The sequence below is a fragment of the Liolophura sinensis genome, chromosome 1 (genome assembly GCF_032854445.1).
Source record: "Liolophura sinensis isolate JHLJ2023 chromosome 1, CUHK_Ljap_v2, whole genome shotgun sequence".
In the NCBI taxonomy this organism is placed as follows: Eukaryota; Metazoa; Mollusca; class Polyplacophora; order Chitonida; family Chitonidae; genus Liolophura; species Liolophura sinensis.
The window spans coordinates 853,258-997,436 of record NC_088295.1 but is presented as its reverse complement, the minus strand read 5'-3'; the positions used below and the strand labels follow the sequence as shown (position 1 = coordinate 997,436).

The 144,179-nt window shown below is 42.5% G+C and overlaps 5 protein-coding genes across 8 annotated transcripts in view; 2 read left to right on the top strand and 3 right to left on the bottom strand.

The window, feature by feature from the left end:
* Positions 1-42,670, top strand: part of LOC135461452 (uncharacterized) — a 276,606-nt gene extending 233,936 nt beyond the window's left edge. Inside the window, exons 114-127 of the mRNA XM_064738560.1 lie at positions 1,144-1,321; positions 1,509-1,624; positions 3,187-3,334; positions 3,595-3,848; positions 5,749-5,863; positions 21,944-22,012; positions 22,282-22,388; positions 23,797-23,938; positions 24,237-24,371; positions 25,977-26,080; positions 28,170-28,262; positions 29,758-29,863; positions 37,237-37,374; positions 40,596-42,670. Coding sequence (XP_064594630.1) covers positions 1,144-1,321; positions 1,509-1,624; positions 3,187-3,334; positions 3,595-3,848; positions 5,749-5,863; positions 21,944-22,012; positions 22,282-22,388; positions 23,797-23,938; positions 24,237-24,371; positions 25,977-26,080; positions 28,170-28,262; positions 29,758-29,863; positions 37,237-37,374; positions 40,596-40,913 — 2,023 coding nt within the window. The 3' untranslated portion in view covers positions 40,914-42,670. The remainder of the gene's footprint in view (positions 1-1,143; positions 1,322-1,508; positions 1,625-3,186; positions 3,335-3,594; positions 3,849-5,748; positions 5,864-21,943; positions 22,013-22,281; positions 22,389-23,796; positions 23,939-24,236; positions 24,372-25,976; positions 26,081-28,169; positions 28,263-29,757; positions 29,864-37,236; positions 37,375-40,595) is intronic.
* An 11,807-nt stretch (positions 42,671-54,477) lies between these two features.
* On the bottom strand, positions 54,478-65,207 carry LOC135477443 (N-alpha-acetyltransferase 60-like). Of its 2 annotated transcripts, none has more exons than XM_064757551.1 (6): positions 65,091-65,207; positions 63,052-63,236; positions 61,265-61,394; positions 60,762-60,858; positions 60,204-60,438; positions 54,478-56,797 (listed from the first exon to the last, which is right to left on the bottom strand). In XM_064757551.1, exons 2-6 carry the CDS (start codon positions 63,159-63,161, stop codon positions 56,656-56,658), a joined length of 714 nt encoding a protein of 237 aa, XP_064613621.1. In that variant the 5' UTR covers positions 63,162-63,236; positions 65,091-65,207; the 3' UTR covers positions 54,478-56,655. The 2 variants fall into 2 exon arrangements, with proteins under 2 accessions (XP_064613621.1, XP_064613629.1); XM_064757559.1 differs by having other exon boundaries at positions 63,052-63,232; positions 65,091-65,198.
* Positions 65,208-65,337: 130 nt separating this feature from the next.
* Positions 65,338-78,580, top strand: LOC135461609 (ribosomal RNA-processing protein 7 homolog A-like). The gene is made up of 8 exons (XM_064738785.1): positions 65,338-65,401; positions 67,617-67,756; positions 70,202-70,327; positions 72,714-72,837; positions 74,082-74,185; positions 74,652-74,801; positions 75,237-75,285; positions 78,384-78,580. Exons 1-8 carry the CDS (start codon positions 65,353-65,355, stop codon positions 78,467-78,469), a joined length of 828 nt encoding a protein of 275 aa, XP_064594855.1. The 5' UTR covers positions 65,338-65,352; the 3' UTR covers positions 78,470-78,580.
* A 1,555-nt stretch (positions 78,581-80,135) lies between these two features.
* On the bottom strand, positions 80,136-93,734 carry LOC135482163 (calpain-9-like). Of its 3 annotated transcripts, XM_064762019.1 has the most exons (21): positions 93,422-93,734; positions 91,128-91,197; positions 90,734-90,841; positions 89,977-90,130; positions 89,483-89,666; positions 89,026-89,115; positions 88,767-88,852; positions 88,175-88,249; positions 87,306-87,399; positions 86,939-87,026; positions 85,979-86,112; positions 85,350-85,567; positions 84,715-84,742; positions 84,399-84,516; positions 84,043-84,104; positions 83,398-83,469; positions 82,847-82,925; positions 81,866-81,943; positions 81,531-81,647; positions 80,912-80,976; positions 80,136-80,647 (listed from the first exon to the last, which is right to left on the bottom strand). In XM_064762019.1, exons 1-21 carry the CDS (start codon positions 93,590-93,592, stop codon positions 80,621-80,623), a joined length of 2,118 nt encoding a protein of 705 aa, XP_064618089.1. In that variant the 5' UTR covers positions 93,593-93,734; the 3' UTR covers positions 80,136-80,620. The 3 variants fall into 3 exon arrangements, with proteins under 3 accessions (XP_064618089.1, XP_064618091.1, XP_064618090.1); XM_064762021.1 differs by lacking the exon at positions 81,866-81,943; XM_064762020.1 differs by lacking the exon at positions 88,175-88,249.
* Positions 93,735-116,531: 22,797 nt separating this feature from the next.
* On the bottom strand, positions 116,532-119,569 carry LOC135461438 (uncharacterized). The gene is made up of 3 exons (XM_064738540.1): positions 119,467-119,569; positions 117,359-119,007; positions 116,532-116,606 (listed from the first exon to the last, which is right to left on the bottom strand). The coding sequence occupies exons 1-3, from the start codon at positions 119,567-119,569 to the stop codon at positions 116,532-116,534; spliced, it is 1,827 nt and encodes a 608-aa protein (XP_064594610.1).
* Between the last annotated feature and the right edge of the window lie 24,610 nt (positions 119,570-144,179).

The window sequence follows — 144,179 nt, the reverse complement described above, 5'->3', positions numbered from 1 at the left end:
ATAGGCCGACAATGTCTGTGGCAGTACACATGTACAGTGGGACCTCTGTAAACCTCTGTAGGCCAACAAAGTCTGTGGCAGTACACATGTACAGTGGAACCTCTGTAAACCGACAATGTCTGTGGCAGTACACATGCACAGTGGGACCTCTGTAAACCTCTGTAGGCCGACAGTGTCTGTGGCAGTACTCGCGTACAGTGGGACCTCTGTAAACCTCTGTAGGCCGACAATGTCTGGGACAGTACACATGTACAGTGGGACCTGTGTAAACCTCTATAGGCCAACAATGTCTGTGGCAGTACACATGCACAGTGGGACCTCTGTAAACCCCTATAGGCCGACAATGTCTGTGGCAGTACACATGTACAGTGGGACCTCTGTAAATCTCTGTAGGCTGACAGTGTCTTTGGAAGTACACACGTACAGTGGGACCTCTGTAAACCTCTATAGGCCGACAGTGTCTGGGGCAGTACATGCATACAGTGGGACCTCCATAAACCTCTGTAGGCCGACAATGTCTGTGGCAGTACACGCGTACAGTGGGACCTTCATAAACCTCTGTAGGCTGACAGTGTCTGTGGCAGTACACCTGTACAGTGGGAACTCCATAAACCTCTGTAGGCCGACAGTGTCTGCGGCAGTACATGCATACAGTGGGACCTCCATAAGCCTCTGTAGGCCGGCAGTGTCTGTGGCAGTACATGGATAGAGTGTGACCGCCCTAAACCTCTGTGGAACCTCTGTAAACCACTGTAAGCCGACTGTCGCCCTAGACAAGATGTTGGTTTTTTGATCGTAGCCATGATCAACAACAGCAACATCACTAAGAAGACATCATCACTAACAACACAGTATCACTATCAAGAAAACAGTACATTGTACACATATATGATTTGTTATTAGCATGATAGTCCATAATGAAAAGAAACAAACACCATGTGTGGAATTGTCCCAAAGTCTAAATAAGTTTATTTCAAGAACTTCTGCAGTGTTTAGGCACTGGACTATTGAGCTCATAGGTTAGACAAGATGCAGTAATACTCACCAGGCATGTTTGTAGAGACAAACGAGCCAAATTTTGCCAGCAGTTTGAGACTTTATTTTCTGAGGAGAGTGATGTAATTGGAGTGTTTTTTCCTACAGGATGCAGAAGGCTGGGGAGACTGGCATAGCCATGGTGATACTGCTTGCCTTCAGCTTCATTGTGGCCAGTTTTGTCATCTATGTTGTGGATGAGAGAATCCGCAAAGAGAAGCGTCTGCAGCACATTAGCGGAGTTACTGCCCTTACCTATTGGAGTGTGGCCTTTGTCTGGGATATGGTAAGTCTTCCTACATCAAGCACGCTAAGAGAGGAATTGTCAAATGCAGATCTGGTTAAGATACATGTAGCTGTGCAAAGCTTCTTGAGAGAAGACATGTCAGACTTTACACAATGAATTTGCAGTGGACTGGATTTTTTCAGTGAAAGTTACATGATCACTTTCCTTGATACTTCTGTGTTTACAGATGATATTTGCTCTAACCGTCGGGCTAGCTGTTGGTATCATGGCCATATTCCGCATCCCCAGCTACTGGGACAGAGACAACTTGCCGGCTGTTGTGATTCTGTTGCTACTTTTTGGGTAAGTACCCTTATTAGGGTTCTGTTAACAGAACTAGTATCTGAGGTGGTCTAGAGGATTTGATGAGGTATACATGTGTGATCTACATGTGGTATACATGTGGTTAATGTGTTGTTTTGTTTGATCACGCACTACAGTGTCATACCTGTGTGTAATTAGTGTGTTGTTTTGTTTGATCACTCACTACAGTGTCATACCTGTGTGTAATTAGTGTGTTGTGTTGTCTGATCACGCACTACAGTGTCATACCTGTGTGTAATTAGTGTGTTGTTTTGTTTGATCACGCACTACAGTGTTATACCTGTGTGTAATTAGTGTGTTGTTTTGTTTGATCACGCACTACAGTGTCATACCTGTGTGTAATTAGTGTGTTGTTTTGTTTGATCACGCACTACAGTGTCATACCTGTGTGTAATTAGTGTGTTGTTTTGTTTGATCACGCACTACAGTGTCATACCTGTGTGTAATTAGTGTGTTGTTTTGTTTGATCACGCACTACAGTGTCATACCTGTGTGTAATTAGTGTGTTGTTTTGTTTGATCACGCACTACAGTGTCATACCTGTGTGTAATTAGTGTGTTGTTTTGTTTGATCACGCACTACAGTGTCATACCTGTGTGTAATTAGTGTGTTGTGTTGTCTGATCACTCACTACAGTGTCATGCCTGTGTGTAATTAGTGTGTTGTGTTGTCTGATCACTCACTACAATGTCATGCCTGCGTGTAATTAGTGTGTTGTGTTGTCTGATCACTCACTACAATGTCATGCCTGCGTGTAATTAGTGTGTTGTGTTGTCTGATCACTCACTACAATGTCATGCCTGCATGTAATTAGTGTGTTGTGTTGTCTGATCACTCACTACAATGTCATGCCTGCGTGTAATTAGTGTGTTATGTTGTCTGATCACTCACTACAATGTCATGCCTGCGTGTAATTAGTGTGTTGTGTTGTCTGATCACTCACTACAATGTCATACCTGTGTGTAATTAGTGTGTTGTGTTGTCTGATCACTCACTACAATGTCATGCCTGCATGTAATTAATTTGTTGTGTTGTCTGATCACTCACTGCAATGTCATGCCTGCGTGTAATTAGTGTGTTGTGTTGTCTGATCACTCACTACAGTGTCATGCCTGCATGTAATTAATTTGTTGTGTTGTCTGATCACTCACTACAGTGTCATACCTGCATGTAATTAGTGTTGTCTGACCACGCACTACAATGTCACACCTATGTGTAATTAGTGTGTTGTGTTGTCTGACCACGCACTACAATGTCATACCTGCATGTAATTAGTGTTGTCTGACCACGCAGTACAATGTCACACCTATGTGCAATTAGTGTGTTGTGTTGTCTGACCACGCACTACAATGTCACACCTATGTGTAATTAGTGTGTTGTGTTGTCTGACCACGCACTACAATGTCATACCTGCATGTAATTAGTGTTGTCTGACCACGCACTACAATGTCACACCTATGTGTAATTAGTGTGTTGTGTTGTCTGATCACACACTGCAGTGTCAGATCAGTGTATAATTAGTGGATTGTGTTTAATTGCAGTGCGTCCACCACAAACATGATGTACATGACTACCAAACTGTTCCACACGGCAGCCACGGCCTACATGACCCTCTTCTGTGTCAACATGCTGATTGGCCTGATCACCAGCCTGACAGTCTTTCTCCTCAGCTTCTTCACCCAATACCAGGTCAGTGTCACTGGCAGCGGTGTCAGCGTCATGCCACACTCTCACCATGAACATTTTGCGTGTCACTAGCTTGCCAAAGGTTGGTGGTTTACCTCGAGCATGTCAGGCACTGTAATTATATACATACAATAGTACATATGAAAAGTACTTTATTACGATGATAAACAGGTAGAAGATGAATAAATATGAATTGTGTGAACAATCCCACTATGGGTATGTTGTCCCATTTGGTTTTATGGTATTTTCCCCTAATGTTCCAGGTAATTTCCCAGGTGTATGACATTGTGAAGTATGTCTTCATGATTTTCCCCCAATACTGCCTGGGTGAAGGCTTAGTGCGTATCACCAAGAACCAGCTGATCACAAGTCTGTTCGCTCGATTCGGGGAAGATGTCTACAAGAATCCGTACTCCATGGAATTCCTGGGATGGTTTTATGTTGCCATGGCAATCCAAGCAGTAGTGTTCTTCATTATCACGCTGATGACAGAAATCCGCACCCGGCCTCTGTTCAGGTGAGCATCAACTATAAAATTCCTACCCACTGAGTACTGGCAAACATGTGGCTGAATGAGCACAACCCTCACACACTGAATTCTGGCAAACATGTGGCTGAATGAGCACAACCCTCACACACTGAGCTCTGGCAAACATGCAGTTGAATGAGCACAACCCGCACACACTGAGCTCTGGCAAACATGCAGTTGAATGAGCACAACCCTCACACACTGAGCTCTGGCAAACATGCAGCTGAATGAGCACAACCCTCACACACTGAGCTCTGGCAAACATGTAGCTGAATGAGCACAACCCTCACACACTGAGCTCTGGCAAACATGTAGCTGAATGAGCACAACCCTCACACACTGAGCTCTGGCAAACATGCAGCTGAATGAGCACAACCCTCACACACTGAGCTCTGGCAAACATGCAGCCCTCACACACTGAGCTCTGGCAAACATACAGCTGAATGAGCACAACCCTCACACACTGAGCTCTGGCAAACATGTAGCTGAATGAGCACAACCCTCTCACACTGAGCTCTGGCAAACATGTAGCTGAATGAGCACAACCCTCACACACTGAGCTCTGGCAAACATGCAGCTGAATGAGCACAACCCTCACACACTGAGCTCTGGCAAACATGCAGCTGAATGAGCACAACCCTCACACACTGAGCTATGGCAAACATGTAGCTGAATGAGCACAACCCTCACACACTGAGCTCTGGCGAACATGTAGCTGAATGAGCACAACCCTCACACACTGAGCTATGGCAAACATGTAGCTGAATGAGCACAACCCTCACACACTGAGCTCTGGCAAACATGTAGCTGAATGAGCACAACCCTCACACACTGAGCTCTGGCAAACATGCAGCTGAATGAGCACAACCCTCACACACTGAGCTCTGGCAAACATGTAGCTGAATAAGCACAACCTCACACACTGAGCTCTGGCAAACATGTAGCTGAATGAGCACAACCCTCACACACTGAGCTCTGGCAAACATGCAGCTGAATGAGCACAACCCTCACACACTGAGTTCTGGCAAACATGTAGCTGAATGAGCACAACCCTCACACACTGAGCTCTGGCAAACATGTAGCTGAATGAGCACAACCCTCACACACTGAGCTCTGGCAAACATGCAGCTGAATGAGCACAACCCTCACACACTGAGTTCTGGCAAACATGTAGCTGAATGAGCACAACCCTCACACACTGAGCTCTGGCAAACATGTAGCTGAATGAGCACAACCCTCACACACTGAGCTCTGGCAAACATGCAGCTGAATGAGCACAACCCTCACACACTGAGCTCTGGCAAACATGCAGCTGAATGAGCACAACCCTCACACACTGAGCTCTGGCAAACATGCAGTTGAATGAGCACAACCCTCACACACTGAATTCTGGCAAACATGCAGTTGAATGAGCACAACCCTCACACACTGAGCTCTGGCAAACATGCAGCTGAATGAGCACAACCCTCACACACTGAGCTCTGGCAAACATGCAGCTGAATGAGCACAACCCTCACACACTGAGCTCTGGCAAACATGCAGCTGAATGAGCACAACCCTCACACACTGAGCTCTGGCAAACATGCAGCTGAATGAGCACAACCCTCACACACTGAGCTCTGGCAAACATGCAGTTGAATGAGCACAACCCTCACACACTGAGCTCTGGCAAACATGTAGCTGAATGAGCTGATCTGATGATTACTCCAAGCCTGGCATGACATCAACATTACTGACGGGAAATTTACTATGCTGCGCAGGTTTTACCACAGTTTTGCAAACATTACTTGTGTACAGTATTTTCAGTACAGTATCTATAGGGTTACATTGTACAAGTGCCATGACTCATGATCAGATATCTTTGGAGGAAGATGGTATATGATTGTAGGAACAAGAGACAGAAAGTGAACATGCTGGAAGAATATGATGTGAAGGCAGAGCGAGAGAGAGTGGGCAAAAGTCGACCCTCAGACCACGCGGTTATGGCCAGCAACCTGTCCAAGGTCAGTTTATTTGTGAAAAACAACAAGTTGTATTTGACATAGAAGCATACCCCGTCATGAACTCTTTTCTGTTACACGATTTACTCCCAACTTTTATATGCTACAGCCAACTAAATGAAAGAATCTTGTTGTGATTTGATGCTAATTTCAATGTTACAAGTTGCACTTACAAGTTGAACTAGAATGGATCTGCGAATAGCAGATCCTAGGCCGGGATCCCGGATCGGATCGATGACGTTTTCATCTCCATGTTCTGTGTTCAAAGGACACATGTTCCACATACACGGCTTTCAAAGTTACCTTGCGACCTTACACCGTTTGTCACTGAGGCAGTCGGCCGGTCATTTGCATTCCCTCGAATAGATCGGCGACCTTGATGATGCTACGCTATGCCCAGTGAAAAACGGTCGTTCTTTGGCAGACTTAGCCCGCTTTTTCTAAGAAATAAGACAAAAACACGACCAGTGTAACAGCAAATTTGCACATTCACATCTCAATTCACGACCTGCCATGCACAGACTCACTGCTCCACTGATAGCTCGGCCATCGTTAGAAAGTCAGCACTTATACCAGGGCACATGTCCAAATCTGTCAATCACCCTGGCCTGTTTAACGTATAGTAAAGAGGGCGAGGTCTGCGCAAAACAAAGCTAACTTTTACAGGTCCACGTCGTTTGCTGTTGTAGTTAGATCTCTTCGCCATCTAATAGAGTACTGGAGTTAGATGGGAACTGGAATCAATGTCATCCTACAACCGTTTCGGGAGATCACGGACAGTGCAGCCGAAATTATCAGGTCAAATACTACAAACCCAGTCCAGTCCCCATCTAACTCCATGTTAAAACAATAGGATTCCCATCTTTTTCTGAACAAATAACGGCGTTATCATTTAAACGCATCTAGCGAAAAAACTATTGATCGTAGCTCAAATCCATTGACAGCTGCTCGAAAGAGCATGTCTAGGGCTACAATTTCGTGCAGGTTGCACATTTCTAGCTGCCATAGTTCTCGAGTTACAGGTCATTGAAGTAACGTCACTTTTTTTAGTTTTTTGCTAATATCTCAAAAAGTTACAGATATGCAAAAAATTCAACTAGATTCGGAATCAGCAGCTCAAGATACATCAGAATACGTTCAGAACAATTGAACTTTGAGAACTTTTTGTGACGTCACAAATTCGACCAATGGCGAACTTCCAGAATTTTGACCGGAAGTAAACCATTTTCGCAAACTTTAAAGAACTCGTAACTTACTAGCTGCATGTCAAATTTGAAAACGATCGGTTCAGTGGTTCTGGAGAAGAAGATTTTTAAAAGTTTTACACAAAATCCAATATGGCGTCCGAACCACGTGACATAGCAAAAAAGTGGAGAATTTGTCCCGAGATATTCACCGCCAGAATATGTGTGCAAAATTTGAAACCTCTATGTTGAACAGTGTAAAAGTTTCCTTGCTAACAAAGTTGGTGGAAAAAAAATAATAATAATAATAACTAGAATGGATCTGCGATTAGCAGATCCTAGGCCGGGATCCCGGATCGGATCGATGACGTTTTCATCTTCACGTTCTGTGTTCGAAGGACACATGTTCCACATGCACGGCTTTCAAAGATTCCATGCAACCTTACACCGTTTGTCATTGAGGCAGTCGGCCGGTCATTTGCATTCCCTCGAATGGATCGGTGACCTTGATGATGCTACGCTATGCCCAGTGAAAAACAGTCGTCCCTTGGCAGGCTTAACCCGCTATTAGTAAGAAATAATGCAAAAACACGACTAGTGTAACAGCAAGTTTGTACATTCACATCTCAATCCACGACCTGCCATGCACAGACTCACTGCTCCACTGATAGCTCGGCCATCGTTAGAAAGTCAGCACTTATACCAGGGCACATGTCCATATCTGTCAATCACCCTGGCCTGTTTAACGTATAGTAAAGAGGACGAGGTCTGCTCAAAACAAAGCTAACTTTTACAGGTCCACGTCGTTTGCTGTTGTAGTTAGATGTCTACGCCATCTAATAGAGTACTGGAGTTAGATGGGAACTGGAATCAATGTCATCCTACAATCGTTTCGGGAGATCACGGACAGTGTAGCCGAAAGCATCAGGTCAAATACTACAAACCCAGTTCAGTCCCCATCTAACTCCATGTTAAAGCAATAGGATTAGCACCTTTTTCTAAACAAAAAACGGTGTTGTGATTTAAACGCTTGTAGCGAAAAAACTATTGATTGGAGCTCAAATCCGTTGACGAATGCTCAAAAGAGCATGTCTTGGGCTACAATTTCGTGCAGGTTGCACATTTCTAGCTCCCACAGATCTCGTGTTACAGGTCATTGAAGTTACGTCACTTTTTTTAGTTTTTTGCTAATATCTCAAAAAGTTACACAGATATGCAAAAAATTCAACTAGATTCGGAATCAGCAGCTCAAGATACATCAGAATACGTTCAGAACAATTGAACTTTGAGAACTTTTTGTGACGTCACAAATTCGACCAATGGCGAACTTCCAGAATTTTGACCGGAAGTAAACCATTTTCGCAAACTTTAAAGAACTCGTAACTTACTAGCTGCATGTCAAATTTGAAAACGATCGGTTCAGTGGTTCTGGAGAAGAAGATTTTTAAAAGTTTTACACAAAATCCAATATGGCGTCCGAACCACGTGACATAGCAAAAAAGTGGAGAATTTGTCCCGAGATATTCACCGCCAGAATATGTGTGCAAAATTTGAGACCTGTATGTTGAATGGTAAAAAAGTTTCCATGCGAACAAAGTCGGTGAAAAAAAAAAAATAATAATAATAATAACTAGAATGGATCTGCGAATAGCAGATCCTAGGCCGGGATCCCGGATCGGATCGATGAAGCTTTCCCCTTCATGTTCTGTGTTCGAAGGACACATGTTCCACATACAAGGCTTTCAATGTTTCCATGTGACCTTACACCGTTTGTCACTGAGGCAGTCGGCCAGTCATTTGAATTCCCTCGAATAGATCGGCGACTTTAATGATGCTACGCTATGCCCAGTGAAAAACGGTCATTCCATGGCAGATTTAGCCCGCTATTTGTCAGAAATAAGGCAAAAACACGACCAGTGTAACAGCAAATTTGTACATTCACATCTTAATCCACGACATGGCATGCACAGACTCACTGCTCCACTGATAGCTCGGCCATCGTTAGAAAGTCAGCACTTGGACCGTGGCACATGTCCATATCTGTCAATCACCCTGGCCTGTTTAACATATAGTAAAGAGGACGAGGTTTGCGCATAACAAAGCTAACTTTTACAGGTCCACGTCGTTTGCTGTTGTAGTTAGATCTCTACGCCATCTAATAGAGTACTGGAGTTAGATGGGAACTGTATTCAATGTCATCCTACAACCGTTTCGGGAGATCACGGACAGTGTAGCCGAAAGCATCAGGTCAAATACTACAAACCCAGTTAAGTCCCCATCTAACTCCATGTTAAAGCAATGGGATTCCCACCTTTTTTTATTCAAAAAATGGTGTTGTCATTTAAACGCTTGTAGGGAAAAAACTTTTGATCGGAGCTCAAATCTGTTGACGAATGCTCGAAAGAGCATGTCTTGGGCTACAATTTCGTGCAGGTTGCACATTTCTAGCTGTCATAGTTCTCGAGTTACAGGTCATTGAATTTACGTCACTTTTTTGAGTTTTTTGCTCATATCTCAAAAAGTTACACAGATATGCCAAAAATACAACCAGATTCAGAATCAGCAGCTGAAGATACATCAGAATACGTTCAGAACAATTGAACTTTGAGAACTTTTTGTGACGTCACAAATTCGACCAATGGCGAGCTTCCAGAATTTTGACCGGAAGTGAACCATTTTCGCAAACTTTAAAGAACTCGTGACTTACTAGCTGCATGTCAAGTTTGAAACCGATCGGTTCAGTGGTTCTTGAGAAGAAGATTTTTTAAGATTTTACACAAAATCCAATATGGCGGCCGAACCACGTGACATAGCAAAAAAGTTGAGAATTTGTCCCGAGGTATTCACCGCCAGATTATGTGTGCAAAATTTCAGACCTGTATGTTGAACGGTAAAAAAGTTTCCATGCGAACAAAGTCGGTGAAAAAAAAATAATAATAATAATAACTAGAATGGATCTGCGAATAGCAGATCCTAGGCCGGGATCCCGGATCGGATCGATGACGTTTTCCCCTTCATGTTCTGTGTTCGAAGGACACATGTTCCATATACACGGCTTTCAAAGTTTCCATGCGACCTTACACCGTTTGTCACTGAGGCAGTCGGCCGGTCATATGCATTCCCTCGAATAGATCAGCGACCTTGATGATTCTACACTATGCCCAGTGAAAAACGGTCGTCCCTTGGCAGACTTAGCCCGCTATTTGTAAGAAATAAGGCAAAAACACGACCAGTGTAACAGCAAGTTTGTACATTCACATCTCAATCTACGACCTGCCATGCACAGACTCACAGCTCCACTGATAGCTCGGCCACCGTTTGAAAGTCAGCAGTTATACCAGGGCACATGTCCATATCTGTCAATCACCCTGGTCTGTTTAACGTATAGTAAAGAGGACGAGGTCTGCGCAAAACAAAGCTAACTTTTACAGGTCCACGTCGTTTGCTGTTGAAGTTAGATCTCTACGCCATCTAATAGAGTACTGGAGATAGATGGGAACTGGAATCAATGTCATCCCACAACCGTTTCGGGAGATCACGGACAGTGTGGCCGAAACATCAGGTCAAATACTACAAACCCAGTCCAGTCCCCATCTAACTCCATGTTAAAGCAATGGGATTCCCGTCTTTTTCTAAACAAAAAACGGTGTTGTGATTTAAACGCTTGTAGCGAAAAAACTTTTGATCGGAGCTCAAATCTGTTGACGAGTGCTCGAAAGGGCATGTCTTGGACTACAATTTGGTGCAGGTTGCACATTTCTAGCGGCCATAGATCTCGAGTTACAGATCATTGAAATTACGTCACTTTTTTGAGTTTTTTGCTCATATCTCAAAAAGTTACACAGATATGCAAAAAATACAACCAGATTCAGAATCAGCAGCTCAAGATACATCAGAATACGTTCAGAACAAATGAACTTTAAGAACTTTTTGTGACGTCACAAATTCGACCAATGGCGATCTTCCAGAATTTTGACCGGAAGTGAACCATTTTTGCAAACTTTGAAGAACTCCTGACTTACTAGCTGCATGTCAAATTTGAAACCAATCGGTTCAGTGGTTCTTGAGAAGAAGATTTTTAAATATTTTAAACAAAATCCAATATGGCGGCCGAACCACGTGACATAGCAAAAAAGTGGAGAATTTGTCCCGAGATATTCACCGCCAGATTATGTGTGCAAAATTTCAGACCTGTATGTTGAACGGTAAAAAAGTTTCCATGCGAACAAAGTCGGTGAAAAAAAAATAATAATAATAATAATAAGAAAAAACAGAACGATTACAATAGGGATCCCGTTCGGGAGAACGGGATCCCTAAAAAACAGAACGATTACAATAGGGATCCCGTTCCGGAAGAACGGGATCCCTAATAAGAAAAAACAGAACAATAACAATAGGTATCCCGTTCGGAGAACGGGATCCCTAATAATAATAAGAAAAAACAGAACGAATACAATAGGGATCCCGTTCGGGAGAACGGGATCCCTAACTAGAATGGATCTGCGATTAGCAGATCCTAGGCCGGGATCCCGGATCGGATCGATGACGTTTTCCCTTATTTGTCCTTTGAATGTTGACATAGATCGAAGATTTTCAGCACACATAGAGTACATGTGTAGCGCTTTCCACTCAGTGATGTTTAGGTTTACAGCTGTAACGGTTTTGTCTTACCAGACCTCCACATATGTTGAAAAATTGCGCTTTTTCGCGTTTTGATTGCAATTTGCGGCAAAACTATACGTCGCCATCAAGAAATAAGTCCAGATTCATGATCAGGACGTCAAAGTACGTCGGTTACCATGCTTACAATGCCCGTGCCTTCATCGTGGTCACAAATGCATTGAAAATGCATCATATAAAATGGGGACGTCGAAGAGCCAAATACAGCAAATCGGCCTTTGGACAATATTTGAAGCACTGCAACTCCCACATTTATTGACACACTTTTATGATTTTCCGCACGCTTAGAGTACCCAAAAAGCCCTTTGTACTCAGTCATTTTCAGCTCCACATCTGCAGCAGTTTTGTGTCACGTGACCTCCAAACATGGGCAAAAATTGCACTTTTTCGCACTTTCATGGCAACTGGCGACAAAACTGTGCGTCGGAGAAAGGAAAAAGCACCAAATTCGTCCTCAGAACATCCAACACGCCTAGCAGCCTACTTAAAATCTTGAAAGTGACAACATTTTCATCGCCTGACAAATTGCCTAACCTGGGATCGAACTCTGACATGACTAACACGCGACAGCGGGAAGAGAAAAGAAAGAAAGAAAGAAGAAAATTCATAGTGTGTACTTTTATGTCTCAATCCACCACCTGCCATGTACAGACTCACTGCTCTACTGATATCTAGGCCGTTGTCCGAAAGTCCACACCGGTACCAGGGCACATGTCCATATCTGTCAATCACCCTGACATGGTTAGCGTATAGTAAAGAAGACACGGTCTGCGCAAAACAAAGCCAACTTTTACAGGCCCACGTCGTTTGCTGTTGTAGTTAGATCTCTACGCGATGTAATAGAGTACTGGAGTTAGATGGGAACTGGAATCAATGTCATCCTACAACCGTTTCGGGAGATCACGGACAGTGTAGGCGAAAGCATCAGGTCAAATACTACAAACCCAGTCCAATCCCCATCTAACTCCATGTTAAAGCAATAGGATTCCCACCTTTTTCTAAACAAAAAACGGTGTTGTGATTTAAACGCTTGTAGCGAAAAAACTATTGATCGGAGCTCAAATCTGTTGACAAATGCTCGAAAGAGCATGTCTTGGGCTACAATTTCGTGCAGGTTGCACATTTCTAGCTGTCATAGTTCTTGAGTTACAGGTCATTGAAGTTACGTCACTTTATTGATTTTTTTGCTGATATCTCAAAAAGTTACACAGATATGCAAAAAATACAAGCAGATTCGGAATCAGCAGCTCAAGATACATCAGAATACGTTCAGAACATTTGAACTTTGAGAACTTTTTGTGACGTCACAAATTCGACCAATGGCGAGCTTCCAGAGTTTTGACCGGAAGTGAACCATTTTCGCAAACTTTAAAGAACTTGTGACTTACTAGCTGCATGTCAAGTTTAAAACCGATCGGTTCAGTGGTTCTTGAGAAGAAGATTTTTAAAGATTTTACACAAAATCCAATATGGCGTCCGAACCACGTGACATAGCAAAAAAGTGGAGAATTTGTCCCGAGATATTCACCGCCAGAATATGTGTGCAAAATTTGAGACCTGTATGTTGAACGGTAAAAAAGTTTCCATGCGAACAAAGTCGGTGAAAAAAAAAAAATAATAATAATAACTAGAATGGATCTGCGAATAGCAGATCCTAGGCCGGGATCCCGGATCTGATCGATGACGTTTTCCCCTTCATGTTCTGTGTTCGAAGGACACATGTTCCACATACACGGCTTTCAAAGTTTCCATGCGACCTTACACCGTTTGTCACTGAGGCAGTCGGCCGGTCATTTGCATTCCCTCGAATAAATAGGCGACCTTGATGATGCTACGCTATGCCCAGTGAAAAACGGTCGTTCCTCGACAGATTTAGCCCGCTAATTGTAAGAAATAAGGCAAAAACACGACCAGTGTAACAGCAAGTTTGTACATTCACATCTCAATCCACGACCTGCCATGCCACAGACTCACTGCTCCACTGATAGCTCGGCCATCGTTAGAAAGTCAGCACTTGGGCCAGGGCACATGTCCATATCTGTCAATCACCCTGGCCTGTTTAACGTATAGTAAAGAGGACGAGGTCTGCGCAAAACAAAGCTAACTTTTACAGCTCCACGTTGTTTGCTGTTGTAGTTAGATCTCTACGCCATCTAATAGAGTACTGGAGTTAGATGGGAACTGGAATCAATGTCATCCTACAACTGTTTCGGGAGATCACGGACAGTGTGTCCGAAAGCATCAGCTCAAATACTATAAACCCAGTCCAGTCCCCATCTAACTCCATGTTAAAGCAATAGGATTCCCACCTTTTTCTAAACAAAAAACGGTGTTGTGATTTAAACGCTTGTAGCGAAAAAACTATTGATCGGAGCTGAAATCCGTTGACGAATGCTCGAAAGAGCATGTCTTGGGCTACAATTTCGTGCAGGTTGCACATTTCTAGCTGTCCTAGTTCTCGAGTTACAGGTCATTGAAGTTACGTAACTTTATTGATTTTTTGGCTGATATCTCAAAAAGTTACACAGATATTGAAAAAATACAAGCAGATTCGGAATCAGCAGCTCAGGATACATCAGAATACGTTCAGAACATATGAACTTTGAGAACTTTTTGTGACGTCACAAATTCGACCAATGGCGAGCTTCCAGAGTTTTGACCGGAAGTGAACCATTTTCGCAAACTTTGAAGAACTCCTGACCTACTAGTTGCATGTCAAATTTGAGAACGATCGGTTCAGTGGTTCTGGAGAAGAAGATTTTTAAAGATTTTACACAAAATCCAATATGGCGGCCGAACCACGTGACATAGCAAAAAATAAAAAAATATACCCCTAGAAAATTTCCTCTAGATTGTGTGTGCAAAATTTTAAACTTCTATGTTGAACGGTGTTTGAGTTCTGCTGCTAACAAAATCGAAAAAAAAAAATAATAATAATAATAATAATAATAATAATAATAACTAGAATGGATCTGCGAATAGCAGATCCTAGGCCGGGATCCCGGATCGGATCGATGACATTTTCCCCTGCATGTCCTGTGGTTGTTGACACAGATCAAAGATTTTCGGCACACATAGTGTACGTATTTAGCGCTTTGCACTCGGTGATTTTCAGCTTTACGGCTGTTACGGTTTCCTCGCAATAGATCTCCAAATATGGTGAAAAATTGCGCTTTTTCGCGTTTTCACCGCCATTTGCGGCAAAACTATGCGTCTCCGGAAAGAAATAATTCCAGATTCATGATCAGGACGTTAAACTACGTCGGGTAGCATGCTTACATTGTTCGTGCCTTTATCCCAGTCGCAAATGCATTTAAAATGCATCATATAACATTGGGACGTCAAAGTGCCAAATACAGCCAATCGGCCTTTGGACAATATTTGAAGCATTGCAACTCCCACATTTATTGACACACTTCCATGATTTTACGCACGCCTACAGTGCGCATATTGCCCTTTGCACTCAGTGATTTTCAGCTCCACAGCTGCAGCAGTTTTGTGTCACGTGACGGCCAAACATGGGCGAAAATTGCAGTTTTTCGCACTTTGATGGCAATTGGCGACAAAACCATGCGTCGGACAAAGGAAAAACAACCAAATTCGTCATCAGAACATCGAACTACGCCTAGCAGCCTACTTGAAACCTTAAAATTCACAACATTTTTATCCCCTGACAAATTGGCTAAGCTGGGATCGAACTCTGACATGACTGACAGGCGTCACACCACGCAGACGGAAGACGGTTAGCGTTTAAATCCTTGTGTAATTAGGTCAAGTCTTAGAAAATTTCGCCAGCATCTCCCCTACCACCCACACTATTGTATATCTCACGTAGTCCCCAAGGAAGTCGCAAACCTCACTTCAAGTCTACATACTAATTTTCTTTATGCTTTCATCTTTCATATGAGAACATAAGTTATTGGTCGAAAATCAACACATAACTAGCTACAAGGCTTTTAAAGTCTCCATGCGACCTTACACCGTTTGTCACTGAGGCAGTCGGCCGGTCATTCCCTATGCGACACTATGCCCAGTGAAAAACGGTTATTCCTTGGCAGACTTGGCTGGCTTTATGTAAGGAAGAATGCAAAAACACAGCCCGTGTAACAGCAAATTTGAACTTCCACGTCTCAATCCACGACCTGCCATGCACAGACTCACAGCTCTACTCATAGCTCGGCTGTTGTCAAAAAGTCAACACCTGGACCACGGCACATGTCCATATCTGTCAATCACCCTGGCCTGGTTAGCGTATAGTAAAGAAAACAAGGTCTGCGCAAAACAAAGCTAACTTTTACAGGTCCACGTCGTTTGCTGTTGTAGTTAGATCTCTTCGCCATCTAATAGAATACTGGAGTTAGATGGGAACTGGACTGAATGTCATAGCACAACCGTTTCTGGAGATCACGGACAGTGTAGCCGAAAGCATCAGGTCAAATACTACAAACCCAGTGCAGTCCCTATCTAACTCCATGTTAAAGCAACAGGATTCCCATCTTTTTCTAAACAAAAAACGGTGTTGTCATTTAAACGCTCCTAGCGAGAAAACTTTTGATCGGAGCTCAAATCTGTTGACGAATGCTCTAAAGAGCATGTCTTGGGCTACACTTTGGTGCAGGTTGCACATTTCTAGCTGCCTTAGTTCTTGAGTTACAGGTCCTTGAAGTTACGTAACTTTTTTTAGTTTTTTGCTTATATCTCAAAAAGTTACACAGATATGCAAAAAATACAACCAGATTCGGAATCAGCAGCTCAAGATACACCAGAATACGTTGAGAACAATTGAACTTTGAGAACTTTTTGTGACGTCACAAATTCGACCAATAGCGAGCTTCCAGAGTTTTGACCGGAAGTGAACCGTTTTCTCAAACTTTAAAGAACTCGTGACTTACTAGCTGCATGTCAAATTTGACAACGATCGGTTCAGTGGTTCTGGAGAAGAAGATTTTTAAAGATTTTACACAAAATCCAATATGGCGGCCGAACCACGGGACATAGCAAAAAAGTGGAGAATTTGTCCCGAGATATTCACCGCTAAAATATGTGTGCAAAATTTCAGACCTGTATGTTGAACAGTAAAAAAGTTTCCATGCGAACAAAGTCGGTGAAAAAAAAAATAATAATAATAATAATAATAATAAGAAAAAACAGAACGAATACAATAGGGATCCCGTTCCGGAAGAACGGGATCCCTAATAAGAAAAAACAGAACAATAACAATAGGGATCCCGTTCGGGAAGAACGGGATCCCTAATAAGAACTAGAATGGATCTGCGAATAGCAGATCCTAGGCCGGGATCCCGGATCGGATCGATGACGTTTTCCCCTTCATGATTTGTGTTCGAAGGACCCATGTTCCACATACACGGCTTTCAAAGTTTCTATGCGACCTTACACCGTTTGTCACTGAGGCAGTCGGCCGGTCATTTGCAATCCCTCGAATAGATCGGCGACCTTGATGATGCTACGCTATGCCCAGTGAAAAACGGTCGTTCCTTGGCAGACTTAGCCCATTAATTGTAAGAAATAATGCAAAAACACGACTAGTGCAACACAAAGTTTGTACAGACTCACAGCTCCACTGATAGCTTGGCCAGCGTTAGAAAGTCAGCACTTGGACCACGGCACATGTCCATATCTGTCAATCACCCTGAACTGTTTAACGTATAGTAAAGAGCACGAGGTCTGCGCAAAACAAAGCTAACTTTTACAGGTCCATGTCATTTGCTGTTGTAGTTAGATCTCTACGCCTTCTAATAGAGTACTGGAGATAGATGGGAACTGGAATCAATGTCATCCTACAACCGTTTCGGGAAATCACGGACAGTGTAGCCGAAAGCATCAGGTCAAATACTACAAACCCAGTTTTGTCCCCATCTAACTCCATGTTAAAGCAATGGGATTCCCACCTTTTTCTAAACAAAAAACGGTGTTGTCATTTAAACGCTTGTAGCGAAAAATCTATCAATCGCAGCTCAAATCCATTGACGAATGCTCGAAAGAGCATGTCTTGGGCTACAATTTCATGCAGGTTGCACATTTCTAGCTGTCATAGTTCTCGAGTTACAGGTCATTCAAATTACGTAACTTTTTTAGGTTTTTTGCTAATATCTCAAAAAGTTACACAGATATGCCAAAAACACAAGCAGATTCAGAATCAGCAGCTGAAGATACACCAGAATACGTTCAGAACAATTGAACTTTGAGAACTTTTTGTGACGTCACAAATTCGACCAATGGCGAGCTTCCAGAATTTTGACCCGAAGTGAACCATTTTCGCAAACTTTAAAGAACTCGTAACTTACTAGCTGTATGTCAAGTTTGAAAACGATCGGTTCAGTGGTTCTTGAGAAGAAGATTTTTAAAGATTTTACACAAAATCCAATATGGCGGCCGAACCACGTGACATAGCAAAAAAGTGGAGAATTTGTCCCGAGATATTCACCGCCAGAATATGTGTGCAAAATTTCAGACCTGTATGTTGAACGGTAAAAAAGTTTCCATGCGAACAAAGTCGGTGAAAAAAAAATAATAATAATAATAATAATAACTAGAATGGATCTGCGAATAGCAGATCCTAGGCCGGGATCCCGGATCGGATCGATGACGTTTTCCCTTATTTGTCCTTTGAATGGTGACACAGATCGAAGATTTTTAGCACACATAGAGTACGTGTGTAGCGCTTTCCACTCAGTGATGTTTAGTTTTACAGCTGTAACGGTTTTCTCTTACTAGACCTCCACATATGTTGAAAAATTGCTCTTTTTCGCGTTTTGATTCCAATTGGCGGCAAAACTATACGTCGCCATCAAGAAATAAATCCAGATTCATGATCAGGACGTCAAAGTACGTCGGGTACCATGCTTACAATACCAGTGCCTTCATCGTGGTCACAAATGCATTAAAAAAGCATTATATAACATGGGGACGTCGAAGAGCCAAATACAGCAAATCGGCCTTTGGACAATATTTGAAGCACTGCAACTCCCACATTTATTGACACACTTTAATGATTTTCCGCACGCCTAGAGTACCCCAAAAGCCCTTTGTACTCAGGCATTTTCAGCTCCACCTCTGCAGCAGTTTTGTGTCACGTGACCTCCAAACATGGGCGAAAATTGCACTTTTTCGCAATTTCATGGCAACTGGCGACAAAACTGTTAGTCGGAGAAAGGAAAACGCACCAAATTCGTCCTCAGAACATCCAACACGCCTAGCAGCCTACTTAAAATCTTGAAGGTGACAACATTTTCATCGCCTGACAAACTGCCAACCCTGGGATCGAACTCTGACATGACTAACACGCGACAGCGGTAAAAGAAAAGAAAGAAAGAAGAAAATTCATAGTGTGTACTTTTATGTCTCAATCCACGACCTGCCATGCACAGACTCACTGCTCTACTGATATCTAGGCTGTTGTCCGAAAGTCCACACCAGGACCAGTTCACATGTCCATATCTGTCAATCACCCTGACCTGGTTAGCGTATAGTAAAGAAAACACGGTCTGCACAAAACAAAGCCAACTTTTACAGGCCCACATCGTTTGCTGTTGTAGTTAGATCTCTACGCGATGTAATAGAGTACTGGAGTTAGATGGGAACTGGAATCAATGTCATCCTACAACCGTTTCGGGAGATCACGGACAGTGTAGGCGAAAGCATCAAGTCAAATACTACAAATCCAGTCCATTCCCCATCTAACTCCATGTTGAAGCAATAGGATTCCCATCTTTTTCTAAACAAAAACGGTATTGTTATTCAAACGATTCTAGCGAGAAAACTGTTCATCGGAGCTCAAATCCGTTGACGAATGCTCGAAAGAGCGTGTCTTGAACTACATTTTCGTGCAGGTTGCAGATTTCTAGCTGCCATAGTTCTCGATTAAAAGGCCATTGAAATTACGTAACTTTTTCAGTTTTTTGCTAATATCTCAAAAAGTTACACAGATATGCAAAAAATACATGCAGATTCGGAATCAGCAGCTCAAGATACATCAGAATACGTTCAGAATAAGTGAACTTTGAGAACTTTTTGTGACGTCACAAATTCGACCAATGGCGAGCTTCCAGAGTTTTAATCGGAAGTGAACCATTTTCGCAAACTTTAAAGAACTCGTGACTTACTAGCTGTATGACAAATTTGAAAACGATCGGTTCAGTGGTTCTGGAGAAGAAGATTTTTAAAGATTTTACACAAAATCCAATATGGCGGCCGAACCACGTGACATAGCAAAAAAATGGAGAATTTGTCCCGAGATATACACCGCCAGAATATGTGTGCAAAATTTGGGATATGTATGTTGAACGGTGTAAAAGTTTCCTTGCTAACAAACTCTGTGAAAAAAAAATAATAATAAGAAAAAACAGAACGATTACAATAGGGATCCCGTTCGGGAAGAACGGGATCCCTAATAAGAAGAAAAAACAGAACGATTACAATAGGGATCCCGTTCTCCCGAACGGGATCCCTAAAAAACAGAACGATTACAATAGGATCCCGTTCAGGAGAACGGGATCCCTAAAAACAGAACGATTACAATAGGGATCCCGTTTGATACAATTAAACAGGAAGACCAAGATTTTATCTCTTCTGTTAGTCTGTGTAACATTGTCTTCTCTCTGTGCAGTATCTGTGTAAGGTTGTCTTCTCACTGTGCTGTGTCTGTGTAACATTGTTTTTTCACTGTGCAGTATCTGTGTAACATTGCCTTCTTACCATACTGTGTCCATGTAATGCTGTCTTCTCACCATGCTGTGTCTGTGTAACATTGTTTTCTCACTGTGCAGTATCTGTGTAAGGTTGTCTTCTCACTGTACAGTATCTGTGTGTAATGTTGTCTTCTCAATGTACAGTATCTGTATAACATTGTCTTCTCACTGTGCAGTATCTGTGTGACAGTGTCTTCTCGTCTTCTCCCTGTGCAGTATCTGTGTAACATTACCTTCTCACTGTGCAGTATCTGTAACGTCTTCTCGTCTTCTCACTGTGCAGCATCCGCGTAACATTTTCTTCTCACTGTGCAGTAGTCGTGTAACATTGTCTTCTCACTTGTGCAGTATCCGTGTAACATTGTCTTCTCACTGTGCAGTATCCATGTAACATTATCTTCTCAGTGTGCAGTATCTGTGTAACATTGCCTTCTCACTGTGCAGTATCTGTGTAAGTTTGTCTTCTCATCGTGAAGTATCTGTGTCAGGTTGTCTTCTCAATGTACAGTATCTTTATAACATTGTCTTCTTACCATTCAGCATCCGTGTAACATTGTCTTCTCACCATTCAGCATCCGTGTAACATTGTCCTCTCACCGTGCAGTATCTGTATGATATTGTCTTCTCAGTGTGCAGTATCTGTATAACATTGTCTCACTGTGCTGGGGGCCTCCGTGGCTCCGTCGGTTAGCGCGTTAGCACAGCGCAATGACCCAGGAGCCTCTCACCAATGCGGTCGCTGTGAGTTCAAGTCCAGCTCATGCTGGCTTCCTCTCCGGCCGTAAGTGGGAAGGCCTGCCAGCACCCTGCGGATGGCCATCGGTTTCCTCCGGGCTCTGCCTGGTTTCCTCCCACCATAATGCTGGCCGTCGTCGTATAAGTGAAATATTCTTGAGTACGGCGAGTAAAACACCAATCAAATAAATAAATAAATCTCACTCTGCTGTGTCTGTGTAACATTGTCTTCTTACTGTACAGTACCTGTTTAGCATTGCCTTCTCAACATGCGGTATCTGTTTAACATTGTTTTCTCACCATACAGTATCTGTGTAACATTGTCTTCTCACTGTGCAGTATCCATGTAACATTGTCTTCTCACCATGCAGTATCTGTGTAACATTGTCTTCTCACCATGCAATATCTGTGTGACAGTGTCTTCTCACTGTGCAGTATCTGTGTAACATTGTCTTCTTACTGTGCTGTATCTGTGTAACATTGTCTTCTCACTGTGCAGTATCCATGTAACATTGTCTTCTCACCATGCAGTATCTGTGTGACAGTGTCTTCTCACTGTGCAGTATCTGTGTAACATTGTCTTCTTACTGTGCTGTATCTGTGTAACATTGTCTTCTCACTGTACAGTATCTGTTTAACATTGCCTTCTCACCATGCAGTATCTGTGTAACATTGTCTTCTCACCGTGCAGTATCTGTGTAACATTGTCTTCTTACTGTGCAGTACATGTATCTGTGTAACACTGTCTTCTACGTAACTTTGTTTTCTCACTGCAGCTCTATTTACGTGGCTTGAAGAAGATCATTGCTGTGGATAATGTGTCATTTGCAGTACAGTCAGGGGAGGTAAGTCTGTCAGCTAGAATGCCTTCTTCACAAAATTTAAAAATTGGTATGGTATACCATGGAAAGCCATTTTAGGAATGATACTATTATGTGATATGGTATGCCTTGGAAAGCCAGACTACGAGTTACATTGTTGCGTGTTAGGGTATACTATGGAATTCCAACTTTGGAGTTAGGTTGTTTATGACTGTGTGTTACTGTATGGTTGTTAAGGGGTGTGGTATGCCATGAAAACCACTTTAGTAACACCTGTCTGTTTTTGTCCACAGTGTTTTGGCTTATTAGGCGTTAATGGAGCGGGTAAAACAACTGTGTTCAAAATGCTGATCGGGGACACAGACCTATCTGGTGGGGATGCTTATCTCAATGGAAAGAGGTACTGACACTGAAACATTTGCTACAAGTGCATTTGAGTGAGAGTAAAGCGTTTTACACATACATGAAAGTATCATTGATGTCGTCATATCACTGGCTTATTTTTGAGCTATGTTTTCCAGGTTTTAATTAGTTTTGGTGTAAAAAATTTTGCAGAGCGTACATTAACTGTGTATGATTCTGTATGGTCATAGCTTAGTCGTGTTAGTGTACATGTGAATACAGACTGTGGATGGTCGTTGGTTTCCCAAGGGCTCTGCTCTGTTTTCTTCCACCATACTGCTGGCCACTGTTGTGTTAGTGTACATGTGAATACAGACTGTGGATGGTCGTTGGTTTCCCAAGGGCTCTGCCCTGTTTTCTTCCACCATACTGCTGGCCACTGTTGTGTTAGTGTACATGTGAATACAAACTGTGGATGGTCGTTGGTTTCCCAAGGGCTCTGCTCTGTTTTCTTCCACCATACTGCTGGCCACTGTTGTGTTAGTGTACATGTAAATACAGACTGTGGATGGTCGTTGGTTTCCCAAGGGCTCTGCCCTGTTTTCTTCCACCATACTGCTGGCCACTGTTGTGTTAGTGTACATGTGAATACAGACTGTGGATGGTCGTTGGTTTCCCAAGGGCTCTGTCCTGTTTTCTTCCACCATACTGCTGGCCACTGTCGTGTTAGTGTACATGTGAATACAGACTGTGGATGGTCGTTGGTTTCCCAAGGGCTCTGTCCTGTTTTCTTCCACCATACTACTGGCCGCTGTCGTGTTAGTGTACATGTGAATACAGACTGTGGATGGTCGTTGGTTTCCCAAGGGCTCTGCTCTGTTTTCTTCCACCATACTACTGGCCGCTGTCGTGTTAGTGTACATGTGAATACAGACTGTGGATGGTCGTTGGTTTCCCAAGGGCTCTGTCCTGTTTTCTTCCACCATACTACTGGCCGCTGTCGTGTTAGTGTACATGTGAATACAGACTGTGGATGGTCGTTGGTTTCCCAAGGGCTCTGTCCTGTTTTCTTCCACCATACTACTGGCCGCTGTCGTGTTAGTGTACATGTGAATACAGACTGTGGATGGTCGTTGGTTTCCCAAGGGCTCTGTCCTGTTTTCTTCCACCATACTACTGGCCGCTGTCGTGTTAGTGTACATGTGAATACAGACTGTGGATGGTTGTTGGTTTCCCAAGGGCTCTGTCCTGTTTTCTTCCACCATACTACTGGCCGCTGTCGTGTTAGTGTACATGTGAATACAGACTGTGGATGGTTGTTGGTTTCCCAAGGGCTCTGTCCTGTTTTCTTCCACCATACTACTGGCTGCTGTCGTGTTAGTGTACATATAAATGAATAAGTATTAGAATATTCTTTTACACGGCCAGATGTGATCATGTGACATGTTTTATGTTTTCTTGTGCAGTGTGCAAAGTTTATCAGGACAACAGAGACAGGCTATGGGCTACTGTCCCCAGAGTGATGCCCTGGATGACTTTGTCTCCGGGAGAGAGTTACTCTACTGTCATGCCCGACTGAAGGGTACCACTAGCTATGATGCTAAACAGGTATGTTTAAATACCTAGCTGTCTAGACAGGTTCTTAGCGAGTAGAAGATAACTAGATGTACTACACTGCAGTAAGAAAGCCAGAAATAGACTTCCCCACACACCCCATGAATCTATAAGTGTAAGTGAAATATTCTTGTGTATGCAGTGAAATACCAATGACATTAATATATGTTACAAATGACTGCTGGTTGTTATTACTATCGGCAATCAAACACAGCCGATGGACTGCTGCTTATTGTTACAAATAAAATGTTGGAGTTTAGTCTTTCATTCTTCTGTGTGTTTTTGTGTGTAGATGATCAGCGCTCTTTCGAACAGTCTGTATATGGCCAGCTTCCTGGATCAGGCCACGAAGACATACAGTGGGGGTATGAAGAGGAAACTGTCCCTGGCCATTGCTGTCATTGGCCGGCCAGATGTCATCTATCTGGTGAGTGGGGGGCAAATTGTGGAGTGTAATACATGATGGTGTCCTGGTGTGTTAATAAATACTGCCAGACATTACGACTGCAGTTTAGTCGCTAGACAACATCTAGCTGGCCCACAAGGAGCATGAAGAGACTGTACAGTCATGCTGTCATGGGTGTCATATGGCATACTACGTTTAGCTGACCCACATGGAGCATGAAGAGGTTGTATGGCCGTCCTGTCATGGGTGTCATATGGCATACTATGTTTAGCTGGCCCACATGGAGCATGAAGAGGTTGTATGGCCGTCCTGTCATGGGTGTCATATGGCATACTACATTTAGCTGGCCCACATGGAGCATGAAGAGGTTGTATGGCCGTGCTGTCATGGGTGTCATATGGCATACTACGTTTAGCTGGCCCACATGGAGCATGAAGAGGTTGTATGGCCGTGCTGTCATGGATGTCATATGGCATACTACGTTTAGCTGGCCCACACGGAGCATGAAGAGGTTGTATGGCCGTGCTGTCATGGGTGTCATATGGCATACTACGTTTAGCTGGCCCACATGGAGCATGAAGAGGTTGTATGGCCGTGCTGTCATGGGTGTCATATGGCATACTACGTTTAGCTGGCCCACACGGAGCATGAAGAGGTTGTATGGCCGTCCTGTCATGGGTGTCATATGGCATACTACGTTTAGCTGGCCCACATGGAGCATGAAGAGGTTGTATGGCCGTCCTGTCATGGGTGTCATATGGCATACTATGTTTAGCTGGCCCACACGGAGCATGAAGAGGTTGTATGGCCGTGCTGTCATGGGTGTCATATGGCATACTACGTTTAGCTGGCCCACACGGAGCATGAAGAGACTGTACAGTCATGCTGTCATGGGTGTCATATGGCATACTGTGTTTAGCTGGCCCACATAGAGCATGAAGAGGTTGTATGGCCGTCCTGTCATGGGTGTCATATGGCATACTACGTTTAGCTGGCCCACATGGAGCATGAAGAGGTTGTATGGCCGTCCTGTCATGGGTGTCATATGGCATGCTATATTTAGCTGGCCCTCATGGAGCATGAAGAGGTTGTGTGGCCGTCCTGTCATGGGTGTCATATGGCATGCTATGTTTAGCTGGCCCACATGGAGCATGAAGAGGTTGTATGGCCGTCCTGTCATGGGTGTCATATGGCATACTATGTTTAGCTGGCCCACATGGAGCATGAAGAGACCGTACAGCCGTCCTGTCATGGGTGTCATGTGGTAAATGTACCTCAACGATGCATATGTTAATTAGAGGCATCATTTGGAAGGATTCCTATCAGATTAAACTGTTTTTTTTTTCAGTTATGTGTGGTCATTTTAAACTATCAGCATTATTTTATCGTCTATTCAAGTTTTAAGTATCGAGGGAAGGAAGTATAACTATAGTATATGGTTGGTGAGCCATGATAATTCATGAGTTGTTATACCATGTATTCTGCACCTGTTTTATGTTTGTATTGTGGGAATAATTTTATTTGCTAAATATACACTGTAGCAAGTAAAGAGAGTGATATGTCTGGTATTCCTTTTTGATGAGTTTACTGTTTCGATATCCTAACTCTTCTAAGTATATCCTACAGGATGAGCCTACAGCTGGTATGGATCCTGTCAACAAGAGACTGGTGTGGAACCTTATCCTAGACCTGGTGAAAGGCGGCACCTCCATCATTCTCACCTCACACAGGTAAACCTCAGTGATTCTCACCTCACACAGGTAAACCTTAGCCACTCTCGCTTCACACAGGTAAACCTCAGCCACTCTCACTTCACACAAGTAAACCTCCATCATTCTCACCTCACACAGGTAAACCTCAGTGATTCTCACCTCACACAGGTAAACCTTAGCCACTCTCACTTCACACAAGTAAACCTCCATCATTCTCACCTCACACAGGTAAACCTCAGCCACTCTCACTTCACACAGGTAAACCTCCATCATCCTCACTTCACACAGGTAAACCTCAGCCACTCTCACTTCACACAAGTAAACCTCCATCATCCTCACCTCACACAGGTAAACCTCAGCCACTCTCACTTCACACAAGTAAACCTCCATCATTCTCACCTCACACAGGTAAACCTCAGCCACTCTCACTTCACACAGGTAAACCTCCATCATCCTCACTTCACACAGGTAAACCTCAGCCACTCTCACTTCACACAAGTAAACCTCCATCATCCTCACCTCACACAGGTAAACCTCAGCCACTCTCACTTCACACAGGTAAACTTCCATCATCCCCACCTCACACTGGTAAACCTCAGCCACTCTCACTTCACACAGGTAAACCTCCATCATCCTCACCTCACACAGGTAAACCTCAGCCACTCTCACTTCACACAGGTTAACCTCCATCATTCTCACCTCACACAGGTAAATGTCAGTCACTCTAGCTTCACACTAGTAAACCTCCATCATCCTCACCTCACACAGGTAAACCTCAGCCACCCTCACTTCACACAGGTAAACTTCCATCATCCCCACCTCACACTGGTAAACCTCAGCCACTCTCACTTCACACAGGTAAACCTCCATCATCGTCACCTCACACAGGTAAACCTCAGCCACTCTCACTTCACACAGGTTAACCTCCATCATTCTCACCTCACACAGGTAAACGTCAGTCATTCTAGCTTCACACAGGTAAACCTCCATCATCCTCACCTCACACAGGTAAACCTCAGCCACCCTCACTTCACACAGGTAAACTTCCATCATCCCCACCTCACACTGGTAAACCTCAGCCACTCTCACTTCACACAGGTAAACCTCCATCATCGTCACCTCACACAGGTAAACGTCAGTCATTCTCACCTCACATAGGTAAACGTCCAACATCATTCTCATGTCACACAGATAAACTTCCATCATCGTTCTAACTTCACACAGGTAAACCTCCGTCGTCGTTCTCACCTCACACAGGTAAACCTCTGTCATTCTCACCTCACACAGGTAAACCTCAGCCACTCTCACTGCACACAGGTAAACCTCCATCATCCTCACCTCACACAGGTAAACGTCAGTCATTCTCACCTCACACAGGTAAACCTCCATCATCCTCACCTCACACAGGTAAACGTCAGTCATTCTCACCTCACATAGGTAAACGTCCAACATCATTCTCATGTCACATAGGTAAACGTCCAACATCATTCTCATGTCACATAGGTAAACTTCCATCATCGTTCTCACTTCACACAGGTAAACCTCTGTCATTCTCACCTCACATAGGCAAACTTCCAACATCATTCTCATGTCACACAGGTAAACCTCTGTCATTCTCACCTCACATAGGTAAACTTCCAACATCATTCTCATGTCACACAGATAAACCTTCATTATCGTTCTAACTTCACACAGATAAACCTCCGTCGTCGTTCTCACCTCACACAGGTAAACCTCCATCATCCTCACCTCACACAGGTAAATGTCAGTCATTCTCACCTCACATAGGTAAACCTCCAACATCATTCTCATGTCACACAGATAAACCTTCATCATCGTTCTAACTTCACACAGGTAAACCTCTGTCATTCTCACCTCACACAGGTAAACCTCTGTCATTCTCACCTCACACAGGTAAACCTGTCATTCTCACCTCACATGGGTAAACCTCCAACATCATTCTCATGTCACACAGATAAACCTTCATCATCGTTCTCACCTCACACAGTTGAATCTCTGTCACCCTCACCTCACAGGTAACCCTCCATCTCTTATTAAACATCTGTGTCTATACTTGTACATAAGCTGTTTATCCCTTATCTTCCAGCATGGCAGAGTGTGATATTCTCTGTAACAGACTGGCTATCATGGTCAATGGAAGGTTTGTCTGTATGGGAAGCCCACAGCATCTTAAACACAAGTGAGTGCAAAAATGTCTTTAAACTTTTGCCTGTGTTTGATTCAAAAGTAGCAATCTGCATTAGCTGTGGATGTACTTATGTGTAATGTTATCAGGTTCCAGTCTGCATTAGCTGTGGATGTGCTTATGTGTAATGTTATCAGGTTCCAGTCTGCATTAGCTGTGGATGTACTTATGTGTAAAGTTATCAGGTTCCAGTCTGCATTAGCTGTGGATGTGCTTATGTGTAATGTTATCAGGTTCCAGTCTACATTAGCTGTGGATGTGCTTATGTGTAATGTTATCAGGTTCCAGTCTGCATTAGCTGTGGATGTGCTTATGTGTAATGTTATCAGGTTCCAGTCTGCATTAGCTGTGGATGTACTTATGTGTAATGTTATCAGGTTCCAGTCTGCATTAGCTGTGGATGTGCTTATGTGTAATGTTATCAGGTTCCAGTCTGCATTAGCTGTGAATGTGCTTATGTGTAATGTTATCAGGTCCAGTCTGCATTAGCTGTGGATGTGCTTATGTGTAATGTTATCAGGTTCCAGTCTGCATTAGCTGTGGATGTGCTTATGTGTAATGTTATCAGGTCCAGTCTGCATTAGCTGTGGATGTGCTTATGTGTAATGTTATCAGGTTCCAGTCTGCATTAGCTGTGGATGTGCTTATGTGTAATGTTATCAGGTCCAGTCTGCATTAGCTGTGGATGTGCTTATGTGTAATGTTATCAGGTTCCAGTCTGCATTAGCTGTGGATGTGCTTATGTGTAATGTTATCAGGTTCCAGTCTGCATTAGCTGTGGATGTGCTTATGTGTAATGTTATCAGGTTCCAGTCTGCATTAGCTGTGGATGTACTTATGTGTTATGTTATCAGGTTCCAGTCCGCATTAGCTGTGGATGTGCTTATGTGTAATGTTATCAGGTTCCAGTCTGCATTAGCTGTGGATGTGCTTATGTGTTATGTTATCAGGTCCAGTCTGCATTAGCTGTGTATGTGCTTATGTGTAATGTTATCAGGTTCCAGTCTGCATTAACTGTGGATGTGCTTATGTGTAATGTTATCAGGTTCCAGTCTGCATTAGCTGTGGATGTGCTTATGTGTAATGTTATCAGGTTCCAGTCTGCATTAGCTGTGGATGTGCTTATGTGTAATGTTATCAGGTTCCAGTCTGCATTAGCTGTGGATGCGCTTATGTGTTATGTTATCACGTTCCAGTCTGCATTAGCTGTGAGTGTGCTTATGTGTAATGTTATCAGGTTCCAGTCTGCATTAGCTGTGGATGTACTTATGTGTAATGTTATCAGGTTCCAGTCTGCATTAGCTGTGGATGTGCTTATGTGTAATGTTATCAGGTTCCAGTCTGCATTAGCTGTGGATGTGCTTATGTGTAATGTTATCAGGTTCCAGTCTGCATTGGCTGTGGATGTACTTATGTGTGATGTTGATCAAGTTCTAGCCTGTATTAGCTGCACATTGACATATACTACATTATTGCATAATGTTCACAGGTTCAGTGAAGGCTACAGTGTCATCACCAAAGTAAAAGGCCCTCCGTCAAATGCCCATGTCGTGGTACAGTTCATGGTAAACACATTCCCTGGAACCCATCTCAAGGTAAAGTAGGACATACACTGCACATGCACATGTATGCCTTTTGTACAGTAGTCTCTCAGCATAGTACATTTGTTTGTGAAACTCTCAATACGCTAGATTTTTTATCTCTTGAACTGATTACATTCAAACTTGTTTGGAGGTTGGTTTGATGACTCACTTGGCCAGGTGTGATGGCACATAGTGATGGGACTGTGACTCACGGATCAGATGTGATGACAAGTACTCATCAGACTGTGACTCACTGGTCAGATATGATGACACATAATTATCAGACTATTGCTCACTGGTCACATGTGATGACATGTAGTGATTAGATTGTGACTCACTGGTCAGATGTGATGACACATAGTGATGAGACTGTGACTCACTGGTCACATGCGATGACATGTAATAATCAGACTGTGATCCACTGTCAGATGTGATGACATGTAATGATCAGACTGTGACTCACTGGTCAGATGTGATGACACGTAATTATCAGACTATTGCTCACTGGTCAGATGTGATGACACGTAGTGATTAGATTGTGACTCAGTGGTCAGATGTGATGACACGTAGTGATTAGATTGTGACTCACTGGTCAGATGCGATGACACGTAATAATCAGACTTTGATCCACTGTGAGATGTGATGACATGTAATAATCAGACTGTGATCCACTGTCAGATGTGATGACATGTAATGATCAGACTGTGACTCACTGGTCAGATGTGATGACACGTAATTATCAGACTATTGCTCACTGGTCAGATGTGATGACACGTAGTGATTAGATTGTGACTCAGTGGTCAGATGTGATGACACGTAGTGATTAGATTGTGACTCACTGGTCAGATGCGATGACACGTAATAATCAGACTTTGATCCACTGTGAGATGTGATGACATGTAATGATCAGACTGTGACTCACTGGTCAGATGTGATGACACATAATGATCATACAGCAACTTACTTGGTCAGGTGAGATGATTTGTCATGGCTTCATCATGGTTTGTGGAGTGAAGCCCAAAGGACCCCAAACCGTGACACCCAAAGTAAGACAGTGAGAGTGGAGATAGTGAGACAGGTGGCTTTCTGGGACTGTTATCGGTATTAGTTATAGGGGAGTCCTTACTTCAAGGTATAACACACAAAGGTCTTCAGAAAAATGTCACTCTAAAAACTCTTTGAGTAGCCAGGATCAATGAGGTTAAGGACAATCTGTGCGAAATGAGGCCTCTGAACAAGTATGAGAGGATCATCATCCATGTGGGAACAAACAGCTGCTCAGCAGAGCTCGGAACTGAGCAGGTGCTCTGTGGCTATGATTCCCATGTAAACCACATCTATAACTAATCCCCTAATACCAAAATCATTGTGACAAGCTTGCTTCCGAGAATGGACTCGAAATAGACAAATAGAATGATTTCTAATGTCAACAGGGAACTACATAAACTATGTTCTGGCTACAACATACCCTTTGTAGAAAGTGACAAGGAATTTCTCTTCACTGACGGCAGAATAAATTGGTCTCTTCTGGTCGGTGACAGACTCCACTTGAGTCCACATGGAACTCTGTCTCCAAGATATTGCCAAACCAACGTGTGAAAGAAGGGCAGAGGACATATGACACGAATGGCCCCCAGTGTCACAACTGTGGGGAAACCAAACATACCCAAGTGAAACCAGGCATCCCGTAATTTGCCGCGACTGTAACATGCCAGAGCACAAGGTAAATCGCTGTCTCAGATGCTGAAAATCCGGCCAGGATATGCCACAAAAGTCCCAGGGAGATGTGCCTCAAACTAACTGTGTAAAACCTCATTTTGTCATTTTTAAACATTTCTCATCCCTTCAAGAACTCTGTGATTACTGTACAAATGAACTTTTTTTGCGAGTGATCACAGGTCATCAGATTCCAGTGCTACAATCAAAGCCGACAACATTATAAGTGATAAAAACTGTGATAAGACAAAACCACGCGTACAGCTGCATGAATTGGGTGATTTACCTACACATTTTCCCAACTACAAACAATGTAAAACTTGTGATAACTGTGGCCGGAGTACATTGTGTCAAAGTGGGTCTGAAGTTCAAGAAAACTACAGACAATGTGACATATCCAGTACGTCCAGCATTATTGACAGTGCTGTCACTGAAGAGCATACGGTCAATTACTGTGATAGCAGTGACCAGAGAAACCAGGTCAGGCTGGACACGCCTGTGACTGACCTTAGTGTATTTAAACGTATGTGTATATATATGAATACATTAGGAGTTAGCAATGTTTACAGTATATGAATATCTATGATTATGCTGATGGTCTGAAAGTAAATACTGTAAATGCTTCTGGTTCTGATCAGTGTAGCAAGGGTTGGACATGTAATTATTTCAAACTGAACAGCCTCAATTTTCACCATTTTCCAAATGTCCTTGGGCTACTTTCAAAAGGTCTAAAAATATGTCACCTTAACATTCTACATATAAAACCAAAAATTGATGAACTCAGATCAATTCTTTCAACCACATCCAACGAAGCAGACATATTTGCCTGCACAGAAACTTTCCTCAAGAAAAGAGACCAAGAGAAACTTATAAATATTAGCGGCTTCGAACTGGCAAGAAAGGATAGACCGCTTAAACAGGGAGGGGGAATTGCTCTATTTATAAATGAAAATATCAAGTCTAAATATCGCAGAGATCTCGAGTCTGAAAAACTAGAAGTGGTCTGGATTGAAAGTGAAGTTACCCATGCCAAACGTGTACTAATTGTATTTATATACAGATCACCAGGCTCCAGGGTTGCGTGGTTAGAGGATTTTGAACAAATGATGGACACTGCTTCTACAGAATCCAAAGAAATTATTCTATCTGGAGATTTCAACTATGATCTCTTAAGTGTAAAAAATACATGTAAGCTATGGGAACCTTTAGAACATATCAACTTCAGCAGGTTATCACAGAAGCAACCAGAGTAACAAATACGACAAACACATTGATAGATCAGGTTTGTTACAAACCCATAAAAAGTCATAAAAACAAATGTCCCCAAAATAGCAATAAGTGACAACTATCCTGTATGCTTGGTATATAAAAGCAAAAAAACAAAATCTGGTTCGCAAACCAACAAGTTAAATATGGAAATCTAAAAAACTTGAATATAGAATCTTTTTTTATCAGATTTACTTGACAAGCCATGGTCAACTGTACAGTTTGAAGACACTCCAGATAAAAATCTGCCAAAATTGTTGAAAGATGAAGAAACTGTCAATGCTAGAAAGTTATGGGATCAATATCACACCCAAAAAGATTTTGAGAATGCCCCTGAATACACCTGTACAATTATCTGACCACTTTCAACCTACTATGCGAAGGACAGTCAGGGTTCCGAACACAGCACTCCTGCCAAAATGCATTGAGTGAGTGAGTGCATGCTTGGGGTTTAACGTCGTACTCAACAATTTTTCAGTCATATGACGACAAAGGAATCCTTAGGGCGTATATGTGCCTCCTTGTCGCAGGACGGATTTCCACCGCTCTTTTATCTAGTCCTGCTTCACTGAGGCAACTCACCGAAGGCAAGTAAGCCGCCCCGCCCTAGCCATTATACTGATACGGGTCAACCAGTCGTTGCACTATCCCTTCATGCTGAACGCCAAGCGAGGAAGTTACAGCTTCCTCTTTTAAAGTCTTGGGTGTGACTCGACCCAGGATTGATCCTGAATCTACTGCTCCCCAAAGCGGACGCTCTACCAACTGTGCTATCCAAGCGGGTAAAATGCATTGACAAAAATGGTGGAATCATGCCTAGCTTCAGTTGACCAAGTACATTTTGTAGCTTGTGCCAAGCTTGATTTTCAAAAAGCCTTTGATACAATTAATCAAGATATCATTTTACAAAAACATAAACTTTACAAACTTGAGAATACTGCTCTAAAACTCATGAAATCATACCTTCTTGACCACAAACAGTTTGTTTGCCTAGATGGTCACATGTCCGATCCTCTGCCTGTGGAATCTAGTGTGCCCCAGGGGTCCATTCTAGGTACCCTGTTATTTATAATTTATGTAAATGACCTGTTGTTATGCCCAACCATGAGTACAATTGACTTGTATGCTGATGACAGCACTGTATATAACCATGGCACAAATCTAACAGAATTAGAAGCTGCTATGAATCAGGACATGGAACAAATCGAGAGGCGGCATGACTACAATGAAATGTTTGTTAATACTGACAAGTCAACAATTCTAATTTTAGGCACTGAACATGAATTACATAAACCAGACACTCGTATTAACATTAGAGCAAGCAACTCAAATCTTAAATGCGTACAATTTGACAAAATTCTTGGTCTTCATATTAATCAAAGCCTTAACTGGAATTCCCATGTTGATTTTGTCTGTGAAAAGATCACAATCAAACTTGGTGTATTATACAGGAACTAACACATATTGAAAAAAAAAATGCAAAAATTCTGTAATACAACTCCTTCATTCTGCCACATATGAACTGCTGTTGCATGATCTGGGGATATACCAGCAAGTATCAGATAGAAAGATTCTCAAAGCTTCAAAAGAGAGCAGCTAGACTAATATTAAATGGCCCTTATTTAACACCAACCTCCAACCTTTTCAAGCAACTCAGCTGGCTCTGTATCCGAGACAAAACTTCCCAGCAAACAGGAGCCTACATGTATAAGATAGTGCCCAACATACCTGTGCCCAGTGCCCAACATACCTGAATACACTATTTAAACCTGCCAACTCAGCAACTACAAAACATCTCCGATCAACCACAAATGGTAGTCTCCAAGTGCCATTCCCCTCCTCAAAGTACGTCAAACAAAGCCTTTCATACAGTGGTCCAAAACTGTGGAATTCATTACAAAGGGACTTAAAGAGTCAAAATCTCCAAAAGCCTTCTGTAAAAAGTTTCATTTGACCATTTTTGAAAAACAAAATGAAAATGCTTAAAAACCCATTTTCAGTATATACACAGTTAATATCCTGATTGTAATCTGTGCTTTGCTGATTGTGTTCTTTTTGCATTGCTTTGTATAGCAAAATTACTGAATCTATGGCTACTGTTGATACCGTTATGTGTGCAAACTATTTGTCTGGTCACTGTTAATATTTACTTGTAAATGTCGTGTTTGTTTTGTCAACCTGTCAGAGGGCATCGGGGAAGAACAGTTTTTGTAACCGAAGTAAACGTTCATCTCCCTGGTCAGGTGTGATGACACGTAATTGTCAGACTGACTCACGTCAGGTGTGATGACACATAATGATTAGACTGTGACTCACTGGTCAGATGCGATGACACACAGTGATCAGATTGTGACTCAGTGGGAAGGGGTGATGACTGTGACCCACCGGTCGGGAGTGATGACATGTAATAATTAGACTGTGACTCCCTGGTCAGATGTGATGATGTGTAGTGGTTAGACTGGGACTCACTGGTCAGATGTGATGATGTGTAATGGTTAGACTGTGACCCACAGGTCGGGTGTGATGATGTGTAATGATTAGACTGTGACCCACAGGCCGGGTGTGATGACACATAGTGATGAGATGGTGACTCAGTGGGAAGGGGTGATGACGTGTAATGGTTAGACTGTGACCCACAGGTCGGGTGTGATGACGTGTAATGATTAGAATGTGACTCCCTGGTCAGATGTGATGACACATAGTGATCAGATGGTGACTCAGTGGGAAGGGGTGATGATGTGTAATGATTAGACTGTGACTCCCTTGTCAGATGTGATGACACATAGTGATCAGATGGTGACTCAGTGGGAAGGGGTGATGATGTGTAATGATTAGACTGTGACCCACCGGCCGGGTGTGATGACGTGTAATGATTAGACTGACTCCCTGGTCAGATGTGATGACACATTGTGATCAGATGGTGACTCAGTGGGAAGGGGTGATGACGTGGAATGATTAGACTGTGACCCACAGGTCGGGTGTGATGACGTGTAATGATTAGACTGTGACTCCCTGGTCAGATGTGATGACGTGTAATGATTAAACTGTGACTCACTGGTCAGATGTGATGATGTGTAATGGTTAGACTGTGACCCACAGGTCGGGTGTGATGATGTGTAATGATTAGACTGTGACCCACAGGCCGGGTGTGATGACACATAGTGATGAGATGGGGACTCAGTGTGAAGGGGTGATGACGTGTAATGGTTAGACTGTGACCCACAGGTCGGGTGTGATGACGTGTAATGATTAGAATGTGACTCCCTGGTCAGATGTGATGACACATAGTGATCAGATGGTGACTCAGTGGGAAGGGGTGATGATGTGTAATGATTAGACTGTGACTCCCTTGTCAGATGTGATGACACATAGTGATCAGATGGTGACTCAGTGGGAAGGGGTGATGATGTGTAATGATTAGACTGTGACCCACCGGTCGGGTGTGATGACGTGTAATGATTAGACTGACTCCCTGGTCAGATGTGATGACACATAGTGATCAGATGGTGACTCAGTGGGAAGGGGTGATGACGTGTAACGGTTAGACTGTGACCCACAGGTCGGGTGTGATGATGTGTAATGATTAGACTGACTCCCTGGTCAGATGTGATGACACATAGTGATCAGATGGTGACTCAGTGGGAAGGGGTGATGACGTGTAATGATTAGACTGTGACCCACAGGTCGGGTGTGATGACGTGTAATGATTAGACTGACTCCCTGGTCAGATGTGATGACACATAGTGATCAGATGGTGACTCAGTGGGAAGGGGTGATGACGTGTAATGGTTAGACTGTGACCCACCGGTCGGGTGTGATGACGTGTAATGATTAGACTGTGACTCCCTGGTCAGATGTGATGACACATAGTGATCAGATGGTGACTCAGTGGGACGGGGTGATGACGTGTAATGATTAGACTGTGACCCACAGGTCGGGTGTGGTGACGTGTAATGATTAGACTGTGACTGCCTGGTCAGATGTGAGATGGTGACTCAGTGGGAAGGGGTGATGACGTATAATGATTAGACTGTGAACCACCGGTCGGGTGTGATGACGTGTAATGATTAGACTGTGACTCCCTGGTCAGATGTGATGACACATAGTGATCAGATGGTGACTCAGTGGGAAGGGGTGATGACGTGTAATGATTAGACTGTGACCCACAGCTCGGGTTTGATGACGTGTAATGATTAGACTGAGACTCCCTGGTCAGATGTGATGACACATAGTGATCAGATGGTGACTCAGTGGGAAGGGGTGATGACGTGTAATGATTAGACTGTGACTCCCTGGTCAGATGTGATGACACATAGTGATCAGATGGTGCCTCAGTGGGAAGGGGTGATGATATGTAATGGTGAGAATGAGTGTACATACATGTATACTGTTGTTTTTCTCAGGACCAGCACAATGGCACGCTGGAGTTTGCCATTCCTCTGGAAAGTGCTCACCTTCCTAACATCTTTGGCCACTTGGAGAGACAGAAGCACAACCTTGCCATTGAGGATTACTCTGTACAGCAGACGACACTGGATGCGGTAAGTGGCTTCGCATCACCTATTCTCTGTTAAGGCAGAGCTCATATCCATGACTTCAGCTTACCTTTATGGATTGTTTTCTACTGTGACTTTGGAGTGCAGTTGTGTGGGTGTCCTTGCCGAGTGGTGTTAGTGTGACCATCTCTCAGTCAGTACAGTCCAGTAGACATTAGCATGGAGTTGAACACTAAAATGTATCATACGTTCTGCTAATAATACATGTAGTTATATCACAGTTACTCTGTACCCTGTCTTCAGTGCCAGTTACTCTGTACATCTTGTCCTCAGTGCCAGTTACTCGGTACCCTGTCCTCAGTGCCAGTCACTCGGTACTCTGTTCTCAGTGCCAGTTACTCTGTACCCTGTCCTCTGTGCCAGTTACTCGGCACCCTGTCCTCAGTGCCAGTTTAGTTACCCAGTATCCTGTCCTCAGTGCCAGTTACTCGGTACCCTGTCCTCAGTGCCAGTTACTCGGTACCCTGTCCTCAGTGCCAGTTACCCTGTACCCTCTCCTCAGTGCTAGTAACTCAGCACCCTGTCCTCAGTGCCAGTTACTCGGTACCCTGTCCTCAGTGCCAGTTACTCTGTACCCTGTCCTCAGTGCCAGTTTCCCTGTACCCTCTCCTCAGTGCCAGTTACCCGGTACCTTGTCCTCAGTGCCAGTTACTCGGTACTCTGTCCTCAGTGCCAGTTACTCTGTACCCTGTCCAGTTACTCTGTACACCAGTCTGTACCCTGTCCAGTTACTCTGTACACCCTCTCCTCAGTGCCAGTTACCCTGTACCCTGTCCTCAGTGCCAGTTGCTCTGTACCCTGTCCAGTTACTCTGTACACCCTGTCCTCAGTGCCAGTTACCCTGTACCCTTTCCTCAGTGCCAGTTACCCTGTACCCTCTCTTCAGTGCCAGTTACCCTGTACCTTCTCCTCACTGCCAGTTACTCGGCACCCTGTCCTCAGTGCCAGTTACTCAGCACCCTGTCCTCAGTGCCAGTTACTCAGCACCCTGTCCTCAGTGCCAGTTACTATGTACCCTCTCCTCAGTGCCAGTTACTCTGTACCCTGTCCTCAGTGCCAGTTACTCTGTACCCTGTCCTCAGTGCCAGTTACTCTGTACCCTGTCCTCAGTGCCAGTTACCCAGTATCCTGTCCTCAGTGCCAGTTACTCGGTACCCTGTCCTCAGTGCCAGTTACTCTGTACCCTGTCCTCAGTGCCAGTTACCCTGTACCCTCTCCTCAGTGCTAGTTACTCAGCACCCTGTCCTCAGTGCCAGTTACTCTGTACCCTGTCCTCAGTGCCAGTTACTCTGTACCCTGTGCTCAGTGCCAGTTACTCGGTACTCTGTCCTCAGTGCCAGTTACTCTGTACACCAGTCTGTACCCTGTCCAGTTACTCTGTACACCCTCTCCTCAGTGCCAGTTACTCTGTACCCTGTCCTCAGTGCCAGTTGCTCTGTACCCTGTCCAGTTACTCTGTACACTCTGTCCTCAGTGCCAGTTACCCTGTACCCTTTCCTCAGTGCCAGTTACCCTGTACCTTCTCCTCAGTGCCAGTTACTCTGTACACCCTGTCCTCAGTGCCAGTTACTCTGTACCCTGTCAGTGCCAGTTACTCTGTACCCTGTCCAGTTACTCTGTACACTCTGTCCTCAGTGCCAGTTACCCTGTACCCTCTCCTCAGTGGCAGTTACCCTGTACCCTCTCCTCAGTGCCAGTTACTCTGTACATCCTGTCCTCAGTGCCAGTTTCCCTGTACCCTGTCCTCATTGCCAGTTACTCTGTACCCTGTCCTCAGTGCCAGTTACTTGGTACCCTGTTCTCAGTGCCTGTTACCCGGTACCCTGTCCTCAGTGCCAGTTACTCGGTACCCTGTCCTCTGTGCCATTTAATCAGTACTCTGTCCTCAGTGCCAGTTACTCGGTACCTTGTCCTCAGTGCCAGTTACTCCGTACCCTGTCCTCAGTGGCAGTTACTCTGTACGCCCTCTCCTCAGTGCCAGTTACTCTGTACATCCTGTCCTCAGTGCCAGTTTCCCTGTACCCTCTCCTCAGTGCCAGTTACTCTGTACCCTCTCCTCAGTGTCAGTTACTCGGCACCCTGTCCTCAGTGCCAGTTACTTGGCACCCTGTCCTCAGTGCCAGTTACTCTGTACCCTCTCCTCAGTGCCAGTTACTCTGTACCTTGTCCCCAGTGCCAGTTACCCGGTACCCTGTCCTCAGTGCCATTTACTCTGTACCCTGTCCTCTGTGCCAGTTAATCAGTACCCTGTCCTCAGTGCTAGTTACTCCGTACCGTGTCCTCATTGCTAGTTACTCCGTACCCTGTCCTCAGTGCCAGTTATTCTGAACTCTGTCTACTATTTGCAATACTAGTAGGCCGGAGTTAGTCTGTACTGTCCTCTATTTGCAGTACCAGTAGATCTGAGGTAATCTATACTGCTTTCTTTTTGCAGTACCTGTAGGTCTGAGGTAGTCTGTACTGTGCTCTATTTGCAGTACCAGTAGATCTGATTTAGTCTGTACTTTCCCTATGTGCAATACAAGTAGATCTGATTTAGTCTGTACTGTCTTGTATTTGCAGTACCAATAGATCTGAGTTAGTCTGTACTGTCCTCTGTGCAGTACCAGTATATCTGAGTTAGGCAGTGCTGTCCTCTATTTGCAATACCAGTAGATCTGAGTTAGTCTGTGCTGCCCTCTATTTGCAGTACCAGTAGATCAGAGTTAGTCTGTACTGTCCTCTATATGCAGTACAAGTAGATCTGAGTTAGTCTGTACTGTCCTGTATTTGCAGTACGAATAGATCTGATTTAGTCTGTGCTGCCCTCTATTTGCAGTACGAATAGATCTGATTTAGTCTGTGCTGCCCTCTTTTTGCAGTACCAGTGGATCTGAGTTAGTCTGTGCTGCCCTCTATTTGCAGTACCAGTGGATCTGAGTTTGCCTGTACTGTCCGCTATGTGCAGTACAAGTAGATCTGAGGTAGTCTGTACTGTCCTGTATTTGCAGTACGTGTAGTTAGTCTCTGCTGCCATCTGTTTGCAGTACTAGTACATGTAGATCCGAGTTATTGTGTACCATCTTTAATTTGCAGTACCATTAGCTTGAATTTATTTTGTAATCTGTCCTTAGTGCCAGTACAAGTATATCTGAGTTATTCTGTCCTCTGCAATACCAGCAGTATTCTGTCATGGATGTGTTATGATCCTTGTTTTCCTTTTTCAGGTTTTCCTTCAATTTGCCAAGAATCAGACAGATGGTATAACTGAGTCGCCTGATGGCAGTGTGACAGAGACAGATTTCGCGGTGTCCACATCTAAGCTACAGGCACACCTGGCACTCTCTGGGCCATTTGTTAATGAGTCCCATGCCTTCATGAATCCACAAATGATGGGCATGGCTGAGCTCCAGCCTGACCAAGGTTATCTCTCCAAAAATAGTCAGTCCAGTGTGTCAAGACATAGTAGTATGAGGTCAGAGAAAGGCAAGATCAACCCCCTGTATCCAATGTTGGAGGTCGGTGACGAAGTGACACACCTGTAGGTCAGACTCCACCAGAGGTCACTAGTGAAGTGACACACCTATAGTTCAGATTCTACCAGAGGTCACTGGTGAAGTGACACACCTTTAGTTCAGACTCCACCAGAGGTCACTGGTAAAGTGACGCACCTAGAGCTCTGGTTCTCCCTTTTTTGTGAAATTCTATGTGTTTATCAAGAGCTTTTTCTTATGAGTACTTATGCACCAAGACAAAGTTATGAAGCTTGTATGAAATCAAGTAGATACAGTAAGTACATGTATGCATCAATTTGAGCACATGTGTACACGAAATCATTTCTGTAAAGAAACATTTAAAATTTTATATTCCTGGCCATATTTTTGGTGAAAAATCTTTACTGGAACCTGAAAATGTTTTTCAGAAAATCATTTTACACAAAATTTTGTGTGAATGTTTAACTTTTAAATTGATATACATGCATAAAATGTTTATTGAATGTCTTTAATAGAAATTGCTAAACATTTTAACAGAATTTATATTTTCTTACACATTCTATTTTTGTATACGTATATATTTTATTCCATTCAATGTTTTGCTAAAAATGGTAAAAAAGAACAGATTTTGGATGAATGTTATGATATTGTACAACAGTCATGTGTCTGTTAGCCTGTTTGCCAGATCCCCAGTTATCTGTGTAGCAGAGGCTGCTACAGGGGATAGTTGTTCAAGCATGATTTGCACAAGGTTGTACCTCATTCAGCTCATGGTTTATTCCAATGGGTAAGTCTTACAGGCCAAGCCTGTATGTGCAGGATAATTATGGCCTCGTGATTCAATGACTAAGCGGCCGTGTAGATGACATTGGCATTGGCCAAGTAGGTGTTTGTTGGGGATATTTGTGTTTGGTGCTATCCTGTATCTTCTTTTCATCAAATGATTACCTGTGTTTGTCACTTGTCTCATTTTTAATTGATACATGCTCAATTTAAAACACCATGACTGCACCATCCCATTGTACGCGAGTTATTAGATAAAATATTGGTAAAATGATTTACATGTATGCACCAGATGTCTGTTTTGGCTGATCTGGATTTTACTGTTGGCTCTTTGACTTAGAAGTTGATCTCACCCAACTAGCATATTTCCTGTCCACTTGAACAAAGGTTTTATCCGGTGTGTTTAAAATGCTGAAAAAATTTTTAAAAACCAAAAAAAAAAGAAGTGCAGTTGCTGACAGTTTTATAACACTGTGACAACTTTTTTCAAAATGTTATCCAAAGCCTCTTGTTTTAGAGCCAGGAGAAAACAGCTGAAGTGTATACAATGGTAGAATGGTTTTAATGATAGTTTCTCACTTGTACCTCTCAGAAAGAGATGGAATCTTTCAATTTGTCTTGTTCACATGAAGCGCAGGAATGGTGTGAGAGTGGAAAATACAAAGAGAAATATGCAAATAACAATGCAAAACCTAGCAAATATTTGGTATGAATAATAAATTAATATACATGTTCACTTTAATCAGATATGTTTTTTTGTGATATTCAAACTGTAATAGTTTTTATTCATATCTTTTTTTGTTTGTCCTTGTATCCTGTGAGCATTGTCTTTATAATTCTGGCATTGGTTATTAAACTTTTTGCAATGCCAACATCCAGATAACACTGATAGAACTTTTGTTTGGAGTGTCTATGCTGTAGAAATAGGTAATTTTGGAACAAAAATATACCCACATGATAAGTCTATTCTAGTATATTTGTTTGCGACAAACATTGTCTGTCAAAATAAAATGATTCCCTTGTAAGATATTTTGGGTTGACATTATTCCCACTGATTGCATTCACTTAATTGCTGTTTTACACGTTACTCAGCCAGGTATATGGGTAGAGGAATCTGGCCCGAGTCTCGGGTAACCACCACACCTCACCATGTACCTGACAAACCTGACTGTTTTCACACGTTACTCAGCCAGGTATATGGGTGGAGGAATCTGGCCCGAGTCTGGGGTAATCACCACACCTCACCATGTACCTGACAAACCTGATTGTTTTCACACGTTACTCAGCCAGGTATATGGGTGGAGGAATCTGGCCCTAGTCTGGGGTAACCACCACACCTCACCATGTACCTTACAAACCTGACTGTTTTCACATGTTACTCAGCCAGGTATGTGGGTGGAGGAAAGTGGCACTAGTCTGGGGTAACCACCACACCTCACCATGTGGGTGGAGGAAAGTGGCCCTAGTCTGGGGTAACCACCACACATCACCATGTACCTGACAAACCAGACTGTTTTCACATGTTACTCAGCCAGGTATGTAGGTGGAGGAATCTGGCCCGAATGTGGGGTAATCACCACACCTCACCATGTACCTGACAAACCTGACTGTTTTCACATGTTACTCAGCCAGGTATGTGGGTGGAGGAATCTGGCGCGAGTATGGGGTAACCACCACACCTCACCATGTATCTGACAAACCTGACTGTTTTCACGTTACTCAGCCAGGTATTTGGGTGGAGGAAAGTGGCCCGAGTCTGGGGTAACCACCACACCTCACCATGTACCTGAAAAAAGCTGACTGTTTTCACATGTTAGTAACCACCACACCTCACCATGTACCTGACAAACCTGACTGTTTTCACATGTTACTCAACCAGGTATGTGGGTGGAGGAATCTGACACGAGTCTGGGGTAACCACCACACCTCACCATGTACCTGACAAACCTGACTGTTTTCACATGTTACTCAGCCAGGTATGTGGGTGGAGGAATCTGGCCCAAGTCTGGGGTAATCACCACACCTCACCATGTACCTGACAAACCTGACTGTTTTCACATGTTACTCAGCCAGGTATATGGTTGGAGGAATCTGGCCCGAGTCTGGGGTAACCACCACACCTCACCATGTACCTGACAAACCTGACTGTTTTCACATGTTACTCAGCCAGGTATGTGGGTGGAGGAATCTAGCCCGAGTCTGGGGTAACCACCACACCTCACCATGTACCTGACAAACCTGACTGTTTTCACATGTTACTCAGCCAGGTATGTGGGTGGAGGAAAGTTGCCAGAGTCTGGGGTAACCACCACACCTTTTTTCAAATGTTACTTAGCCAGGTATGTGGGTGGAGGAATCTGGCCTGAGTCTGGGGTAACCACCACACCTCACCATGTACCTGACAAACCTGACTGTTTTCACATGTTACTAAGCCAGGTATATAGGTGGAGGAAAGTGGCCCGAGTCTGGGGTAACCACCACACCTCTTTTCACATGTTACTTAGCCAGGTATGTGGGTGGAGGAATCTGGCCCGAGTCTGGGGTAACCACCACACCTCACCATGTACCTGACAAACCTGACTGTTTTCACATGTTACTCAGCCAGGTATGTGGGTGGAGGAATCTGGCCCAAGTCTGGGGTAATCACCACACCTCACCATGTACCTGACAAACCTGGCTGTTTTCACATGTTACTCAGCCAGGTATGTGGGTGGAGGAATCTGGCCCAAGTTTGGGGTAATCACCACACCTCACCATGTACCCGACAAACCTGACGGTTTTCACATGTTACTCAGCCAGGTATGTGGGTGGAGGAATCTAGCCCGAGTCTGGGGTAACCACCACACCTCACCATGTACCTGACAAACCTGACTGTTTTCACATGTTACTCAGCCAGGTATGTGGGTTGAGAAATCTGGCCCGAGTCTAGGGTAATCACCACACCTCACCATGTACCTGACAAACCTGACCGTTTTGACATGTTACTCAGCCAGGTATGTGGGTGGAGGAATCTGGCCCTAGTCTGGGGTAACCACCACACCTCACCATGTACCTGACAAACCTGACTGTTTTCACATGTTACTCAGCCAGGTATGTGGGTGGAGGAAAGTGGCACTAGTCTGGGGTAACCACCACACCTCATCATGTACCTGACCAACCTGGCTGTTTTCACATGTTACTCAGCCAGGTATATGGGTGGAGGAAAGTGGCCCGAGTCTGGGGTAACCACCACACCTCACCATGTACCTGACAAACTTGACTGTTTTCACCTGTTACTCAGCCAGGTATATATTTGGAGGAAAGTGGCCCGAGTCTGGGGTAACCACCACACCTCTTTTCACATGTTACTTAGCCAGGTATGTGGGTGGAGGAATCTGGCCCGAGTCTGGGGTAACCACCACACCTCACCATGCACCTGACAAACCTGACTGTTTTCACATGTTACTCAACCAGGTATGTGGGTGGAGGAATCTGGCCCGAGTCTGGGGTAATCACCACACCTCACCATGTACCTGACAAACCTGACTGTTTTCACGTTACTCAGCCAGGTATATGGGTGGAGGAAAGTGGCCCGAGTCTGGGGTAATTACCACACATCTTTTCACATGTTACTTAGCCAGGTATGTAGGTGGAGGAATCTGGCCCGAATCTGGGGTAACCACCACACCTCACCATGTACCTGACAAACCTGACTGTTTTCACATGTTACTCAGCCAGGTATGTGGGTGGAGGAAAGTGGCCCGAGTCTGGGGTAACCACCACACCTCACCATGTACCTGACAATCTGGACTGTTTTCACGTTACTTAGCCAGGTATATTGGTGGAGGAATCTGTCCCGAGTCTGGGGTAACCACCACACCTCTTTTCACATGTTACTTAGCCAGGTATGTGGGTGGAGGAATCTGGCCCGAGTCTGGGGTAACCACCACACCTCACCATGTACCTGACAAACCTGACTGTTTTCACATGTTACTCAGCCAGGTATGTGGGTGGAGGAATCTGGCCCGAGTCTGGGGTAACCACCACACCTCACCATGTACCTGACAAACCTGACTGTTTTCACATGTTACTCAGCCAGGTATGTTGGTGGAGGAATCTGGCCCGAGTCTGGTGTAATCACCACACCTCACCATATACCTGACAAACCTGACTGTTTTCACATGTTACTCAGCCAGGTATGTGGGTGGAGGAATCTGGCCCTAGTCTGGGGTAACCACCACACCTCACCATGTACCTGACAAACCTGACTGTTTTCACATGTTACTTAGCCATTTATGTGGGTGGAGGAATCTGGCCCGAGTCTGGGGTAACCACCACACCTCACCATGTACCTGACAAACCTGACTGTTTTCACATGTTACTCAGCCAGGTATGTCGGTGGAGGAATCTGGCCCGAGTCTGGGGTAATCACCACACCTCACCACGTACCTGACAAACCTGACTGTTTTCACATGTTACTAAGCCAGGTATGTGGGTGGAGGAATATGGCCCGAGTCTGGGGTAATCACCACACCTCACCATGTACCTGACAAACCTGACTGTTTTCACATGTTACTCAGACAGGTATGTGGGTGGAGGAAAGTGGCCCTAGTCTGGGGTAACCACCACACCTCACCATGTACCTGACAAACTGGACTGTTTTCACATTTTAGTCAGCCAGGTATGTGGGTGGAGGAAAGTGGCCTGAGTCTGGGGTAACCACCACACCTCACCATGTACCTGACAAACCTGACTGTTTTCATATGTTGCTCCACCAGGTATATGGGTGGAGGAATCTGGCCCGAGTCTGGGGTAACCACCACACCTCACCATGTACCTGACAAACCTGACTGTTTTCACATGTTACTCAGCCAGGTATGTGGGTGGAGGAAAGTGGCACTAGTCCGGGGTAACCACCACACCTCACCATTTACCTGACAAACCTGATTGTTTTCACATTACTCAGCCAGGTATGTGGGTGGAGGAAAGTGGCCCTAGTCTGAGGTAATCACCACACCTCACCATGTACCTGACAAACCTGACTGTTTTCACATGTTACTCAGCCAGGTATGTGAATGGAAGAAAGTGGCTCGAGTCTGGGGTAACCACCACACCTCACCATGTACCTGACAAACCTGACTGTTTTCACATTTTACTCAGCCAGGTATGTGGGTGGAGGAAAGTGGCACTAGTCTGGGGTAATCACCACACCTCACCATGTACCTGACAAACCTGACTGTTTTCACGTTACTCAGCCAGGTATATGGGTGGAGGAATCTGGACCGAGTCTGGGGTAATCACCACACCTCACCATGTTCCTGACAAACCGGACTGTTTTCACATGTTACTCAGCCAGGTATGTGGGTGGAGGAATCTGGCCCGAGTCTGGGGTAATCACCACACCTCACCATGTACCTGACAAACCTGACTGTTTTCACATCCTACTCAGTCAGGTATATAGGTGGAGGAAAGTGGCCCGAGTCTGGGGTAACCACCACACCTCTTTTCACATGTTACTTAGCCAGGTATGTTGGTGGAGGAATCTGGCCCGAGTCTGGGGTAACCACCACACCTCACCATGTACCTGACAAACCTGACTGTTTTCACATCCTACTCAGTCAGGTATATAGGTGGAGGAAAGTGGCCCGAGTCTGGGGTAACCACCACACCTCTTTTCACATGTTACTTAGCCAGGTATGTGGGTGGAGGAATCTGGCCCAAGTCTGGGGTAACCACCACACCTCACCATGCACCTGACAAACCTGACTGTTTTCACATGCTACTCAGTCAGGTATATAGGTGGAGGAAAGTGGCCCGAGTCTGGGGTAACCACCACACCTCTTTTCACATGTTACTTAGCCAGGTATGTTGGTGGAGGAATCTGGCCCGAGTCTGGGGTAATCACCACACCTCACCATGTACCTGACAAACCTGACTGTTTTCACATGTTACTCAGCCAGGTATGTGGGTGGAGGAAAGTGGCCCGAGTATGGGGTAACCACCACACCTCACTATGTACCTGACAAACCTGACCTTACATGTGTTATTCATCCAGGTATGTGGAGGGAGGAAACCATCCCATCTGGGGTAATCACTACACCTCCCCATGTGCCTTACAAACCTCCTGACAAACATCACACATTTCACAGGCAGGTTTGTGCATGGCGGAGTCTGAAGTCCATAAACCTGAATGAACCGAATTTTAAATCTTTACATTGTGTGTAGTCACCTTTGATTTTATGTACTAGATTGCCTTGTACAACACATGAAGTGCAATGTACTGACCAAACCAAATGAGACAAAACTGGTTGTTCTAAGCTTCCAGGGAGTCATTGTTTGATTATTATTATGTGATACCCATGTAGAGTTTCTCTGGTAGTAATGCCTCTGGTGACTGGTGTGTGTTAGCCCATGAAAATACCTTTAACAGCGCAAATGCAATAAATTTTTTTGCTACCATTTACTGTATATGGAATAACCAAAATAAAAACATTTACATAGGGCACCTGTTACCATTGAAAATTGGTCATAAAGTAATTTATGGAGTGCCAGAGCAGGTCGCAGTGTACATGTACATTAACTTCTCAAACTTTAGAATCACTTTAAACAGTACAGGTATGAGGCTGATATTTAGTGGAAGGTCATAATTTGTGCTATTCCTGATAAATATAGAAAACTGATTTGATCAATAACTATCACATGAGCTTTGATCTACCCCTAGTCCAATCTCCTCTGTCCACACATATTACATACATAGTACATGTACATGTGGAAAAACGAAATTGGACTAGGGGTAGGTAAAAGCACCTGTGATAAGTATAGACTCTTTGCTAAATATCCCTGGTAACAGCCTCCTGAAGCTACAGTTTATAATGGTTTCATCTTCAACTAAAGCAGACTTCATTCTAGATGTCCATATGTGGAATGATGTGCCATGCATACACACTTACACATAAATGTAAATGTTGGTAGCACAAGTGGTCCAGTCTGGGAATTCATGTACATGAATCAAACCGAGATGGCAAACATTTGTTCTCAATGCTATTACTGGACCGGCCTAGAACTAACAAACAAGAAAAAACCATATCAGAGGTGATAAAACATTTAATAGGACTCTAGAAAAGTGACAATTTGTATGTAACATCCCTGTGCACTCCACATAATGAGCACATCTACATAATATATATATATGTATGTATGTATGTATATATATAGATATATCAAGTCTGTACAGAGAAATGTAAAGTCAACATAAAAAAGATGCATAAACTAGGAAGATAGGCTATCACATGCACCTCGTAAGCAAAAAAACACCACTGTAATGCAGCAACATCAATTTCAAAGTAAAACATTTTCACATTAAACTATTGATTGATATATTTATTTGATTGGTTTTTTTACGCTGTACTCAAGAATGATGGCGGCCAGAATTATGATGGGAGGAAACCGGAGAGAGCCCAGGGGAACCCATGACCATCCGCACACCATTGCGCATTAAACTATTGAGACTATCTGCAAAATAAGCAATTTAATATAAACAAGTGACTGCTAAGGAAATTTTGAGTGATCATGTCTGGTATGTACACGCGATTTCATTTTCACAAAAGTTTGTATATTGTGTTTTTTACACCATTTTGTCTATCAAGTTTAATCAAGACAATATCTTTTCTGCAAAGAGTTATAACAAATATGATATACACCGATTTGTGAAAGTGTTCTAACCACCCCATGACATACACTGCTGATACAAATCATGCTAATTATTTATTGTAGGCCTGCTGTAGACACCATGTGACTCGCAGCAACAAATACACCAACAGATGTTTGCAGTCTCTCACAAACTTTACCCTTGAGTCTCAAAATCCACCAGAGAGCTGTTGAGCATTTTTGACACATATCAGTCTACACACTGTATGATCAACAATGACCAAAGCTACCTCAAATGCTCAGAACAAAACTTGGCTTAGGTTCTGAACTGCTCTGGGTAAGTCTTGTGGTAGTCTTCCACAACACATGTACATCCGTAGATACTTGTACAGAAATCTCCTGTGTCCTGCCCACTGTGTACATGTCATGTCCTGTGTCCTGCTCTATGTGTACATGTCATCTCCTGTGTCCTGCTCTGTGTACGTCATCTCCTGTGTCCTGCTCTATGTGTACATGTATGTAATCTCCTGCGTCCTGCTCTGTGTACAGGTCATGTCATCTAGTGTGTCTTGCTCTATGTGTACATGTTATCTCCTATGTCGTGCTCTATGTGTACATGTAATCTCCTGTGTCCTGCCCTATGTGTACATGTCATCTCCTGTATCCTGCTCTTTGTGTACGTCATCTCCTGTGTCCTGCTCTATGTACACAGGTCATCTCCTGTGTCCTGCTCTATGTGTACGTCATCTCCTGTGTTCTGCTCTTTGTGTACATGTCATGTCATCTCCTGTGTCCTGCTCTATGTGTACATGTAATCTCCTGTGTCCTGCTCTATGTGTACATGTCATCTCCTGTGTCCTGCTCTATGTGTACATGTCATCTCCTGTGTCCTGCTCTATGTGTACATGTCATCTCCTGTGTCCTGCTCTTTGTGTACGTCATCTCCTGTGCCCTGCTCTTTGTGTACATGTCATCTCCTGTGTCCTGCTCTATGTGTACATGTCATCTCCTGTGCCCTGCTCTATGTGCACATGTCATCTCACATGCTGATGCTTAATACCCAGCATGAGTGACAATAAGTAACAGATCATTAACATTGCGATGACTATAAATAAGGTACAATAAACTGGCAACTTACATGTACAACCAGATGGAAGTAATACAGTACAATGTAGGCCTGCTGGCTGCATTACAACTGGATGAATGGAAGTTTTGCTGCCTACAATCAATGGAACTTGCCTTTAGTCTAGGGATAGAAGCTGTGGCTGGTCCCATAGGTCAACGGTTCAAACCTCACAAAGGTTAGCCCATCAGGTGAAGATACGTGATCAAGGACCAAATCCATTAAGCCATTTCTGACTTAAATCAAAACTTAAATTTTTCCAAAACGCTCAGTTATTGGAACTGAAATTTGAAATTTCAAATCTGGGAAATCCCTCCCAGAGCTGAACACAATCGCCATGAGACTGCATCGGCACAGTTTATCTTACTATGTTGCTCCTATACAAGTTTTCGTCAGTTCCATCTACACCTCATAAATTAGTCACACAAAAAGAGATTGCCGGATAAAGACCTTCAAAGGAGTAATAATTGTACTTGTTCATACAGCCAGCTAAAGCTCTCCTAAATACACATCATATTATGCTGTACTGATAAATGATGGAGCGACACATGTATAGGGTTATAATATAAACACATGTAGGTCAACAACATGTCATGAAAAACAGGCTGTGAAGGTCATACCTGACCATCTGTTATTTGTATTGTTCAAACAGAAGACACGCAATCCTCAAACTTACAAGAGTCAAATTTCACAAATCTTGACAAATTCATTTAGGCGTTTCTTTCTAACAATGACAATGAATTGACTCTCAACACTTACGACATGGTCAGTCATACATGTTTTAATAAATGTACAGTACTACTTTTGATATCACAAAATATAGCAGTGCTGTATGTGTTTATTGCACATCTGTTCTTGTGTACTAACTGGTTAGCCCTTACTCCCACATCACTTCATCTTATGACTTATCGTACAACTGCCAGCAGATTTCCTCATTATTTCTGCACAGGTTATGATAAGTTTTGTCTGAAAGCCAGGTAAAGATGTCTTACGTTCCATTATTATTATGAGACAAATCATCAGCCTCAGCAATCAGCTATGTATGAGACTTGATAAAGCAGACCTGTAAAGAGCCAGCTGTTAGTTTCAGCATGTAGAAAGTGGTCTGTTACTAATGGGGGAGGGGAATCACATCTCTCTAAATCACACCATATGAGAAATCTTACCATATAATATTTTCAACCTTCATCAATTGTCAAATTATACAATTAACATTCTAATGACAACATTTCAACATCTGACCGCATAAGCAGTGAGCTTTACAAACAACTATGTTACATTTCACCTCCTCATACATGTACATTGCACCTCCTGACACAAGTACATTCCACTTCCTGATACACGTACATTGCACCTCCTGACACAAGTACATTCCACTTCCTGATACACGTACATTCCACCTCCTGACACAAGTACATTCCACCTCCTAACACAAGTATATTCCACCTCCTGATACACGTACATTGCACCTCCTGACACAAGTACATTGCACCTCCTGATACACGTACATTGCACCTCCTGACACAAGTACATTCCACCTCCTAACACAAGTATATTCCACCTCCTGACACAACTACATTGCACCTCCTGACACAAGTACATTGCACCTCCTGATACATGTACATTCCACCTCCTGATACACGTACATTGCACCTCCTGACAAAAGTACATTGCACCTCCTGACAAGTATATTCCACCTCCTGACACAAGTACATTGCACCTCCTGATACATGTACATTCCACCTCCTGACACATGTATATTCCCCACAAATTGATATACATGTATGTTGTATGCAAGTCAGATGTCTGTTGTGTCAATAATTCTGCATACCTAGATCAGTAGAAAAACTAGATATGCATGCCAGTTTAGTAAAAAATTGAATATTACATTTAAATTTCAATGTAAATTATGACTGAAAATACCCCAAAAGTTTTGCAAGAATGCTTTTCACAGAAAAGATACAGAACAAATACATGGCAATGCCTATCTTGTTCAAAGCTCTGGGTAGTACATACGGTACCAACGTATGGACAACCTATCCTATATCTCTGTACTGTGCATGTACATGTAAACAGATCATGCAGGAACATAAACAATGTAGATCTTTTTACATTTTAATTTACAGTGTAATTATATCAGCATACCCCTTCGCACATATAATTTCCTATTTATACAATAAATACTTACTGTTAGTTAAAAATCGAGTGTTCAATGTAACAGAAGGTAGATCAGCTTGCCAGTCTCCACAAGTTCTCTAAATACAAGATTTCTGAAGTAAATACATGTACACACATCTGCAGGGATATTTACAAATATATTTACACCTATGGACAAACACTTAGATGCCATATAAAAATATGACAAAATGATCATAAAAAAACTTAAATAAAACTTGAAAAAAGCAAAATAAATAGAAATGGCAATTAAAAGCTGCAATCCTCAGCCTCTGCTCTACCCTGGAACCCTTCTCGCTCTTTCTGCAATATTTCCCTTTCCATTAATTGAAGAGTGTGATGTTTCTTTGGGGCTGAGCCAAGCCTATAATGGGGCTGAGCCAAGCCCATCATGGGGCTGAGCCAAGCCTATCATCGGGCTGAGCCAAGCCTATCACGATGCTGAGCCAAGCCCATTATGATGCTGAGCCTAGCCTATCATGGGCTGAGCCTAGCCTATCATGGGGCTGAGCCAAGCCTATCATGGACTGAGCCAAGCCTATCATGGGGCTGAGCCAAGCGTATCATGGGCTGAGCCAAGCCTATCATGGGGCTGAGCCAAGCCTATCATCGGGCTGAGCCAAGCCTATCACGATGCTGAGCCAAGCCCATTATGATGCTGAGCCATTATGATGTTGAGCCAAGCCTATCACGGGGCTGAGCCAGGCCTATCATGGGGCTGAGCCTAGCCTATCATGGGCTGAGCCAAGCCTATCATGGGGCTGAGCCAAGCCTATCATGGGGCTGAGCCAAGCCTATCATGGGCTGAGCCAAGCCTATCATGGGGCTGAGCCAAGCCTATCATGGGGCTGAGCCAAACCTTTCATGGGCTGAGTTAAGCCTATAATGAGACTGAGCCAAACCTATCATGGGACTGAGCCAAGCCTATCATGGGGTTGAGCCAAGCCTATCATGGGACTGAGCCAAGTCTATCATGAAGCTGAGCCAAGCCTAGCATGGGGCTGAGCCAAGCCTAACATGAAGCTGAGCCAAGCCTTTCATGGGGGTGAGCCAAGCCTATAATAAGTCTACAACAATATATGAAGCTAGGCTTCTAGAGGTCTACCATAAAACCATGGGAATAATTATCTCTGTTCAGTTTATGAATACCATAGATTACCGAACACAATTAAACAAACATGCTACGAACATTTGGTTAATATAGGGAAAAAAAAATGCTCGTTATTTTAAATCGAACATCCCAACACAGATGAACATTGCTGTTGTGTATGTATGTGCAACTCTAGCTGAGGTTATGTCTGACATAAAAAATACTGTCATGTCACAAAGGGTACTGTCATCACACACACACGGTACTGCCATCCCACACACACACGGTACTGTCATCACACACACGGTACTGTCATCCCACACACTGCCATCCCACACACACGGTACCGTCATCACACACATACAGTTCTGTCATCCCCAGCACACAGTACTGTCATCACACACACACAGTTCTGTCATTCCACACACATGGTACTGTCATCACACACACATGGTACTGTCATCACACACACACTTCTGTCATCCCCCACGCACAGTACTGTTACCCCCAACACACAGTAGTGTCATCACACACACATGGTACTGTCATCACACACACAGTACTGTCATCCCCCACGCACAGTACGGTTACCCCCAACACACAGTACTGTCATCCCACACACATGGCACTGACATCACACACACACACGGTACTGTCATCCCACACACATGGTACTGTCATCACACACACACAGTTCAGTCACCCCCCCCCCCCCCCCCACAGTTCTCTCATCCCACACATACTGTACTGTCATCCTCCACACACAATTCTGTCATCCCCCCCCCCCCCCCACCCCACACACACAGTACTGCCATCCCACACGCACAGCACTGTCATCCCCCACGCAGTACCTCTAACACACAGTTCTATTATCTCACACTGAGGTGTACACCTCATATTTGTAAAGGATGAGTACCGCATGTACATGTAGCTGAGGCGTATATGAGGCATCAACCTCATCTATATTATCTCAGGTGCACTGTGCACACAGTACTCATCCTTTACAGGTATGAGGTATCACATGTACCTCAGGAAGTTTGAACAGTTTTGGCATATGAGATAAGTGTACCATTAATGTATTTCCCCCTGATAATGCCTTCAGGTGCTGAATTTATCACATCTGTGGGCACTTGAAAAGTTCTCAATGGCACAGAAAAACAGTGCCACTAAATTTTGATCAAGGAGCTAGAAAGCCTCATGAAAATGTATATCAGTGCTGTTGTTCTAAACCAGGTGAGATTTACTTACAAAGCACTCACAAACTTAAAACTTGGACTATAATTTATACAGCCAATTGTAATATGTACAAGTTTTGAGCTTGCTTTCTATCAAAATAAAAGTGAATTACACCTTGTCTATAAGCATATACCAATACTATGTACAGGTATACCTTTGCCTATACCTCAGGTAAACCTTAGGCATCATATTTTTTACCAAGTCTGTCGAGGGTACACCTTCACTGAAGTGTACTTTAGGTGTACTTGAGGTATTATGTGGTATAATTAGCAGTTCCTCAGATACACCTCCAGTGCATCTCACATACACCTCAAGTATACTTAAGATCAGATATGCTACACCTCAGATGTACAGTACCTCAAGTATACCTCCCTGAGTACAAACTATTAGGGTTAGGGATCCCAAACACACACTGTGCTGTCATCTGACAGAATAGTGCCATGCAAACTGCAGTGCCATCGTCCCACACAGACATAGCTGTCATGCCACACACACAGAGCTGCCATCCCAAACAGAGCAAATGTTATCGCATCCACATAGCAAATTTCAACCCAAGATTATCAAATCAAAAGAAGATCTGTATGATTTGAGACCACAAAACACTCTTTGATAAGAGGCTGTAACATGCCTATTGACAAACAAGTAAATAAATTCATCAGGTGGTAATTTATCCAATTTCCAGTGAACAGAGGATTGATGCATACTCAACCTGTGAACTAACTGTATACCAGACCATTTGTTTGACTTTAACAGTCTGTTCACAGACAACCCATTCTGTGTGGCCCTTGAAGCATGGGCCTCGTTCCCTACGATATGACAGCCATAACGACATTACCCCTTCACAGTCCTCGGTTCCCTACGATATGACAGCCATAACGACATTACCCCTTCACAGTCCTCGGTTCCCTACGATATGACAGCCATAACGACATTACCCCTTCACAGTCCTCGGTTCCCTATGACATGACAGCCATAACGACATTACCCTCCACAGTCCTCGGTTCCCTACGATATGACAATCATAGCCCTACTGTAAACTACTGTAGTCCCACTGTAATCCTACAGTAACCAATGTAATCCTACAGTAAACACTCTTTCTTCTATAGAAACCCTGCTGTATCCTACCTGTAAACACAGATCTTTTACAGTAAACCGTATTTGTTCCACTACTAAAAAAACAATATATGTATCCTGCAGTAATCCTCAATATCTGTATTCACAAAATCCTACTGTAGTCCCACAGTAAATTACAGTAACCCTACTGTAATTCCATGTAGTCCTACAGCAAACCACAGAAATCCTACAGTAAACCACTGTAGCTTTACTGTAAACCACAGCTGTTCTACAGCAAGTGCCAAAGTTTGTTATGCTGTTTTCTAGGTGGTCTAAAGTAGGGTCACGCTACATGTACAAGTAAATGCAGATTCTGTGGTCATGATACATGGACATGGAATCTGACACAACTACCACACCCCCTTAACAGCATTACACACACCCTTACCTGCATTACACACATCCTTACCAGCATTATACACACACCCGTACCAGCATTATACACACATCCTTACCAGCATTATACACACACCCGTACCAGCATTATACACACACATATTACAACTCACATTTAATTTACATACACTCTATTTGACACATTGTTCAGGCAACACTGCCATTAGTAATAAATAAGACACTGTCTTCTGTCTTCTCGACAGACCTGCACATGACAAAGTCTGTCCCCTGGGTAGTTAACTGACAAACTGTCATGACTGGGATTTGTGACAGGTGGGCCCTGAGCTGATGAGCATGCGGCCCAGCCAACCCTGGATGGTCCTCATGATATGAACAGGGAGAGCACATGGGTGCAGCTTGGCCAGGACAGATCCACAGTGACTGATGTAATCACTGCTGATAGGTTAAGGCAAATAATTACTGTATTGTTGATAACTATTCTCACCGAGGACAACATGTTCATCACTATTTACTGTATCACTGATAACAACTCTCACCGAGGACTACGTATAGCCTCACTGTTTACTGTATCATTGACAACAACTCCTACTGTGTACTACGTATATCCTCGCTTCTCACTGTATCATTTATAACAACTCTAACCGAGGACTACATACAGCCTCACTGCTTACTGTATCATTGATAACAACTCTCACCGAGGACAACATATAGCCTCACTGCTTACTGTATCATCGATAACAACTCTCACCAAGGACTACATATAGCCTCACTACTTACAGTATCATTGACAACAACTCTTACTGTGTACTACGTATATCCTCGCTTCTCACTGTATCATTGATAACAACTCTCACCGAGGACTATATACAGCCTCGCTACTTACTGTATCATTGATAACAACTCTCACCGAGGACAACATATAGCCTCACTGCTTACTGTATCATTGATAACTCTCACCGAAGATTACGTATAGCCTCACTTCTTACTGTATCATTGATAACAACTCTCACCAAGGACTACATATAGCCTCACTACTTACTGTATCATCGATAACAACTCTCACCAAGGACTACATATAGCCTCACTGCTTACTGTCTCATTGATAACAACTCTTACTGTGCACTACGTATATCCTCACTGCTTACTATATCATTGATAACAACTTTCACCGAGGACTACATATAGCCTCACTACTCACTGTATCATCGATAACAACTCTCACCAAGGATTACGTATAGCCTCACTACTTACTGTATCATTGATAACTCTCACCGAAGATTACGTATAGCCTCACTTCTTACTGTATCATTGATAACAACTCTCACCAAGAACAACATATAGCCTCACTACTTACTGTATCATTGATAACAAATCTCACCAAGGACTACATATATCCTCACTACTTACTGTATCAATCATAACAACTCTTACTGTGCACAACATATATCCTCACTACTTACTGTATCACTGATAACAACTCTCACTGTGCACTACATATGTCCTCACTACTTACTGTATCAATCATAACAACTCTTACTGTGCAGTACATATATCACCACTACTTACTGTATCATTGATAACAACTCTCACTGTGCACTACATATATCCTCACTACTTACTGTATCAATCATAACAACTCTCACTGTGCACTACATATATTCTCACTGCTTACTGTATCATTGATAACAACTCTCTCTGTATACTACGTATATCCTCACTACTTTCTGTACCACGCATAACAACTCTCACTGAGGACTACATGTATTCTCACTACTTACTGCATCATGGATGACAACTCTCACTGAGGACTACATATAGCCTCGCTACTTACTGTATCATTGATAACAACTTTCACCGAGGACTACGTATATCCTCACTACTTACTGTATCATTGATAACAACTCTCACTCATGACTACATGTATCCTCACTACTTAATGTAACACTGATAACAACTCTTACCGAGGACTACATTTACCCTCATTGTTTACTGTATCATGGGTAACAACTCTCACTGAGGACTACACGTATCTTCACTACTTACATTATCATGGGTAACAACTCTCACCGAGGACTACACGTATCTTCACTACTTACAGTATCATGGGTAACAACTCTCACTGAGGACTACACATATCTTCACTACTTACTGCATCATGGATGACAACTCTCACTGAGGACCACACGTATCTTCACTACTTACAGTATCATGGGTAACAACTCTCACCGAGGACTACACGTATCTTCACTACTTAATGTATCATGGATAACAACTCTCACCGAGGACTACACGTATCTTCACTACTTACAGTATCATGGGTAACAACTCTCACTGAGGACTACACGTATCGTCACTACTTACTGCATCATGGATAACAATTCTCACCGAGGAATACATGTATCTTCACAACTTACAGTATCATGGGTAACAACTCTCACTGAGGACTACACGTATCTTCACCACTTACAGTATCATGGGTAACAACTCTCACTGAGGACTACACGTATCTTCACTACTTACTGCATCATGGATAACAACTTTCACTGAGGACTACACGTATCTTCACTACTTACTGCATCATGGATAACAACTCTCACCGAGGACTACACGTATCTTCACTACTTACTGCATCATGGATAACAACTCTCACCGAGGACTACACGTATCTTCACTACTTACTGCATCATGGATAACAACTCTCACCGAGGACTACACGTATCTTCACTACTTACTGTATCATGGGTAACAACTCTCACCGAGGACTACACGTATCTTCACTACTTACATTATCATGGATAACAACTCTCACCGAGGACTACACGTATCTTCACTACTTACTGCATCATGGATAACAACCCTCATCGAGGACTACACGTATCTTCACTACTTACTACATCATGGATAACAACTCTCACCGAGGACTACACGTATCTTCACTACTTACTGTATCATGGGTAACAACTCTCACCGAGGACTACACGTATCTTCACTACTTACTGCATCATGGATAACAACTCTCACCGAGGACTACACGTATCTTCACTACTTACTGCATCATGGATAACAACTCTCACCGAGGACTACACGTATCTTCACTACTTACAGTATCATGGGTAACAACTCTCACCGAGGACTACACGTATCTTCACTACTTACAGTATCATGGGTAACAACTCTCACCGAGGACTACACGTATCTTCACTACTTACAGTATCATGGGTAACAACTCTCATTGAGGACTACACGTATCTTCACTACTTACAGTATCATGGATAACAACTCTCACTGAGGGCTACACGTATCTTCACTACTTACAGTATCATGGGTAACAACTCTCACTGAGGACTACACGTATCTTCACTACTTACATTATCATGGATAACAACTCTCACTGAGGACTACACGTATCTTCACTACTTACTGTATCATGGATAACAACTCTCACTGAGGACTACACGTATCTTCACTACTTACTGTATCATGGATAACAACTCTCACTGAGGACTACACGTATCTTCACTACTTACAGAATCATGGGTAACAACTCTCACTGAGGACTACACGTATCTTCACTACTTACAGTATCATGGGTAACAACTCTCACTGAGGACTACACGTATCTTCACTACTTACAGTATCATGGGTAACAACTCTCACTGAGGACTACACGTATCTTCACTACTTACAGTATCATGGGTAACAACTCTCACCGAGAACTACACGTATCTTCACTACTTACAGTATCATGGGTAACAACTCTCACTGAGGACTACACGTATTTTCACTACTTACAGTATCATGGGTAACAACTCTCACGATCTTAACAACAAAAGGATACAGCAAAGACCATGGAGGTTGTCCTCCGTTCAGGTACAGCACATAGGAATAGCCATCCTTAGGTTTACCACCAATAGAGTAGTAATATGGGAGGAAACTGTGAGGTCGAAAGTTACGGCGCTCGTAAAACCTGATGGCGATGTTGTTGGTTGACAGGACGTGCAGGTACACAGCTTTGCAGTGGTGTCTCTCAGAGGTGGTTAGGTAGGACAGTAGGCTGTCCAGCAGTAGAGAGGCTGAAATAAATCACAAAGCTAAATAATATTCACAAACATCATTTGTCTTTGGATCCAATGTAGAGTTTTAGCAACACGTACAATTAAAGACAAAAAAAGTAGAATCTAGGCAAAGCAGGATGTTTCTATCTTTAATGCCGGGTTTCCAAGACCCTTATAATTTGGGTGTTGGTCTCTAAGAAGGTCTGAATATGGCCATGTCTATGTTTAATTACAAATTCCATGACTTGATGGTACACATAATTTCAGAGTAACAATGCAGCCTTATTAAGAATCATGTCAGCATCACCACTGCCATGACTGCGCCATTTCATAACACTCACCAATGCCATGTCTCCGGAAATCATTGACCACACCGAGGCTGAGGATATAGGCCACCTCCACCGTAGCTGGGTACTGGCTGGGCAATATGTCTGCATCCTACAGTAACACAGCACAAAAGAACAACTAACATCGTATTTCAAAGCCAAATGGAAATTTTTAGTTTTAGTTTTGTAGTTGCATGTAGTTTTAAATAATGTTAAATATTGCTTTCATTATAAATAATTGTAAGTGACAGCAATCAGTAATGCCCCTTTATTTTTATATAAAGGGGCTTTATGTAATGGAGCCCCTTTCTTGATGAAACAGTTGGGGAGAAATAAAAAAAGATCATGCAATACTGATTGCTGTCACTTACAATTATTAATAATGAAAGCAGTATTTAACATTATGGTGGTCGATGATATTCAAAACAAGGTTAAATTAGAAAAAAAAAATGTCATGATGCACAGAAACCTTGTCACATTTAGTACACATACTGTATATATCCAAGCAGTAAACAAACCTCTTTGTTAATCTTTGGCTTGGCTTTCACCTCAGTCACTATTATACCAATAATCTTGGAATGGTACGTGGCTGCCAGAGAGTAAAACTTGGGGTTAGATGTGATATCCTCATACCAGGTGTCTGGATAGCTAGAAGAATAGAAAATGTAATATACAATACATAACAGATCACGTGTCATACATGGGTAGCGGGAACAGTAGAACATGGAATAGAACAGGTCATGAAACAGCAGGCAAATGTATGAAATACATCAGATGTGTGATAACTGGAACAGCAAAACATGGAATACAACTGATCATGCGTGACAGCTGGAACAGTAGGGCATAGAATACAACTGATCATGTGTGACAGCTGGAACAGTAGGGCATAGAATACAACAGATCATGTGTGACAGCTGGATCAGAAGGGCATGGAATACAACACATCATGTGTGACAGCTGGAACAGTAGAACATGGAATACAACTGATCATGTGTGACAGATGGAACAGTAGGACATGGAATACAACTGATCAACTGTGACAGCTGGATCAGAAGGGCATGGAATACAACAGATCATGTGTGACAGCTGGAACAGTAGGGCATAGAATACAACTGATCATGTGTGACAGATGGAACAGTAGGGCATAGAATACAACAGATCATGTGTGACAGCTGGAACAGTAGGACATGGAATACAACAGACCATGTGTGACAGCTGGAACAGTAGGGCATAGAATACAACAGATCATATGTGACAGATGGAACAGTAGGACATGGAATACAACTGATCAACTGTGACAGCTGGATCAGAAGGGCATGGAATACAACAGATCATGTGTGACAGCTGAACAGTAGGACATGGAATACAACAGATCATGTGTGACAGATGGAACAGTAGGACATGGAATACAACTGATCATGTGTGACAGCTGGATCAGAAGGGCATGGAATACAACACATCATGTGTGACAGCTGGAACAGTAGAACATGGAATACAACTGATCATGTGTGACAGATGGAACAGTAGGACATGGAATACAACTGATCAACTGTGACAGCTGGATCAGAAGGGCATGGAATACAACAGATCATGTGTGACAGCTGGATCAGAAGGGCATGGAATACAACAGATCATGTGTGACAGCTGGAACAGTAGGGCATAGAATACAACAGATCTTGTGTGACAGCTGGAACAGTAGGGCATAGAATACAACAGATCATGGGTGACAGCTGAAACAGTAGGGCATGGAATACAACAGATCATGTGTGACAGCTGGAACAGTAGAACATGGAATACAACAGACCATGTGTGACAGCTGGAACAGTAGGACATGGAATACAACTGATCATGCATGACAGCTGGAACAGTAGGGCATAGAATACAACAGATCATGTGTGACAGCTGGAACAGTAGGGCATAGAATACAACAGACCATGTGTGACAGCTGGAACAGCAGGGCATAGAATACAACAGATCATGTGTGACAGCTGGAACAGTAGGGCATAGAATACAACAGATCATGTGTGACAGCTGAAACAGTAGGGCATGGAATACAACAGATCATGTGTGACAGCTGGAACAGTAGAACATGGAATACAACAGATCATGCGTGACAGCTGGAACAGTAGAACATGGAATACAACAGATCATGTGTGACAGCTGGAACAGTAGGGCATGGAATACAACAGTTTCCCAGTCATCACACAGATGTGGTAATAAGATGAGTGGCAACCATGTTTTTGGATAAGTGATAAGCTGCCAAGTGCATGGACATGATATTTTTATCATCAATGAGGTTACTCACTCAATAGGAAACCACTCTGCACACAGCTTCTTCACATCACCGATATCTTCCGGACAGAGAAAGCGTAGTTGTACCTCTCTCTGAGCGCTGAACACCATAGGCTCGCTCATGTGGTCACCTGGTGCTGTTAGCAGAGTAGTCTCCCTTCACACACAGGCTTACACCGCTAGCTCTCCAACATCTTCCTGCACAGAAAACACAAACTATTTACTAGTTGGCAATAAGGCATACTTATAATTAATCGAAGTACAATTTACAGGTGTTCCTAAACACTGGAATTTATGTCAAACTGCATTATGAAAACCTGGAACAAGAATTAATCAATAGCTGTGCATAGTTTATAGCCCAGTCTGCAGTACTAATTACACTAATTACACGCACAAAGCATCAGTAATTAAAACCCCAGGTATCCCTTTCACATATCAGAATAAGCCTCAGGCTGTGACATAGGAACGCAGGCAAGTTTAGGAACTAATCTTCATGAAGTATGGTCTGAATTCTCCAGTATGACAAGCAAAATAGATCTTCTCACAATGCATAGTCTGATATCAGAATGGTCAATGGAAGTTTGTCATGAAAAGAAAGCTGACAAGAACTATTGAAGAAGGAGAAAAAATCAAAATGATGTCAAAATTAGATGAAACTTATTTGCAAATATGGCCTTTTTCAATTTTTTATTTCTTCCAGGAGAAAAGGGTATTTGAAAATATTTTATTATGGTGGGTATTTGGGACCACCTCTTGGTATATATCGTCTTTACATAATAATGTTCTAAATAACTATGTGACACATACCTAATAAATTCATTTGAATGTAAATTGTTTATATCCAAACACATGCATTTATTCTGAATTATGATAATATTTATGAATATATTGAAAATATAAATATGGTCAAAATCCAGGTTAAACACATTTGTTGTGTGAAAAGGCCAATTCTAGTGCAAAAATATTTACTGAACATCACAATACAGCAGGATCTTACTTCATCACAATACAGCAGTATCTTACCTCTACACAATACAGTGCTCAGTATCTTACATAATAATACTTATTTACTTATTCATTTAACTGATGTTTTACATGTACTCAAGAATACTTTGCTCATATGATGACAGCATTGTGGTTGAAGGAAACTACTCTGTGGAAACCCACACGCACAAGTTGCTGGCAGACTTTCCAACATACTACTGGAGAAGAAGCCAACATGACCTGAACTTGCTGGACTGCATCGATGAGAGGCACCCAGATCACTGAGCTAAGCTGGTTGTACTACAACTTGCTGAAAGTTCACAAGGATTTATGGTTGAGTCCACCATAAGCTTTGTTAGTTTTACTAGGCCTTGTCTGTCAGTCAGTACCTAAAAGCAGACCATATTCTGAGTCCTCATTTAAGTACATGTCACACATACTACATGTTCCGCAATGTCATGATAACTGAAATGCTTTCCCCTAGAATGCGCTCATTTTGCAAGAACTTCATTAAGCGGCTTTCTACATCAATAAATGGCACTGTCGATTAATCTTCTTGTATACATTAACTTATAACAGTGTAAGGGCAAGTACTTGCATCACTTTTTTTTAATGTAGTGCTCTCTGTCGTTGGTTTAGGGCCAATGTGGCAGGACAAAATTTTGCCAAAATTAAAGTCAGAACAATCTCGGCCTAGGCATGTGTAGAAAAGAAGTTGAAGTCTTTCAGGGCTACTCACTGGAATATACTGGTAATACTTACGCACAGAAACTGATCGGAGTCAAAAGGACACCAGAGTAACTACATGAGCAGGACAGCACGTGATAGGCCTTCTTTTATCGTTAGGTGTTCTGAGTTACACATTTATTCTCTGGACTCATTCATCTAACTACTACACTGTTGCTAAGCAGCAGAATCAAGGGAGAGTCTGCCCAGTTACACTCAGATTTATGAACATGAAACAGTCTCAGTGCATAACTGATTAACATTACTGCCTCCTGTATTTATTTTTGCCAACACAAAAATTACGTTTTTGCTGTCCAAAAATTACTGTAAACAATACATTACCTTCTTATAAAGTTGGTAAGAGAAACCATCTGCGATGGAAGGGTGGATAGAACAAGAGAAGAAGCCAAACGTCACTGATCTTCACCAGCAAGTGCCAGTTTGTTTTTGTTGTTGTTGTTGCAGGAGAGGAATTTAGATCATACCCACAATGCAACGGATAGTCTGCATCTCATTCTCCGATGTGCGGAGCGTTACGGTATTATATCCACATTATCGGGGAATGTTGGATACATCCGCCACAGAGGAGAGGGCAATCAACAAAATGGCAAACTCAGAAGCACATGGTGTTGTAATCATCCAAGGATTTACAGGTCAATTTAGCAAAGATTTAACTGTTTTCCTTAGGACAGGTTAAACAGGCTTGTCCAGAACTACCATATGTATATTGCTAAACAAGTGATATTGATGTTGTCTGTCATTGTTCACTGTAATCGGCATAGCATGGCCATCATCATCTAGCCTTCAACCTTCTAGGCTTACATGTGTACCTGTACAGCTGTACATGTAGAATGCTTGTTAATTTAACTTTGTTCACCTGTATCAGTGTTAGAATTTAGATGTAGGTACAGTCAATTCTCAGCATTGTATTGCCTTTACGCTTGTACGATTCACTACACAGTGCCGTGGTTTTATTACAGGCTTTTCTAGTAGACCGCTTCTTTCGCCTAATCGCATTAACTCGAACTCATAAAACCCGGGATCAGACCCAGGTCGGGTCATGTCAAAGACTTTAAAAATGGTACTTGTTACTGCAAGAAGACAGGACTGGTTGGCCTGGTGTCATATAATAACTCAGTATAATTAAACATCAAGGTCTATTTTCAGCAATTTCTGATATTTACCTACCACAGTGTTTAATCATTGAACTGAATCCAGTCAGTCTCATTAATTCAGTCTAAAAAAAGCAGCACACACCAATGTCTGTTGATGAAAATGATGCTTTCAATCACTCATATATGATTAAATCCATTTCGGACTAGTTAGGATGTCTAATAAAGCGTTGACTCTTAGTAAAATTGCAGTGAGCATGCGCGAAATATGGGTGCATCCAAAGTCTGGATTCTGTCTGAGGACACGGACTGAAAACATGGGTAACGAAACAGATGTGCCCATGATAGCCACAAACCTAGGCAGGAGCGTTTAGAATTGATTTTTCTTGCTTGACAGGCTGGGCAAATTGTTCTGTCTATTCTACATCCATAATGACTGATGAAATCTCTAAACTTGCCATTTGAAGCATGATCATGTCTTGTTAGATTGATTTCTGTATCTTTTGGTGCATGGTGCTGAAATTTTAGTACACCTGACTCGCCATGACCGCACAGAGTTATTGTGACGAAGAAGTTTTTCTGTAGACTTCAACAATATTTGAATTTGGGAATGGGTTTACACTTGCAGGAGTGGGAAGAAAGGCTCTATTCTCATTAATACACACCAGAAATTGGCATGTGCAGCCATTTTAAAGTGGATTTAATGGCCCACTTCTTTCAGCAAAGTGCCGTGCAGAATGAACCAACTGTTTTTTTTAATTCAATGATTAAACAGTGAGGCATAAAAATATCAGAAATTGTTGAAAACCTCAACATTTAATTTCAGTGAACTACATGTACAGAATAATGTGGGGTAACTCTAACTGTCTAGAGTGTAGTAACTCTCATTTGAGCAGTGTAGTCTTGAAAGTATATTTTTGCTGGGGGGGGGGAGTGATGCATCTGTGAAACTGCAATAAATCATCCTCGCTGCAAATTGGACATCTGTGGCTGTTTTTCTCTATAACTCTCTCAACTGCATTGATCAAATGAGAGTTACCACTCTTCAGAATTACCTTTTCTTTCTGACAACTTTTCTCCAACCTTTTGAGCACATGGAAAAAAAATATGACTGGGCTTTCTGGTGCTGTCAGTTATCTCACAAGTACATGCTGTTCCAGCTGGAGACATCCTGCCTTCCAACTTAATAGCATAAGAGGAATGTTTGACCAGTATCCTGCCAAAGCACTGCCAAAGGATATTGAAAATACAAATATGATCAAACCCCAGGTTGAATACATTTGTAGATGAGAAGACCAAATTCTAGTGCAGATATATTAAACATGTAATGCATCCTCATTTATGGCATTATTACACAGACAATAAATACCAAGAGGTTATCTCAAATACATGTATCCACCTTACCAAAAGTATTTTGAAGTGTCTTTTTTTTCTCTTTAAAGAAAAGTTGGGGAAAAAAGTTACATCTAACTTTTTGCACTCATCTGAACCTTTTGTAATTTTTATGCTTTTTCCACCTTTAATGCTAAGCACAGTCTAGTTTCCTCCACACAAAAGGAACAACAGTTCAAGTTAACTCATTATATCCCTCTTTGAACAGTAGATATTTCACCTATAGTTTGGAATGTAAAATTGTAAATATTCAAAATATTCTTGAGCCTTAAAGCCAATGGAATTCTGTATGTAGAAAATTAAACCTGGTACCACAAATATTGATAAAATATATTCATCTACATTTTCTGTTTTGATGTTTCAGTCATACAAGTGAAATTCAGTGAAAGAAGTAAAGCTTGCCATCAGTTGTACTTAAAGGAACATTCTGTCAGAGAAAGCAGTTCTTGTAAACCGAAAGACAGAACTTTGTTTGTTGTGGGTGTTCCACCATATTGTGATGAGGTAAGATAATGCTGTATTGTGATGAGGTATAAAGATACTGTTGTTTTTGTGATAAGGTAAGATACTGCTGTATTGTGATGAGGTAAGATACTGCTGTGTTGTGATGAGGTAAGATACTGCTGTGTTGTGATGAGGTATAAAGATACTGTTTTATTGTGATGAGGTAAGATACTGCTGTGTTGTGATGAGGTAAGATACTGCTGTATTGCGATGAGGTACGATACTGCTGTATTGTGATGAGGTAAGATACTGTTGTAATGTGATGAGGTAAGATACTGCTGTATTGTGGTGAGGTAAGACACTGCTGTGTTGTGATGAGGTAAGATATTGCTGTATTGTGATGAGGTGTAAGATATTGCTGTGTTGTGATGAGGTAAGATTCTGTTGTGTTGTGATGAGGTATAAGATACTGCTGTGTTGTGATGAGGTAAGATACTGCTATATTGTGATGCAGTAAGATACTGCTATATTGTGATGCAGTAAGATACTGCTGTATTGTGATGATATAAGATACTGCTGTATTGTGATGAGGTAAGATTTTTCTGTATTGTGATGAGGTAAGATTTTGCTGTGTTGTGATGAAGTAAGATACTGCTGTATTGTGATGAGGTAAGATACTGCTGTGTTGTGATGAGGTATAAGGTACTGCTGTCTTGTGCTGAGGTAAGATACTGTTATATTGTGATGAGGTAAGATATTGCTGTATTTTGATGAGGTAAGATACTGCTATATTATGATGAGGTAAGATACTGCTGTATTGTGATGAGGTAAGATACTGCTGTGTTGTGATGAGGTATAAGATACTGCTATATTATGATGAGGTAAGATACTGCTGTGTTGTGATGAGGTAAGATACTGCTGTGTTGTGATGAGGTAAGATAAAAGATACTGCTGTATTGTGATGAGGTAAGATACTGCTGTATTGTGATGAGGTAAGATACTGCTGTATTGTGATGAGGTAAGATACTGCTGTATTGTGATGAGGTAAGATACTGCTGTGTTGTGATGAGGTATAAGATACTGCTATATTATGATGAGGTAAGATACTGCTGTGTTGTGATGAGGTATAAGATACCGCTGTGTTGTGATGAGGTATAAGATACTGCTGTATTGTGATGAGGTAAGATACTGCTGTGTTGTGATGAGGTAAGATACTGTTGTGTTGTGATGAGGTAAGATACTGCTGTGTTGTGATGAGGTATAAGATCCTGCTGTATTGTGGTGATGTAAGATACTGCTGTATTGTGATGAGGTAAGATACTGCTGTATTGTGATGAGGTAAGATACTGCTGTGTTGTGATGAGGTATAAGATACTGCTATATTATGATGAGGTAAGATACTGCTGTGTTGTGGTGAGGTATAAGATCCTGCTGTATTGTGGTGAGGTAAGATACTGCTGTGTTGTGATGAGGTAAGATACTGCTGTGTTGTGATGAGGTATAAAGATACTGCTGTATTATGATGAGGTAAGATACTGTTGTATCGTGATGAGGTATGAGATCCTGCTGTATTGTGATGAGGTAAGATACTGCTGTGTTGTGATGAGGTAAGATACTGCTATATTGTGATGCAGTAAGACACTGCTGTATTGTGATGAGGTAAGATACTGCTGTATTGTGATGAGGTAAGATACTGCTCTGTTGTGATGAGGTAAGATACTGCTGTGTTGTGATGAGGTATAAGATCCTGCTGTATTGTGGTGAGGTAAGATACTGCTGTATTGTGATGATATAAGACCCTGCTGTATTGTGGTGAGGTAAGATACTGCTGTATTGTGATGAGGTAAGATACTGTTGTGTTGTGATGTGGTAAGACACTGCTGTGTTGTGATGAGGTATAAGATCCTGCTGTATTGTGGTGAGGTAAGATACTGCTGTGTTGTGATGAGGTAAGATACTGCTGTATTGTGATGAGGTGTAAGATACTGCTGTGTTGTGATGAGGTATAAGATCCTGCTGTGTTGTGATGAGGTAAGATACTGCTGTATTGTGATGATGTAAGATATTGCTGTGTTGTGATGAGGTAAGATACTGCTGTGGTGTGATGAGGTAAGATACTGTTGTGTGATAAAGTCTAAAGATACTGCTGTATTGTGATGAGGTATAAGATACTGCTGTATTGTGGTGATGTAAGATACTGCTGTGTTGTGATGAGGTAAGATACTGCTGTATTGTGATGAGGTAAGATACTGCTATATTATGATGAGGTAAGATACTGCTGTGTTGTGATGAGGTATAAAGATACTGCTGTGTTGTGATGAAGTATAAAGATACTGTTGTATTGTGATGAGGTAAGATACTGCTGTATTGTGATGTGGTAAGATACTGCTGTGTTGTGATGAGGTAAGATACTGTTGTGTGATAAAGTCTAAAGATACTGCTGTATTGTGTTGAGGTAAAATCAGATGTGTGGATCATCTTCCTCTGTTTCCTTACACCTTTCAGGAGTGTTTCAAGAGGCTATTTTCTGACTGTGGAAAAGTCCAGCATGTCTACTTTCACACATCGCCAACATCAGACCCACCTGTAATTAACAGATCAAAGTATTTTCCGGAGTCTGCACTGGTCAAAGTAAGAAACTACCTTTGTAGTGACATACAGGAAACATTCCAACAGTGACGTAAGAGCCAGACATGTTCATATTCATATTTGTAACATGCAGTGGTGTAACTTAACGTTTTCAGTTTGTTGCCATCAGGGCAACCAGAATCCTAAAAATGCTTGACCAGAAAAATATTTTCACTTGCCTAGAATGTTTTTTTGTACTGAAACTCATATAACATTTAGGGATTTAAAAATAGAACAGTTGGACACGAAACAAAGGATCTGTCCTGCAAACTGTGAATTAATGCTAGTATATTGTAGAAATCTTCTTGCTTTAAGCCTTCTTCTTTAAACAATTCTTTCTTGAAATTAAGACACACATTTTATTGGAGCATTCCAAATCTGGATAGATACATTCACGATAACAATCAATCAAAAACTCTGTGTACAGATGTGATCATGGAGCACACAATGTATATATGTGTATCTGGTTTACGCTCATTTTCCACTTCAGTCCCCCACAGAAATATATTTTCTACTAACTGCCTCTTATCGCTTGTCCTATTTAGACTGCAAAGCCCGCATGCTCCTGTTAACCTTCATAGGTGGGCCTTTATAGCAGACAGTTTAGACTGCAAAGCCCATGGGTTTTTGTTAACCTTCATAGGTGGGCCTTTATAGCAGCCAATTTAGACTACAAAGCCCATGGGTTTTTGTTAACCTTCATGGTTGGCAAGGTTGTTTTAGTAAATAGGATGCTGGATACACTGCTGATTGGTGATAGAAATGCGTGTGCCTGGCCGAGGTTGGCAAGATTGTTTGAGGAAATAGGATGCTGGATATACTGTTGATTGGCGATAGAAATGTACTTGCCTGGCTGAGCAGGCAAGTTGGCAAGGTTGTTTGAGGAAATAGGATGCTGGATATACTGTTGATCGGTGATAGAAATGTATGTGCCTGGCCGAGCAGGCAAGTTGGCAAGGTTGTTTGATGAAATAGGATGCTGGATATACTGTTGATCGGTGATAGAAATGCGTGTGCCTGGCCGAGCAGGCAAGTTGGCAAGGTTGTTTGAGGAAATAGGATGCTGGATACACTGCTGATCGGTAATAGAAATGTACGGGCCTGGCCGAGCAGGCAAGTTGGCAAGATTGTTTGAGGAAATAGGATGCTGGATATACTGTTGATTGGTGATAGAAATGCGTGTGCCTGGCCAAGCAGGCAAGTTGGCAAGGTTGTTTGAGGAAATAGGATGCTGGATATACTGTTGATCGGTGATAGAAATGCATGTGCCTGGCCGAGCAGGCAAGTTGGCAAGGTTGTTTGAGGAAATAGGATGCTGGATACACTGCTGACTGGTGATAGAAATGCGTGTGCCTGGCCAAGCAGGCAAGTTGGCAAGATTGTTTGAGGAAATAGGATGCTGGATATACTGTTGATTGGTGATAGAAATGTACTTGCCTGGCCGAGCAGGCAAGTTGGCAAGGTTGTTTGAGGAAATAGGATGCTGGATACACTGCTGACTGGTGATAGAAATGCGTGTGCCTGGTCGAGCAGGCAAGTTGGCAAGGTTGTTTGAGGAAATAGGATGCTGGGTATACTGTTGATCGGTGATAGAAATGCGTGTGCCTGGCCGAGCAGGCAAGTTGGCAAGATTGTTTGAGGAAATAGGATGCTGGATACACTGCTGATCGGCGATAGAAATGTACTTGCCTGGCCGAGCAGGCAAGTTGGCAAGGTTGTTTGAGGAAATAGGATGCTGGACACACTGCTGATCGGCGATAGAAATGTACTTGCGTGGCCGAGCAGTTAAGTTGGCAAGGTTGTTTGAGGAAATAGGATGCTGGATACACTGCTGATCGGCGATAGAAATGTATGTGCCTGGCCGAGCAGGCAAGTTAGCAAGGTTGTTTGAGGAAATAGGATGCTGGACACACTGCTGATCCGCAATAGAAATGCTTGTGCCTGGCCGAGCAGGCAAGTTGGCAAGGTTGTTTGAGGAAATAGGATTCCTTAAAAAATTGTCCAAAGACCTTTAGACTACATTTGGCACATCTTAATGTACATGATGAATGGTCTAGCTACAATGTATTGGTGATGAGGAATAGTGTATGCTTTCTAATCAACTTGTTTATATCACAGTGCATAAAGACACAATGTGGTTGGAGAAAAGTCACGCCACACAGCTATAGGCGGGAAATACCAACTTCAACCCCGGTTTGATGCGTTAGCAGTGAAATTTAGTTTTGTATTTGGCTAACAATTTCAAACTATGATAAGTGTATTCTTAGTAAAAATCTGTATATTCTTTTAAGTGCATGTAAATTGTTGATGGAATGTAGCTCATCTACTGAGATTTTGAAATATGTAACATTTTATTATTTATCTATTTTTTTTTTGTTTACATTTGAAGGGATTTAGGGTAGCATACGTAGTGTTCAGGAGTCCAGGATCCATAGCAAAAGCAAAAAGTATCCCGTTTGAGAAAGCCCGGACACTGTCCACAGTCGATCATCCCTTGCTGACCGGGATCAAAAGTGAGTGAGGTTGTCCTTGTGTCGTCAACATTGTAATCTGCAGATTGATTTTTGTCTGACTTATCCATCCATAAACTTTTCCTCTGAAAAGTCACCAAAGAGATTAATGGCTTTGCTGCTTGTCTCGAAAGTCATCAAAGAGATTGATGGCTTTGCTGGTTGTCTTGAAAGTCATCAAAGAGATTGATGGCTTTGCTGGTTGTCCAGAAAGTCATCAAAGAGATTGATGGCTTTGCTGGTTGTCTCGAAAGTCATCAAAGAGATTGATGGCTTTGCTGGTTGTCTCGAAAGTCATCAAAGAGATTGATGGCTTTGCTGGTTGTCTTGAAAGTCATCAAAGAGATTGATGGCTTTGCTGGTTGTCTCGAAAGTCATCAAAGAGATTGATGGCTTTGCTGGCTGTCTCGAAAGTCATCAAAGAGATTGATGGCTTTGCTGCGTGTCCCGAAAGTCATCAAAGAGATTGATGGCTTTGCTGGTTGTCTCGAAAGTCATCAAAGAGATTGATGGCTTTGCTGGTTGTCTCGAAAGTCATCAAAGAGATTGATGGCTTTGCTGGCTGTCTCGAAAGTCATCAAAGAGATTGATGGCTTTGCTGCTTGTCCCGAAAGTCATCAAAGAGATTGATGGCTTTGCTGCTTGTCTCGAAAGTCATCAAAGAGATTGATGGCTTCGCTGGTTGTCCCAAAAGTCATCAAAGAGATTGATGGCTTTGCTGGTTGTCCCAAAAGTCATCAAAGAGATTGATGGCTTTGCTCCTTGTCCCGAAAGTCATCAAAGAGATTGATGGCTTTGCTGCTTGTCTCGAAAGTCATCAAAGAGATTGATGGCTTTGCTGGCTATCCCGAAAGTCATCAAAGAGATTGATGGCTTTGCTGGTTGTCCCAAAAGTCATCAAAGAGATTGATTGCTTTGCTGGCTGTCCCAAAAGTCATCAAAGAGATTGATGGCTTTGCTGAAAATCCCCAAACATTTAACGTATAAGGAAAGACAGTGATGAAGAGCTGACTCAAGCCACTGAGTCCATAAATTACATAGAAATTGCGGAGTATGATTAAATAAAACTTTTCTTATGTTAAGCACAGGATTGGCCGCAAATTATTTGTCTTTGGTAGGAAACTGTTTTCAGGTAGGGAACTGTATATGTTACATGTACATTCAGTTGACAAATCTTTGTTCTTGGTTATGCCCTTGTGTTCATGTATATTACTGAGGTATGCTCATACTCTTTTACTTCGTTCCAGAGTGGAAGCAGCAGTACTTAGAGGTTGGAGCAGGGGTAGACACCCGGGAGCTGCAGGCTGAAATTGAGGATTTTATGACAAAGTTTGACCAGAACCAAGAGGAGGTAACCATACATTGTCTTTTATTACAAGTAGTTTATTGGGGATGCAGCTCCCCAATAGTGACCTTCTCAGTGATGGATTCCAGTCAGAAATACCTGTCCTAACATTACCGTATTACAGGTGTTGTCAGTGGTTTGTTACCAGCATTCATAACTCTTATTGGTAAGTCATTGGATTGATCATTGACCAACATTGTGATTTTTGTTTTTTGACGATTGTCTGTCTGTTTCGTGGTTTGCTTGGTTTTCATATTTAATTGAATTTTGTAATGTAATTTCCCCACATGAAATTTAAGCTTAAACTATCGGTTGAGGACATGTGGTCTTCAGAGAACGCAAAACAAAGAAAATGGCCCAAGGAAACTGTAATCAGGGGTTTTATTGAACCCAGACCTAATGTCTGATAGCCATACTTCATAGATACCTTTACATGAAATGATTGTAATATAGTATCTCTTTAAATTATAAGGAACTTCAAAAAGCCAAAGAGAATGAGGGAGTTCCAGATGAGGACGGCTGGGTGACGGTGACCAGACATGGGAAAAATAAAGGTGCTCCCAGAACAGAGGTCCATGAAAAACGAATTAATGTCAAAGAGAAGAAAAAGCGGAAAGAAAAGGTGACGGTTTATGTGAACTGTTTGGAAGACAATGTACAATTCCCTCAGCAAGCTGACCCTTGTTTCAGACTTTGTTGTATTTTAAAGCTGTAAGGGTCTGCCAGCAACCTGCGGATGGTCATGTGTTTTCCTCTGGCTCTGCCCCGTTTCAGCTGACCATAATGCTGGCCGCAGTTGTATCAGCGAAATATTCTTGAGTATGGCGTAAAACATCAATCAAATAAAGAAATAAATTAAAACTATAAGTTACATTTACTAATATAATCAGTCCTTTTTATTTGTACAAATGCAGAAACTACAGCTCTTTTGAAATTTTGTCCGTTGTGTGATTACATTTGCTTGATTTGTTGATATTTTTATAGAGCCGATTTATAAAATTTTGTGCTTCAGGAATTTTTTTTTCTTTTAATCTCATGAAAATGATTGTATTTTCAGGAACTGCTAAACTTCTATTCATTCCAGTTGAGAGAGTCTAAAATGGAGCGTAAGTATTTTTTCTTCTCCATGTTTTGTCTTTGACAGACTATTTGATATGCAATTATGCATGCTTGAACACTATATGTATATCCAAGAACTGCACATGTAGTAGTCTGTTGGTTCAGGCTAACCCTAACCCTCCGCAGTCTCATGTTCCCAAGAAATGCAGTGAAACTAGTGTGACAATGGCTTTCTGGTGCTTTTTCTCATTGAACTGATGCTGACAGTGATATTTGACCTTGAGTAAACTCAAGTTTCTAACCCTGATCGGAGGTATATGTGCACAAGAGAATATGTTGAGTGTACTCTATACTTGTCCTGACATTTTGTTGCTGATCTGATGATGACAGTGATATTTGTTTGACATTGAGTAAACTCAAGTTTCTAACCCTGATCGGAGGTATATGTGCACAAGAGAATATGTTGAGTGTACTCTATACTTGTCCTGACATTTTGTTGCTGATCTGATGCTGACAGTGATATTTGTTTGACATTGAGTAAACTCAAGTTTCTAATCCTGATCTGAGGTATCTGTGCAAAAGAGAATATGTTGAGTGTACTCTATACTTGTCCTGACATTTTGTTGCTGATCTGATGCTGACAGTGATATTTGTTTGACCTTGAGTAAACTCAAGTTTCTAACCCTGATTGGAAGTATCTATACAAAAGAGAATATGTTGAGTGTACTCTATACTTGTCCTGACATTTTGTTGCTGATCTGATGCTGACAGTGATATTTGTTTGACCTTGAGTAAACTCAAGTTTCTAACCCTGATCGGAGGTATATGTGCACAAGAGAATGTGTTGAGTGTACTCTATACTTGTCCTGACATTTTGTTGCTGATCTGATGCTGACAGTGATATTTGTTTGACATTGAGTAAACTCAAGTTTCTAACCCTGATCGGAAGTATCTATACAAAAGAGAATATGTTGAGTGTACTCTATACTTGTCCTGACATTTTGTTGCTGATCTGATGCTGACAGTGATATTTGTTTGACCTTGAGTAAACTCAAGTTTCTAACCCTGATCGGAGGTATATGTGCACAAGAGAATATGTTGAGTGTACTCTATACTTGTCCTGACATTTTGTTGCTGATCTGATGCTGACAGTGATATTTGTTTGACCTTGAGTAAACTCAAGTTTCTAACCCTGATCGGAGGTATCTGTGCAAAAGAGAATATGTTGAGTGTACTCTATACTTGTCCTGACATTTTGTTGCTGATCTGATGCTGACAGTGATATTTGACCTTGAGTAAACTCAAGTTTCTAACCCCAATCTTAGGTATCTTTGCACAAGAGAATATGTTGTGTACTCTATACTTGTCCTGACATTTTGTTGCTGATCTGATGCTGACAGTGATATTTGTTTGACATTGAGTAAACTCAAGTTTCTGATCCTGATCTGAAGTATCTATGCAAAAGAGAATATGTTGTGTACTCTATACTTGTCCTGACATTTTGTTGCTGATCTGATGCTGACAGTGATATTTGTTTGACATTGAGTAAACTCAAGTTTCTGATCCTGATCTGAAGTATCTATGCAAAAGAGAATATGTTGTGTACTCTATACTTGTCCTGACATTTTGTTGCTGATCTGATGCTGACAGTGATATTTGTTTGACATTGAGTAAACTCAAGTTTCTAATCCTGATCGGAGGTATCTGTGCAAAAGAGAATATGTTGAGTGTACTCTATACTTGTCCTGACATTTTGTTGCTGATCTGATGCTGACAGTGATATTTGTTTGACCTTGAGTAAACTCAAGTTTCTAACCCTGATCGGAAGTATCTATACAAAAGAGAATGTGTTGAGTGTACTCTATACTTGTCCTGACATTTTGTTGCTGATCTGATGCTGACAGTGATATTTGTTGGACATTGAGTAAACTCAAGTTTCTAACCCCAATCTGGGGTATCTATGCTAAAGAGAATATGTTGAGTGTACTCTATACTTGTCCTGACATTTTGTTGCTGATCTGATGCTGACAGTGATATTTTTTTGACATTGAGTAAACTCAAGTTTCTAACCCCAATCTGAGGTATCTTTGCACAAGAGAATATGTTGTGTACTCTATACTTGTCCTGACATTTTGTTGCTGATCTGATGCTGACAGTGATATTTGTTTGACATTGAGTAAACTCAAGTTTCTAACCAAAATCTGAGGTATTTATGCAAAAGAGAATATGTTGAGTGTACTCTATACTTGTCCTGACATTTTGTTGCTGATCTGATGCTGACAGTGATATTTGTTTGACCTTGAGTAAACTCAAGTTTCTAATCCTGATCTGAGGTATCTGTGCAAAAGAGAATATGTTGAGTGTACTCTATACTTGTCCTGACATTTTGTTGCTGATCTGATGCTGACAGTGATATTTGTTTGACATTGAGTAAACTCAAGTTTCTAACCCCAATTTGAGGTATCTATGCAAAAGAGAATATGTTGAGTGTACTCTATACTTGTCCTGACATTTTGTTGCTGATCTGATGCTGACAGTGATATTTGTTTGACATTGAGTAAACTCAAGTTTCTAACCCTGATCGGAGGTATCTTTGCACAAGAGAATATGTTGAGTGTACTCTATACTTGTCCTGACATTTTGTTGCTGATCTGATGCTGACAGTGATATTTGTTTGACATTGAGTAAACTTATGTTTCTAACACCAATCTGAGGTATCTATGCAAAAGAGGATATGTTGAGTGTACTCTATACTTGTCCTGACATTTTGTTGCTGATCTGATGCTGACAGTGATATTTGACCTTGAGTAAACTCAAGTTTCTAACCCTGATCGGAGGTATTTTTCACAAGAGAATATGTTGAGTGTACTCTATACTTGTCCTGACATTTTGTTGCTGATCTGATGCTGACAGTGATATTTGTTTGACATTGAGTAAACTTAAGTTTCTAACCCTGATCTGAAGTAACTTTGCACAAGAGAATATGTTGAGTGTACTCTATACTTGTCCTGACATTTTGTTTTTGGAGAATATTTATATAGGTATTCCTGACTTGCTATAATATGTGCGTAACTCCTTGCTATAATCTGTGGGTAACTCCTTGCTATAATATGTGCAGAACTCAAGGTTTTCATCACTTTTCCAGATATTGCCACCTTAAGACAGAAGTTTGAAGAAGACAAACAAAAGATAGCTTTGATGAAACAGGCCAGGAAGTTCAGACCATATTGATGATCTTCTACAGATTATTGATTATTTTCATTTACTGTATTTCAGGAGAATAAATAACATTGCATGCATCAGTTTAAACATAGAGAGTTTGTGATTATTTCTGTGATGAGAACCCTGTTGGTCCGAGATTGCTCTGACGTTATGTTTAGCCAAATTTTGTTCGGCCATGGATGGCTCCAATCCAACGTCAGCGCGTGCTACAAACCTGATGCACTTACCTGCCCCTGTCAAATATGTCTCGGCTGTCAGTACAGGAATTCGCCTTCTAAGATGCAGAAGGCATGGGTCTAAGATGCATGGGTCTAAGATGCAGAAGGCATCTTAGACCCATGCGACCAGGGAAATAACAGATCAACATTGTGCTTACAAAAAATCCACAGATGAAAAGATAAGAAACGTAAGTGTCTGCAAGGCCGTGAAAACGTATATAAATAGCTTTTATCCCAAGCGCCATGACACACTGCATCAAGTTTTTAAATGCAGCGTGCTCTAACATTCGTTTGGGACCATCCATGGCCAAACCTAAAATCAGATCAATATCGGTCTGAAGACTCTGTAAACTGGAGTGTAGGATGTTAGTGCTTATGGGTGTGTGGGATGTTAGTGCTTATGGGTGTGTGGGATGTTAGTGGTCCTGGATGTGTGGGATGTTAGTGGTCCTGGGTGTGAGGGATGTTAGTGGCCGTGGGTGTGTTGGATGTTAGTGGTCCTGGGTGTGAGGGATGTAAGTGGTCCTGGGTGTGTGGGATGTTAGTGGTCCTGGGTGTGTGGGATGTTAGTGGTCCTGGGTGTGTAGGATGTTAGTGGTCCTGGGTGTGTAGGATGTTAGTGCTTATGGGTGTGTGGGATGTTAGTGGTCCTGGGTGTGTAGGATGTTAGTGCTTATGGGTGTGTGGGATGTTAGTGGTCCTGGGTGTGTAGGATGTTAGTGCTTATGGGTGTGTGGGATGTTAGTGGTCCTGGGTGTGTAGGATGTTGGTGCTTATGGGTGTGTGGGATGTTAGTGGTCCTGGGTGTGTAGGATGTTAGTGCTTATGGGTGTGTGGGATGTTAGTGGTCCTGTGTGTGTAGGATGTTGGTGGTCTTGGGTGTGTAGGATGTTAGTGCTTATGGGTGTGTGGGATGTTAGTGTTCCTGGGTGTGTAGGATGTTAGTGCTTATGGGTGTGTGGGATGTTAGTGGTCCTGGATGTGTGGGATGTTAGTGGTCCTGGGTGTGAGGGATGTTAGTGGCCGTGGGTGTGTGGGATGTTAGTGGTCCTGGGTGTGAGGGATGTAAGTGGTCCTGGGTGTGTAGGATGTTAGTGCTTATGGGTGTGTGGGATGTTAGTGGTCCTGGGTGTGTTGGATGTTAGTGGTCCTGGGTGTGAGGGATGTAAGTGGTCCTGGGTGTGTGGGATGTTAGTGGTCCTGGGTGTGTAGGATGTTAGTGCTTATGGGTGTGTGGGATGTTAGTGGTCCTGGGTATGTTGGATGTTGGTGGTCTTGGGTGGGAGGGATGTTGGTGGTCTTGGGTGTGTCGGATGTTAGTAGATCTTGGTGTTCGGTAGGCCTTGATGAGTGAGATATTAGTCATGCTAGCTTCAGTCCACCTTGAAACCCGTTACCCTGAATGTTGTCTGATCTTGGTAGTAGAAGTATCTTGCAGGATCACACTATTTCCAGTGACGTAATTGTCCTGTAACACAGGTCTGTTAGCTCTAATTGTAATGTGTCTTATGTAGGAACAAGTACACATAAATAGCGCTGGGGAAGATGCCTTGTGGAGAACAGAAACAATTATACGCTAAACTCAGATGTTTTCAAGCATATTCTGAAGCTTTATTTTTCTACATTTCGCAACCCAAGTGGAGTTTACCTGGTATGGAAAGGTATAGAAAAGAAAGATCGTCAACTGCATAATGACCTATATTCTGCATTCCGGGCCTAGAACCTTAGATGCCAATGAGGAATTGCACGCGATGGTTAGTGGGGAACACGTGTGCATAGAATGACATCTGGATAAGCGTCAAATGAAGGCAGATGGCTGAAGACTACTCGTTCTCCGAGCAGAGGTAGGGAAAATGAGGTTTTCTCAAATTACATATATCTGTTCTTCAACATTTTCCTGTTTCGGGATAACAAAGATGGCCTCTGTTGATTGCCTCACACGTCACTGGTACAGGCACGTCTCCATCCACTGAAAACAATACAGACATAATTAGTAGTACAGACTGACCTTAGTACAAATGTATGCATGGATAAAGAAAACTCATGCGAATGGAACTGTTAACGTTACGTACACACTGTAAGCTTTGTGGCGGACGTCAAGTTCTACAATCATATATATGCTTTAGTGATAATCGGAATATTGGCGAAATACGCAATTAAATGGAACTGGTTATTGCGTAAAACTGATATAAACTAACAAACATTTGATAAGGAGAGTTGAGGTAGTTGATACCTGTGACATATCCAATGTGATAGTGTTGTTGACAGACGTCTGTCGACGAATTTGGCGGAATGATTCTGGAATGATACGATGTCAGGGGTGTAATGAGGTCAAGCACGTGCTTGGCTACAAAATACAGGGGTCAGACAAAATTGTGAAGTTGGCCACGACAAACACGTTTGAGTGTGATTAATGCTCCCGAAATGAGCTACATATATGGCATGTATGAATGTCTCTGTGAGCTAATACGTTAACTGCGGAGAAGTCGTGCAATCCGTGCACACATTACATACCTACCATCAGAATATGCCCTATTATATTCTAACAGTGTCGGCCTGAGGCTAAAAAGAGGGAAGAATTACAGTAAATGTGACTGAAGTGGCAGAAATAGCAGCTCCAAAAATATGCTTGGCTGACAAAACTGCTTTGGGCAATGAGATGACATTTGTGTTAAGTAGAGCTATAGTTTCGGTAATGGTTTGCCGACTATTTGATTTGACGCGTAAATGCGCCATCTATACTAATGTGTGGAATTTGACATGAATATAATCAAGGAATGCCTAAAATGGGTAGCTGGGTTAATAATTATGAGGAGTTATGACGAAGAACAAATGCATTATATAATACACACTCCTGATGTACTGTATCCGAGCCAAGCTGGTCACGAAGTCCTCAAACGCTATCCGCCCCGATCGTCCCCCATAACGGCGAGCTATGGAACGCAGCGGGTCCTTGCCAACAGGGAGTCCTGCCAACAAAACACCAACGTATATAACTTTGTAAGCCCAGCATATACGTGCAGTGACGGTGAGGAAGAGATTTATGTTGTATTACTCAATGAATCCTTCCCGAGGAAGATGACATGGAGAAGTTATAAAGGCGGCACATTTTGCTTCGCTGCTTGCAAACTGTTCGCACAGCTTAATACTTACACGATGTTTTGTACATCTCGCACGTTATACTTACCCCCTGTGTGTACATGTGTAACAGTAAACTCACTGTTTAGTACAGCTCCCACGGTATACCTACCCACTGTGTGTATATCTGTAACAGTAAACTCACTGTTCTGTACGGCTTTTGCTATGAATCCACCTTCTGCATGTACAGATCTCACAATAAACCAATCGGTACATTATGTTTGTACAGCTCTCACGGTATTTTCTTTATTTATTTATTCATTTATTTGATTTTTGGTCTGCAATATGGAGGAAACCCCCGACAAGGATTCTGGGCTCACAGAGACCGCCTGTTGAGAGGCTCCTGGGTCATTGCGCCGCGATGGCTAACCACTTTGCCACGGAAGTCCCCGCTCTCACGGTAAACGTTCCTTCTGTTTATACAGCTCTCACAGTAAACTTGCTCGAGCAATAATCTCACCCACTGTTTGTTGCCCTCTGGCAGTAAACTCATCCACTGCTTGTATAGCTCCGGCAGTAAACTCACCCACTGTTTGTACAACTCTGATAATAAACTCACTCACTGTTTATATAGCTGTGGCATTAAACCCACCCACCGCTTGTATACCTCAGGAAGTAAAACAGCCAACTGTTAGTTCAACTCTGACTGTAAACTCACCCACTGTTTGTACAGCTATGGCAGTAAACTCACCCACTGTTTATACAGCTGTGGCAGTAAACTCACCAGCTGTTTGTACAGCTTCGGCAATAAACTCACCAGCTGTTTTTCAGGTCTTGTACAGCTCTAGCAGTAAACTCACCCACGGCTTCTATGTTTGTATAGCTCTGATAGTAAAACCACCCATTTTTGTACAGCTCTGGGAGTAAACTCATCCATTCTTTATAGGGCTCTGACAGTAAACTCACCAATTATTTGTACAGTTCCGGCAGAAAACTCACCCACATCACAGCTCTCACTGTCAGCTGACCCACTGCAAAGCTCTCGTAGTAAAATCACGCACGACTTCGACAACTCTCGCAGTAAACTCACCTACTATTTTGTAGAGGTCTCGCAGATCGTACGTGTCCACCGGTCTCCCTTTGGTTTGCATCAAGGTGTTGTACGCATTCTGGTTACAAGGAAGAATCAGCTGTCATTTGGGTGAACTGAATGGAGTATAATCTCAGGATGTGAACAGCAGTCCTAATCATAGATCCGAGGGCTACTTCTAGACTTAGACATACAAGTACCCTCTGGCCTCTCAAGTCGGAGTATCAGGAACACATCCTAGATGTACAGCTTTTAACTTTTAATTTACTTTTCAATAACCCGCCCAGTCCAAGACAGAAATGTGAGCGTCAAGCAGTGTGAACATGGTCAGTCGTTGACGGGAACGTGATGTAAAAGGCACGAAATAAGACCCGATATTCCGAAACTCACAACACTGTAACTCTAACCATAATCGTCCATAAAACGTGACAGGGTGTGGCCGCTTCGAGACGGTTGAAGAATGGTCAGAAGGATGTAACAGTGGACATTAATCTTGGACAAATCTTAAACCCTTCACAACATTTCCCCGCCCCATAACAGTGATGTCTTACCCTCCATGTGTTAATGTCCCTCCAGATAGCTCTCACAGTGGCCACGTCTATCTCACCCTCTCTAGACTTGAACTGATGTACACGTTAAGGAATACCGCATTTAGGATATAAGTTGGTCACAAAACAATGAAAAATGCGTCATAAATGTGAATTATTGTTATGACAAAAATGCCCGGATGATGTTTCCTGATACTGGTGGTCAGCTACCTTTGTGAGGAGGAATTCAAATGATTTCACAGAAACTGAATGTTGTATCCACCCCCGCCCACCCAAAAGGAAAACCAAGGACTACCGTTCAAGATACCTGAACGATCATCAAAAACAGTTTTCCCCAAACCTGAACTATGTTTGTCCCAATCCCTTCCAAACTACCATCCTCTTCTTGGAGCGAACAATATCACACAAAGTATTACCGAGGCTTTATATCATCTTTCAAATGGGCAGAATATTGGGACTATATGAATGAGACGTACGTAGGCATCCTCATTGTTACGATGTCACGGCCGATTACGGATTTGTCCCTGATAATACGTGGCATTTAGTGACCTGTTACTGCTAAAGTGACGAATATTGCATACTTCTCTAAGTTACAAGACGTTTAACTATGACATCAATAAAAATCTTCGCTTGGATGTTTAAGGATACGTCATTTGCGGCGAGAAGGCTGCGACAAGTCTCCAAGGAAAAGCCGTCACTTTGTCCCCAGTCTGAGAGGAGAGAAAGGAGACAAAGGCAGAATTACAAGGTATTAAAGTATACTAATGGAAGTTCTGTTAGCATGCGATAATCACAAGGGGTATCACATTGTGTTTTGGTGTGGTTGTTCCGAATGATTTGGTAGTGATAATACTTCCTGAAAAGCTATCCCAACTCGTGCAAGGAATACTAACGACTGTGTTTAGCTGTAATCATGCAAGCAGGATTTACTGCTGTGTTTACTTTGAGTCATACAAGCAGGATTTTCTACTGTGTTTAGCTGTAGTCATGCAAGCAGGACTTACTGTTGTGTTTAGCTTTAGTCAGGATGTCTCGGAGATTTTCGGCGTCCGCAACTTTGCCCGAACCGACAATCCGAGTGAACAAGACTTCTATTTCGTCCTCTGTGCTCTCCTCGCCAATCTGCCAATTCACACAAAAGTCCTTGTTTAGTCCCGTTTATAAAAACACGATCTAAAATGAAACCATTTATGTAGTCTACAACTATATCGCCAAAATTATGAAAGTTTTAGATTTCAATATTATCTGTAAAATGTTATTGTATGGGTGTATTGTCGTTTTGGCTCCACTGTAAGAAGAGAAAAAGAGGGAGTTGCTTACCTCCGAAAACAGGTCCCAATTCAATGCCCTGCAAGTTTAAGAAACAAAAAAATAATAACCATAATGAAATGTTAACTAAGAAATAATGTCAAAGCAATCATCCGTGTCAGGAGTTGTGTGAGATAGAAATAATGCCAAAGCAATCATGTGTGTCAGGAGTTGTGTGAGATAGAAATAATGCCAAAGCAATCATGTATATCAGGAGTTGTTTGAGATAGAAATAATGCCAAAGCAATCATGTGTGTCAGGAGTTGTGTAAGATAGAAAGAATGCCAAAGCAATCATCCATGTTAGGAGTTGTGTGAGATAGAAATAATGCCAAAGCAATCATCCGAGTTAGGAGTAGTGTGAGACAGAAATAATGCCAAAGCAATCATCAGACAAGGTGGATGTTTAGGGTCAGGAGGAATATCATGGTGAAAGCAATCTTCAGATCAAGATATGTTTAGGGTCAAGAGGAATATCATGGTGAAAGCAATCTTCAGTACACAACATATAACGTTCGGTGATAAGCCAACAATTGAGTTTGACAACAATTGTTGAATAATTTTAACTATGAATTGATACTGAATGGCTTTAATAAAGGGAGTATGAAAGGAAACTAGAATACATCTGATCAATGACAACTGACTTACCAAGACCGCGTTTTCTTCTCTGTGAATATTTTCAGGAAGAACTCTGACTCTTGATGAGGACGGTATGTAGACGGGATGATGACGTAATTACCCGGCTTGAGGTCAAATCTCAAGGTCACCTCACGATTAGGACTAAAGCTCCCACTTCTCTTTTTGAGGGTGAGAGCCCGACTTTCATAATCCTCTCCGAGGGGTTCTTCGGTGTAACCCGGTTTCAGCTGTGAGCAACAAACACGTGGCTGTGTACTGTACAATGTCAAAAAAACCTCACATGGGTGTGTGTATACTGTAGGGTATCAAGAAAACCTCACGTGGGTGTGTGATGTACGGTATCAAGAGAACCTCACGTGGATGTGTACTGCACGGTATCAAGAAAACCTCACGTGGGTGTGTACTGTATGGTATCAAGGAAACCTCACTTGGGTGTGCACTGTACAGTATCATGAAAACCTCAAGTGTGTGTGTGTATACTGTACGGTTTCAAGGAAACCCCACGTGTGTTTGTACCATAGGGTATACTGAAAACCTTATGGCCTAATCACATGACCGATTCGGACCAATACGACAAAAATTACAGAGATGACGTACAGTAAAAAATTACCCTCAAATTTGAATACCAAGGAACTGACCTCATAAATATCAAAGCCGATGTAGACGTCAGCGTTCCTGTCAGTCATAACCTCCATCAGCGATATCACCACCGTGCTTCCATCAGTGGCTGGGTCCAGATTCAGCCGGAACTGTGGGTTCTTCCAGTACAACTCTGCAAATAAAAAGTAACACGTTAGACTTTTGCTAGGGAACTTTGCACTTGGTATTTCTTAGCACCCACCGATTCGGATATAACCTCATGTGACATGATTTGTCATTTATACCTGAAAAGGTGTGGCAGACAGTCCGATATTTCCTTCACCGTAAAACCTGACGACTTTGGTATAAAGGAATCCTTCTTTATTGGGTTGTAAAATAGATAAAAAAAAACATTTCAAAAAGGTCACAACCTAATTGCAAAACCAGCGAGTTGAAATGAACAGACCACCAATGTAAGGTAGGCGCCTAATGAAGGCGTATACACATGTCATAATGTAGGCGCCTACTGAAGGCGTATACGCGCGTCATGATGTGGGCACCTGCTGAAGGGGCTCCCATAGCTCCCGGCGGACACCCCCTAGACATGGATAAATCCTTGTGGGGTGTGAGGTTAATCTCCGGCTGACATCCTCCTCCCATAGACTGGAATATATCCTCACCTTTTTCTGAGGGGTTCCAACAATCCCCGGCTGACCCAGCACACACACAACCGGCTAGGCTTATACTCACCTTTATCTCTGGAGTTCTCACAACCCCAACTGGCTCCACCCACTTCCTCCGTTAGGCTATATACTCGCCTTTATGTGGGGCTTCCCCACCCTGGCTGACGCGCCGGACTTCCCCTCCCGACTCAGTCATATCCACTCATCTTTATGTAGGGGCGTCCACGCAATCCCTAGCAGACACCTCCTCGGGCATGGCTATATACTCGACATTAACTGGGGCGGATGGGACACAACCCTCGGGTTGCACCTCCCCAGACATGGTTATGTACTCACCTTTATCTGGGGGGTTCCCACAACCCCCGGCTGACACTCCGCGGATCCAGGCATCCTTGTGCACTTCAGTTTCCCAAATCTTTTTTTCCTGCAAAGTTCAAGCGTGTTCTCATTTAATGCAGCGCTTTTTCTCATCTATAAAAGTCGGTGGTTTTGTCATGTAGAAAAGTCGGTGCTTTTGGCAAGTAAAAAAGGCGGTGGGGTTGTCACAAAGTAAAGGTTTTTAAGATCTTAAGAGTGAACCATCGTGATCTTTTCTCTTATAGAGTATTTCTGGAGATCGATTGACAGATTCTTTCCCATATCATAATATACAGTGTGTATATAATAGAGATAAGAATGGGGTGAAGCCAGGAGAGATGCTTACCATGTCTTGGGCGACCTCATTTGTCAAGGCATCCGGAGTAAGATGTGTCATTTCGATTTCGTCAAAATTAGCGATAAAGTCGTCCATATTAATCCTGTAAATAACATCAAATATTAAGCAGTCTTAATATACAAAGACATGCACCCAAAACAATTTCAATTCAGGTTTATTCCGGTTTCTCCTAGGACAATATATGATGTCACCCATCGTTTGTCGCAAGGCACTGCTGGTAAAAGCCGGGTTCGCTGACACATGTACGTAGGAGTCCTTCAAGTTGTCCATACACAATTTGGCACACGACAGATAGCACGTGGCACGTAAAGAGCAAAATTTAAGCATTTCACGAAAATCGGATCTTTAGGCCTACGCAAACAGGATAGCAAAATGGCGCCTTCACACCTGATTTTATTCACAGAATTCACTGGAGTATATAAGCAATGACGTAATTGTTAGCCTTATCTGGGATGACGCACGTATACATCAGATCAAAACGCTCTCAACAGAAAATTAGCACGTATAAACATCTATCACCAACTAATCATCCAAATACGTTTTGTACTATAATCATTTCCATCAAATTTTAAAACATGTGTTACTGCCTATTGCCACTGTTCTGAAATACATTGAGTGGCATTGTCATGCAGTATGGTTGTTGCTAGGTTTTGTTTAGACCAGACAAACCAGATTTTAACGCAATAACACCATGTTGCTATCAAAAAGGTTTACCCTTCGCTATAGGCTTCGTAATATGATGATGCTGCTGGTGAATGTCGCACTGGACATACAATTCGACATTAAACTAGGAAATTATTCAACAATCTGAGCTAAGTGCAGTCTATAATGAGGAGCCGAAACAAAGGTGAACATACCAAAATTCACCTTCGTCGTCTTTACGTCTCAAATCATCAACATCTTCTTCATTCAGGCTGTTCCAAATGTACGAGCTGTTTTAAGGAAAATCAACACACCCGTATTCGTATAACCGATGTAATGATCTAATGAGCAGAAGATCTTCAGTGTCCCGTTAAAATTATACCACTGAACAAAAACAACGCTTAGTAGATAAATGAGGAAAAGCTCCCAACAGCCGATAATCGCATGGCAGTCAATGGAGAGAAATCTTAGTCTCATATGCTTAAAGGCACAATATGTTTGGGGGAAAATATCAAAGATCAGCCTCCTGCTGCCATGCAATATTGTTGAAATTATTGATTTTTTTTTCGCAAAAGCAGTGTAAGATGATGAGACCTACAAACGACATGAATTTAATAAAAGCAGTTCTAAAGAGGATATGGTGGCACTAAGTAACTCAGCTGCAGATGTTCCAGAGTTGTCGCCGAACTAAGTCGACTTTAATATTGACACATAAAGAGTATCAACACTGATGCTCTTCGGAAATGGCTCAAACTAAAGTTTCCCCGAGCCCAAAGTGTAGTGTGAGAAAGGTTAAGCCTGACCCACCTGTCGCTCCAGGATCCTTTCCACTCCCTCTGTCCCCAAGGGTTCCTTAGCCTCAGTAGGTTGTGCGTTTTGCCGTACTTGTCCGTCTGTGAAGAACAAGCAGTTGATTGATTACTACACCGATGCCACTGGTGGCTTCCTGATTGATTGTTATAAATATTAACAGTTTATAATGTAAGGATTTCAGCGTTTTGTCAGCTATGAAGCATTCTGTATGGAGTTCATCGCTGCAAGGTTTTATTAGAAGGAGACCAATTACCACAGATTGAAGCTTGGTAATGCTGTAAGCATGCCCTTCGTACAAACCATTGACTCGCTGAATTTCTCTGGTAGCTGTTTTGTCGGATTTCTGAAGCAGAAGTAAAAACAGATCAGCTGAGCCCATACTTGTTCGGGGATATTTTGGTGTTTACGTAGAGAAAGAGTTACATGGAAACTTTTTTACCTTCCCTATAAAATACTGACTGGAATATGTCTCTTTATTTCTCACAAGCGACTAGGACTATATCTTAAATGTCTCAATCTTTCTTCGCGGTAGGATAAAACGTTCCATTGGAAGAAATGCTTTACCGACATTATCTTTCATAACATGGTGTCTGATAAGCCGCTCATTAAGTATATTTAGAACAGGAACTAAAACTTTAAATTGCATTGCAGGGTACTACCATACTGGCGTAATTTAAAGAGTAGGTCTAATGTTAACAAGGAAATAGTACAAAGATGCTTCCGCCGAGGAGCGAATTCATCGTGAGTGTCCTCTGAAGCAGGGTGAAGAGCTCCTGGGCCTCGTGCACTACTTTGTCTGGCTGGAGGGAGATGCACTCAGATATCCCTCCGCTCATATCCACGAAGGCGTGGTGGATCCGCCCGCCCGAAAGCGCTTCGTAGCAACCATACAATCTGAAACCGTTCAAAAGCTCTAGTTGCTTCCACTGAGCTGCTATAGGTGACAGAATGTCATACAGGCTGAGTAAAGGCGTCAGTTTAGTAAACCAGTGGACAATGATATACATTTAATTAAGCCACAACGAAATGAGCATTCATGCCTTTTCAAGATTTTCTGGAAAATGCCTTCTGGCGGGAGGAAACTTACAGGTAGGAGACAATTTATTATTTCCAATATTTTGTTACTTAACTTTTTTCAATGCGACGACAACGGAATGAACACAGAATCTCTAACATGGGTTAGAGCATAGGTGCCCGTACGTACTTAGCAAACGCCTTTTCCAGGAGCGCACACCAAAACTCCCGTGGATTCTTCTTGTTGTGAGCGTATACCAGCTGACCCCTGTAGGTGGGGAGGCGGTCGTCAATGGCAACCTTCATCCAGCGGTCGTATTGCCAGAACTGGAACACAAAACGACCTGAAATGTCCAAGAAGACGAGAACAGGTATACGTAGAATATTAAATAAGACACTTTATTTGTGACTTTAAAATACGGTATGTAAATAGTTGAATATTACAATTTCTAAAACTAATACTAATAATTATCAAGGGACGTAGCGCCATTTTGTGTCATGTAATTATTTTCTTGAAATAAAATGATGATCTAACTGTACAATAACTCAGGTGGATACCACGTGACAGTGAACAGACAGAAAACTTTAGTTAATAAAGATGCTTATGTTTCAGTCGCTGGGGCTTTGGTGACAAAGAGCAGTGGACGATGCTCCGGTGCCCGTTTGTCCACTCTTACGTCCGTTGAAGACCACATGTCTTCCACCATTATGGGATGCATATCTCTACGCCATATGTGGGAAAGATCGTTAGTAAGTTGACAAAGGTCTGTGGTTTACCCCCAGGCGTTCCATCCTCCATCCATTATATTGACAGCGATGGTATATCAGTGACAACATGAAGGACTCTTGAGAATTTGGCTTCAAACAACATTCAAATGAAAATGTCTTTTTTTTAAAGAATGGAATGGCTGCTGACTCTATAGCAGATGCTCTGTAGCAACATCTACCTGTGTAGTCTCTGCCAAAGCCTTGCTTCACGGGCATGATGACTCTCGTGAGCAACTTCCGGTTTGTGGCCGCGATTGACGCTGCCGCTCCCATGAACCAGCAATTTCCTGGAACAAAATGGCAAAAAATGGGCAACGAATTAATTATTAACAGATTCGCCACAGAAAACAGGAACAGCGTGTTTTTTGATGCAAAAAGTTAGAAACGGAATATATCCTTCTGTAAATCTACTCATCTCTTTATATTATCCTGTCTTTTACGACAGTCAGACAAAATGTTATAAATACGTCTATATAGGAAGCCTAAATTAGATTTGTGACCCACAATCGTTTCCATCATGCCCATAACACTATAGTTTGTGATTTGTGATGTAAACATCGAAATTGTTCTCACCAAGTTCTCCTTGGGCAATGTCATATTGTGTAGCATCGTCCTCAATAAACACTGGATTAGTATAAATCTCCTGCAACAAAATGTGAGGCAGTACCTTTGTAATAGACATTCAAATATATAACAGTTGTTGCGTAAATTGCAGTTGACAACACTCTTTTACTCTTTTTCCAGCTGGCCAACTTTCCAGTTCTCGTCATCTTGTGTACACCATAAGCTACTATAACAGACGCTCCCTGCCAAAGACTTCCTACCCAATACAGGATAGAGACGGTATAACGGTGATGAATTTGAAGTAATTACAAAAATCATGGTTGCCTGCAGACACCATTACGTTCAGCGCTTTATTTTTTTTTACATTTTTGCATTGTTTATAAACTATTTTATGATGACCCATCTTCCCCTATGCTAGCAACCTACCAACGTAGTGATTTAGAAGTGAACGTAGTGATAAATGCAGTGAAAATTCTCTGGGGGTTGTGTCGTTGAACACTATCGTCATCATGCTACGTCAGTACTCCGCACAGAGCACAGACTGGAACTGGTACGTATCACCTGCCGTCGTCCGTACTTCCAACAGAGCTCAGGCCAGAAACCAGAACTGATACATATTGCCTGTTTCCGTCCGTACTTCGCACAGAGCCCAGATCAGAACTGGTGTACATTACCTGAAGCCTTCTTTACTCCGTATAGAACCCAGACCAGAAACCAGACCCTGGTACATACGATCTGCCGCAGTACGTACTTCTCACAGAGCCCAGACCAGAAACCAGAACTGGTACATATTACCTGCCGCCGTCCGTACTTCCCACGGAGCCCAGACCAAAAACCAGAACTGGTTCATATTACCAGCCGCCGTCCGTACTTCCTACAGAGCTCAGACTAGAAACCAGAACTAGTACATATTACCAGCCGCCGTTCGTACTTCCCACGGAGCCCAGACCAAAAACCAGAACTGGTTCATATTACCAGCCGCCGTCCGTACTTCCTACAGAGCCCAGGCTAGAAACCAGAACTGGTACATATTACCAGCCGCCGTCCGTACTTCCTACAGAGCCCAGACTAGAAACCAGAAATGATACATATTACCTGCCGCCGTCCATACTTCCTACAGAGCCCAGACCAGAAGCCTGAACTGGTTCATATTACCAGCCGCCGTCCGTACTTCCTACAGAGCCCAGACTAGAAACCAGAACTGGTACATATTGTCTACCTACGTCCGTACTTCCTACAGAGCCCAGACCAGAAACCAGAACTGGTACATATTACCAGCCGCCGTCCGTACTTCCTACAGAGCTCAGACCAAAAACCAGAACTGGTTCATATTACCAGCCGCCGTCCGTACTTCCTACAGAGCCCAGACCAGAAACCAGAACTGGTTCATATTACCTGCCGCCGTCCGTACTTCCTACAGAGCCCAGACTAGAAACCAGAACTGGTTCATATTACCAGCCGCAGTACGTACTTCGCACAGAGCCCAGACTAGAAACCAGAAATGATACATATTACCAGCCGCCGTCCGTACTTCCTACAGAGCCCAGACCAGAAACCAGAACTGGTACATATTACCAGCCGCCGTCCGTACTTCCTACGGAGCTCAGACCAAAAACCAGAACTGGTTCATATTACCTGCCGCCGTCCGTACTTCCTACAGAGCCCAGACCAGAAACCAGAACTGGTACATATTACCAGCCGCCGTCCGTACTTCCTACAGAGCTCAGACTAGAAACCAGAACTGGTACATATTACCAGCCGCCGTCCGTACTTCCTACAGGGCCCAGACTAGAAACCAGAACTGGTGCATATTACCAGCCGCCGTCCGTACTTCCTACAGAGCACGGACCAGAAACCAGAACTGGTACATATTGCCTGCTGCTGTCCGTACTTCCCACAGAGCTCAGACCAGAAGCCTGAACTGGCACATATTACCTGCCGCCGTCCGTACTTCTCACAGAGCCCAGACCAGAAACCAGAACTGGTGCCTATTACCTGCCGTCGTCCGTAATGCCTTCAGAACCCTATTTAGAAACCAGAAGTGGTAGGCTATATGCTACCTTCCGCTGTCATCTGACGTCACTGGAGCAGAAAAATTGATTTTTTATGTGCTGCACAGTGTGTATATCTTGCTCCGTGTTCTATGAAAATCATATAAAGCCCCCTCGCCCTATAGCGTGGAGGAGACTTGTGCAGTGCGTGTAGTAGCATGCGACAGGATACATCGTTATGAGTGTAGAAGTAATATGTCAGGGAATGGGTTCACAGGTGGTCTATAGAACACGGATCTGACTGTTACTTACATGAGGCCTCTTCCAGACGAATCCTGGGGGTGTGTTCCCTCTGAAGTTAAGCGATCGCCCACTGGCCGGGAAATACGGGTCCTTGTATTCGGTGCCACGCCCTAAGTTCGCCCCTAACATGTGCCCCGAGTCTACCTCGTCCGGGGCACTTGGCGGATAATGGTAAAACATAACTGCCTGTGACGCTGAAACAATGGAGAGTCAATGAGGAAACAACTCAGCTGGAATAAAGTCGCGAAATGGTCAGGCCAAATAAGCCAAATCAAGATCCTCAGGTAGGAACCTTCACAAGGAACAGCCCCTCACAAGTCTGTCGTCATTTGACGTCTACTGTGATCAAGTACAGGCTTACACGTATCACATACATATACATATATTAGTGCAGACTGTGCCCGACTGTGCGTACTCATAGAGTATACATACCCACAGTGCTGTTTCTCCGTGAAGATTACCCAACTGTCACTGGACAAGCACAATGCCTGGCCTAGTTAGGTGGGCTACAGAAGCACAAGAGCGTATGAACTGCATGGCATTGGGCCCTGAATATTGTTCAGGAACACACTGTTACAGGCTTACATACAACCATTGGCATAAATCTGGCTTTTTGTGTTCTCCGCAACCGCACTGCATCGAATACTGTTTAATTTCTAAAGCCGAAGCACATACGAGCTGGTTTCGATTTCGGCTGGAGTTACATGTAGTGTGTATGCCTGTACAGGTACGCAGCTGAAGTGACTATCTCAATGAGCAGGCTGCCAACACGTGCAGCGCACAATTAAGTTGTGCTGTTGCAATTTTGATATACAAATTCAATACGTTTTTATATTCCTTTGTCGCTTTTTTGGCCATGGCAAGTATTATCTTGTCGAATAAAGAGTGTCTCATGATGTATTATCACCATTATTATGGACGCTGGGACAGGCGTTAGTTAGGATATAATTTTGCACATGACAGAGCAAATGTACACCTAGCGAATGTTCTGTGCTGTATGGCCCATACCGGTCATATGTACTGTGCAATTATGCTTCTTAGAGTGTAAAGAGCTCTCTACAATAAGTTGTTAACGAAAACATCCAAATGAAAAAAAAACAAAAAAACACGTCACTATGTTTCCTCAATGAGATCATCGCACTATAAGCAAAATTATTTTCCTCCAACGACAATATACAAATGACAAGAGACTGCACGTCTCACGGCAGATCACTTATCAGGTATCGTCTGGGAGACCCTCACAAAGCACATTCTCCTTTCAGCGCATGTGCCTCTCTCTACGCTGACTTTACATCACTGCCACCACTAGACAAGCTTGACCTTTGGAGCCCGTGAGACTCACGTAGATTTTTTTAGGCTTCATCTCACTACTTTTGTCAACACAAGGGACTGTTTAATCAGCGTTCATCAATAAAATTGTTTAAGGTTTAGGTTAAGACCATGCTTTACATACTTTAGATGAAGAGAATGCATCTGAAATCACTTCCTGCCTCATCACCGTGACTCCAGAAAATTTGCTAGTGGTGGCAGTGGTGTAAACAGTGAGGACATTTCACGCGATACTGACGACCGAATGCCCTGGCTTGTTACCTTTCCCTTAATGGTCTGTTTGAAGTCACACAGGAGCACAGTTTCATACCGTGTAACATAAACTGTGTTTGATGACACCGCCATAAAACAAGGTCATATTACCAGTTCACCAGGTCATTCACGTGACTTTTAGAGATTCGCGGAATATGACTGTATGTGACGTAATATTCTTTTACGTGTACAGGTAGGTCAGACAAGAGTAGGGTGTCAAGATTCCCCACACTTGTCTTCGTTAGACCTATGGAAAATACGTTTTTCGATGTAAGAAATATGTGTTTAGATGTAAGACATCGGCCGAGGTATGAAATACTTGTTTAGATGTAAAACATCGGCCTAGATATGAAATACGTGTTTAGATGTAAAACATCGATCCAGATATGAAATACGTGTTTAGATGTAAGACATCGGCCTAGATATGAAATACGTGTTTAGATGTAAAACATCGATCCAGATATGAAATGCGTGTCTAGATGCATGACATCAGCCTAGATATGAAATATGTGTTCAGATATATGACACCGACCTAGATATGAAATACGTGTTTAGATGGAAAACATCTGCATAGATATGAAATACGTGTTTAGATGTAAGACATTGGCCTAGGTATGAAATATGTGTTTAGATGTAAAACATTGATCCAGATATGAAATACGTGTCTAGATGTATGACATCAGCATAGATATGAAATATGTGTTCAGATGTATGACACCGACCTAGATATGAAATACGTGTTTAGATGGAAAACATCTGCCTAGATATGAAATACGTGTTTAGATGTATGACATCAGCCTAGATATGAAATATGTGTTCAGATGTATGACACCGGCCTAGATATGAAATATGTATTTAGATGTATGACATCGGCCTAGGTATGAAATACGTGTTTAAATATAAGACATCGGCGTAGATATGTGTTTAGATGTATGACATCGGCCTAGATATGAAATATGTGTTTAGATGTATGACACCAGCCCAGATATGAAATGTATCTTTAGATGTATGACATCGACCTAGATACGTGTTTAGACGTATGGCATTGGACTAGAAATGAAACACGTATTTAGATGTATGACATCGGCCTAGATAGGAAATACGTGTTCAGATGTATGACAACGTCCTAGATATAAAATATGTGTTTAGATGTATGACATCGGCTTACATGATGTACATGTTTTGATATAAAACATGGGTCTAAATGATTTACTTGATCAGGTGTATGGCACCGGCGTACATGAGGCATGTGTTTAGACATATAATATCGGCTTACATGGAGTGTGTTTAGATATATGAGATGGGCCCAATAAAGTACGTGTTTAGGTGCATTTATTTATTTTATGTTATTTTATGCTTTTTGTTGCATACACCATTTACGAATACTCTGGCCGTCAGTTTTGTCGATGGAGGAAAACGAAAACAACTTTTACATGTCAGGTAACCGAAGGCTACCTGACTGATGAATCACCTGACAGACTACGGAGCAAAAATGACAGAACCTTTGAAGTACGACGCCCACCAAAACTTGATTAAACACGTCAGGACTGGAGTGCAAAATTCCACGTTCTGTCTTCATAAATGTGTGTTCTTTCAAAACCCTTCCTCGAGTATCTGACATTTTTGCTCTTCGTTATGCTTATTAGATGTTTACGGAATTAATCATGGAGTTCAGGTAAACTAATAATTTTGAGGTGAGTTTTGGAATACAGGTTGCTGTATTTTCTGTGTATTTGCATTATGTTGTGAGGAAGGGGATTTGAACGAGAGTCCGGGTATACTAAAGCGGTACATAAACCGTCGCTGGTTGCGCGCCTATCACATGTACACTGCCTAAAGGCAGCATATATATCGTATTCGAGAAGATTCGAGTCATGAAAGTTTGATCAAAACTCAAAATATCTCTAAAATTGAGCTAAGCCTCAGTACTTACATGCGACGGGTCAGCAAATGTTTGATAAGCTCATTACACTGCTACTGGCGCATCTCGCCAAACATCTCCGTGTATCCTGAACTACACTCTAACAATATATTCTTCTCTACGTTTTTCTCCCGATAAGGTATTAACTGCCACCTTTACCAATTTTTTGTAGTTTATTCGGAAACGAGAGGAAGACTCCACGTGATATCACACCTGTGTTGTAAATCTATTGTCCAGTTGTTCTATGAGCACATGGGCAAATCAATTTCAGAAGGCTATGACACAAAAACCACGTTCCATCCATTCCTACGAAGTAAGTATTGACGGGTGATTAAAACTCTATATTTAATTTCGCAGTTTGCACTTTTCCAGTGTAATGCACAAAAAGGGCTATTCTGGATTTGCGCATCGAGTGATGTGACAAGTGTTGACCTCTATTAACTACTTCCCGCCAGTTGTTTGCGTACCGATTTGAAGGCTAAGTTTTAATCACTATCCTTCCCCTACGATTGCCTTTAGCAAAAGTTTAAAGCAGGTAGGTTGTTACTTGTGTCAGAATCGTCGATCCCTGCCAGAAATGTCGGGGAAATGGCGTATTTCTCTCGGCTTAATTTTCACCGGGTTGATCCGGAACGTATCCAGCATGCGCCACTTGTGGAGAATACCGGCAGAAACTATGCGGCGGGTTTTTCCGGTCAGACCACATCGGCATGCACGTGACGGCCCTATCGCCATGTTAAGAAGTGCGACTGTCCTGCACAGGTAGGTCTGGGCCTCAGCGCACACAGACATAGACGAGGCAGACTGCCAAACCGGTGCTTGTTTCTAAGGCCACATAAATCTTTCAAACACTCTATCCCAGTTTTTCTCAATGTGGCAATGTTGACAAGAGAAGTCAGATGCTAAGATCAAGTTAATCCTTCGGGCAGTTTACAGGCTGTGGGTTTCCTACTCGAGCATTTTCCCAGGCCCCTTCTCTCATCTACGTTCCATGACAATTACAGGCACGCGGAAACTGCTTCTATATGGACAGGCTTCAACAGCCTTTGAACAGCAGCAAACTCAGGAAAACCTTTTGAAACCTTCTTTCAGTCCATGAATTAAGCGGACGAACTTCATTATGTGAATAATGCCGGAATTTATATAGGTTTTAAACAGAGTAGTAAAGAAATTATCCTCGAGATCAGTTAGGCCTTAGGCTCCAATAAGTAGCGAGGATATTACCTATGTTGTACGATGTAGTGGATTAGATATATTGCGATGATGGCTAGAGAAGTGCTGTTTACCAATCGTTCTTTAGCTTATGGTAACACTAATGTCTCGGTTGACACTAAAAACGTTGTTGTGTGAAGTGTTGGTCATAATCCCCCTCCCACAGTATGCACAAGATACACAAACGAAAATGAGCATTAAAATAAACACTGTTTATTTGAAGAGTACAAAATTGGTCTTCCAAGACAATGCGTGATCCCTTTAACCACCCACACCTGCCCCTTCTCCACGGGATGGCTAGTTCCCGTTTTCGTTAGATCCACCTTCAGTTAGAGACGATCGGGTTCGTCATGCCACTTATATACAAATATATGCAGTAATATTTACACATAGGGATAAATAGTATGTCATTTACATGAAGTATTTATCATGAAACCGTGATATAGGTGCGTAAGACATATTGGAATATTCACTAAATGGGTACATAGATATATTTGTGGTAAATATTAAGTCTTGGATATTACGACTGCAGGAATACAGGATTGCAAAATAGTTGGACATTTGTACGGAAATCATAGAAGTAAGTAATCAGTGGTAGTTCGATGTCACGATCATTTAACAAGCTAATACATGTAGATAAATCAATATTTGTCCTTCCTTGAACTCTACGAGGACCAAGCTATAATGAATGCATTGGGAATATAATTTTTTCCATCAGCAAAAGAATCATCGTGAAGGTGTCTTCCAGCCTTTGATTCCATACAATTAGTACACCTTAATTATACTTGTCAATTTCGAAAACGATTAATGTAAAAACGACCACACCTGTAACTAGATAAACAATATGCCCTGGAATAGGATATGGAAGGTGTTAAAAACATATTATGATAACAGGCCTGTACAGAAGTGAGGCTTCCACACCTAGTGCCTTGGTCAGCTGGGATTCGTGGACGATCACTGACAAAATCAGCATCATTTCTAGGCTATAGGCCTGCCATCCTTTACGGCTTAGCGGCTCTGAGCGGATGCAGTTTGATCAACCAACAGAGCGAAGCCTACTCCGCTACATATGTTCATTAATCCATAATCCATGCACCTGATGAGTAATTATTCTGCCAACAATATGGGATTCCCTAGATACAACTGACACTGGATGTCCATCCGTCTGAGAGTTAAGCTGGGGTTGTAACATTGGATGTCCCTCCGTCTGAGAGAAAAAGCTGGGGTTGTAACATTGGATGTACATAAGTCTAAAAGTCAAGTTCAAGTTGTAACATTGGATGTTCATCCGTCTAAAAGTCAAGTTCAAGTTGTAACATTGGATGTTCATCCGTTTGAGTGTCAAGTTCAAGTTGTAACATTGGATGTTCATCCGTCTGAGTGTCAAGTTCAAGTTGTAACATTGGATGTTCATCCGTCTGAGTGTCAAATTCAAGTTGTAACATTAGATGTTCATCCGACTGAAAGTCAAGTTCAAGTTGTAACATTGGATGTCCATCCGTCTGAAAGTCAAGTTCAAGTTGTAACATTGGATGTTCATCCGTTTGAGTGTCAAGTTCAAGTTGTAACATTGGATGTCCATCCCTCTGAGTGTCAAATTCAAGTTGTAACTTTGGCTATTCATCCGACTGAAAGTCAAGTTCAAGTTGTAACATTAGATGTTCATCTGTCTAAGAGTTAAACAGGGGTTGTAACATTGGCTGTTGATCCGTCTGAGTTCAAGTTCAAGTTGTAACATTGGCTATTCATCCGTCTGAGAGTTAAGCTGGGGTTGTAACATTGGCTGTTCATCCGTGTGAGTGTCAAATTCAGGTTGTAATATTGGATGTTCATCCGTCTGAGTGTCAAGTTCAAGTTGTGACATTGCATGTTCATCCGTATGAAAGTCAAGTTCAAGTTGTAACATTGGCTGTTTATCCGTCTGAGAGTTAATCTGGGTTGTAACATTGGCTGTTCATCTCTCTGAGAGTCAAGGTCAGGTTGTAACATTCGATGTTCATCCGTCTGAGTGTCAAGTTCAGTTTGTAACATTAGATGTTCATCCATTTGAGAGTCAAGATGAGGTTGTAACATCCATCTAAGTGTCAAGTTAAGTTTGTAACATTGGATGTTCATCCGTCTATTTAAGTTCCAAGTTCAAGTATTCTTTCGGATGATATACATGTAATATGTTCATAAATCAGTTTTCGAGAAAGTCCAATGATGACAAATGAGAATGTTCTCCGTAGGCAATGATGACATATGAAAATATCCTTTATAAGTAATGATGAAATATGAGAATATCCTCTGTAGGTAATGGTGACATATGAAAATGTTCTCTGCATATAATGATGGATACGAGAATGCCCACTGCAGACATTGATGGCAAATAAGAATGTCCTCAGTGGAGAATGATGACAAATAAGACATTGATGACAATGACCACGTCCTCATTAGACACTGATGACAATGATCACGTGCTCAGTAGACAATGATGACAAATGACCACATCCTCAGTAGACACTGATGACAAATGACCACATCCTCAGTAGACATTGATCACAATGACCACGTCTCATTAGACACTGATGACAAATGACCACGTCCTCAGTAGACATTGATGACAATGACCACATCCTCAGTAGACATTGATGACAATGACCACGTCCTCATTAGACACTGATGACAAATGACCACGTCCTCAGTAGACACTGATGACAAATGATCACATCCTCAGTAGACATTGATGACAAATGACCACATCTTCAGTAGACATTGATGACAAATGACCACGTCCTCAGTAGACATTGATGACAATGACCACGTCCTCAGTAGACATTGATGACAAATGACCACGTCCTCAGTAGACATTGATGACAAATGACCACGTCCTCAGTAGACATTGATGACAAATGACCACATCCTCAGTAGACATTGATGACAATGACCACGTCCTCATTAGACACTGATGACAAATGACCACGTCCTCAGTAGACATTGATGACAAATGATCACATCCTCAGTAGACACTGATGACAAATGACCACGTCCTCAGTAGACATTGATGACAAATGACCACGTCCTCAGTAGACATTGATGACAATGACCACGTCCTCAGTAGACATTGATGACAAATGACCACATCCTCAGTAGACATTGATGACAAATGATCACATCCTCAGTAGACATTGATGACAAATGACCACGTCCTCAGTAGACATAGATGACAAATGACCACGTCCTCAGTAGACATTGATGACAAATGACCACATCCTCATTAGACACTGATGACAAATGACCATATCCTCAGTAGACACTGATGACAAATGACCACATCCTCAGTAGACACTGATGACAATGACCACGTCCTCATTAGACACTGATGACAAATGACCACGTCCTCAGTAGACATTGATGACAAATGACCACATCTTCAGTAGACATTGATGACAAATGACCACGTCCTCAGTAGACACTGATGACAAATGACCACATCCTCAGTTGACATTGATGACCATGTCCTCAGTATACATTGGTGTCAAATGGCCACATCCTCAGTAGACATTGATGATAAATGACCACGTCCTCAGTAGACACTGATGACAATGATGACGTCCTCAGTAGAGTGAGTGAGTGAGTGCTTGGGGTTTAACGTCGTGCTCAACAATTTTTCGGTCATATGACGACGAAGGAATCCTTAGGGTGAATGTAATGTACCTTCTTGTTGCAGGAGGGATTTCCACCGCTCTTTCATCTAGTGCTGCTTCACTGAGAGGACTTGCCGAAGGCAAGTAAGCCGCCCCGCCCGGGCCCTTATATGGATACGGTTCAGACAGTCGTTGCACTACCCCCTTCATGCTGAACCCTTTTTTAAAGTGTTAGGTGCGAATCGACCCAGGATTGATCCTGGATCTACCGCTCCTGAAGCGGACGCTCTACCAACTCGTCCTCAGTAGACATTGATGACAAATGACCACGTCCTCAGTAGACACTGATGAGAAACAGCCACGTCCTCATTAGCCACTGATGACAAATGACCATGTCCTCAGTGGAGAATGATGACACATAAGAATGTCCTCTATAGACCATGGAGACTACTAGTGCCTTTATTAACACAGTGGTGCCGTGTCGACAAGCACGAAGTCCACTGGCGAAGTTGAGACAGACCATTGACCTATCGACAAGCACGAAGTCAAGTGACGAATTTGAGACAGACCGTTGACCCGTTGACAAGCACAAAGTCTTGTGGCGAAGTTGAGACAGACCATTGATATTTCGACAAGCTCGAAGTCAAATGACGAAGTTGAGACAGAGTGTTGACCTCTCAACAAGAGAAAGTCCAGGGACGAAGTTGAGACAGACCGTTGACCTGTCAATAAGATGAAGTCAAGTGACGATGTTGAGACAGACGGCTGACCGGTCAACAAGATGGAGTCCATTGACAAAGTTGAAAGCATTCATCTGCGCACACTGACGAAGCAGAGACAGCGTGTTCATTGGTTTAAGTCCACTGGCGAAGTTGAGACAGTTTATTTGACTCCAGAGACAATTTTTAAGACATTTATCTGAGGAAGTTGAGACAGCCTGTTGATTTGCTTGGGTCCAGTGACGAAGTTGAGACAGAGTGTTCATTTGTGTCTGTCCAGTGACAAAGTTGAGACAGCCTGTTGATTTGCTTGGGTCCAGTGACGAAGTTGAGACAGAGTGTTCATTTGTTTCTGTCCAGTGACAAAGTTGAGACAGCCTGTTGATTTGCTTGGGTCCAGTGACGAAGTTGAGACAGAGTGTTCATTTGTTTCTGTCCAGTGACAAAGTTGAGACAGCCTGTTGATTTGCTTGGGTCCAGTGACGAAGTTGAGACAGAGTGTTCATTTGTTTCTGTCCAGTGACAAAGTTGAGACAGCCTGTTTATTTGCTTGGGTCCAGTGACGAAGTTAAGACAGAGTGTTCATTTGTTTCTGTCCAGTGGCAAAGCTGAGACAAGCACACAATCCACCACTGAAGATGAGAGTAGGTTGTCTGCGGATAGCACTCGCAAGTGTGGATGGTTCACCAATACTGTGTTACTTCTGGGAGGCAGAACATCTGAAGGTGTGACTGACTGTTCATATCCCGCCAAACACACGTTCAGTGTTATCTGTGGAAGGCACAACACCGGCGGGTGTGACTGGTTGTTCATTTTCTGTCAAACACTGGAAAGTGTGACCTCTGGAATGAGTGCTCTTCATCCTACCCCCCTAAACCTACTCCGACACAAGGAACCGAAAGGTTTGCAAACAGAAAACTTCATGTCGAAAACCAATGCATCAGAGTAGGCTTATGTAGGATGGCAATACCCCTGGTACACGATTTTAGCCTTAAGTGTCTATCAAGAGACTTTCACGACAGCTGGTCTTTGGAAACTATCCAATTTGTCACGACTGCCACAATGTTTGTCACGCGAATCTCTTTTTGACACGGCCGGAGACTCTGTTCTATGTTTGGTCCTGCCCTTATTCGGGCTATTGTGACGCAGAGGCCTTGGGCTCCCACAGCGCCGGGGCTTCTCGCCCGAACGCCATGATTTCTCAGACCTCGGACGTGGACTGTCGTGCCGTTTGTTATCAGTAGGACGTGGACTGTCGTGTCGTTTGCCATCAGTAGAACGTGGACTGTCGTGTTGTTTGTTATCAGTAGTTCGTGAACTGTCACGACGCTGATTATCACGAGGTCGTGGGCTGTCACGACGCTGAGTATCACGAAGTCGTGCGCTGTCACGACGCTGAGTATCACGAGGTCGCGGGCTATGGTGACGTAGGGTATTTTGTGGACGAGGACTGTCTCGACGTTGATTATCACGAGGTCGTGGACTGTCATGACGTTTGTTTTCTCGACGTCCAGGACTGTCCTGGCGCTGAATGTCACATGGACGTGGGCTGTCACGGTGTTGGGTATCACGGCGCCTTGGGCTGTCGTTACGCTGATTTTCACGAGTATGGAGGCTTTGCGTATCACGAGAGCGTGGGCTATCACGACGTTGGGAATCACGAGGACGTGGGCTATCACGGCGTTGGGTATCACGCGTTTGTGGGCTGTCGAGACGTTGGACGTCACAAGGTCGTGGACTGTTGTGACGTGAACTCTCGCGAACTCTGGAACCATCTTTATGTTCACGAGACCTCGAGTTGTCGGTGCGGTTTTTGTCAGGGCGCCTTGGGCTATCGTGATGACTTGAGTTTCGTGGCTTGTTCCTGTGTTTGTCACGACGCTTTGGACTCTCGTGATGTTTCTCCCTGCGTGGACTGTCGTATCTCCGCGGGCTGTCCGTACACTGAAAGTAGAGAACAACACACATTCATTTTGTGTTTTAAACTTAGCTTTCTACAGAATGTGCCATCTACATTTATTGGAGCACCTGACAGAATATCACCAACTCAGCGAATGCTAACAGTTTGGGGTTATTATGCTAACAATACGTTTTATTCATTGAATAAACTCTATTTTCTATATATAAATAGACTATATAATGTCTATTTTCATTTATAAATGACTGATGTATTTGTAACTCACTCGATAATTTCCTCCAACATGGGCCTACGTTTGTAGCATGAGCTGTAGCAATTCTTCCCTTCATAACATTTTATGTGTAGAGATTGTCAAACTCACATTTGCAATTAACCATTGTCTGCTCTACAGCAAATGTCACTAGAGCTGCCAGCAGTTTCACGGCTTCCAAGCAGTCTACACGAATAATTTTCTGCTTCTGCTTTAGTACATTGCGACATAATAATCTTTGTAACAGTCCTTCAGGAACATTGTATTGTCCGGATATTAATGTCTATTTCATACTTCACGTCACCAGTATCGCTACACATACATACTAAATTCAAAATATTTAAAGGTTTTGCTAAAAATCCAATATGGCCGCAAATCTGAGACCCAGAAGAACAAACATGAAAACCCTTAAAGATAATATCCGCGAGAATTTTGCTGCCAAATTTTCTACTTCTGCAATTTGCAGACTTCTTTACGGCAAAAAAACACAATTCAAAAAACTATTTTAATATTGCCAGCAACCACAAAGGGCTTCTAGTTTTCTGGTCGGCACGCGTTTACAAAGCTTGTATGTTCAGAGTCTGGTCACCTCAAATTTATCATTGACAATACCTAGCTAGCAGGTGGATATGGCGTCTGACCTGCGGTAACTAGGCTGTTAACCCTTCCAAATCTCCAATGTGGCGATGGCGCCTGTCCTGTGAAAACTAGGTTGTCAACCCTTCCAAAGCTTAAATGTGGCGATGGCGTAAACCTGACACAAACTAGGCTGTCAACCCTTCCACAGCTAAAGTGTGGCGATGGCGTAAACCTGACACTAACTAGGCTGTCAACCCTTCCAAAGTTTCAATGTGGCGATGGCGTCTACCCTGCGGTAACTAGGTTGTCAACCCTTAAAAAGCTTTAATATGGCGATGGCGTAAACCTGGTACTAACTAGGTTGTCAATCCTTCCAAAGCTCTAATATGGCGATGGCGTATACCTGACACTGACTAAGCTGTCAACCCTTCCAAAGCTTCAATGTGGCGATGGCGTAGCCCTGACACTAACTAGGCTGTCAACCCTTCCAAAGCTTCTATGTGGCGATGGCTTCTACCCTGCGGTAACTAGGCTGTTAACCCTTCCAAAGCCCTAATGTGGCGATGGCATAAACCTGACACTAGCTAAGCTGTCAACCCTTCCAAAGCTCCAATGTGGCGATGGCATTTACCCTGCGGTAACTAGGCTGTCAACCCTTCCCAAGCTCTAATGTGGCGATGGCGTAAACCTGACACTATCTAAGCTGTCAACTCTTTCAAAGCTTCAATACGGCGATGGCGTAAACCTGACACTAACTAGGCTGTCAACCCTTCCAAAGCTTCAATGTGGCGATGGGGTAAACCTGACACTAACTAGGCTGTCAACCCTTCCAAAGCTCTAGTGTGGCGATGGCGTAGCCCTGACACTAACTAGGCTGTCAACCCTTCCAAAGCTCCAATGTGACGATGGCGTAGCCGTGACACTAGCTCGGGTGTCAACCTTTCCAAAGCTTCAGTGTGGCGATGGCGTCTACCCTGCGGTAACTAAACTGCCAACCCTTCCAAAGCTCTAATGTGGCGATGGCATAAACCCGACACTAACTAGGCTGTCAACCGTTCCAAAGCTTCAATGTGGCAATGGCAAAGCGCTGGCACTAACTAGGTTGTCAAACCTTCTAAAGCTCCAGTGTGGCGATGGCGTAAACCTGGTACTAACTAGGCTGTCAACCCTTCCACAGCTCCAGTGTGGCGATGGCGTCTACCTGACACTAACTAGGCTGTCAACCCTTCCAAAGCTTCAATGTGGCGATGGCGTCTACCCTGCGGTAACTAGGCTGTCAACCCTTGCAAAGGTCTAATATGGCGATGGCGTAAACCTGACACTAGCTAAACTGTCAACCCTTCCAAAGCTTCAATGTGGCGATGGCGTCTACCTGACACTAACTAGGCTGTCAACCCTTCCAAAGCTCCAGTGTGGCGATGGCGTAAACTTGACACTAACTAGGCTGTCAACCCTTCCAAAGCTTCAATGTGGCGATGGCGTGGCCCTGACACTAACTAAGCTGTCAACCCTTCCAAAGTTCCAATGTGGCGATGGCGTAAACCTGACACTAACTAGGCTGTCAACCCTTCCAAAACTCCATTGTGGCGATGGCGTAACCCTGGCAGTAACTAAACTGCCAACCCTTCCAAAGCTTCAATGTGGCGATGGCGGCAGCCTGGCAGTAACTAGGCTGTCAACCCTTCCTAAGCTCTAATATGGCGATGGCGTAAACCTGACACTAACTAGGCTGTCAACCCTTCCAAAGCTCCAATGTGGCGATGGCGTAACCCTGGCAGTAACTAGGCTGTCAACCCTTCCAAAGCTCTAGTGTGGCGATGGCGTAGCCCTGACACTAACTAGGCTGTCAACCCTTCCAAAGCTCCAATGTGGCGATGGCGTAGCCGTGACACTAGCTCGGGTGTCAACCTTTCCAAAGCTTCAGTGTGGCGATGGCGTCTACCCTGCGGTAACTAAACTGCCAACCCTTCCAAAGCTCTAATGTGGCGATGGCATAAACCCGACACTAACTAGGCTGTCAACCGTTCCAAAGCTTCAATGTGGCAATGACAAAGCGCTGGCACTAACTAGGTTGTCAAACCTTCTAAAGCTCCAGTGTGGCGATGGCGTAAACCTGGTACTAACTAGGCTGTCAACCCTTCCACAGCTCCAGTGTGGCGATGGCGTCTACCTGACACTAACTAGGCTGTCAACCCTTCCAAAGCTTCAATGTGGCGATGGCGTCTACCCTGCGGTAACTAGGCTGTCAACCCTTGCAAAGGTCTAATATGGCGATGGCGTAAACCTGACACTAGCTAAACTGTCAACCCTTCCAAAGCTTCAATGTGGCGATGGCGTCTACCTGACACTAACTAGGCTGTCAACCCTTCCAAAGCTCCAGTGTGGCGATGGCGTAAACTTGACACTAACTAGGCTGTCAACCCTTCCAAAGCTTCAATGTGGCGATGGCGTGGCCCTGACACTAACTAAGCTGTCAACCCTTCCAAAGTTCCAATGTGGCGATGGCGTAAACCTGACACTAACTAGGCTGTCAACCCTTCCAAAACTCCAATGTGGCGATGGCGTAACCCTGGCAGTAACTAAACTGCCAACCCTTCCAAAGCTTCAATGTGGCGATGGCGGCAGCCTGGCAGTAACTAGGCTGTCAACCCTTCCTAAGCTGTAATATGGCGATGGCGTAAACCTGACACTAACTAGGCTGTCAACCCTTCCAAAGCTCCAATGTGGCGATGGCGTAAACCTGGCAGTAACTGGGCTGTCAACCCTTCCAAAGCTCCAGTGTGGCGATGGCGTAACCCTGGCAATAACTAGGCTGTCAACCCTTCCAAAGCTCCAATGTGGCGATGGCGTAACCCTGGCACTAACTAGGCTGTCAATCCTTCCAAAGTTCCAGTGTGGCGATGGCGTAAACCTGACACTAACTAGGCTGTCAACCCTTCCAAAGCTCCAATGTGGCGATGGCGTAAACCTGGCACTAACTAGGCTGTCAACCCTTCCAAAGCTCCAGTGTGGCGATAGCGTAACCCTGGCAGTAACTAAACTGCCAACCCTTCCTAAGCTTCAATGTGGCGATGGCGGCAGCCTGGCAGTAACTAGGCTGTCAAATCACTCACAAAAGCCATACATGGCCATAAAAGAGATGGTTGCTTAGTAATAACCCGCACAAATGCGCTCTCGATCAAAAACGCCAATTGTTCGTTCACAGTCGAGGCACTGTGTCTTTAATTTACAGCATGAAGATCAACTTTAACCAGAAAAATATTTACACTGAAACTTTCGCGTGTGTATCTCTACGTGCTGTCAAAGTTTCGTTGCGGTTAACATTTGTCTTCATTTGTACATCATAAACTTTATAATGTGATCAATTTTGTCATAATTTGGCAAGCTTAAAATCCGTATTTCTTCCTTAGTCTGTCAGGTACATAGTATAGTGACCTATGGAGAACAGGTTGCACCTCGAGCAAGAGTTCGAGTCGATCTGGTTCTCTTTTTTCCCCTTGGTCAACACACGTTTTATGTGAGTAAAGATATATGCTCCCTTGGATTAAATAAGTGTTATCATGAATTACAATGTATAATAGTAAAGCTATGGTATTACGTAACGTTTGGTAACTATACCGAAATCATACGTCAATGCTGTTTGACAACGCATGTGGTTCTCTAGCTATCATTAACATTATCATGATCTGCGTAGCGGAAGTGTAAAGCTGAACATTTGTTACGTATGTATTTAATTGATTTACGCATAACTGCGTGTTCAATAATTTTTCAGAAAGTTACATTTGTGGTGCAGTGATTTTGCCCCACTCTACATGCAAATGCAAAAAGAAAGATATTTCAGTGTGACTGGAGCAGGCTACCATTTTTCGATTTTGTGACCAATACATTGTTTCAGTGTATGCTTGGAGGTTTGGAAGTCGTCTGATTGTTTCGCTTCCTGAGGCTCACAGTGTCTTGCACTCGGACTGATTCCCTGCCTTACCATACCACGTCATTTTTTCACACTATCTTAACAGTTGTATGTTATGTGCAGCTATTAACAGCTATTACAGACTGGCTTTTATCCCAAACCAACATATCATTATAAGGAACTTTAAACCTGTAATCATTTCCTCCCAATTTTCCTGTCATGTCTGCAGCAGGTAAACCGGCCATAGCGCGATTCATAAACCAGTGACAGTTAAGACCTTCAAATACTCCAACTTTCAAAACATACTGCAATTCAAACTCTGTACCGCGCTTAATGAATTAATGCACTTGCAGTTCTAGTTTTCTTACAGGGGTGACATTAAGACTTTAAACTCAGTCCATAAGATATGGGTTAACGGCATAAGGCAGGCCTATAAACACCAACAACGTTTGAAACAGTCATCTTGCACAGTCTGATCGTACATCAACAACGTTTGGAAACAGCCGTCACGCACACTCTGATCGTATACTGGACAAAGAAACCTCTTCAGGTTGACCGACAGTCCTGGCACACAAGCTCCTCTCACATGATAGAGACAAAGTGAAAGGAAAGATAACATGCTATATACGTTCTCTTAAACACTTGAACTTATGCTTAATCAGCTTGTAATCTTTCTCAGAGCTGATTTCGTTAAAGACAAAATGAGCGTTTTCATACGCCCATATTTACTGGTGAATTGTAACCACCCTAGACGTTTGGAGAGGCGGATTAGGCCCGATGGCTCATCTGGCCTTGTGTCATTAAGGATTCTCCAATTTCATGGAGTCGACAACGGGAAAGCCAAACCTACCTGGTAATTACTTTATTGTTTGTGTAACCAAGCTTAATGGAGAGGGATAACTTTGGTAATCTGTACAATTATTTCATATTTGCTCACTGCACAGCCTACTGCCAGATCTTAAGACCCAGACGAGCTTCGCTGACAGAGAGTTGTGTTCCCGCGTGGACATAAGGACATCTGTAGATTAGGGACATGTAGAAAAAAGCAAAGACGGGGAACTCCCGACCCCTCCCATTCTCCATCAATGTACACTTCATAACTTCCAGTCAATACACAGAGCCTATCAAACCTGGAAATAAAGACAAATATACAGTACCTGGGTTCTGGTAAACTAAAGATAAATATACAGGGCCTGTGATCTGGTGAACTAAAGATGAATATACAGGGCCAGGGTTCTAGTGACCTAAAGATATAAATATAGGGCCTGGGTTCTGGTGAACTAAATATTAATATACAGGGCATGGGGCCTGGTGAACTAAAGATAAATATACAGGGCCCTGGGACCTGGTGAACTAAAGATAAATATACAGGGCATGGGTTCTGGTGAACTAAAGATAAATATACAGGGCATGGGTTCTGGTGAACTAAAGATAAATATACAGGGCCTGTGATCTGGTGAACAAAAGATGAATATACAGGGCCAGGGTTCTAGTGACCTAAAGATATAAATATAGGGCCTGGGTTCTGGTGAACTAAATATAAATATACAGGGCATGGGGCCTGGTGAACTAAAGATAAATATACAGGGCCCTGGGACCTGGTGAACTAAAGATAAATATACAGGGCCTGGGTTCTGGTGAACTAAAGATAAATATACAGGGCCTGGGTTCTGGTGAACTAAAGATAAATATACAGGGCCTGGGTTCTGGTGAACTAAAGATAAATATACAGGGCATGGGTTCTAGTGACCTAAAGATATAAATATAGGGCCTGGGTTCTGGTGAACTAAATATTAATATACAGGGCATGGGGCCTGGTGAACTAAAGATATAAATATAGGGCCTGGGTTCTGGTGAACTAAATATTAATATACAGGGCATGGGGCCTGGTGAACTAAAGATAAATATACAGGGCCTGTGATCTGGTGAACTAAAGATGAATATACAGGGCCAGGGTTCTAGTGACCTAAAGATATAAATATAGGGCCTGGGTTCTGGTGAACTAAAGATTAATATACAGGGCATGGGGCCTGGTGAACTAAAGATAAATATACAGGGCCCCGGGATATATATATATATATATATATATATATATATATATATATATATATATATATATATATATATATATATATATATACAGGGCCTGGGATTTGGTGTACTAAAGATAAATATACAGGAACTAGCATCTTGTGTACTAAAGATATATATACAGGGCCTGGGTTTTGGGAACTAAAGATAAATATACAGTATCTGGGATCTGGTGAACTAAAGATGAATATACAGGGCCTGGGTTCTAGTGACCTTATATATATATATATATATATATATATATATATATATATATACATATATATATATATATATATATATATATATATACAGCAGACGACATTTCGATGTAAACACAATCTGACATGGAGGAAAAAAAAGGAAAAGAAAGCTGAAATGGTCAAACGACGAGCGTTTGAGCCTCGCCAATTACATGGCACAACACAAGGACATACTGAGGGGCAAGCTGGGTCCAGGATTGACCTCAGAAAAGAAAAATAACTACATGGAAGACAGGTTGAATGCCTCGTTCACAGCCGCCAAGAGGTCACAAGAAGAAGTGGAGAAAAAGTGGCACAATATTTTCTCCCAAACCAAATCGGAAATCTCGGCCTACAAGAAAGCGCAGTGTGCGACGGGTAGGTAAACTTAAATTATTTTATGAAAAATATTTAATTGGAATAGTGTAACGGTATTTTATAATTATAAGATTAGACCAAGTCTCGCTAAACTTTAGTTTCAGGAGTTATTTTGGAAATAATCAACCATCGAAACTGCCTTTGAAAACTAATCCAATTCAACCGTTTGTACCCGGAATTCGAAAGCTGTCGGCTAGATTATCTCTCATAAATGCAGCTAAACATTGACTGGGATTTAAACATTGTACTAAAACAAAAATGGCACAGAGTATAATTAAAACCATAGTTCTTTCTTGAAGTTGAGGGTGTATGGAGTGTAGTGCACTGGAAAAAATAATATTGCAAATGATCAAAGTGAACGACACATTAAATTAGGATGATGAACTTGGCCTTTATTGACTACATTTTTGTAAAGTGAGTGAAAGCAGTTCATTTATTAAACTTAAAGATATTTATGTACGAGGGAAACTGATTTATTTAATTTAAAATGCAAATGTGGGCCTAGGTACTTCTCTAATATAGGTAGACTTCCAAACTGTGGAGGCTAGATGTAAAATAATCAATGAGCCAGATATCATTTTTATACTGAGCACTACCACAGGCAAAGGCTCATTCAGAAAGACCTATATTTCGATTCAGAAAGACCTATATTTCGATTCATGTCATAAATGAAATTTTAGAATATGTCAGGATTAATCTAATAACCAAGACGTTGTTAAGTATGGCATAAAACAAATCATGGGGCCTCCGTGGCTCAGTTGGTTAGCGCGCTATGACCTGGGAGCCTCTCACCAATGCGGTCCAGCTGGCCTAAAATGATTTGAGATCAAATACAATGAAAGATCTTATTATTTGGGCATATACTATTTTATTTTACAGGTGGAGGACCATCACTAAAGCCATTAAGTGCTATAGCTGAGGTGGTAATGTCCATTCCAGGGGAGAACAATGTCTTGGGGGAGTTGGTGATGGCATAGATTCCACCTTAATTCAACTTAATGAATCTCAGTAAGTAATTTTTCTCAAAATGCGATGTGCAATGATAAATTAAAATGAATGAGTAAATTTGATATTTATCACAGTGCTTCAGATATATGTTGTGTTAAGCAAGTTTAAAAAGTTACTAAATCCAATTTTGGTTTTCTCACAATAATTACTATGTTTTATTCAACTTGAGTTGTATATGTTGTTTAAAAGTCCCACCAGCTTAAGTTTCTTTAAAGGGTCAGTTATAGTTGTATAACTGTATTCTTGATATAATATGTATGTTTTCCACTGACAGCTCGCGAAACCCGTGAAAAATAGGAAGCGTCCTACGCTGCTGCCCAGTTTCCAGGCATTGTTGGGGCTATTGATGGGACACACGTACAAATCACCGCTCCTAGCACATATGAAAATGAATTTGTTAATCGGCACCATTACCACAGTATAACGTTCAAATTGTTGTGGATGCGAAGTACAACATACTCGACATTATCGCAAAATGGCCAGGTTCAACACATGACGCTCGAATTCTGGCTGAAAGTGGACTGAGACAGCTTTTTGAAAACCACCACACACCCATCCACACTCATCTGATCGGAGATAGCGGGTACCCATCTAAACGCTGGCTTCTTACCCTTTTCCTCAGGCCACAACCCGGCCCTCAAACAAATTACAACAGGTATTAAAATATTACCTAACTGAGCTTTGTATCGCGAACATGAACTGACCAATTAGCCGGTTTGAAGATAGACTTCTTACAGTAGCTGTGATAGCCCTAGATACAGTCAGCTGTGAGACTCCCATGTCATAACCATTGCATAGCTGCATTTTCCCAGTTGCCCAAAAACGAAGAGTAATCAACACTTTCGGCATTGGAGTAAGTGCACAATTTCTATTCGATCCACTTACAACGTCATCCCTAACTAGTGATTCGATACACCGAATCCCTGCAGCATCCAGACGAAACCTTTCTAAGAGCTCCCTATCATTATATTCGTTCAAACAATCTCTTCTTTCCTTAAAGTGGCGTCGATTTGGTTGAGCGGCCGCCATGTTGTTGTTGTTTAAGAAATACTTAAGAATTTAAGAAAAAGATAAAAGTGGTCATGGGCACACTTAGAATTTAAGAATTTCTTAACAGTTAAGTTTTTTATGAATGGCACTTAAGTATTTGTTAGCTATTTAAGATTTTTTTAGTGGGTTTAAGAATTTTTTAGCGTTAAGAAATGCTTAAGAATCTTTATGAATACGGGCCCTGGTGAACTAAAGATAAATATACAGGGCCTGGGTTCTGGTGAACTAAACATATATTTATTTATTTGATTGGTGTTTTACGCCGTACTCAAGAATATTTCACTTATACGACGGCGGCCAGCATTATGGTGGGAGGAAACCGGGCAAAGCCCGGGGAAACCCACTACCATCCGCAGGTTGCTGCAGACCTTCCCACGTACGGCCGGAGAGGAAGCCAGCACGAGCTGGACTTGAACTCACAGCGACCGCATTGGTGAGAGGCTCCTGGGTCATTACGCTGCGCTAGCTCGCTAACGGACTGAGCCACGGAGGCCCCACTAAATATATATACAGGGCCTGTGATCTGGTGAACTAAAGATAAATGTATAGGGCCTATATATAACTATACAATTAAATGAATCCACCGTAAATCAGATACCTGTGAGGAATGTTATGGAATCGAAGCGGGGCGATATGAGATGTCTGTCAGCAATGTTTTGAAAACTGAGAGGGACGATATGAGATGTCTGTGAGCAATGTTTTGAAAACTGAGAGGGACGATATTAGATGTCTGTGAGTAATGTTATGAAAATTGACGGTGACGATATTAGATGTCTGTGAGCAATGTTATGAAAACTGAGATGGACGATATTAGATGTCTGTGAGCAATGTTATGAAAACTGAGAGGGACGAGATTAGATGTCTGTGAGCAATGTTATGAAAACTGAGAGGGACGAGATTAGATGTCTGTGAGCAATGTTATGAAAACTGAGAGGGACGATATGAGATGTCTGTGAGCAATGTTATGAAAATTGACGGTGACGATATTAGATGTCTGTGAGCAATGTTATGAAAACTGAGAGAGACGAGATTAGATGTCTGTGAGCAATGTTATGAAAACTGAGAGGGACGAGATTAGATGTCTGTGAGCAATGTTATGAAAACTGAGAGGGACGATATGAGATGTCTGTGAGCAATGTTATGAAAATTGACGGTGACGATATTAGATGTCTGTGAGCAATGTTATGAAAACTGAGAGGGACGAGATTAGATGTCTGTGAGCAATGTTATGAAAACTGAGAGGGACGATATGAGATGTCTGTGAGCAATGTTATGAAAACTGAGAGGGACGATATGAGATGTCTGTGAGCAATGTTATGAAAATTGACGGTGACGATATTAGATGTCTGTGAGCAATGTTATGAAAACTGACAGGGACGATATGAGATGTCTGTGAGCAATGTTATGAAAACTGAGAGGGACGAGATTAGATGTCTGTGAGCAATGTTATGAAAACTGAGAGGGAGGATATAAGATATCTGTGAGCAATGTTATGAAAACTGAGAGGGACGATATGAGATGTCTGTGAGCAATGTTATGAAAACTGATGGTCACGTACTGCATGACTGGTGAAAACATCTGTCTACTGCTCTACTCACGACAAATACTACAAGACTCACCAGCCTGAGTCTAATTAAAACAGCTGTCGAATCTTCACCGAAGAGTAGCTCCGAAGAGCTACGAAAAAATAGTAATGACGGTTTTTGCTCATTTTTTCAGAGAGCAAAACTCATGAAAGAAACTGATGTGTGTAGACATTAGCATACTGCTTTCAACTCCTACAATCGTTAACTATGACAATGCTTCCAATTCATCTCTTATGGGAGAAAACAAATGGTCTAGTGACGATAGAGAACACAAGACCGACAACATCTCCCCAAATGTAAACATAAACATTGCTATACACACGCCTGTAATTACAGCCTCACGGCTTTGAAATCAATTCCTGGAACATGGCAAACCGTTCTAAGATCAAGGTAAATCAGCAAACAGTTATAAATAAACAGTGCAAGAGACCGGCCAACGGATAAATTATAGAATGTTAGGAGGCTAGCGGGAAAAGTCCAATTCCGAGAGGGTAACAATAACTTCCTCTCCGCCGTCAACACGTGCTGCCATGGATACCCCACAATGTCTGCCTCTTGGGTTTTTTATTTTAACTATTCAAAATTTACAACATTTCCATCAAAAGTAAAACCATCGACTGAGCACATTTCCGATACACTCACCGTAATTCCATACAGGTATGTAATATTTGTTCTTCATATCAAAGCAATTTGCATTTGTCTGTTTCACACTGCAAAAGTTCTAAAAATATTCCAGACAAACAACGAAGTCTAGTTTTGCTTCTAAACCAAACGAATTTAAACTTCTGAAAACAGCGGAGGGAGAGGCAGTCTAGCACATAATTAGCAGGTGAGAAAATGTTCCAAATAAACATTACCGAACATGTCGACCTCTGCGCTCAATCAGCTGGGTGCACCAAGACGGGCAAATCAACCATGCCATACGGTATGGAATCCAGCTCTATTTTCTTTCCTATGTTTTAGAAACGTTTTGTCAAGAGATTGGTGGCTCCAGAATGGAATCGATTTAAGTGTCTGCTACGAGTAAGTGCGGGATTCGAACCAGGGATCTTAGAATCTCTAATAACGATTACACTGTTCCGTAAACCACTCCATCAATGACATCTTCCGATCTGAAATATTCAGCTAGGAGAGGTTTGTAGTTCTGGTAGTCAGGAGATATTGCATGTTTACTGCTCAGTTACATCTTCCTCTTGTATCTGTGGAAGGCCTATTGGTGGAATGGCCTAGACGGTTTACATGTATTACTGGCGATTAGGTGCCAGATTCTGAGGTCACTGCTTCGAAACCGGAAGTGATATTTGCCGGTCTACCAACACTAGCACTTGTGCTATGTCCAGAAAATGCAATTCCTAATAACAATAATATTGTTATTCTCTGCTTGTGGGCAATATAATGTTAGATTTCTCGACATTTCACTCTGTTGCACAAGCTAACAGATTATAAAGTCATGAAACGTCGTTACCATTTTAGTAAGACTTCACTCTGTTTCTAACAATTTGCAAACCAGTACTACAATCTAGTGTAGAATGAGTGTAGATAACATGTTCAACAGATCATAAACCATGGCCACTGTCAGAAAAAGGTGTATGCTAGATACAAAATTACAGACAATGCTTCTATCACTTGACACCTGATTACTTTTCAACTCGACTATGAACAGCGTATGTATTATCTGTTAATAATTTGAATTTAATTTGGACAGTTTAGCCAGATGCCTCTGAAAAATACATTGCTAGTCATCGTGAACTCTCAAGCTGTATTGAGATATATATATATATATATATATATATATATATATATATATATATATATATATATATATATATATATATATATCAATTGCCTGATTACAAACGCACTAGTATTTCTGTAAACAGTTTCAAGCAGACTTACCTTATTTTTATGTGGTAATTTGGGGGACCTGGTGGAACTTCCCGACACAGATGTTCTCTCACTAGGAGTGCTAGATCTAGGCTTAGAAGAACTCTTCCGGTTGCCGCCCCTCTTCCGGTCTTCCCGCCTTCCGCTCTCATCGCGACTTTTTCTACCTCCTGTCCTAGAAGATGACAAGTCTCTGTCTTTTCTACCAACAAGCTGAAGATCGGGCAAGCTTCCATAATTTCTGTTTCTTTCGCCGGGTAACGTTCCGGCTCGCTGAAGCATATTTTTGATGTCTGCCATGCGAATGCGAGTGTCGTCATCCACTGGCTCAGTTTTCGTGCCCATAGCACTCTCGTTGTATTTAGCGGTCTGTCTGCCCCCTGATGTGCTAGACTCCGTGGGGGAATTATTTCTGCGATTCACCAAAGGCAAGGTAGAAGACACATACGTGGGTGGTGGGAGCGGTGGCGGTGGTGGCGGTGGTGAAAAGGGGAATGAAGAAGGTAAAACCGGCGGTGGCGGGCGAGGAGGAGGAGATGTGGTTGGCGGAGGGGGTCGTGGGGGTGGCCCGGATGTTTGGAGAGGGGGTGGTGCTGGTAGAACACGCGGGGCAGGATTGGGTGCATGGCTGCATGTGTGGAGTGGAGGCGGTGGGGCAGGGGGCCTATGATCTACACAGGGTGGGGACCTAGGGCCACTGTCGTTGCTGATCAGAGAAGCTTTCCTGGCTGCCATTTGCATGACAGCAGCTGATGGCATCACTTGTGGTGCTGACGTTGATCGAGGTCGAGTATTATTTTCTGGGGTATCGTCTTGAGGCTTCTTCACCGCAGGCGAGAAAGGGTTAGCCTGTTTCATTAACACTTGCTGTAGCTCCTTTATACGTCCACCCTTCGAGGAACATTCTACATTTTTGGAAGGGCTGTCATTGTATGACACTGGAGCCCCAGTCCACACTTTACTCAGTCTGCCATCAATATTGGTAACATCCGAGCAACGCCTGTGGACACCAGTAACGGAACCTAAGCTCGCTTTATAAGCCTCCTTACATTCAGGCAGTTTGTCTGGCCTCTTCGGAGGGTGACAAGATTTATTATTGGCGGTACTGGAAGGTTTACACGAAGACTGGCCAGACTCATTCTCCGTCGACATCCGAGGGGGAGGGGGCACCTTGGGCTTACCCGGGGCTGTCTGTGGGAGAGCATGAGAGCACTTAGTTTTGTTGGAAGACATGATTATATCACTGGGCCTCCGCCCGGGGGTTACATCCACCCCTTCGGTGGGGCTTGTCTGACAGCCTTCTCTCACAGCCTCTTCATCATGGGAAGATTCGTGCTGAAAATGCACTGATTTTAACAAACTTCCAGTTTTAGCATTTCTATCACAGTCGTGCGCCTGGATTGGGGCCTGGGTGGTTTCCTCCGCGTTATGGTGGTTCTCTTCCATGGGACATTGGGGTGTGAGCTCTATACGTGTGTTCCCGTATGTGTCATCACTGGTGACAATAATCACCGTGGTGTAGTTAGAGGTTGGGTCCCCCACGTGGATGACATTAGGAGATGCTCGGGAGTAGACGGCCTCTGTTCCTGTCACGGACCCTGTTTCCAGCTGGCTGTCACCGATACCAGTAGTAGTCACAGTCTTCCCAGTACTCGTCCGATCTGAAGAATTCGGGAAGTAGACGTATCAAGTACATTTGAACATTTGTGGAAGAGTTCTGGTATGTATGCCTGTTCACCTCACAAGTTTTCTTCAGAAACTGATCTATTGGAGCCATGGGCGACAAAGTCACGGCGGTGGAGTAGATTGGATCCACATAGTCCATGGCATCATTTTCCCGTGACGATGACCCGATGCTATCTCGGGATGACGTTGATTGAGGGTAAGCTATCACTTTTACAAGGGTTCACTTTGCATTTCTCGTGGCTTCACAGTCTATATGTTTCGGGGTTTTGGTATTATTGAAGTGTCCCAGTTGATCTTTGCTTGTGATAATTCGGAAGCTAGAGCTAGTGCTTTCGGGCTGAACGAAGAGAAACCATCCGAATCTCTGTGGCGATGACCTCTCTCGTGCACATGATCTTCGCTCTCCGAGTTAGAGGAGGAGAAGCTGGACTTACAGCCCGAGTCGTACTGACCAGATGCTCCAGACTCCTCCGACAAGCTCAGCTTAGGTCGGCCAGTGTAAGCCCCACCCTCAAGTCTATCCCCGACAAGACTCATTATGAAAGACGGAGATTCCCGAAGACTGGGACTCGAGTGTGCTCGAGGATCCTCTCCTGCCTCGCCTCACCCGACCCTGCTGTCCCGTAAACTCCTCCGGGCTCCCCATATCATACCGAAACGCATTATGGAGGCCGAATCCAAATCCTCCTCTTCTTCTTTGATTTCATCCAGAGAGCCACTTCTGCTGCCATGCCGGAAGCCGTTGTATTCTTGAATCACAACCAGTGGGGTCTTCTCCTCATTGAATCTGACAGTAGAAGTTCATACAAATTAGTTACAATAATAAGAAAGAACAACAGTTATCTCAGACAGACTTTCAGGCGAAGTACTTTTTCTTTTTTTTTTTGATATTTGCCATGGAGAAATCGTCGTATCTAGACAAGCTTATCTGCTACTGAACACATACAGGGAAGGGATTAAGTGTGGGAAGGGGTCTGGCAGGACCGTAAACCGACTTTACCCATTAGCTAAATTCACGGGGATCTCACCGTATCGGAGTGGGTACGTATGGATACAAACAGCAGACCATTATCCAAAAAAATACATACACATCTATATGTAGCTGATCCTTGCACTGGTTGATAATCGTTACAAAAGCGATTTTAAACATAAATAATCAGCGTCTAGTATTGAGATTTCCTGGGTTTTGGATATTTTGTAAAAGAACTGATTAATGGCATGTATTCAGGGGCACTGCGGTGTGTTTGCTAAATACTTGTCTGGTTGATAACGCGGGTTGATCGTGAGTTGATCGTGAGTTATCACGTTATGAACATGCAACTTAGGTAAGCCACAATGTCGACTCAAATATTTCCATGCCTTCTAACCTTAACGGCATCGGTGATATAACCCAATGTTAGAAACAATTCATTCATTATAGTAGCAAATACATCCGCCGTTTGTTTTTGTAAAACTTGCTTGGTTTTCTTAAGTTAAGACCATTTTAAGGCAAATAAGAATTTAAGATTCCAAAGTCAAGGTTGAAATTTTGCCACCTAGCAGGGTTTTAAAATGTTTGTTTTGTGAAAAAACGTTCATATCAGGCGTCAAGTACAATATGTGGGCTGCAGGTGGGCCGCATATTTTTATTGTTAGATGTGCATATCTGGTGACAGAAAGTCTTACTGGCGGCTAAGGAAGGCGGCAGGTGAATGGCGGAGAACAATCGGTGTTTGTGGAGAAGGCCTATAGACCACCCTAACTCTGCAGTCAAGTACACCAGGAGAATGCAGCGGTGTAGACGGGATTTCAGAACGGACAACTTTCCTCGCTTTTTGACTCAGACACTTGGTGAAGATAAGATGCTGAAGCTTGGTTTATAAGGACACCTGACATACTTGGAATTGTAAGGATATAGGCCAATATAAGGCGAGCGACAGTTGGTATTCCTATGTTACAGACTATTTACAGATAGACAACACAATGAGTAATTCCCAACAAGACCCAGGGGGATTACACAGGGTGTAAATAATGAAGGTTTGTCTTGTCATGATGTATGCCCAGTAATGACATTTTTGCTGGCCGTTATCAGAGTGCTTAGAGAAAAGACGTACCGATCTATGTCATCAATGTCAAGGTCGTCCGAGGATTCGATCTGGTGGATGCGGGTTGGGCATTCGTGGCGTTGGAATGGTAAGGTAATCGGCCGAGGACCTGCAAAATAGACGAAAACAACATATACGTCAGCCATTTAGCATGCTTGTGTCTCCTTTATTAGCTCATCTGGTTATGAATAACTTGAAATGTTAAAACCGCTATTTACTGCAGGAGAAGAAGGTCCTTAATATATAAAGCTTGTCAAACATGACCTAGGTCTGGTAGATATTTTACAAGCTTTAAAAATTTACTTGAATTGAAAGTAACGATAAACTCACTAGAAAGTTGTCAACCTTCCAGTACACAATGTATTTTGACATATATTACTTTTGTTCGACACAAACATCGATTAAAACAACTTATTCCTTGTGTTCGAAACGGGTTGCCATTAATGAGCAATGGGATTGTACACATATCTTGCTGAAAAACAATTCATGCGTCTGCGTGCTGACGAGCTGACCTAAGACGAGAGTAGATGTTCCATTTCTGTAAAAGATCTCCACGGTGACGTTGTACACACTCATTGCTTTATATGTTTTACACACATCATTTTGTGAAAAGTTGCTTGCACTATAAGTTTCCGTTAAATATCCCGGAGATTGTTAGACATTACGAGGTTGAAAAACAAGTGGTGCGAAACTCCATCTTTGAAATCTATATTGTCTGAAATCAGTTTCTCAAGAAGGAGAGAAACGATAAAGGTGTTTGAAATAAGACATTTCTTTGTGTATCGAAGCTTCTTGAGCAGGAAGGTGGATTTAGGCCTCTTTAATCATGGAGCACTTGTGCCATGGGCGGATTAGCCTTAGATTAACAGCCTTGGCGAGACATTCTGAAGGCAGCGTGCTGTGATTAGAATAGGGACGCTAGGAGAATCGAGACAAACCGTTCTGTTGGTCTTAACGTGATATCCGTGCATCCCGCCAAGTGACTAACGCAGAGGAAATCTAAACAAAATGCGTCTAGCCATATTCACAATGCGAAAAAAAGACTGGCCAAGTTTCACTGATCTCTCTTTCAAAATAACAATAACAAACATTGTCCAAATAGCAAACTAGAAAGCCAAAATCTTGTGGAACTTGTAGTGATTGTCTACATGGTTTGGTGTACGAGTGGCTAGGTTTGGGCTACATGAATGAATATCCCATTAACCACAACTCTGGTAACAAATTTATCGATATAACGGATTACACTTTCTGGAGTTGTCTGAGTTGACTTTCAGCACTGGAATCCAGAAAGTTTAAACCCTAATAACGATTATACTGTTATTGAAAATCCACCTTCTAAATGACATCTACCCATCTCACAACTCCAGTGTTTGACCTTTTTTTTGATTCTATGTACTGTTAAGAGGACCTAAACTGAATTCAAAACTTGTGTCATCATAAAGCATACGATTTTATGTTTATGAAATGCCACATTTCATAAAATATAAATATCAGAAAAAATATGAAATATGAAATATGACTATCTGTTTTGTACATGTTTCCTGCGTAGCAGATCAATGACACGACATTGTCCGTGGAATGTGGACAGACAACTAATGAATGCAGACGAAGAGATATGACAGGACAGTGTTAATGTTATAAACCTTGACAGGTGATAATCCAGACGAGGACAACCTTGACCAGTTGTCTACCCTGTCCGCTAGGATCGCGGCTATCTGTCAACAGAACACGTCTTGGGACTTAGCACCCTTCAGTCAACACACATGGTCTTTGATGAGGACAAACAGACTGGATGTCTGGTCAAAACACGTCCACAGTGCAGTGTCCGCATGGCCTACATCTCTCTCGACGTCTCTCTGGGCATTCCGAATTAGAACATTAGAAAATGATGTGTTGTTACTCCATTTTGCACCTAAATGTGTAGCTCGACAAACCGCCCATTAACCTATTCATGGTGTACTTCAAAGACCCTGGGAAAGAATTTTGTCATGCTCTCAGGGAATAAGTGCTATATAAGTTCACTTCCAAATCATTTTCAAAACTACGTGCACAAAAGTCTTAAATAACGCTCGCTTAAAGGAATGTTATATAACTGCAAGGGTTCCAGCTTAGATTTGATCTTTATCATGTAAATTCTGTGTTAAGGTCTTAATCCTAAAGCAAAATAGAATCTCTGCCAGGAAAAGCCAGGCTAGAATGGTTATCAATGAAGTTTAAGATCCTACTAGGAAAAACTTTGCTAAATTGCTTAACAATTATCTAAGATATGTTCCAGCAAAAGCCTAGTTGGAATGCTAAGATGTTCCCCAGCAAAAGCCATGGCATTTTCTATTTCTTGAAATCCTACTCATTTACTGGTTCTTCGCAATTCTCCTCTTACTAGTATTATCCGGTAAACTTTATGAGACATCGTACAGAGCTAATGATCCGCGTCATCCCTGACAAAAAACAATTTTGTCAATTTACTATACTTGACCCTTATGGAGAGCTACATGAATGAAAAATTAGCTGTTCTTCATTGGTAGCAGTTATTTCCGTGTACACCACTGATCGAGATCTATCCCCAACGACGGAAGATATTTCGGGCTGATGGAGGAACCTGCTATTTGTCAACACCAACTAGCCACACGCTGGTACGCTCTCGCTGTTAGAGTCAATGATGTGATTTCAGGAACACGTGCAATACAACCACAGGTCATTCATTGTAGGTAGGCCTATCTAATTGTTACTCATAATGGTAGGGAAGCATTCACGCCATGACCTCGACTACTTATCTAATTTGGCTTTTTTGCCAGCAAACAAGGGTTTGAAAAAACAATGTGAGAGTTAACAGGTCACTTGGGTTGAAAAGAGGAGGCTGGTTTCTGAGATCAATGATTCTGTACTGACAGCTGACGGGCTCAATATCTGTTTTCTGGAACTCTATCTGATGTCTGGATACGAGCCTCCCCAGTAACAGAGTAAATAGCTGTAAGATTTCTGTAACTCTGGAGAAATCAATGAGAGCGCATCGGGTCAGCTGCGTCGTGTTTGTATGGCGTACGCGGACGAGAAAACACTTGGGCAATTTTGGGCTGACGTTCAAAGAAATATGAGGAAACATATTTTGAATTCTTAAGTGATGATAGTAAGGCATATGCCATCTCACAAAACAAATCTCGCGCAAACATATATTATATTATTGTATAAAATAATACTGTCCTGTTCAGAGTATTATTAACATTGCTTTAATTAGTCTTATTTGTCACGCATCGAACTCCTAGGTATCTGTGAGTTGACACGATTTGGGCTGACGCTATACAAAATGAGACCTGGGAATCCCAAACGATTTGGGCTGAAGGTATACAAAATGAGACCTGGGAATCCCACACGATTTGGGCTGAAGGTATACAAAATGAGACCTGGGAATCCCACACGATTTGGGCTGACGCTATACAAAATGACACCTGTGAATCTCACACGATTTGGGCTGAAGCTATACTACATGAGGACTGGGAATTCCACACGATTTGGGCTGACGCTATACACAATGAGATCTGGGAATCCGACACGATTTGGGCTGACGCTATACAAAATGAGGACAAGTAATCCGACACGCTTTGGGCTGACGCTATACAAAATGAGACCTGGGAAGCTGACACGATTTGGGCTGACGCTATACAAAATGAGGACTGGGAATTCCACACGATTTGGGCTGAAACTATACAAAATGAGACCTGGGAATCCCGCATGATTTGGGCTGACGCTATACAAAATGAGGGCTAGTAATCCGACACGATTTGGGTTGACGCTATACAAATTGAGACCTGGGAAGCTGACACGATTTGGGTTGACGCTGTACAAAATGAGACCTGCGAATCTGACACGATTTGGGCTGGCGCTATACAAAATGAGACCTGGGAATCCCGCACGATTTGGGCTGAAGCTATACAAAATGAGACTTGCGAATCCGACACGACTTGGGCTGAAGTTATACAAAATGAGACCTGGGAATCCCACACGATTAGGGTTGACGCTATACAAAATGAGACCTGGAAATCCCACACGATTTGGGCTGACGCTATACAAAATGAAATCTGGGAATCCCACACGATTTGGGCTGAGGCTATACAAAATGAGGACAAAGTGAAACCTGAGAATTTACCTCCACAGCACCATGCATCCGGCTACGACAAATACCTTCTACAATACACTGTTGTCCTCAACACATATTTCCCGTTATCGACTTACTTTGTTTACCCTTTGGACACCTCTGTAATGGAACTCATATTAGCTTACAATGTGCTCATACACGATTCTATGTAATACAAATACTGCAACAGGTTGTAAATGTCAAAGTTGAGATTTGCAAAGAAACAAAGACAACAGCGTTAGAAGCAACCTTTCCGTCTAGCCTGCTATGTACGCTGGGTTGTTCAAATCCCCAACCAAGTTGAAGTATTGGGTAATACCCCATGTAGCTGTGGTCAAAGTAAATACCTGGAGGCTGATCAGAAAGCAGGGGAAAAAAACGGGGTGGGTGCGGAGAGGGGTTATAGACACGATCGACCTATAAAACAGGTGACACACGCCAGGTCATTACCGCTGACATATGTTGAGGGAGAACCAAAGCAGCATGGTCTCGTGGTGAAGTAAGGTGAAGAATGCTACATGGAGGGGGAGGGGGAGGGGGGGGGGGAGGGGGTTGAGGGGAGAGAGTAGATGGCATGTGAACCTGGATCAATCGTTCAAACGATGGGCTGTAATGGGAAGGAGCATCTGCCAAAAACATAAATCTCCATCTGGAGTCAATGGTTCTGTTTCAACAAGGTGGTGGGTGCATGTAGATTTTAAGATGAGTGTTCCCACTCCCGCCCCAGTGTAAAGCTAACAAGCCTGGGGGACAGTGCCAAGGGGTGCGTTAACTCCCCATCTCTGGGTCACTGTGAGACAAACAGTTTACACAGATATGCATCCAGAAATACCATAGCTGAAACACTTTCTCTATATACTCTTCAGAGGACACAATTATAACCCTAATTCTATTAAGCCAATCTCAGCCACATTATTTCATTTTCTCTCAAACCTCGTGGGCAACGAGAGTGGTGTTGAAAATGAAATGAAATGGCTACATTTGTTCAGCATTCACATTAAAAAAAAATTAAAAAAGAATCAGGTGCAGGCCAGCAGAGGGATATATCTTCACTTTCACGCGTCAAAGGAAATAGCTGACACACGTCAAAAAACAAAGTATAGGCTAACAAACGTCAAAACATAAAGTAGAGGCTGACAAACGTCAAAACACAAGGTAGTGGCTGACAAACGTCAAAAAATAAAGTAGTGGCTGACAAACGTCAAAACACAAGGCAGTGGCTGACAAACGTCAAAACACAAAGTATTGGCTGACACACATCAAAAAACAAAGAATAGGGTAACAAAAGTCAAAACATAAAGTAGTGGCTGACAAACGTCAAAACACAAGGTAGTGGCTGACAAACGCCAAAACACAAAGTATTGGCTGACAAACGTCAAAACATAAAGCATTGGCTAACAAACGCCAAAACATAAAGTATTGGCTGACAAACGTCAAAATACAAAGCATAGGCTGACAAACGTCAAAACACAAAGTATTGACTGACAAACGTCAAAACACAAGGTAGTGGCTGACAAACGTCAAAACACAAAGTAGTGGCTGACAAACGTCAAAACACAAGGTACTGGCTAACAAACGTCAAAACACAAGGTATTGGCTGACAAACGTCAAAACACAAAGTAGTGGCTGACAAACGTCAAAACACAAGGTATTGGCTAACAAACGTCAAAATACAAAGCATAGGCTGACAAACGTCAAAACACAAGGTAGTGGCTGACAAACGTCAAAACACAAGGTATTGGCTGACAAACGTCAAAATGCAAAGCATAGGCTGACAAACGTCAAAACACAAGGTAGTGGCTGACAAACGTCAAAACACAAGGTATTGGCTGACAAACGTCAAAACACAAGGTATTGCCTGGCAAACGTGAAAACACAAAGTATTGGCTAACAAACGTCAAAACACAAAGCACAGGCGGACAAACGTCGAAACATAAAGCATTGGCTGACAAACCCAAAGCATTGGATACTTCAAAGCACAAAGCATTGGATACGTCAAAACACAAAGCACTGGATCCGTCAAAACACAAAACATTGGCTGGCAAGCACTTCTGTCAGCTGTGAAGGGCGGTAACTAGACATTTTGACACCATATACGCGCAAGACATGAAGTGTCAACACTTCGCATGAAACAAGAGTGTAAGATGGGGTAGACGTGTTATGATGTCCTGTGTGGCGTATGGATGGGCAGGGCTTGAGGAATGCCTCAGACCCCGCCTTACCCACACGTCATGGCGGCGGAGGAAAGACTTGGCCAATATTTAGCTCATTCTACTGAGAGCAGTATAAAGTTCAGCCCTGACACACATGGATGTGTTTGTCGAAAGCCGCCGGCCATGTGGATTGTGCATGCAGCTGTGTCAGAATTTGGCAGCAGTCTGTGCCTTGATGCCACAGCAAGCAGAACTGTGTTATATATTAATTTAGGCCTCTAATGTAAGTTTCCGACCCCCACTGAAAGGCCGGTGTCGGCATGCAGGCAAAGAGCGCTACAACGACGCAAGTACATCGTCCTAGTTACTCTCTTTGGACGTTCCAGACATCCAGTCCCAAGGATGTGGAGAAGGTTGATATTTGCGGCCTAACTAGAGATAATGACCCCTAATCTAACAATTATACACTTTTCATGGTAACATTACTTCATACCCCTCACCATGTATAAATATGAATATATGTTTCATGACAAATCTAGAAATCTACCACTTTGTCTACCAACTTGCAAATCATAACATACTGACGTTTAGCACCAAGTGACCTTCCATCATAATATTTTGTAATTATTATAGACGCCTTGTTACCCTAGGGCAACATTGAAATGGAAACTTTAGTGCTGTATGCCTATTTCTTAACAATCCAAATTAATTTCCAGATCAGATATATCAGTAAAATCAGTGATCTCAGTTATACCAATGAAAGCAAGCGCGGCTCACAGCCCACATGGTTGACACACGCACATAACAGACAGACAAGCATCGTGCTGTTACCCTGTTACAGACAGACAAGCATCGTGTTGTTACTCACGGTTTTTCTGGGCGTATAAGTATCCACTAGAGGAAGTGACATTGCGCCTCTCCCTCGTGGTCATGCCGTCTGTGGGTTGGGCCTCCAGCAGTATGAACTCTCCCCGGAACAGCCCTTTAGACTGCGCCCTCTGGCGGTGCAGCCGGTCCCTCTTGTCTCCCTCACGGGAACTGCACGTGCCACTGTCCTCGCCCTGGCTGTGACGGGGGATACTTTCTTGCTCTGTCCACTGAGTCGACACTACATGTCCCATCTTCCGGCGACCCAGCTGAAGACAGGAGAAAGATTAATCAGTGGTTATACCTAACAGGCAAGCCACTCGGGTGAGGGGCAGACCTCACCCTTATGCAGGTATATAGTTTAACATATTCCTACAGCACTGGCCAAATCCGTTCCATCTGGCTGAAGTTAGTGTGCACTGGTGAGAGCGATCTGTAGCGTGTCCCAGCTCAAAACCCTAGGGAAGATAATTCTCGTGTGTCCATCCCAACGAGCGATACACGAAATAACGGCCCCCCAGCCCAGTATAATCCCAGACACCCCACACCTGTTTGAGGAACTCCGAGATTGCGCCAAAACTGTGCCTCATTTAATTAAACCTTTTCTAGCTGCAATGAAAGGTTTTGCATTTTTGTCTTATTTTTTGTTGTGTTTCAAAATCAAATTTGGCATCCATGGTGAAAATCAACAGGACGCCCCGAATGTAACCACAAGGGCCAGAAGATCCTTGGGCTACACAAATAAATGGCGGACAAACCAAACAGAGCGGGTTTGATACTGGGCTGTAAAAAGCCATCTCCACAGCAGTAAAGTTTGAATACCATACAGCACATTTTTCTATCTGGGACAACATGGCCGTAGCATGGAAATCTGTGGAGCGGAGATCCCTTAAAGACTTGGGCAGGAAACTCGAGCCGCCTGGGTGATGAGAGGAAGGAAAGATGGTATTAGCGGCGTTCCTTTAGCCTGCCCTGATGAAGGACTGACCGCGGGCCGACGGCTTACCTCCCGGGCCTGACTTCCTATAGCAGACTTCAGAAGGCCGGCTCAGAGTTTGCCCAGTATCACTACAGGACACGGCCTTTTTCACATCTCATGCTCTCAGCTCTGATTTCATCCACTTGCCTAATAGAAGAAGATCATCGTTTTAAGTCACCAGCTTACAGACGATAAGTAACGGTTATATATATTAATCCAGGCAGGTCAAGACATGCCGATGTACTCACGACAAACGCTGGACTGTTGAAAAAGTGTGATTCTCTGACCAGTTCCGCCTCTCGTCACGAATTGCATTTTGTTGCCATTACTTTTGTAACAACACATCCGACAATATCACCAAAACATAAAAAAGACCAGCCGGAGATGGTTATCCGGACCACGCGAGCTTATGTACGCTATTTTCTGTTGTCATGGCTAACAAGGTCACTGTCCGCCTGTACAATGGCAATGAGGGATTTATAAACGTTCAGCCTACTGAGCACAAAAGTCATAGCCGCATCTAATGTCTTCTCAAACAGAATAATTAACTCATCAGTAATTGTTCCATCAGTATAAAATCTGATGAGTCATAGGTCAAAATCTGCGTGACCTGAAGAAACAACAGAGATCTATCAACCCTGAATCCAAGGACAGACTCGTCACTTGTATTTGATTAAAAAACACTGCTACTATCAATAGCCGGTGATTTCATTATAAAGATCACGACCCTAAAGAAACACGAGAGACGCTGTGCGGACATCCTGTATGAACCCAACTTTGTCCAGTTCAGCTGGAGAGTTTGAACATTGAGGTCTCGTTCTGCTGTCTGTTACCACTGTCGACAATTCGGTTCTCGCCATCAAATGACTGAGACATAGGTCATGCTTTGCTCTGTTTCAAACGTTAGAAATGATATCAAATTCCTTTAAAATATCAGGAGCCTCTCACCAATGCAGCCGTTGTGAGTTCAAGTCCAGCTAACGCTGGTTTCCACTCCGGTCGTACGTGGGAAATCTGACAGCAGCCTGTGGATAGTCGTGGGCTTTACCCAGTATTCTACCACCACGATGTTGGCTGAAATATTCTTGAGTACGGCATAAAATATTAATCAAAAAATAAATATTCACACTTTCATGTGGGAAGTTTTCACGACATTCTCCGCCACTTAAAACAGATTCCATTCCTGTGTGGAAGAGCCAAATCGATCCATGTACACACATGGTGTTCATTTCGGGTGTCAGTCATACCCGCGTGTAGACCACACAGTCACAACCACCTGCCCGCATCATGCTACGCGTGGGGTGCTTATTCTGTCTGGGACAATCAAACTTTTACGTGTGGCTCAGTCTATTACATCTAATGCTACCCACAGGTTCTAAACGTGATGTGCCATTCCTATCCACTACAGCAGTGGGTCACTCCATCGCCAGGATCTGCAATCAGACGATGACAAAACGAGGAGCCCATTTGAAGTAAACACCAGCGAATCGTGTCGGAGAACTCTTCAATCGATGGCGGATAGATCATCAGAAACGACACGGCGGCCTTCACTAGATCTACGTTACCTGCTGCATTTATGGTAACATACCAGGTGCAGACTAGTGATCAGACATAAATCATGCGTTTACGAGTCCAAGTAAACAATAAAGGAGTAACTAATAAATTAAACTAGCAGAACCAAGAACTGCAGACCAAGAAGAAAGTGATAGTAAATCACAATCAAAAGTTTTTGCAACCAGCACAAGCTACAGATGGTGATGATTAGTGGGTACAGTCATGGGCACCTGGTACGGTCATGGATAGTGGGTACTGTCATGGGCAGCGGGTGTGGTCATGGACAGTGGGTTCGGTCATGGACAGTCGGTACGGTCATGGACAGTGGGTGTGGTCATGGGTAGCGGGTGTGGTCATGGACAGTGGGTACGGTCATGGACAGTGGGTCCGGTCATGGACAGTCGGTACGGTCATGGACTGTGGGTGTGGTCATGGACAGTAGGTCCGGTCATGGACAGTGGGTCCGGTCATGGACATTGCGTACGGTCATGGGCAGCGGGTGTGATCATGGACAGTGGGTACGTTCATGGGCAGTGGGTATGGGCAGTGGTTACGGTCATGGACAGTGGTTACGGTCATGGACATTGCTTGCGGTCATGGACATTGGGTACGTTCATGGACAGTGGGTACGTTCATGGACAGTGGGTACGGTCATGAGCAGTGGGTCCGGTCATGGACAGTGGGTCCGGTCATGGACAGTGGGTACGGTCATGGAATGATTTGAGAAGCTGACAAACGCGATAATTAAAGGAAGCCTTGGTGCAGCCAACTAAAGAATATTTACATGATTTGGCAAATAACTAGGAATAAGTGAACAAGCAACAGAGGTATCATGGCCAAGAAGTTGGGGAAACTGGGACTAAGCTTAAGTGAAAAATGTAGGTATCAAACTCTGGGATATGGACAAGTAACTAGTGGAGGTGACCAGTAAGTTAGAGAAACTGGGACTAAGTTTAAGTAAGAAATGTGGGTATGTAATTCTGGAACAAAATAACTTGTGAAGGTGTAAAATTAGGGAAACTGGGACTAAGCTTAATGGAGAAATGTGGGTATGTAATTCTGGGATAAGGACAAATAACTTGTGAAGGTGTAAAATTAGAGAAACTGGGACTAAGCTTAAGGGAGAAATGTGGGTATGTAATTCTGGGATAAGGACAAATAACTTGTGAAGGTGTAAAATTAGAGAAACTGGGACTAAGCTTAATGGAGAAATGTGGGTATGTAATTCTGGTATAAGGACAAATAACTTGTGAAGGTGTAAAATTAGAGAAACTGGGACTAAGCTTAATGGAGAAATGTGGGTATGTAATTCTGGTATAAGGACAAATAACTTGTGAAGGTGTAAAATTAGAGAAACTGGGACTAAGCTTAATGGAGAAATGTGGGTATGTAATTCTGGGATAAGGACAAATAACTTGTGAAGGTGTAAAATTAGAGAAACTGGGACTAAGCTTAATGGAGAAATGTGGGTATGTAATTCTGGGATATGGACAAATAACTTGTGAAGGTGTAAAATTAGAGAAACTGGGACTAAGCTTAATGGAGAAATGTGGGTATGTAATTCTGGTATAAGGACAAATAACTTGTGAAGGTGTAAAATTAGAGAAACTGGGACTAAGCTTAATGGAGAAATGTGGGTATGTAATTCTGGGATAAGGACAAATAACTTGTGAAGGTGTAAAATTAGAGAAACTGGGACTAAGCTTAATGGAGAAATGTGGGTATGTAATTCTGGGATATGGACAAATAACTTGTGAAGGTGTAAAATTAGAGAAACTGGGACTAAGCTTAATGGAGAAATGTGGGTATGTAATTCTGGTATAAGGACAAATAACTTGTGAAGGTGTAAAATTAGAGAAACTGGGACTAAGCTTAATGGAGAAATGTGGGTATGTAATTCTGGGATAAGGACAAATAACTTGTGAAGGTGTAAAAGTAGAGAAACTGGGACTAAGCTTAAGGGAGAAATGTGGGTATGTAATTCTGGGATAAGGACAAATAACTTGTGAAGGTGTAAAATTAGAGAAACTGGGACTAAGCTTAATGGAGAAATGTGGGTATGTAATTCTGGTATAAGGACAAATAACTTGTGAAGGTGTAAAATTAGAGAAACTGGGACTAAGCTTAATGGAGAAATGTGGGTATGTAATTCTGGTATAAGGACAAATAACTTGTGAAGGTGTAAAATTAGAGAAACTGGGACTAAGCTTAATGGAGAAATGTGGGTATGTAATTCTGGGATAAGGACAAATAACTTGTGAAGGTGTAAAATTAGAGAAACTGGGACTAAGCTTAATGGAGAAATGTGGGTATGTAATTCTGGGATATGGACAAATAACTTGTGAAGGTGTAAAATTAGAGAAACTGGGACTAAGCTTAATGGAGAAATGTGGGTATGTAATTCTGGTATAAGGACAAATAACTTGTGAAGGTGTAAAATTAGAGAAACTGGGACTAAGCTTAATGGAGAAATGTGGGTATGTAATTCTGGTATAAGGACAAATAACTTGTGAAGGTGTAAAATTAGAGAAACTGGGACTAAGCTTAATGGAGAAATGTGGGTATGTAATTCTGGTATAAGGACAAATAACTTGTGAAGGTGTAAAATTAGAGAAACTGGGACTAAGCTTAATGGAGAAATGTGGGTATGTAATTCTGGGATATGGACAAATAACTTGTGAAGGTGTAAAATTAGAGAAACTGGGACTAAGCTTTATGGAGAAATGTGGGTATGTAATTCTGGTATAAGGACAAATAACTTGTGAAGGTGTAAAATTAGAGAAACTGGGACTAAGCTTAATGGAGAAATGTGGGTATGTAATTCTGGGATAAGGACAAATAACTTGTGAAGGTGTAAAATTAGAGAAACTGGGACTAAGCTTAATGGAGAAATGTGGGTATGTAATTCTGGTATAAGGACAAATAACTTGTGAAGGTGTAAAATTAGAGAAACTGGGACTAAGCTTAATGGAGAAATGTGGGTATGTAATTCTGGGATAAGGACAAATAACTTGTGAAGGTGTAAAATTAGAGAAACTGGGACTAAGCTTAATGGAGAAATGTGGGTATGTAATTCTGGTATAAGGACAAATAACTTGTGAAGGTGTAAAATTAGAGAAACTGGGACTAAGCTTAATGGAGAAATGTGGGTATGTAATTCTGGTATAAGGACAAATAACTTGTGAAGGTGTAAAATTAGAAAAACTGGGACTAAGCTTAATGGAGAAATGTGGGTATGTAATTCTGGGATAAGGACAAATAACTGGTGAAGGTGTAAATTAGGGAAACTGGGACTAAGCTTAATGGAGAAATGTGGGTATCAAACTCTAGGATATAGACAAGTCAGCTGTAGAGGTGAACAAGAAGTCAGAGAAACTGGGACTAAGATTAAGTGAGAAATGTGGGTATGTAGTTGTGGGATATGGGCAAGTAACTTGTGGAGGTGACCAAGACGTTATAGAAACAAGGATTATTCATAAGGGCTTAGGGATACGCGCTGGTAACTTGGAAGCTTGGACCAGTTAGTATGTGGTGGGAAGTGGGCAAATGTTTTGGTAAGTGGCTTATCACACTGAAACTGGAACTAAGATTAAGTGAGAAATGTGGGTATGTAGTTGTGGGATATGGACAAGTAACTTGTGGAGGTGACTAAGACGTTAGAGAAACAAAGATTATTCCCCAGGGCTTAGGGGCATGGGCAGGTAACTTGGAAGCTTGGAAACTTGGGCCAGTCAGTATATGATGGGAAGTGGGCAAATGTTTTGGTAATTGGCTTATCACACTGAAACATACTAAATTAGGACTTTGATAATTCGTTAATTAGTATTGGCTTTTGTGGATAATGTGTAAGTAACAGATGTATCGAAAAAACTGATAACGTAACAGGTAATTCACTGAACAGGCGTGGAAACACTAACACTAGTTTGACAAATAGTAGCTTAAGCTGTTAACATTCTGGAACATTTGTCCCATAAATAACAATATTATCTCGTAAAGTGTTTACGACAAGCGCGATTTCTACTGTGGAAAAATATTGTCAAATCTTTGAACAAAGGAGTTTACTTTGACAGTGGTATCCAAAAAGCTCAGCACAGTTCTGCTGAGTACAGAAATGATATGATCAATACAGATGGCTGGAAATGGCTTGAGGGGGTAGGGGAGGTCAATTTACTCGGCCTCATGTTCTAAAACCGACGCCGAGGACAGGGGACACGGCACGTGCTAATCAGGCAGTTTCTATCGCAGGTTAATTGAGAACGATGACACTTAAGCGGCCATTAAGACCTTTGGTCAACAAGGAATTGTCAGCCACTGACAGCGGCCATTGATCACAGATATGCGGAGAATGGACACTGGACACATCAACAATCACGTCTGAGTGTTTACTCTAATTAGAATAAAGGAATTAAAGGCGACCTTTCCCTAACCGACTCAAGGTTTTCACAAGAATGCTACTCGTGTTTTCTTTGATCTCATTGGTTGGCTTTGGATTTGTGTCTTTGGCTGTGACAACGAGAAGCTTGTAATAGTTGTGAGCCTGGCTCCTATCCCCCTTCAGGATTCCTTCCAGGTTAGCGGGTGGAAGCTAAATCAGTCGGGTAAAACAACATCTCAATGTCTCTGTGCCCACTCTCTCTCATATCACTCACTGTCTGTACATCTACCTACACTCTTTCTAATATCACCCAATGTCTCTGTGCCCACTCTCTCTCATATCACTCACTGTCTGTACACCTACCTACACTCTTTCTAATATCACCCAATGTCTCTGTGCCCACTCTCTCTCATATCACTCACTGTCTGTACATCTACCTACACTTTTTCTAATATCACCCAATGTCTCTGTGCCCACTCTCTCTCATATCACTCACTGTCTGTACATCTACCTACACTCTTTCTAATATCACCCAATGTCTCTGTGCCCACTCTCTCTCATATCACTCACTGTCTGTACACCTACCTACACTCTTTCTAATATCACCCAATGTCTCTGTGCCCACTCTCTCTCATATCACTCACTGTCTGTACATCTACCTACACTTTTTCTAATATCACCCAATGTCTCTATCCACACACTCTCTGATATCACTCGTTGTCCTTACATCTACCTACACTTTTTCTAATATCACCCAATGTCTCTATCCACACACTCTCTGATATCACTCGTTGTCCTTACATCTACCTACACTTTTTCTAATATCACCCAATGTCTCTATCCACACACTCTCTGATATCACTCGTTGTCCTTACATCTACCTACACTCTTTCTAATATCACCCAATGTCTCTATCAACACACTCTCTGATATCACTCGTTGTCCTTACATCTACCTACATTCTTTCTATTATCACCATTGTCTCTATCCATACTTTCTAAGCTTTCACTCATTGTCTGTACATCTACATACACTCTTTCTAATATCACCCAATGTCTCTATCCACACCATCTATGATTTCACTCAATGTCTCTGTCCAAACTTTCTATGATTCCACTCAATGTCTTTATTCACACTCTAATATTCAATGTCTATACTCATGCGTTGTCAGATATCAATTGAAAACATTATGCTCTACAAGATAGCCGCCGTCTGTCGTTGTATGGGAGAATATCAGCAATCAAATGGAGAACAAGCATAGGTTATTACAAACATAACAAAAATTTAGCTTAAACTAAAAATCTTAATTCAAAAGGCACTGATGAGATTTGGGATATCTGTGATGAATTCATCCTTGATCAGAGTATTGTGTGTTTTTGTCAAAGCCTTTTCTTCACGGTTTTTATCAAGGTACCAACAATAAAAACAGAAAACGAAAACCTACGGAATGTTGCAACATCTAACAAAGACAAAGGTTCGATATTTGAACCAGTCGATACTTGTCGTTCTGAGACAAACGTCCTCGTCGTTAAAACTTTTGCCAACTAGGTTATGTCACTAGTGAATCATGGGGGATGAGATTGCGAGGATTAACAGCTTTGTACAAAGTTTAACATTCCATTTCGATTTAAGGTTTGATACTTGAAACCTACATTAAAAAATAACCCTTTCTAGTTAGTTACATTACTTTCCTGGCAAACAAGCTTTCCTCTCCAGTGTACAAACATGGCATGGCACGTCTGGTCAATTAGGTTACCCGAGCTAATTATGGAGATGATTATGATTAGCTTACCTGTTTCCGGGAGAGTTTATCCAGAAACATGATGGCAGTCTGCGGTCACGGTATATCCACACTCAGTCGCATTTTCCACACGTCAAATAACATTGTAAAGAAATTCCGAACAAGAAACAACGTTAAGAGAAGAGCACCATTCAATTGCTACCTACTTTCTTATAGGACGGGAAGGTAACTGCCCAACTCCGTCCACTCTTGAAGTTGTACGACTCTTCACGTGACAGGGCCTGGATTTCCATCACGCCGCTGATTGGTGGAGAGACTTCATCCCCTGTAAAGAAGCCACATAGAGGAGAGTGAGTTGGAAGGCCTGGGCCGGCGAGAGAGTATTCGGAAAAATGGACTATGTAAAGGAAAGAGACATATGATGTCAACAGCACAGGCCGTATGTAAAGGAACCTCTTGCTGGAAATCGACGGGACTATCAATGGCTCGTGCTTCAGGTTATTGAGAACACACACCACAACAACAGTTAGGCGAAACAGTGAAACTTTTGATTCCCCACTAAATAGAATTCTGAGTATTGGTTGAAATAATGTCGAGTAAATCTTTACGCCATTACTTCATGGAAGATTACACTGTGGCTTTTACGAACGATAATTTATTTGTAGGTCAAACAATTCTTAAGTCGATCATGAGAGCTATCTTAGCAGAAGCTTTGTGGAACCCAGCAGATCGGTTGTAATCGCCAGACTTCTCCTCAATGTACCGTCAGCGCACATTTGCCTGCTCTTTTCCCTGGCCACTGGAAATAGCTCTGTTTTAACATGGTTACGTGAGGGGATTAGGAGCCCGGCATGAATGGGCTGTAGGACGGTTGGCCGTCTTCCGCAGGCCTCATATCCGTCTTACTGATAGACGAGGAGACTCTTGAGAGCGGGCACCTTTTTACTCCAGGTTTTAACGTGTTAACTCCACTTCAGTGCGAGAGTGTACAAAGCTCGGGAGGTATCCAAGCATTGGCTAGTCTACATTCCGCCCGATCTTCTCCTAACTTCATCGTTCACCGAGTGCTGACCGAGTCGTCAAGTCGAACATATTCGCAGCTAGCTAAGATGACAAAGTGGAACAAATGTACAATTCATTTCGAACGCATTGATGTTCTTCACTTAAAGCATTGAAAACCGAGAAAACAAATATGCGGTAAGATGTTCGATTTGGAGTGTTCGATTACTTGCACAAAACACCACTGCATGTGCAGTTTAAACGAAATCTTGTTAAACAGCAGTTACGACAAAAAGCTGAATTTAATATACTCTCTTGTGGATAGGACTTGGCGATGCCGGCCATTGGTTTATCAAGGTATTGGTATTAATGGATATTAAATATTGATAAACGATGCTCAAAATGGCAGTGTTTTCACGGAAGAGTTTAATGATTGCTCGTGTTTAAAAATCATTCCAGTATCTATAACTGATTACGACTATATATGTGGCGAATGGGTGACTTCATAATGAGGATCTCAGAGAGTCACATGATTAACTAATTTACCCTCTTTGTTTCATAATTGCAGTGCCCACTGCCAAGTGCTGGTCACGAACTGGCTAACACATAAGGTCCCGAAGTTTTTTGAGTACTATCAAAAGCCTCCAGTTACGCACATATGATCTTAGTTTATGTCGTATGATATTCTACCTGTTTGCTCATCAAAGATTTTCTTATATCTGTGCATGAGCATCCATATCTATGACCTGTAAATTTCCATTCCATTTCGTCCTTTTCATAAAGCAAATCTCTTTTTGTCCCTGACAATGGAATGCTTTACCTCACACTCTTAAAGTATGCCAGTCCTTAACTGCTTGTAAAAGGAACACCAAACTACACTTACTTGAAATGGTGGCAAATGAAATACAGATATTTGTTTTTATCATAGCTGAATCTGTCTGGTAATATTATTATTGATTTTTACCTTTATATTAGTTTCATTACAGGAAATTTTATCAGAATTAAATCATGGATAAATCACTGATTCGCGCCTTCAAACTGATAAACATATGTCGTAAATATTTAAATATATTTTAAAGAATAACACGCGGTTATACGTCTGTCACTTAAACGTTTTTACAGCCGCTAATAAAACAAGCTGTCATCTCTGGCAATGGCTTTGAACATTCTTCAGAAATAATATTCAGGCTGTTTGCTGCAATACCAGCTTTACAATAGAGCGACCATATACATTTGGGTCTCAATGGGTTTTCTAACCCAACCCATCAAGGAATGTGTACGCTATTTGCACAAGCTTTCAATACTTCATAAATATCTGCTGCTTTCTGAATAACGACTGTTTTGTGAAGACGTAGTTAATCGTGTCTTTCAAAGAAGGCCTCCTAGTTGTTGCCATTCGTACTATAGGAATGTGAGGAGGGCACGCCACAGAACGATGAACCATATATTTACAAAACTACGGTTTAATAAATACTCAAAGGATTATGCTTAAAAGCAAGGACTGTAAGAGAGGCTATTGATCAGAGTATTTTGTCTCTAGCTTTCAAAGACAAATAGATTTTGTAACATTTAATACTGAGGGGAATACCACCCCGTGAAATCCTGTCTGATATCGTTACTCAGCAAGAGGCACTCCGAGAAACACCGAGATAGTAGTTACGTCAGAGTTTACCTTGCCCTCAAGACACCACCAGCATACACGACCTTTCACACCCCTAGGACAGTAGAAGGCTAATTTGATTCTCACGAGCTTCGACATCGGGCGATTTGTAAATGCCAATGTTTCAATGTTATATACAACGTGAGACAACAAGCAGCAGATCCCTGCGGCCTGGCTGTCAATACCGTGAAGCGAGTAAACTGCTACAAGACGCTTAACACACTGTCAACACACCAACACAGTGTTAAGACATCAAATCTGCCATGGCACAATATGCGCAAGACTTGAGCTTTTCTTTGCCTTTTTTTCGCCTTGTGGAACCTAGTGTATAAGTTCAGGTCGGCCGAGAAGCGAGGTATTCACCATGGCATTGGGAATTTACATCTGCTTGAAATCTACAGCGGTTACCTAATCCACAGTCTGTATGGAGCATCCAGCTTAACCATCTTCACACAACATCAAATTACAGGGATTAGAACTGAGACAGGTGGTTGCTCCCATCTGGCTCACCGACTCATAGGTTATGACACTCAATCCCAGGCCTTAGTGGCCCGATTTCATGTTTTCTTTGACACGATCTCTTTTCATGATTGAGTCAAAACAGAAGCCTTTCTATTTTGAAAACGAGAAGTAGGACTATTGGTGTAAAGACTTCAGTCAGGATAAAAAGTCCGTGTCTACCTTGTGGATTTCTTCAAAGACAATGAGTGATTAATAAAGAAAACATCAGAGAAATTCGGCTTATGCTATTCTAGGTTTAGGACCCGCCCATAAAGCTCTGGACAGAAATATGAAATCGGCTAGGGTTGAGGCCAATATAAGCTACTTCCGACTTCCCTTTGACAACGCAGTGGAAACAAAGAAACGGCCTAAGCATGGGTGTTTACAATGTTAGCGTTTTCAATATATAGCTATTGTCCCTATCCATTATTGAAACTCCGCAGATGGAACAGGAAATTACATATTATTCCGCTCAGCCCTCCTGCCGTCATAGACAAACATCGCAGTATTTTGAAAAATGCGAGTGATATCTGCAGAACTTCGTTTAGTGTTCTGAGCACGGGATAGGGGACGAGCTGTCAGATCTCTGCCAGATCTTCAGCTTTGCAGCAAAACGAGTGATCTTTTCACAAAACATAAAGTATGGAAATGACAAGTATAAGATTCAATAATACATCAGTAATACATCATTAATTAAGAAATAAAACGTAGTTTGTCATACTCAAATCACCAGGATAATGCACAACAGACGGGAGTTGTCCACTCTTTGAGAGCGAGGGGCCGAAGGGCTGATGGCAGACTCCCAACTGCTGTGCATTATCTTAGTGATTTTAGCATGGCATTTCTATGTTAACACAGCATTATGAAATAAATGAAGCCATTAGAGAGAAAATTAACATTTAAAACAACCGCTCTCCCCTTTTTGTTAATCTGCAACGGTCTAGGTTGTTTTGTTATGATGGAAGTGGAATGGGTGGAAAATAAATCATCCAGACAGAGCGAGGCACGTGACAGTTATTGACCAGTAAATGCGCATTTCCCGTCAGCACCTCTCCATGTCAGTTCGAGCTCTAAATTTGAACAAAACAGTTTTGCGACGACAGAGAAATGATGATTTTAAGTCAAACTAATAAAAAACGGCCAGAAGTGAACGATTTATTTCCTCGATATGGTAGCGTTGCCGAAAATTTCACGACCATGTGGAGCCCATTTCGGCAGACTCAGGCCTACAACTTCTTCAACTCGGATGGCACTCTGTGTCTAGATGAGGGTAGGTATGGAGCCAGGCTCGCCTACACAAGTCACGCAGGCATACGACGACTGGGAGGAAAAAACGGTTGAGTGTAAAACACTGCTCATAGTCGTTCTTCAGAGGGCATCTAGCTGTTTGTAACTCCTCTGGCTGGACTCGTTCAGGTGGCCAGTTACGGACATTACCCCCTGCATTCCAACACCAGCGTCGCTGTAAACAGTGGTCGCGGTGACGCAGAGACAGTGGTTTGTACACCGCTGACTGAGTCCTGCATCACAGGAGATGTCTGCCATCATCGAGCAAAAGCTGTCCTTTCCCATCTCCTGCTTGCCATCTGCCGCTTTTGGAGGGGTTACAAGTAGAGAACGTTGAAAACACGCATCGATGCCCATGCTGCGCTTATCCAGATATAATACCTAGATGCTTGTTGTTTGATGCCACCTCTTCATATCTCATACACGGGGTAAGTGCCTAATGGCCACATGATGTCCGTAACGGTAAATAGTTCGTCGTTAAAAATAACTGCCTGACCAGTTATATGTAAATTCATTTTGTCTTTGTCCGCGGAAAATGTGAGCTGTCAAATTTTGAAGAAAAGAGACGTTCTGGCAGCACAGCCCAGCACTTCTATTTTATTAGCAACTGTGTATAGATTGTCAATTTGCTTTTAGTGTCAAAGTTATAGGAGGTATGTTAAAATACATCAATAATACATCATTGTTACATAATAAATACATGAATATCGGCCAGCAGCCTGAGGATGATCATGGGTTTCCCCGGGCTGTGCCCGGTCTCCTCCCACCATAATGCTGGTCGCTGCCGTTTAAGTATATTCTTGAGTACGACGTGAAACACCAGTCAAATAAATAAATAATACATCAATATTACATCATTAATAACATATCATTATTACATCAATAATACATCAATATTACATCATTAATACGTCAATAGTACATCATTAAAACAGATTTCTCGTGTTTCACGGTTTATTCATGACAGCCTAAAAATCTCTCAAAGAGAAGGCAGTTGTCACCCAAAACCTATACAGCTCCCCCGCTTTATCAGAACACTGAAGCAAAACGTGTACAGCTTCCGCTGTTTATCAGAACACTGAACCAAAACGTGTACAACTTCCGCTGTTTATCAGAACACTGAACCAAAACGTGTACAGCTTCCGCCGTTTATCAGAACACTGAACCAAAACGTGTACAGCTTCCGCTGTTTATCAGAACACTGAACCAAAACGTGTACAGCTTCCGCCGTTTATCAGAACACTGAACCAAAACGTGTACAGCTTCCGCCGTTTATCAAAAAAACTGAAGCAAAAACGTGTACAGCTTCAGCCGTTTATCAATACTCTGAACCAAAACGTGTACAGCTTCCGCCGTTTATCAGAGCACTGAAGCAAAAACGTGTACAGCTTCCACCGTTTATCAGAACGGCTGAACCGAAACGTGTACAGCTTCCGCCTTTTACCAGAACCAAAAACCTGTAATGTTGAATTCATATATTCATAGAGAATTAACAAAAATGGCTTCACATTGCTAACATTTAGTACCGGTAAATCAAGATCTTTCAAATGTGAATATGGCAAGGCCATTTATAGATTCCTTCCACACTGTAGTAGTTATGGCCAGAACGCCATTGACCTGCAGGACTGATTTTGTCAATGTTTTTCTCAAACAGAACATTTTTGCGTGAAGATCTGAACAGAAACAGAGCAGAACTGCACATGCGCTTCTGGTTATCAGAGAAGACATTTCCTAGCTGCGTTAAAAGGGTGGGTGATACTCAGATGTGTCTGAGGAACGGCATTGTGTTAATGTCATTGATAAGTCAGTGTTTACAGGAATGCGAAACTGCTATGTGTTTACCAGGTATATATAGTCCAGTGTTTGCCTTTCAACATCTCACGCCGGTATTAATAAGCAAATTACATCGTGTCTGCTGGAAGAACTATGCTTTACGGGTAACTGCATCTCGTGTACACCAGCTGAACATCAGAATGTCAACGTAAAGGTTTTTTTTTTTTTTTTTTTTTTTTTTTTGATTGGTGTTTTACGCCGTACTCAAGAATATTTCACTTATACGACGGCGGCCAGCATTATGGTGGGTGGAAACCGGGCAGAGCCCGGGGGAAACCCACGACCATCCGCAGGTTGCTGGCAGACCTTCCCACGTACGGCCGGATAGGAAGGCAGCATGAGCTGGTCTTGAGCTCACAGCGACGTAAAGGTTTTCAACGTTGAAATAATATTGTACAAACAAATTGCTTAGTTCAAAAAAAAAAAAAGAAAAATGCCCCTAGGGCATGACCTTCTGTAGACTTAATTATCACTGGCATTCAAGTCTAAACTGGTGGAATTCTGAGTTTTAGACTGACCGTTCCAACACTCGAAGGCCAATATCAGGCCGTCGGAACATGATCAGCTTGGTGTATGTACACACCCACTTGTACAGTTTTCATGGTGGCTTAAAGCATATAAGGCAGAAGCCATAGTCATTTCTTCAGGAAGAGATGATTCTCCACTCCTCAATCAATAACCGGCCTTGCGCTGGGGTTAAAACTCCTCCAAAGTCAACAGACGTGAGTTGAGTCTACCGTGCCGAGTTTGGATAAATACACTCAGCCGTTTGACCCTTTCATATAAAGCAGGGGAAATCAACGGAGCGCCCACCATATTGGATTGCTAGTAATCACTGGTCAAAATAAAGCTGTGAGTACATTCTTAGACAGCTCTGTGTTCTTTGTATCACAACAGAAATTTGCTGTTGATATGTTGGTTACTTAAAGCATTGGTTTATTTACAAGCACTGGTCACTTACAAGCACTGCTTACTTAAAAGC

Bases quoted from the DNA above. Each gene is read 5' to 3' on its own strand.
- LOC135461438 (XM_064738540.1), bottom strand. From the start codon at position 119,569: ATGAGTCTTGTCGGGGATAGACTTGAGGGTGGGGCTTACACTGGCCGA. The intron at 119,008-119,466 runs GTAAGTCCAGCT...CGAATTCTTCAG, and splicing joins TGGTCAGTACGACTCGGGCT to ATCGGACGAGTACTGGGAAG. The intron at 116,607-117,358 runs GTAAGTCTGCTT...CCTGACTACCAG, and splicing joins AATTACCACATAAAAATAAG to AACTACAAACCTCTCCTAGC.
- LOC135477443 (XM_064757551.1), bottom strand. From the start codon at position 63,161: ATGAGCGAGCCTATGGTGTTCAGCGCTCAGAGAGAGGTACAACTACGC. The intron at 61,395-63,051 runs GTGAGTAACCTC...CTATTCTTCTAG, and splicing joins GCAGAGTGGTTTCCTATTGA to CTATCCAGACACCTGGTATG. The intron at 60,439-60,761 runs GTGAGTGTTATG...GATTTATTTCAG, and splicing joins TTTCCGGAGACATGGCATTG to CCTCTCTACTGCTGGACAGC.
- LOC135482163 (XM_064762019.1), bottom strand. From the start codon at position 93,592: ATGTTTTACCATTATCCGCCAAGTGCCCCGGACGAGGTAGACTCGGGG. The intron at 90,131-90,733 runs GTAGATGTTGCT...TGGACATTTCAG, and splicing joins CTTTGGCAGAGACTACACAG to GTCGTTTTGTGTTCCAGTTC. The intron at 81,944-82,846 runs GTGAGTTTACTG...TTACTGTTACAG, and splicing joins AGACCTCTACAAAATAGTAG to ATATACACACAGTGGGTAGG.
- LOC135461609 (XM_064738785.1), top strand. From the start codon at position 65,353: ATGGCAAACTCAGAAGCACATGGTGTTGTAATCATCCAAGGATTTACA. The intron at 65,402-67,616 runs GTCAATTTAGCA...TTGATGTTTCAG, and splicing joins AATCATCCAAGGATTTACAG to TCATACAAGTGAAATTCAGT. The intron at 74,186-74,651 runs GTAACCATACAT...TTAAATTATAAG, and splicing joins TTGACCAGAACCAAGAGGAG to GAACTTCAAAAAGCCAAAGA.